This window comes from Phyllostomus hastatus, unplaced genomic scaffold (assembly GCF_019186645.2).
Source record: "Phyllostomus hastatus isolate PE091 unplaced genomic scaffold, TTU_PhHast_1.1 phas_scaffold_12, whole genome shotgun sequence".
NCBI classification, from domain to species: Eukaryota; Metazoa; Chordata; class Mammalia; order Chiroptera; family Phyllostomidae; genus Phyllostomus; species Phyllostomus hastatus.
The window spans coordinates 14,306,478-14,450,656 of NW_025334007.1; the positions used below are offsets into that span (position 1 = coordinate 14,306,478).

The 144,179-nt window shown below is 42.5% G+C and overlaps 2 protein-coding genes and 3 pseudogenes across 3 annotated transcripts; 2 read left to right on the forward strand and 3 right to left on the reverse strand.

The window, feature by feature from the left end:
- Positions 1–3,051: 3,051 nt before the first annotated feature.
- CTPS2 (CTP synthase 2) lies at positions 3,052–102,826 on the forward strand. Of its 2 annotated transcripts, none has more exons than XM_045856130.1 (19): positions 3,052–3,368; positions 10,339–10,543; positions 12,900–13,070; positions 15,208–15,308; positions 21,286–21,402; positions 21,547–21,630; positions 22,559–22,639; positions 26,426–26,577; positions 30,906–31,038; positions 35,279–35,367; positions 36,326–36,420; positions 38,548–38,610; positions 38,718–38,761; positions 64,157–64,253; positions 77,021–77,076; positions 79,545–79,641; positions 85,767–85,911; positions 101,512–101,622; positions 102,613–102,826. In XM_045856130.1, the coding sequence occupies exons 2-18, from the start codon at positions 10,378–10,380 to the stop codon at positions 101,579–101,581; spliced, it is 1,761 nt and encodes a 586-aa protein (XP_045712086.1). In that variant the 5' UTR covers positions 3,052–3,368; positions 10,339–10,377; the 3' UTR covers positions 101,582–101,622; positions 102,613–102,826. The 2 variants fall into 2 exon arrangements, with proteins under 2 accessions (XP_045712086.1, XP_045712087.1); XM_045856131.1 differs by lacking the exon at positions 3,052–3,368 and adding an exon at positions 5,869–5,974.
- LOC123830160 lies at positions 30,506–30,605 on the forward strand (annotated as a pseudogene).
- LOC123829888 lies at positions 32,198–32,773 on the reverse strand (annotated as a pseudogene).
- Positions 49,262–52,986, reverse strand: S100G (S100 calcium binding protein G). Its single transcript, XM_045856132.1, has 3 exons — positions 52,830–52,986; positions 52,172–52,315; positions 49,262–49,526 (listed from the first exon to the last, which is right to left on the reverse strand). Exons 2-3 carry the CDS (start codon positions 52,292–52,294, stop codon positions 49,422–49,424), a joined length of 228 nt encoding a protein of 75 aa, XP_045712088.1. The 5' UTR covers positions 52,295–52,315; positions 52,830–52,986; the 3' UTR covers positions 49,262–49,421.
- Positions 102,827–118,278: 15,452 nt separating the features above from the next.
- On the reverse strand, positions 118,279–120,168 carry LOC123829964 (annotated as a pseudogene).
- Between the last annotated feature and the right edge of the window lie 24,011 nt (positions 120,169–144,179).

Below are 144,179 nucleotides of genomic sequence, written 5' to 3' on the forward strand. Positions count from 1 at the left end.
GTTTCAGGGGGTGGGGTGGGGAGAAAATGCAGACAACTGTAATTGAACAATAAAATAATTTAAATTAAAAAATTAAAAAATTGTTCTGGAAGATAGACTTCTTCAAAATAAAAGGTGAAAAAAGACACAACTTAACTTAATGGCGGACTCTTTCTCCATCTCTTTTTATCCTTAACACTATGCTGGTAGTAGGCCATGAATAAACATTTGTTGATTAACACACAACCCTATCCCACACAAATTAGTCAATTTCAACCATGTCATAAAATTTGTTTTTCTGCTTATTTTATTTCTATTTTGGGTTAATAATACAAAAGTTATAAGAACCCCTGTGTATTCGCAAAATATCTTTTCTCCATTAATCTTATAGATTAATAGGACATGAAAAAGATGAAGTCTTTTTTTTAAAAGATTTTTATTTATTTATTTTTAGAGAGGGAAGGGAGGGAGAAAGAGAGAGAGAGAGAGAGAAACATCAATGTGCGGTTGCTGGGGGTCGTGGCCTGCAACCCAGGCATGTGCCCTGACTGGGAATCGAACCTGTGACACTTTGGTTCGCAGCCTGCGCTCAATCCACTGAGCTACGCCAGCCAGGGCAAAAGATGAAGTCTTATATCAGGAAGTGAAGATTCTGACTTTGGGAGCAGATGTTTTGTCTCAATGTCAAGGGAAAGCAGAGTTTGCCACCTCAAAATATGCCTTTTGGGGTATCGATTATTTTAAGCTGATTATTTTCCAGGAACTTAGATTTAGGAAGAACCTTTGACCTTCCCCCAACTGTCTACAAGAATTCAAATAGAGGACCTGCTCCAGGAAGGAAGATATCTTCAGATGACAAGAGTTTAATATAAACTAGTACGTGGTAGACAGGGAGGAAGCTAGCAAAGCCTGTCAGATCAAAGTTCTCTCTGTGGCACATTGTTAAAGATGGCCCAGCAAACATTTATTTACCAAACATTTACTTTTCCATCTCCACAAGAATTGCCTTCCTGGCCTTTGAAGTCCCCCAAACACCCCTGCCCTTCAGGCCAGATTTGTCCTCAGATTTCATAGTCTTATGGAACCTCTGCATGCACATATGTAATAAATTTAGTCATTTTCTCCTGTTAAACTATCTCATGTCAATTTGATTAGTGCAGCCAAAAGAACTTAAAAGCATAGGAGGAAAAATTATTTTTCCTTCCCACAATGTCCTGGCTCTGCTACTTAAGTTAACTAATGTACCTTTGGTCAGGGCACTTTACATCTCTAAGCCTCAGGTTCTTTGTTACGAAATGGAGATCATAATAACTGTCCCGTCTGTAAACAGGAAACGAAGTACTGAAATGTGGAAGGAAACCTTATACACATGGCAGGTATTAACTATCATCATCGCTTCAACCCGTTTCACAAGCATCCTTTCTACTAGGTCCTCTGGAAGACTTGTTTCATAGCGAACTCTTCTATGCCTCTAGCCTTTTCATAAGGGGTTTCCTGCTTTAAAGTTTATCTGTCTATCCATTTATTTATTTTACTGGTCTTTTGTGGAGACTTGGGTCTCCGCTCAGTTTCCTGCTGAGTGGAGGCTCTGCCTATTTTCTCAGAAATTGATATCACTAACCCCGGATCCTTACTGCTTCTTCCACAACACTGGTCTGTCATCCTCAGGGGGGGAGAAACTCCCTTTTCTTTTGAAACTCATTTAACTTTTCCTACAACCCTCTACCCTGCCTTGTTGCTGCCCTCTATTAGGGTTAAAGTCACTCCTTGATATTCGCTGAAGACATGGTTTCCTGGCCTCAACCGACTCCTCTAAGTCTTGATGTCCCTTGCAGTGGCCGTGTGGCTGCTAGGCCCAATGCCAGCAGTGCCCATCTCACTTGACTCCGTATCAGCCATCAGACCCTAAACCAGGGGTGTCCAACCTTTTGGCATCTCTGGGCCACACTGGAAGAAGAGGAGTTGTCTTCGGTCACACATTAAATACATTGTGACACATAATCACAAAAAAAACCTCATAACGTTTTAAGTGAATTTGTGATTTTGTGTCGGGCCGCATTCACAGCCATTCTGGGCCACAGGCGGCCCGCAAGCCACGGGTTGGACACCCCTGCACCATGTCATCTGAAGTGCTTCCCCTTTGCCAACATCAACACCAACATCACACTGCTGTGAAAACCCGCCAGTTCCCTCATTCACATGGGCTCTTGACATTGGTCCTTCTCTTCTCTTTCTCCCAGTCTCCCAGCTCCCTGCTACTCTCCGTTTCTTTCCTCTGTGAACTAGAGCCCTGGTGCATTACTGCAACCACATTCTTCCAGGGCCCTCAACTTTCTCACTGTCTTGTCTTTCTCCTCCACTCAAACTCTGGTTTTGTCATAAGTATCTCTACTTACATACTTACCACTAGATATCCTGTGAAATTATAGATATCATTACACAATTACAGTTTCTAAACCCCACTAGGCGTTCAATGACATTTGCCTAACTTGGCACTCTAGTGACTTACACTGGTTGTTCAAGATTTTAACCACTTGCCTAACTCTTGCATTTCACTCCAAACCCTTCCGTTGTCCATAGTTCGATTATTTCTCCTTCAGCGCTTTCAGTATGTTCTTCCCTTTGCTTTAACAACCTGCTGTGTGGGTTCTCAGGACCAACCATCCTACAAAAATACTCACTCATGAAGTCCTAATTGTCCGCTCCCCTCCCCCCATTTTCTTTTCTACGCCGGTATTGTTCTAGGAACCTTACTGATTCCTACAGATGTGTAGCCCTCTCCCCGGACTGTGAGTTCCTCAAAGGCAAGACCCCTGTTTTATTTTGGTCCTCTCCTCAGTGCTTCCCTTCTGCAGTTTTTGGAGTGCAAGGGGACGCACAAACGTTTGAGACAGGGTGGGAACGAGACGGGAGGACCCACACAAGGGGCTCGGCGTGCAGAGTGGCCTAGGCTCGGTGGGAATGTGGTGTTCACCTGGGTCTCCGAAGGGCTTTTGCTAAATGAGCCGAGGAGGGGAGGAGCAGTCCTGCAGCCGAGCGAGGCCTGGGGCCAAGTGCCTCTAGGGCGGAGAGTGACGGGAAGCTGTCTGTGCCCGAGGAGTCACTTTTTAGGGGCTGGTTTTGTTGCATTGCACAAACCTGGGTGCAAACCCCAAGCTCACTAGCGTGAGTCAGCGGGGCAGGCGGCGGCAGGAGAGGGAAAGGTGGGCGCGAAGGGGACGCCGCACACCCCGAGGCCTGCAACGGCGGTGGGAGGACCCGGGGGAGACTCTGGGACACCCCTAGCGGCGGCCCCCTACCCACAGCCCGACAGGTGAGCGCTGGCCGGCCACGGGGCGGAGCCCGCCGTACCCAACAGCCACCCTCCGGGCGCCACCACCACAGAGCAGGTAAATCCTCTGCCCGGCCCTCCACCGGACCCCCGGGGCCTCCGCGCCCCGGCCACCCCGCGTCCCCAGAGCCTCCCCACCCGCGCCGCCGCCCCCGGCGCGCGCCTGAGGCCGGGAGCCTTTGTCCTCTGCTCGATGGCGCTGGCGCACAGTCCAAGAGGGGCTGGCGACCAGGCGCATCCCCGCACCGAGCGCACGCAGACCCGAGGGGTGCGGGGCTGGGGCCGCTGTGAGGGTGCCCAGTGTGGTCGGATCCGGCCCTGCGGCGGCCGCGATCGGGGGTGGGTAGTGTAGGGTCTCCGGGGTGCGCCTCTTCCCGCCCCATTTCTCCCGGGCCGCGGGAGCCCCGAGAGCCCCGAGATGGCGTTGGCGGAAGTGAAGCCCCGCGCGGAGTGAAATGCCCTTTCTGTCCCCTCCTCGGGCCGAGCACTCCTGGAACAACTACCCTCGCGTTTTTCCCAGATCGGCTAGCTCCTTGGGGCAGCACTGTGCCTAAGTACGCTGCCGCTACGACATCGGTTTCTTTTTGCAACAATTTTTACAAATTTGATGTATAATTTACATGCTATAACATGCCCCCCTTTTACTTGTGCAGATCGGGGCCTGACAAATTTTAACCCAGGGAACCGCTGCCCCGACACAGACAGAGACCATTTGCATTACTCCAGAAAGTTCCCTCTTGTCCCTTCCAGATAATCCACACGCCCCCGCCCCCCACCAACTCCCTTGATTTCTGTCATAGCTTAGTTTTGCCTATTCCAGAGCTTCATAAAATGGGACCATTCAGTAAGTACTCTTGTTTCTAATATCACGTTTTATATGTTCGTCATTGACAAGGTATCTCTCTCTTGGAGCTTCTGATGTTTTTAGTTGCTTTAGGCCTGCACTGTCCAGTGTGGCAGTCCCTTGCCACATGTGGCTCTTGAGCACTGGAACTGTGGAGAGTCCCAGCTGAGATGTGCTGTGAGTGGACACACCTAATCTGGGAAGACAGTTAAAAAAAAAAAAAAAAAGACGATGCAGGCTATTTCACTAATACATTTTTGCAGTGATTGTGTGTTAAAATGAAAATATTTTAAATCCATTGGGTTAAATGAAACTTTAAAAATTAACTTCATCTGTTTCTTTTTAAATATGGCTACTAGGGAAGTCAAGACCATATAGGTGGATTGTCTGTTGTTTTTGTTGGACAGCAGTCAGGGCAGCCCTGCACACTCTCATTTTACAGACAATTGGTTCTGTTCACTGCATATGAGAGTAAATGAAAACCTGTTCTTACACGGGGAAAAAATCATCTGGAGTCAAGGAAGTAGCCAGAAGAGCTTGCCTTTTCCTGCCGTTTTAAAACTTTGCTGCAAACGAACTTGTTTCCTTAATAGAGGTAAAAAAGACTAGATGTGTCTTTGGTATTAAGTGACATTTTCAAGAAGGACTTCGTAAAATATTTAATGTGCTTTAAGAAGGTATTTTGTGCTTTTGAAAATATGGAAAACTTGTAATTGCCTACACCCCAACCACCTCAATATATCAAAATTTAGCATTTTGGTGTACTTTTGACTAGTCTTTTTCTTTTTCTTTTTTTTTTTAAGATTTTATTTATTTATTTTTAGAGAGGGAGATAGAGAGAGAGAGAGAAACATCAATGTGCGGTTGCTGGGGGCCGTGGCCTGCAACCCAGGCATGTGCCCTGACTGGGAATCGAACCTGCAATGCTTTGGTTTGCAGCCCGCACTCAATCCACTGAGCTACGCCAGCCACGGCTTGACTAGTCTTTTTCTTTAAAAGATATTTTATATAATTATTTTTAGAGGGGGTGGGAGGGAGAAAGAGGGAGAGAAACATCAATGTGTGGTTGCCTCTCCCGTGTCCCCGACTGGGTCCTGGCTGGAAACCCAGGCATGTACCCTGACTGGGAATCGAACTGATGACCCTGTGCTTCACAGGCTGGCACTCAATCTACTGAGCCACACCAGGCAGGGCTTGACTAGTCTTAATTAAAAAAATAATAATAATAAGTGAGATAATATTATGTTCAATTTTAAATTCCACTCTTTTCTTTTTTAATTTAATTTTATTTATTGATTATAGCAAGAAAGAAATGTCGCTTTGTTGTTCCACTAATTTGTGGCTTCATCTTTGTTTCTTGTATGTGCTCTGACCTGGGATCGAACCCACAATGTTGGTGGATTGGGATGATGCTCTAACCAACTGAGCTACCTGGCCAGGGCCTGTAGCCAACTCTTTTGTTTTAACATAAGCATATCTTTTAAAAATTGACTTGAGAGAGAGAGAGAGACATCAATTTGTTTTTCCACTTACTATGCATCTTTGGTTGATTCTTATATGTGTCCTGATGGGGGATCAAATCCACATCCTTGGGGTATCTGGCCAACACTCTAAACAACAGAGCTACCCTCCAGGGTTAACATAAGCATATCTTACTTGAAAAATTCTTAGACTTTTTCTTTTTTTTAAGGATTTTTTTTATTTTTACAGAGAGAAGGGAAGAGAAGGAGAAAGAGGAGGCAAGACCTATCAATGAGTGGTTACCTCTCTCGTACCCCATACTGGGGACTTGCCTGCAACCCAGGAATGTGCCCTGACTGGTAATCGAACTGGCAACCCTCTGGTTAGCAGCCCACGCTCAATCCACTGAGCTATACCAGTTGGGCTCTTTTTTATTTGTTTAGAAATTCTTAGACTTTTTGACAACCACGTAAGTGGCTTCACATGAATACAGTCCAGTTTTCTTTGTGGGTATTTTTTGATTTTGCTAACTTTTACAAATGGGAAGTCATCTTAATAGCGAGACAGTGCTCTAATAAGGTACAATTACCTCCACACTTATTTGCCTCTTAATTGCACAGGAAAAGTGAAGTCCAAGACGACTGGGACCTTGACTTTTTGACCTTGACTTTTTGTTCACCCCCATATCCCCAAACCTAGGAACATGGCAAGCATGTATAAAGACATTCAGTATAACTGGCATTCAGTAAACATTTGTGAGCTGATTGAATCAGTGAGGAGATGGCTCTGGAAAATGGTAACAGCTAACTTGGGCACTCACTTGTAAATGCCCACATACCTCTATAAGGCAGGTACTATTATGATCTCTGTGCACTACATATGTAGAGAAAATCAAGGTTTAGAAAAGTTGAAGAAGTTGCCTAGGGTCCCAGCAGTGAATGACAGAGCCAACATTTGAATCCAGGTTCTCTGACTACGGAGGAGGGACATTTATCACAAAAAAAGAAATCACCAGTGGGATGGGTAAGGGGAGGCTGTGAAGAAGTGACCACTATGGTGACTACCTGGGCCAGAGGGAGTGGGAAGAGATGAACATTCACAAGCATTTTGGATCTGTGTTCTAGGTTTGGATTGAGGATCTTTTAAGCTAAACCTAGCTTGGTGAGTGGATGACAAGGTGGCATTGAAGGAGATCAACTGTATTGTGTATTGATAGGCAGGCCCAAAGGACTGAGGGAAGCCATTTGGGATGGGACATTGTATATTGTGGATGGCTTCAGTTTACTTGTCCTGGCCATGGTCAGCTAGTTCAAACTAAACTCACAGCTCAGAAGTGACATAATGTAACACCTTTAAGTTAAGATAGTTTGCTTTGAATGATAAGCAGAGGAAACCACAAAATCAGGATGGGCTTTCCTTTGAGGAGGATGGAAAAATAAGATAAACGGGCAATTGAAATGGTTTCTACCTGATTGCATTTGTACTTAATTTCCAAGTACTTAAAAAATTTGTGAGTTACATCAGAAAGAGGGATTTATAGATATTAGCTTTTACTCTCTCTCTCTCTCTCTCTCTCTTTGCAGTTGTAATTTTGTGTTAGTGGTCTTACTCAGTTGCCCATTTACCCATCATCCATGACTATGAAAATCATGCTGTTAAGACTTTCACGTGGCTGGTGGAATGGCAAGGGCGAAGGCACAGGCTCAAGGGAAAAACAGTGGTACTCAAAGTAAAGAAAACCAAGTAGCTTCGGGGCTCCCTGTCTGCCTCTTAAACAAAACAGCCACAGAAAATTCAAATAAAAATTTTTATGCTATAATATTTTTTTCCTGCTTGAATATTTTTGCATGGTAAAACTTGATAGGTAATGTAAAAGATTCAGTGTTCAGCATGCTTAGTTAAGGAGGATACATTTATTATTAACACTGAAGTTAAGTGTTATAAAATGGTGTATCTGAAGCCTGTATATAAAATTTTTTAAAATGATGTTAATATAAAAAATAGTGATGTTAATAGCTAACTTTCTTAAGTTCTTACTATCTGTTAATGTAGAGTTGATTTTAATGTAGTCTCATTTATTTATTCATTTATTTTCTTTCCCTTGCCTAGGGAGATATATCTGATAAAAAAAATTGCTACAAGCAATGTCTGAGATTTTGCTGCTTATATTTTCTTCTAGGAGTTTTATGGTTTGGGGTCTAATGTTTAAGACCCATTTTGAATTTATTCTTGTGTGTGGTATAAGAAGGTGATTTAGTTTTATTTTTCTGCACATATCTGTCCAATTTTCCTAACACCATTTATTGAATAAACTCTTTAGCCCAGTGTATGTGCTTGCTTCCTCTGTTGAATATTAATTGACTATAAAGATGTGGGTTTACTTCTGGGCTCTCTATTCTGTTCCATTGATCTATGTATCTGTTTTTATGCCAGTACCATGCTGTTTTGATTACTATGGCCTTATACTATAGTTTGATATTAGGTAGCATGATTTTTCCAACTTTGTTCTTCTTTCTCAGGATTGCTGTTGCTATGCAGGGCCTTTTGTGGTTCCGTGTACATTTTTGAAATATATGTTCTAGTTCTGGGAAATATGTCATTGGAATCTTGATAGGAATTACGTTGAATCTATGGATTGCTATGGGTAGTATGGACATTTAAATGATGCTAATTCTTCCTATCCATGAACATGGTATATGCTTCCACATATTTGTATCTTCTTCAATTTCTTCAGTGTCTTGTAATTTTCCAAGTACAGATCTTTTACATCCTTGGTTAGGTTTATTCCTAAATATTTTATTCTTTTTTAAAAAGATTTTATTTATTTATTTTTAGAGAGAGGGGAAGGGAAGGACAAAGAGAGGAGAAAAACATCAATGTGTGGTTGCCTCTCACGTGACCCCTACTGGGGACCTGGTCTGAAACCCAGCCATGTGCCCTGACTGGGAATCAAACTAGCAACCTTTTGGTTCACAGGCCAACACTGAATCCACTGAGCCACACCAGCCAGGATGGTACTTTATTCTTTTTGAAGCAATTATAAATGGGATTGTTTCCTTAATTTCCCTTTCTGTTAGCTCATTATTGGCATATGAAAATGCAACTGATTTCTGGATATTAATTTTGTATCCTGCTACTTTGCTGAATTCATTTATCAGTTTAAGTAGTTTCTTGGTGGAATCTTTGGGATTCTGTATGTACAATGTCATGTCATCAGCAAATAATGACAGTTTTACTTCCTCCTTTCCAATTCCTTTTATTTCTTCTTCTTGTCTGATTGCTGTGGCTAGGACTTCCAGTACTATGTTGAATAAGGGAGTATAGGGATTGATTTTGACTGCTTCCATACCAGGCATCAGTAAACATTTTCTGTGAAAAGCCAGATAGTAAATATTTCAGGTGTTGTGGGCCAGAGGTCTCTGTTGTCACAACTACTCAGCGGTGCCGCTGTAGAAAGTGAACACAGATACGATAATATGTAAATGATGGGTGTGGCTATGTGCTAATAAAACTTGATTTATGGCCACTAAAATTTGAGTTTCATACAATTTTAATGTGTCATGAAATCCTCTTTTGATCTTTTCTGAATCATTTAAAATGTAAAAAACATTCTTGGCTTGGGGACCATACAAAAACAGAGAGACAGATGTGACCAGTGGGCCCTGGTTTGCTGACCTCTGATCTGTACCTTCACTCAGTTAAACCGCAGGACTACTTAGGAGATTTTTTGTAATGTTGGCATATGTAAATATTGATTTTCTAAAAAAATAGGCTTTACTTTTTAGAGCAATTTTAGCTTTGCAGCAAAACTGAGCAGAAAGTACTGAGTTCCCATAGACACTCTGTCCCACAAGCACAGCCTTCCCCATTATCAGCATCCCAAACCAGGGTGATGCATTTATTACAATCAATGAACCTACGGTGACGCAATCTTATCATCCAAAGTCCATGGTTACATTAGAGTTTGCTCTTGATGTTGCACATTCTGTGGGTTTGGAGAAATGTATAATGATATATACGCACTACTGTAGTATCGTAGAGTATTTTCACTGCCCTAAAAATCTTCTGTGCTTCATGTATTCATCTCTCCCTGCCCCCATCCCCTGGAAACCACTGATATTTACAGTCTCCATAGTTTTGCCTTTTCTGAAGTGTCACATAGTTGGAATCCCACAGTGTGTAGCCCTTTCAGATTGGCTTCTTTTACTTAGTAATATGTGTTGAATTTCCTCCATGTCTTTTCATGGCTTGACAGCTCATTTCTTTTTAGTGCTGAATAATATTTTAAGGGACTGGTATTTTTACTCCATTTCACAGACGAAGAAACAGGCACTGAATGGAGTAGTAACTTGCCCAAGCACAGCTTGTACGGATATGACAACAGCGTCTGATTGCTTATATATTTTACTATGCTTCTGAATTCCAGAGACATTTTTCTCATGATGAGGTTTGTCATATGATAAAGTTGGGGGTACATGGAAAATCAGGGCAATGGAGCCAGTCCCTCTACTTGCAGAAAATAGCCACAGCTTCCTGCATATTGACAAAAATTAAAAATCTAAAAGATAAGACTTTGTTTCAAAAGTTTCAAATGTCAATATTTAGTTTAGGTAGAAAAATGCAGTATGCTTTTGAAATTCTGGTTTAACAACAACACACTCTCTGCTTTACTGGTTTGAGAAAATATTTCTCTTCCCTGACTCTTAATTTTATTTCTTTTCAGAGTCTATCTGGGTGCTGGCACCCAACCATTCCTTTGCCAATGAAGTACATCCTGGTCACTGGTGGGGTCATCTCAAGCATTGGGAAAGGGATCATCGCGAGCAGCATTGGGACAATTCTAAAATCATGGGGACTCCGAGTTACGGCCATCAAAATCGACCCCTACATCAACATTGATGCGGGCACTTTTTCACCTTATGAGCACGGTATGAAAGAGAACCATTTCCTCCCTTATAAAGCACTTGGTTAAATTGTATTTCTTTCTTTTATGTTGGGTAATTTCTTTAGGAGAGCGTTCCAAAAGTAGAGTTGCTGGATCATGTGTTATGAATATGTGAATGTTTTCATGGTCGTTGATACATTGTTCAGATTGCTGATGCCGTTCCAAATCAGTCCACCTTTTTTTGAAAACTGTGAGGAAACCATTTTCACTGTAGCTTTTGCAGTATGGATTATGTTTTGTTGTATTTTATCATAAAGGTAATAGATTTAACACTTTCTTGTTAAGAGAAACATTCAGACAATATAGTATATATTGACAATCATATTGACAATATAGAATGGCATGAAGAAAATTTTCCACTTTTTGGAGCAACTATTATTAATGTAGACATTTCAATGTATATAGTAATTATTTTTTTAAAAAAGCATTAGCCTTTACATACTGTCTTTTAAAAAAATTTACATACATGCAGAAAAGTACATAAATCATAAATGTTTTGCTTGATGAAATGAACATACTGTATAACCAGACCCCAGATTGATAAACAGAATTTTCCTTTGTCCTCAAACTGCCAGGGTAACTGCTATCCTGTCTTCTAACACCATAGATTAATTTTGCTTCTTTTTGAACTTCAAATGAATTGAATCTTACAGTCACATTATTTTAAATCTAATTTCTAAAACTTAATATATTGTGGACATTTTTATATATTCTATACTCTTAAAAGCTGCACAGACAGCCCTGGCTGGCATAGCTCAGCGGATTGAGCTCGGGCTGTGAACCAAAGTGTCACAGGTTCGATTCCCAGTCAGGGTACATGTCTGGGTTGCAGGCCATGACCCCCAGCAACCACACATTGACGATTCTCTCTCTCTCTCTTTCTCCCTCCCTTCCCTCTCTAAAAATAAAGAAATAAAATCTTTAAAAAAAAGCTGCACAGAATCTGAACAATAATAGGAAATAATTGCCAGTGTATTGATATATTAAACAGTACTGTGATGGAAATCTTTGAACTTAATCAGTTTATTCTTAAACAGAAATGCCTATGTGCAGAATTTCTTATTTGATGGTTAGATATATTTTTCCAGCTTTTGACACATAATGCATATTGCCAAAGGTTTTTCCATTCAGGATCCCTTATGTACAACTCTGAAATCCAAAAAGTTCTGAAAATTTAAAGTTCTTCTTAAGTTTGTGGCTATTTATAGTCTCTTTCCAAAAGTTTTGAAAATTGAAACGTCTTTATAAAGCTGTGGCTATTTCTAGTCTGTACTCCACTTGGAATGTGTTCGATTATGGGTTACTTTGGGGGTATTTTATAATATATGGAAAGCATTCTATATTACTTTTCTAGAATCAGAAAAAGTCCAAATTCCAACTTTTCATCTTGTCTCCGAATTTTCTGTTAAGGCTTGTGCATCTGCACTAATTTACATCCTCATCAACAGGATATAAGAAAAAGGCCCAGTTCTTCATGCCCTTGCTGAACATTATTCTTTTTAAAATTTACTAACCTGAGAGTAAACCAAAGAACAAAAAAGGGTATCTCAGTGTATTCCCGTAGATTTATTTGATTTTCATTTTGTCTGTGTAATGACTTACTCAAGTCTATGGTAGATTATATTTTTGTTTGAAACTATCACCCAACTTCCTTCATTTTTTTAATGGTAAGCATATGTTTAATTTTGTAAGAAACTGCCACACTATGTTCTAAAGTGGCTGTAGCATTTTGCATTCCCATCAGCAATAAATGACGGTTCCTACTGTTCTACATCTCTGTCAGCATTTGAAGTTTTCAGTGGTCTGGATTTGGCCAGTTTTTAAAAAGATTTTATTTATTTATTTATTACATATAGGGAAAGGGAGGGAGAAAGAGAGGGAGAGAAACATCAATGTGTGGTTTCCTCTCACACGCCCCCACCCCCGCCCCACAGGGGACCTGGTCTGCAACCCAGGCAGTGCCCTGACTGGGAATCGAACCGGTGACCCTTTGGTTCTCAGGCGGGTGCTCAGTCCACTGAGACACACCAGCCATGACTAAAATTGCTGTTTTAAAGTCCCTTTTCTCATGTGGTATATGGTGAGTTTAGAAAGCCAATTTGTGAAGACAGAATTTCAGTGAGCATTTAAAAACAATACCATAATAGGATACCAGAATTTTTCTCATGCATTTTCAAGGATATACTTGAATTGTTAGATTCTCTCATCAAAATCATGAAGTAATGATAGAATATAGGTTATAAATAAATCTCTTAGCAGCTTTTTAATACAATGGATCCATCTTTGAAAAATAATCTACTGGAAGCAAATTTGAAAAATTTCCATTCTTTTTATTCTAGGTGAAGTGTTTGTCTTAAATGATGGTGGAGAAGTTGATTTAGACCTTGGAAATTATGAAAGGTTCTTGGATATTAATCTTTATAAGGACAACAACATCACCACTGGGAAGATATATCAGCATGTAATAAATAAGGAGAGGCGTGGTGACTACCTGGGCAAAACGGTACAAGGTATTAGACTCCACAAACATTAGGGAGCCCTGTGTGCCCAGCACTCACACCCTGCTCAAGATAGACGAGACAGGGCGGGGGTCCCTGCACTGCCTACAAGTTCTAATGCTTTTCAAACCTCTGTGTTCTTTTTGGTTTCATTTCCGTTAAAGGCTTCGAGTTCATCCCGTGTGTCCCTGATTTATTTTCATCAGTCTTTTCTTTCTTTCTCACTAATGCCGTTGTTTCATTTAGTCCACCTCTCTCTCTCTCTCTCTAGCTTTTATTTATAAAATCTATAGAGAACCATTTATTCACCTTTTTTACCTGAATGGGGTGTAGGGTTGTTGGCTTTTTTTTTGTTGTTTGCTTTTGGTCTGTCTTTTATTTCGTATGTTCTTTTTTTCTCCTTTTTTTCTTGTATCTTTGCATGCATGAGGATTACTTCCCTTTGAAGGAAGACAGCGTTGGGGAGGGACTGGGGGATTGAACTGGAGTGGCAGGTAGCATGCTCTGACCTTTTTTCACCAACCCTTCCCCTGGATGATATGGTTCTCTTTTGTCTTAGAAGAGATCTGCCCTGGCACCTCTTGGGTTTTGTATTCAGACGTTCCTACATGGTAGGGTATAGGTGATAATTTAGCATGCCCTTTAAATCCCGTTCAAGTTGAAGAAGGTGAGAAACAAATGTAGGAATAGGACAGATGGAGATCAAAAGATCAGCCATGTTATTGCCAAAACTGGACAGTGTGGTGTAGATCTCCAGTACAAGCATGCTTTCTAACAGTTTTCCCCCAAGTGGAGGTTTTGGGAAAACCTGCGGGAGGGAGAGGTCCTGGCTCATACCTCTAATGTCCCAGCGATGGAGGAGAGGGCAAGACCCCAAGCCTGGGTCCTGAACCATTATCCCTGGATTGCTGGCGAGGAGACAAAACCCTATGGGCCTCATCCTCCCAGAAAGGGGTGAGCCAGGCATGCGCAGTGGGTTCTTACAGAACTACACCCAGCAAAGAGCCCTTGTGGGCTCTGCAGGTATGAGGTGCAGCAGGTGATGGATGCACCTTTGCTTCAGTTTCCTGAAGACCAAGGTTCCAACTTCTTGCAGCCACATCAGGTTAGGTGGCTGGGCCACCTACGTGGATGTCACTTTTTTGTCTCTCCATTTGAGATCCCCAACTGTAGGCCTGCTCACTACTCAAGGGACTCCTGGGCCTCACACGGTTGGAGAGATGTCCCTTCTTGTCCTCTTTATCTGACTTTAGCAGTTGCAGGCCCCTTGTCAGCAGGCAGACCTCATGTATACCCTCTTGAGTGGCTCCCTCCTCCCTGGATGGTGGGCTGCCGAGGGTCTGCAGGGCCCTGCCAGTCTGCATGGCCACTCTGCATCCTTCTTTCCTGGGGAGTCCAGCATTCAGCAGCCTAGGCGGTCCTCCTGGCACAGTTTTTCTTGGCATTACAGTTATTTTCTAGTTGCATCAAAGATGGTATTTCTGCCTTCTGTTTCTTGTTTGGTGCCATTGGTTAGTTTCAAGGGAAAAGGTATAACATTTAAATGTCTAAACCTATACTGTGCCTGTAGTGTTAATTTCGGTGAAGGAAGATGATAGCATTAGAATTGTAGTTTGTCTAATTTGCCAGGTTATTTGGGAGATATAAAGACTCTGATACATTCCCTTTTCAGGACCATGAAATATACTTTCTTTTTCTTTTTTCTTTTTATTTCTTTTCTTTTTTTCTTTTTCTTTTTTATTTATTTAAATTGTTGTTCAAGTACAGCTTTCTGCCCCCCCCAACCCAACCCCCCAGCCCTCCCTCCCATTTCCACCCCTCCTCCATTATTGTCCATGTGTCCTTTATACTTGTTCCTGCAAACCCTTCACCCTTTTCCCCTGAAATTCTCTCCCCTTTCCCCTCTGGTCACTGTCAGCCTGTTCTCAATTTCAGTGTCTTTGGTCATATTTTGCTCGTTTGTTTGTTTCATTGATTAGGTTCCTGTTAAAGGTGAGATCATATGGTGTTTGTCTTTTACCGCCTGGCTTATTTCGCTTAGCATAATGCTTTCTAGTTCCATCTATGCTGTCGCAAAGGGTAAGAGCTTCTTTCTTTCTGCTGCATAGAATATAAAATACACTTTTGTGCCAATTACTTCTTTCTACAGTTGTCCCTCACATTACTGATGCTGTCCAGGAGTGGGTTATGAATCAAGCCATGGTGCCTGTGGACGGTCACAAGGAGGAGCCCCAGATATGTGTTATTGAGGTAAGCATGGAACTTTTCTTTATAAACTTATATCCTTCTGGGTTTTTTAAGCATCTGCTCTTTATTCATTCAACAAATATGTAAATATGGTCTCCTGTGTGCGAGGCACTGTGCTAGGAATAGATAGTCCCTGCCCTTGTGGTCACAAGTCAGTGGGCAAGACTGGCATTAAACAGGGTGAGTACTCCTGAGGTGGGTGTGCAGCGACCTGCATGAAGAGACATCAGCCGCTCACGAAGTCAATGTTAGGGCTTCCTGTGTGCCAAGACTGGGATGGGCAGTTTCTAGCCTTTAGGAGCTTGCAGACCTCCCTATTTTCACACAATAGAATGCATTCTAGTGAGTGCTATTTGAGTATTTGCAAAATGCATCGGCAGTAGAGAAAGATGGAGTTAGGGAAGTCTGATGGTAGAGGTGATTTGGAGGTGAGTATTAGCTGTTTAAAGAAAGAACATAATACAGGATGGGGCAAAAGTAGGGTTATAGTTGTGAGCACGTGAAATACAGAGTTTATTCCTTTTTAAAAGATTTTATTTATTTATCTCTAGAGAGAGGGGAATGGGAAGACAAAGAGAGAGAAACATCAATGTGTGGCGGCCTCTCACACGCCACCCCCCACTGGGGCTCCAGCCTGCAACCCAGGCATGCGCCTTGACTGGGGATTGAACCGGGGACCCTTCAGTTTGCAGGCCAGCACTCAACCCACTGACCCACACCATTCAGGACCTGAGTTTATTCTTGTATTATTATTTACTAATTATTATATAATTTTCCATATGAACAACTGTAAACCTACTTTTGCCGCCCCTGTATTGGAACTTGCCACTTATTCACTGCTTCCCTCCTGTCAATTTGCCGAGCAAGAATGACATCCAGGTACTCCTTATTGAAATGTTAGTTGGTCTGATTGCCAGGCAGGACAGCAGAATAATGAATAGCATAGTTTCTAGAGTCAGACAGCTCAAGTTCAATGTTCTGCCGTCACTCCTCAGTGGTATATAGGTCAGTTGTTACAGTCTGGAGCCAGAATGCGTGCATTCATAGCTCAGCTGCGTCACTAACCACCTGGGCAACTTTGGACAAGTTTACTTAAGTTCTCTGTGCCTCAATGTACTCATTTGCTAAATCGGGATAATGATACTACTTAACTCATTGTTTTGAGGACTAAATAAGTCAACATACTTACTATGTAGAATAGTGTCGGATCTACAGTATGTGCTCAAAAATTATTAGTTACTATTAAGTGGCCTCTGTGACTTTTGGCAAATTACTTTGCAAAACTTCAATGTAGTCATCTAGAACAATGTGATAATAACGTAATATTGTAATAATAATAAGATGATAATAATAGGGTTGTTGTGATGATTAAATGCAATAAGATAGAGCATTTGACAATGTCTGGCATTTAGGAAGTGCTCAGTAAACATAAGTTAGCTGTCGCTGTTGTCTGCATCATCAGTATTATCTAATATGCTCTGTACAAGATCCGTTTTGCTAATAGTAGAGCTGATAAACGTAACATAATGTGCCTACTATCATATATTAACTGTATTGTACTACTGTAGCAGTATGGCTGGTAGACAATATAAATATGTAATTGTGCTCTACAAAATTATTTCTCCCTTGGTATTTCTTCCTTCAGAGTTTATGAGGACAGAGGAAATGCTTTCTTTATAATTTTTAAAAATTGTAGTGTAACATAAACACACAGAAGTGCACATGTAGATGTATAGCTTGATGAAGTTTTACAAATTAAACCTACCTACATAATTAGACTTGCTCCCTTTTTTAAAAACGAGATTTTATTTATATTTAGAGAGAGGGGGAAGGAGGGAGAAAGAGAGGGAAAGACACATCAATGTGTGGTTGCCTCTGGTGTGCCCCCAATTGGGGACCTGGTACACAACCCAGGCATGTGCCCTGACTGGGAATCAAACTGATGACCCTTCGGTTTACAGGCCGGCGCTCAGTCCACTGAGCCATACCAACCAGGACTCAGGTTTTAATTTCATGGAAACAGATCCATTGTGCTAACTGATCCCTAGAAAAACCCCTTCTCCTCCATACAACCCTGATGCTTGTTGGACACTAGGTCAGACATGCTTTTAGGTTTAAGTTGTGCCCAACATTTGTGTCTGTGCATGATTTAAGTTTCCAAAGGACCACCAAAGAGCATTTTTAGTTTTCAGTGCGTGGAGAAGCCTTTTGTGCAGTGAGGCCTTGACTTCTCAGACCAGGGGAGCTGACAGGCCTTGTTCATGTTAGTACGGGGTGTCCAGGCATGAACCTGAAATACAAATAACCTATGCCTGGCTTAAAGGAACAAAAGGCTCCTTGCTTCTGCCCTTCCTTCCTTCCTTTCTCTTTCTGAGAACAAAAGACGCCTTAAAAGTAAAATCGACATGACACGTCACAAATTTGCTACTGCTTCAGTTTAAGCTTTGGATAGATTTTCAAATATTGTTATGGGTGCTATTTTCCCTATGGTGTAGGGCAATAGTTGACTTAGGACTATTTTACTAATAATACTGAAAGTTTCTAGTCACGATGATAATGGGAACCAGAGCAGTAACTGGGCCTTCCAAACTGGCAGAGAAATTACAGTACCACTGTAGGCCATGTGGGGGCAGAAGCGGATAGTGTTTAGAGTTTGGCTTCCTTTTCCGGATTCCCTGTGGACTCCCAGTACATTCCCATAAAAAAACTGAAGATGTCTCCTCACAGATTAGTTTAATGCAGATCTCTTCTCTTCCTCCCCAAATTTTTCCCATTAGATTCTGCTGCATTGTAGTCAGTGAGCATTTACACCCCTCCCCTCCAGTTTCCTGATTGCATGTGATATTTCTGGGATTTTTGTAATTAAAATACTCATTCTTTTACAGAATTATCACATATTTCTGTGTGTTCCAGACCCAGGAAGCTTGAATTTTAATTATGTTTTGTTATCTATAGCAACGATATCCTGAGACTTCTTAGTTTGATTCCATTGTAATTATGGAAAGAGGTGCAAGAATTCTGTTACCTACGGCTTAGATTGAACTTTGAGAACTTCTGTCCTGTCCTGACCACCAACCTAAGCCTCCAGTGCTGCATGTAGGGCATTGGGCTTGTGCTGGAGATACGGCAGGCGCGGTCCTGCCCCTGTGGGGCTTACAGCCTAATGGGATAGAGAGACCAGAAAGAAAGACTGAAATAAAATAGTGGTAGCTTGTACTGAGTTACCAGGAAGGGCACAGACAGGGTGCTGTGATAGGGGGCAGTGGGAGGGAGGCTGCTTTAGGCAGGTGGTCAGGGTCAGGCTTTCTGAGGGGGACACAGCTCCCTGGGCTGGAAGATAAAAGGGCACTAGCTGTAGATGCAGAATGGGCAGGGCAGGAAGGAAGAGAGAGCCCATCTGAGAGGCCAGTGGGGCTGAAGCGCAGGCAGCAGGCAGCAGGCAGCGAGAGATGGAGGTGGGGGAGTAGGGAGGTGGTGACATGAGATGAGATTAGAGACCTGTGCAATAGCCACATCACATAGGACCTTTTGTTGACAGGATAAAGGAGTTTCAGTTTTATTTTTAGTGAAGCAGTGGGTTACTGAAGGGTACAAGCAAGGGGGAGACATATTCTGAATTTTTAAAAGGTCACTCTGCTGGTGTGTGACAAATGGGTTTGACTGTAGAACAGGAGAGATGGAAGTTGTGGGCGATTAAGATTGGGGATCTCCCTGACTGGTGTGGCTCAGTGGGTTGGGTGTGGTCCTGCAAACCGAAATGTTGCCTGTTCGGTTCCCCATGAGGGCGCATGCGTGGCTTATTGATTTGGTCCCTGGTTGGCGGTGTACGAGAGGCTACAGATAGATGTTTCTCTTGCCCATTGATGTTTTTCTCCCTCTCTTACTCCCTCCCTTCCCCTCTCTCTAAAGATAACTAAATAAAATCTTTTAAAACAACAACAACAAAAAAGGATTGCAGATCTACCAGCTTTTTATGTAAAGGGCCAAACAGTAAATAAGTTTAGATTGTTTAGCTTTGCTGGTGGGGGAGACTCTGTCACTTCTCAACTCGGTTATTGTGGTGCAAACGCATCCATAGGCGACATGTAAATGAATGGGCACAGCTGCGTGCCAATACAACTTCTACATAAAGACAGGCAGTAGGCCATGCTTTGCCACTCTCTGGTTTAGATCATTGGGGCAATCCTGGCAAAAGATGGTGTGGGCTTGAGCGTCTAGGATGGTAGCAGTGGAGAGCTGTGCCAGGAGTTTTGGAGTTATGACCAAATGAACTGTATTGGGTGAGAAGAGGGGGGGGACCTGAGGATGATTTCCAGGCTTCTAGCTTGAGCCAGTTAGTGGGAGGAGATGCTGTTTGCTGAGATGAGGAAGTACCCATAGAAAGAGGCCCAGAGAGGGTGGGTCAGGAGTTCAGTAGTTCAGTTTGGGAGGTGGTAAGTTTGGGTGATTATTGATCCATCCGAGACGTCAAGTACAAGCTGGCTACATAGCCCAATGGTGCTGGGAAGAGAGATCAGGGCTCGAAGTACATTCTGGACCTAGTCAAGTGGACCTAGTCAAGTAGCTGAAGCCAGAGAAGATGGTGAATTCTGGGGCTGGGCTCATGGTGACCTCTTCCTGCTCAACAGCCAGATCATTCTGCCTCGTGCTTAGGTTTTACTCCTGGTTCTTATTCTCTAGTTCCATTCTATTTCCCTTGCTAAATTCTGAGCTCCTTAGGAGCACCTTCTCTTAAATTCTTCCAGCACTTCATTCATAGTGCTGAGCATGTAGTAGGTGCTCAAATACTAGAGGATTCATTTAAAAATCCATGTGATAGTCTTTAAGTATTTAAATACGGTTACGATGAATGGGTTAAGGTGAATTTTATCCCGGTCTAAAGTAAAATGCTTAAGTAACTATTGGAAGCACATTGTAAATTAAGTTAACATTTATCAAAGGATTATAGTTGTCGGGACTTTTGGTACTGCTTGTTTCAGAAAGCTAACATGTTTTAACAGTAGGGATTTAATTCTGGTAGTACTACCATTACAAGGAGACTGTTCAGATGCATGCAAGTGTGTGCCTCTGCGCATCTGTTTGTTTGTTTGTTTGTTTGTTCATGGAGAGAGAGAATACTCACTATTTCATACAAGTTAGAGCCAGACGCCTTTATAGTCTGGATTTTTTTTTTATCTGCTCATGACTTGCCTTCTCTTTTTTTAAAACGTGCATTTTCTTAACATTTTCCATCTTTTTTTTCAAGATTTTATTTATTTATCTTTAGAAAGAGGGGAGAGGAGGGAGAGAGGAAGAGAAACATCAATGTGTGGCTGCCTCTCATGTGCCCTCTACTGGGGACCTGGCCCACAACCCAGGCATGTGCCCTGACTGGGAATCGAGCCAGTGGCCCTTTGGTTTGCAGGCTGGTGCTCAATCCACTGAGCCACACCAGCCAGGGTAACATTTTCAGTCTTAATGAAATGAAAGGTTGAGAGCCTTATAATGATCCCCCATTTGGGGGGTGGGGTATGGGAACTTACGAGTCTGTAAAATCCAAGTGAATCAATGATAGCATGAGTCATTTGCTTAATTTACTCCATATCTCCACATAACAAGCAAAGTGATCTTATAAACACAGCAGTCAGATCATCCTGGAAGCCCTCCTCACCCTTGCTTTCTTCTTTTTTCTTGAGGCTCTGCTTACTTTCTTTCCTGTTTACCTGACTGTGTTGCACTCCAGCCCTTATTATTTGCCTTTCTAGTCTCCATGTTTTCTTCCCTTTGCTTCGTCTCCCTTTTAAATGTACAATGCTTTTCTCTTTCATTTAATTTATATATCATAAATCTTGCCTGTTTTCAGGGTGCAATTCAATGATCTTTAGCATAGTTACAAATGTCTGTTTTTGTGCAAATATCAAACTTCTGCTTGGCTTTTTAAGACTTTTTCTATTGGTCTATATAACATGGAAGATCACTTGTGTCTTTTTTTGCATCCCAGCTGGGTGGCACCATCGGAGACATTGAAGGAATGCCGTTTGTGGAAGCATTCAGACAATTTCAGTTTAAAGCAAAAAGAGAGAATTTCTGTAACATCCACGTTAGCCTTGTCCCACAGGTGAGCTTTCCAGATAAGTATAGTCGGCAACTTCGATAAGTCTTCCTATGATATTCTGCGTATTCTGTGTTTTAGCTAGGGATCCATTCACCATCCAGGAGAGCTAACTGCCCAACATACTAAGAGTGACCCGTTTCTTTCCAGCCCAGTGCTACCGGAGAACAAAAAACCAAACCCACACAAAACAGTGTTCGTGCGCTGAGAGGGTTGGGTCTGTCTCCTGATCTGGTGAGTTGAAGAGAATGGGTGAGTTTCTTGCAATAGGACCTCCTTTCCTTAATCTATAACATCATCTAAGTCCTTTCTAGCTCTCAAATGGTTCTGATGACATTAAGCCAGGGAAGGGTATTCCCTCATCCTCAAGTGTCGCTTTACACATTCCTGAATTGGCCACTGGTTCTTCTCCAGGCCCTCCTTTGATTTGTCACACTGACAGCTGGGCATGTTTAATGTCCTGCCATTTTGTATTGTCCCTGGGTCCTTGAGAATGAGGTGGGACCTTGGAGAGTTTGCTGTGACTCTGCCAGGATCGGCTGTCACTGCTGTTATGCACAGCAGGTAATCCAGTTATTGCCAGTAGTCTAGATCAGGGGCCAGTAGGCCTGTTGCCTGTAAATGCATTTTTTAAAAGATTTTATTTATTTTATTTTTAGACAGAAGGGAAGGGAGGGAGAAAGAGAGGAAGAGAAACAGCAACGTATGGTTGCCTCTCATGAGCCCCCATGTAGGGACCTGGCCCACAACCCAGACATGTGCCCTGACTGGGAATCGAACCTGGAACCCTCTGGTTCACAGGCCATCAGTCAATCCACTGAACCACACCAGCCAGGGCTTATAAATACATTTTTTAAGCTTTTAAAATTGTGAATAAAGTTTTATTGAAACACGGTACCATCCATTGTTTACATTTATCTATAGCCGCGCCTTTACATTTCGAATTGTTACTGGTAGAGTAGTGCTGAGTGTGATTGTACTTGCTTATTTTAGTGCTCAGACCAGGCTCTAAAAGGCCAATGGAATGCCCAGAATAAGCACACACTTATTTGGTCAAGTCTGTTGTTGCAAAAAGAAGTTTATCTCGCATCTTTCTGAAAACGAATGGTGGCGTGGACAGTCGATTCCTGCTTGCTGACCTGTGTATAACTGACTTTGACAGATTGTCTGCCGGAGTTCAACGCCCATCGAAATGGCTGTGAAGGAAAAGATTTCTATGTTTTGTCATGTGAACCCTGAACAGGTTAGTGCTGCTCTTTTAAGTTTTATTGCCTTGTAGGCACTTCTGCTGATGCCAATGCTTTACACCTCTTAAATTATCATATTACTTTTCACAGCATTTATGAAAATTCATAGCCAACCACGGCTCCCTTGCGTTTAAGTGAGCAATCTTGAGACTCCTGATTCCTTAGATAGAGCGCACGTTTCTTTGCATAATCACTCTTTCCGTTATAGGTACAAAACCGGGTGGGCTTTTAGTTTATTTTATATTTTATTCCCACCTGAGGACATTGCACTGAGTTTAGAAAGAGGGGAAGGGAGGGTGGCGGGGGGAGAGAAATATTGATGTGAGAGACAAATACGGATCAGTTGCCACTCATATGCACCCCGACTGTGGACCAAACCTGCAACCCAGGCCTGTGCCCTAACCAGGAATCGAACCTGCAACGCTTTGGCTTATGGGATGCTGCTCCAACCAACTGAGCCACAGCAAGCCAGGGCCAGGTGGGCTTTTTAACTCCAAGTTAAACCTCTAGAAAGAGGACCAAGCCTGCTTATCATCACTTGATCTTGTCTTTCCAGGACACAGACTGCTTTCCCTTCGATTTCTCCTTTGTACCTGCTACCACTTCTGATTACATCAGCAGCCTCAGTTCGATTTGTTGGTGCAGAAATTGTAACTCGATTTGGGCTCAGGTCCTCTGTCTCGCCACACTTTCCACCTGGGTGTCTGAGAGTTAGCTTTTCTTTTTTCTATCATTTTTTTTTTTATCTCTGTCTCTTGTTTGCAGTAAAGCTCAGGCACAAGGGATCAGAGTTGGCTATAATTTAAAAAGTGCTATAACCAGTGCTCAGAAAAGGGCGAGGTTTAGCAGAAACCTTTTGTTTTCTTCAGATAAGCTCTGAGCTCTCTGAAGCCTAGAAACCACCTAATCAGATTTCTGTATCTCAGGGGACAGCCTGACTGAAGAACCTCCTGCCAGATGCTTCAGGGTCAGTGCATAAGTCTGATCTGTTCTGAAAACTGTCATTACAGTTTAAAGGTCTCTCTCGAGTTTGTATGTCATCAAGCCATTTTGATTTTGTTCAATTGTTTTTTTTTTTTGCATTCTTCCTATTGGTGAATGGTATTTCGCATGTCTATTAAACAAATACAACCTGGTTTCCTAAATAGAAGTAGAATACAGCTTATAGAGCTGGGTTGCTGCGAGTTCTGTTGACATAAGAACACCCAAACCTGAGTTTATTTGAGCCAAACTGACGAATGCCAAGAAGCAAGATAGCGAATGCTCTGGAAAATGACAGCTTTGCAGTTGCTTTTCTATATTCGGAATTGAGGGAATGTAAGGAAGATTACAGGAAGGTGGGAGAAAGCAAGGTGGGGATTGGATTACAGGGAAGTTAACAAGGCCTTATGATTGCCTGAGGGTGGCGATGCCTCTGAGAAGTCCAGAAAAGAGGATTACTCTGGCATTTCGAAGGGGCTTAACGTAGATGCAGAAGAAGAATGGCCGGGGCTGGCTTAAGGCAAAGATACACCTTTCGCCAGGGAAGGTAAAGGGCCTGAAGCGATTACCCACCAAGACCTTCCCAGGGAGGAATTTGTGATCAGATCATCCTGTGAGGCTGCTTTCCATTGCTGAGCTTGTTAGAATTGCAGAGCCCCCCTTTTTGTTCTCAGCTCTGAGAACAGATTGCATCCACGCTTTCTGCCACACTGAGTCTGTGTTCTATGTAACCGCAGATTCTGAGGAATGCTCTGTCCCACCAGTCCACAGTCCAGTGTATTAGCCATTTTCCAGCCCACTGTTTTTTTCTGATATGAGTTGATACTACTTCTTCATAGTTACCGGTGAATTTGCATCTAAAGCTCTTCTCGCTGGGGTTGCTGAGGACAGCATGGAGAAACGGAGGCATCTCTGTGGATGTGGCCCATTCCTCTGACATTTTAAAAACATCTTGCTCTGGCATGGAGGCTGCGTAAATAGCTCCACACTCCATGCTTTCCATTTGTGGGAGCTGTGGTTGTCCAGGGATTTAGTTTTAAATAGTAATTGTGAGACAGGGTCTCCTATCAGTGGCATCTTGGCACTTCAATTGTGTTGGTCAATGCACAAGTGAGGCACACTATTCTCATTATTCTTTTTGTTAAGATTTTTATTCATTTATTTTCAGAAAAAGGGGAACAGAGGGAGAAAGAGAGGGAGAGAAACGGCAATGCGTGGTTGCCTCTCATGCACCCCCATGCAGGGACCTGGCCCGCAACCCAGGCATGTGCTCTGACTGGGAATCGAACCCACAACCTTTTAGTTCACAGGCTGGTTCTCAATTCACTGAGCCACACCAGCCAGGGCTATTCTCACTATTATTAAGTATCAAGCCGACGGAGTCCAAACAGCTTAGGAACCCCTGGTTGGATAGCTATGGATTTGGGAAGACTGCACACATATTGTTGGCAGAGCGTTTCTTGGCATTTATGTAAGATGTGGCAGATCCTTAAATGCCTGCCAGTGGCTTCTTGGATGTGCTCGAGAGGGTGGTGAAAGCGTTGAACAACCACACCACCTGGCAAAGGAGCCGTTCTCCTCTAACAGGTGTAATTACTCTGACTGTGTTCAATGTGGGCTTATACGTTTACTCAAAAGAAGGGAAAGGACAAAAGAAACGATAGCAGCCGCAACAACAACAAATGACTGAACAAACTGCATACCCACGTGTAGGAGACAAAGGTGTATGGATTCAATGCTACTGCTTTAATGCAGACTTAGAAAATGGTGCCGTGGGCCGTGTGTCTCCATATTGACATATAAAGAAGCATCCATGTGCCAGCACCGATTCTCTGATACCAGCTGGGGGTCCTGCAATTCAGCTCTGACACTAACTACCCAGAGTGAGAGTCAGACTCCATACGTTTGTGGGCTCAGTCCTCTCCAAGGGCGCGGTCACTTCGGGCACCAGCAGCAAGTTTCCAATGCTCCGAGCCACCCACAGTTCTGCCTGGCTGACTACCAATGTGGGGCTCCCCACAATCTTTTCAGTGTTGAGAATTTTCTAGAACAGCTCATAGAACTCAGGAAAGTGCTGTATTGATGATTACTGTTTTATTATAAAGGGTGCAAATGAACAGCCAGATGACGAGATGCATAGGGCAAGGTCTAGGAGGGTCCTGAGTGCAAGAGCTCTTATCTCCATGGAGTCAAGGTGAGCTGCCCTCCTGCACACCTGTATATTCACCAACCAGGATGCTCCCCTCAGTCTTCGGATTATTGGGGTTGCATTACATAAGCATGATTAAGTCATTGGTCACGTGATTGAACTCAATCTCTTAAGTCCCGCTCCCCACCCTGCCCTGCACTGTCCCCTCCCTGGAGGTCAGGTGGCTGAAAAAGTTCCAGCCCTCTAATGGTTTGATTGGTTTTTCCTGTAACTCCTATCCTGAAGCAATCCAGGGGCCACCCTGCCTCACCTCTTTGGCATAACAAAGATACCCTCTGTCCCTCAGAAAATTCCAAATGTTTTTGAAGCTCTGTCAGGAATCGGGAACAAAGACTATATACCATATATATATTTTTTATTCGACCACAGCATCCATGGTTCCAGAGCTAGAATAATGGATTCAAAGCATTTTTTTTAATTAGATCAAACTAACTTGGTGCTAATTCTGCCTCTTGTTTAGGTGGCTGGGCTCTTGGTTTTCTTGTGTCAGTGTAAATGAACTGCCAGACTCGCAAGTTCTGACTTATTCTTGAGCTCATTCTGTGGCATATGAGTCATTCCACTTAAATATGGTGTTTTTATCATCAACCAGGTTATATGTATCCATGATGTTTCTTCCACATACCGAGTGCCTGTGCTTTTGGAGGAACAAGGCATTGTTAAATATTTTAAAGAGAGATTGAATTTGCCTATTGGTGATTCTGCAAATAATTTGCTTTTCAAGTGGAGAAATATGGCCGACAGGTACGTGAAAGGAATCGCTAATGTACTCTTTAATAATTCTTGAGGCTGTATGTTGCATTTGGGTTTCTGCATGTGTATGTTTTTGTATGGAGATTTCTCAAGTTGTAGGGCATTGTTAGGATGTTTTGCTGTATTCTTTGAAGATTTCTGGGGTCTTTGAAGCATTTTGATTTATTTATTACTTTATTTCTAGTTTCTGAATATTTTAAAGTTTTAGATATCATGGGTTTTTTGTTTTGCTGTGCTTGTTATCTTTAATATTGTATTATATTTTCTCTTTTTCCATCACCATTTATCCCCCCCATACCCTCTTCTACCTGTTTTGTTTGATTTTAAGACTTGGTTAACAATTTCCTAAAGAAAATCCTTTTGAATGTTTTGGCTCTGTTGTTAGTGTTCGATCCTGCGTTTTTTAACTCTCAGCATCATTTTTAAAACCCCTGATAGGTTTTAACTTTAAGACAATCATAAACACTTCGGCAAGGTCTGTCTCATTTGAAGTCACATGGAAGGTCAAGTCCGGGCTGCCTGGCTTCTAATGCAGCTTAGGGAGCGGCGGGAGGTGCAGCAGTTACAAATGGAGGCTCTGGTGTTCTCATCACAAGGAAAAGCAATTTGTAACTATATGTGGTGATGGATGTTAACTAGATTTATTGAGGTGATCATTTAGCAATATCTACATATATTGAATGATGTAGTACCCATAAAACTAATACGCTATATGCCAAGTGTATCTAAATTTTAAAAAATGTAGGTTTTGGCATCAAGCACCATGGATTCAAACCTCTGCTTGGGCAGATTACTTAATCTCTCTGAGCTTGTTCTCCCATCCATATAGAACAGTGGGGGGTACTACTACCCACATTGTGGTCATTATGAGAGAAAACACATCAGGCCTTAACACTGAGTCAGACACTAAGTATTGGTGACTGATGTTGGTAGCAATAATTAAAAGTATTAAAAGGATGGCGACAAAATTACTGACCTTGGTAAATAAGCAGTAGACAGAAGCTCCCTTGCCGTTTCACTTAAAAATATAAAAAGTGTTTTAGATTCTCGGGTCAAGTAGAATCAGGCATGAAGTACAGTTTTTGAGCTTAGGTATTCTTATGAATGATATCTAGATTAAGTCCCTGTCTTCCAGAATGCTTAAGGAATCAGCCACTTGGTAGGAATTTTCTGAGTACCTTCTGGCTGACCCTCTTTAAGTATGAGACATTTTAATATTTTAACTCTTTTTATTGGAAATAGCTCTAAGTTATACTTGATGCCTCTGTGCTTTTTTTAAAAAGACTTTATTTATTTATTTTTAGAGAGGGAAGGGAGGGAGAAAGAGAGAGAGAAACATCAATGTGCGGTTGCTGGGGGCCATGGCCTGCAACCCAGGCATGTGCCCTGACTGGGAATCGAACCTACGACACTTTGGTTCGCAGTCTGTGCTCAATCCACTGAGCTACGCCAGCCAAGGTTGCCTCTGTGCTTTTTAAAGCCAGTGTTTGGTGTTTATATTACAGTCCTTTGGGTGCTGCTACAAAGTACCACAAATTGGGTAGCTTAAAACAGCAGAAATCTATTCTCTCACAGTTGTGGAGGTCAGAAGTTCAAAGTGAAGGCATCAGCAGGGTTGGTTCCTTCTGGAGGCTCATAGGGAGAATCCGTTTCTTGTGTCTCTTCTAGCTTCGCAGGGCTGCTAGCAGTCCTTGGCGTTTCTTGCCTTGTGGCCGCATCGCTCCAACCTCTGCCATTACCTGGACTTTTCTGTGTCTTCTCTCCTTGTCTTTAAAGATTTTATTTATTTTATTTTTTAGACAGAGGGAGAGGGAGAGAAACATCAGTGTGTGGTTGCCTCTCATGCGCCCCCAACTGGGGACCTGCCCTGAAACCCAGGTATATATGCCCTAGAGTGGTAATGGAGCCAGCATCCCTTTGGTTTGCAGGCTGGCACTCAATCCACTGAGACACAACAGCCAGGACTCTCCTTCTCTTCTTTTGTAAGCATTCTTATCTTTGAACTTAAGGCCCATCCTAATCTAGGATGATCTCATCTTGAGATCCTTAATGTAATTGCATCTGCAAAGACTCATTTTCCAAATATGGTCACATTCACAAGTTCTGGGCGGGGGGGGGGGGGGGATCCTGAGCAGCATCGATCCCTCTGCATCATGTTAGCGGGGATGTTGGTTTATTGGTAATGGTGGTTTGGAGCGTTCATTCTCCAGCCCCTGCCCCTTCAGTACAGCCTGTAGAGAGATCCAAAGAGGCCAAGAGAGGTCCAAAGGCAGCTTTGATGATGGAGCTCCAGTGCTGCTCGGAGATTAGGGGTTCCTTACTGAACAAATGGGAGAACTTGCCTGGGACCTGAGGCCCAAAGTGGGGCCAACACTGCCTCTCAGTCAAGCAAGGGGGACTTGCCTGTGGGGGATGGGCCTGCCAAGTGGACCCCAGCTCTGCTTCCCTCCAGCGGCTCATAGCAGTGTCAGCAGCCTGCCTCTCCAACCCAGGTGGTGGTTCAAAGACTGTGAGCTACAGGCTCGGCTGCTCTGGGCAGTGCTCTGTGAGCCCAGCCTGCAGGTCCAAGAGGGAAAGAGGGGGGCACCACAAGGGTGGGCTCGGGATACCTTCCTGGACAGTGTGGCCTTCCGCCCTGGTTGGTGTGACCCAGTGGACTTACCTGACGTACCTGGCTGCCGAGTGACTCCTCTCGTGCTGGGAAGGCCAGGCGTGAGTGAGCAGAAGGAGGAACTGGCAGTGCGGACTCCAGTTCTGCTTCCTTGCAGGGAGCAGAGCTGATTTCCCTCCCTCAATGGAGGAGTGAGAATGGGGGTGAGGGCTCAGCCAAGCCCTGTGCTCAAATGCGGTTGGGACAGGAAGCATTTACCTCTGCTGTCTCTCGGAATCTTGGCTGGATACCAACTGGCTTTGTTACCCGCGTCATTTATGTAGAGCAGGGTTGAAGCAAGGGCAGCTACGCAATCTCTAGAGCAACATAAAATTAAGCAGCAAGGGAAAGAAAGGTTTAGCAGTCTTCTCTTAGGTACTTTAGTCACCTTCCCAGAAAGTCACCTTTACTGCCAGTTTTGACTTCTTCGCTACTGGTGCGTTTTCCCCCTCTTGCCTGTTCACCGTCGTGTTGCTCCTGTACTCCCTGCAGATGTTGATCTGAATGAGGCATATTCCTCATCGCGGTAACATTTTTGTTCTGAGGTGTTGGAGGAAGGCTTTGCTTCCAAGCCCTAAAATATCTTCAGCCTCAAGATGACATTTCCACATACTGAGTATCAGACCAGACATTTTTCATGTTCTTTGAACAGATTTCCTGACAAAAGCAACAGTAAAGATTGTGTCTCTAATAGTAAAATGTGATTGAGTGTCTTATGTAGAATGGAATTTTCCCATAAAAATGATCTAAGCGCCTAGTAACATTTTAAGTAGTTCTCTTAGCACCATTCTTCAGGCATGCCACGAGTAATCTGGCTTTTGTGAGCCAGCTGGGAATGTAGCAATTTTGAAAAAAATTTTTATGGAATTTATTGGGGTGACATTGGTTAATAAAATTATGTAGGTGTAACAATTTTTAATGTAGACACTTTGAATGTGTTTTCTTATATAATGTCACCTTATATAGTTAATATTGGAATGTTTCCTGTTGACACTCAGAATGCCTTTTTTATATGATGTCACCTTATAGATGAATTTAAGAACAGCTCATATTTATGAGGTGGGAACGGCCTTTTTATATTTTTAATGCTTTGAACTTTTTCTCTGATTTACATCTGTGCCTGCTCCTGTAAGCCAATGTTGGGATTTCTTATGATTTTAAAACCTGTCCACATACAGGTTTGAGTTCTTTGGAGGTGGGGTGGGAACCTGAATCAAGTACATCAAGTTCAAGGCTTCTCTGTTTCTAAGGTTTTGAAAAGTGTCTTGGGTGCTCGCTTCGGCAGCACGGCTACTGAAAAACTGGAGTGAAACAAAGAAGGCCCCAGCCCAAGGATGACAAGCAAATTCGTGAAGCGTCCCATATTTTTTAAATATCACGTAAAGGTTAAAGGCGGTCATAACATTAAGAAAAGAGAGAAGAAGACACTAGCTACTGCAATTTGGAAACGAGCTGACGGCATAAATAGGGATAATTGGTGACAATAAACACATAAAAGGGGAGGAGGTAAAGGTCTGAATTTGCAAAGGGGAATGGAGATGAGATACATTCAGAAGAAAAAGGACTACTGTGTATATGAACAGGGCTTTGGCATGAGAACAGTGGCTGTTCTCATCGTTTGTGGTATCGTGTTACATGTGTATAACCTTAAGCTTGTCTTCCCTCCCAGGTATGAAAGGTTACAGAAAACATGCTCCATAGCCCTGGTTGGCAAATACACTAAGCTGAGGGACTGCTATGCCTCTGTTTTCAAAGCCCTGGAACACTCAGCCTTGGCCATCAACCACAAGTTGAATCTGATGGTGAGTCCTGGCCTGCTCGTCTGAGTATTTCAGTCATTTACCCCTGGTAGCTTGTGTTTCAGAGACATAGATTGTGTTGAAAGATGCCCAAATCCAAGTTTCTAGATGCCAACCTCGGGCCGACCTTCTAAGCAGACTTTTCCACCAATAACCATTTTTTAAAATCAAGATTTTTACTTTATTTGTTTAGCAGAGCTCAGTGGATGGGAGAGAGAGCTGAGAACCAAAGTGTCCCAGGTTCGATTCCCTAGTCAGGGGTACATTGCCTGCAGTTGCAGGCCATGTACCCCTGACTAGCAACCGCACCTTTGACACTTTGGTCTCTGCTGCTCTATCTCCCATCCACTTACCCTACTCTAAAACATAGACTAAATAAAATATTTTTTAAAAATCAAGTTTTTAATGTATGAAATCTGAATTCTGTCAGTGATGTATACATACCTACATCAATTTTTTTTTAGATCAAAGTTGAGACTAAATTCACTTTTAAATGAACAGTTCCAAGCACCTAAGCCAGCTATCTGTACCTCTACAATCTTTCTTCCCAGTGAGATGAGTCTACTGGAACAACCTATGCTAATTCCATCATATTTGTCACATTGTGTTTTAATTACCAGTTTCTTTCTTTTTAAAGTTTCAGAAACCTAGTTCTTTTTTTTTAAGATTTTATTTATTTGTTTTTAGAGAGGGAAGGGAGGGAGAAAGAGAGAGAGAGAGAAACATCAATGTGCAGTTGCTGGGGTCCGTGACCTGCAATCCAGGCATGTGCCCTGACTGGGAATTGAACCTGCGATGCTTTGGTTCACAGCCTGCGCTCATTCCACTGAGCTACGCCAGCCAGGGCTTTAATTACTAGTTTCTTAGTCTCCCATTAGATTGGGGTTCCTTGAAAGCAGAGACCTTCACGTTCACTTTGCCTTGAAGTAAGTACCAAATTATTTGCTCAATGAGTAATGAACATTTCTATTCAAATGGTATGTATTTATACATAATTATTGCGCATTAATCTCCAACTATTCAATAATCTGATTTAAAAGCCTCAAAGCTAAACAAGAAACTTATGCCAACTCTTTGACTTAGTTTGTGCTACATCACTTTTAAAATCTGTAGCTTCGGGACATTTTATAAGAAGTTGGTACTTGTATAAATAACTAATAACTTAAAATTCATCATATATGTACTTCATTTTTTTAGCTTGACCTTCTCATAAATCTTTAGCTTCACTGATTTTGACTGCTCTATAAGGAGATCCTCCTTTGGGGGATTTAAAAGCATAACTTATCTATGATCATCTCTTATTTTTCTTTTATTGGCAGTAGGGCCTAGACCTAGCTTTTTTCCCCAGACCTAGTATTAATGCTGCTTTCCATTTTATCATTTTGGGTGCAGACCCACCTCTGGAATAGCCGTCACTGAAGGCAGATTTTGGTAGACTTTGAAAAACTTGTTTGACTTGAGCCTCCATGTGCTTTGTGGTTGCAAAACATAACGACCTGCAAATCCTGCAGCAGCAATGGTCCATCCGGCTGCTCACCCTGTGCTGGCTGTGTCTCCGCCCAGCTTCCCTGCCTCCACCGAGAGCACAGGTCACCCCAGCCCAGAAGCCACAGCCACCAACTCCACACCTCTACCAGGAAGCAAGGCGGCCACCACTAGCAGGGACAAAACATCCAGACACTGGCACCCTCAAAAACACAGCAGTCCCACCAATAGCCACGTGAACGATGTTCTTCATACAGGTTTAGGGCACAGTTTCTGAAATCTGGCTCTGCACATCCAGAGCGATATACACTTCATGCTCATTTAAGTGCATTGTGTTTGCCTAACAGGAAACTAATAGAATGTTTTCCCCCCATAGCATTGGAATTGAATCCAGATTTTTAAAATGCTATGTTGTCCTTTGTAACTTTGAGAAGTGATGTCTGGCAAAGTGATCATTTCTTTTTTTAAAATCAGTATTATGCAATAGCAGAGGTGGAGTTATAGTTTGAGTATATTCTTTGTGTAGGTAAGATATAGACGTAGTACCTGCTCAGTGTAGACAGTTTTTAAAAGTATCATATAAAATGCAGAAAGCAGAAGGTTCCTCCTCCCTGAGATGCCACTTCTCTCTTGCATCTGTCATTCCCAGTGTGATGCATACCTTTCTAGACTTTTCTCTCTCTATAAATATTTATATTGAATGATACTCTGCATGGATATATAATGGTTCAAGCAAACCTTATTATCTAGATTTAAGTGGTAAAACCTTTTTATAATGACTAAAAACATACATTTTTTAAAAAAAGATTTTATTTATTTATTTTTAGAGAGGGAAGGGAGGGAGGGAGAGAGAGAGAGAAACATCAATGTGCGGTTGCTGCGGGCCATGGCCTGCAACCCAGGCATGTACACTGGCTGGGAATCGAACCTGGGACACTCTGGTTCCCAGCCCCCACTCAATCCACTGAGCTACACCAGCCAGGGCTAAAAGATACGTTTTTATGTCCACGAAATTAGTAACTGCCACTTAGAACCAGCTGAGGACCTACAATATCTCTCTCACCTCTTGTAGCCTCCTTCTTTTCTAACCACTTTGTATGTTGGATTTTCCAAGGAATATTTCACTTCCTGTTCTTCCCACTCTTCCAAGACTTCCACCCCCTCGGAGAAAAAAGAAAGCAACAATAGAAAAATTGTTATGATGCAGATTTTGTAAGGCCTTTAGAATTTTGTATCTTGAGATATAATTAGGAGGTAATCTTTTTTTTTAAATATTTTATTTATTTATTTTTAGACAGGGAAGGGAGGGAGAAAGAGAGAGAGAGAAACATCAATGTACGGTTGCTGGGGGCCATGGCCTGCAACCCAGGCATGTGCCCTGACTGGGAATCGAACCTGGGACGCTCTGGTTCCCAGCCCGCACTCAATCCACTGAGCTACACCAGCCAGGGCACGTGGTAATCTTTACAAAGGAAATGGGAAAATAATATAGACTGGTGGGAACTGTTATGTACACCTTAATTTTTATTTCATAGAATTCATTGACATTAGCTTCTGCTCAGTAGTATTTGAGACATAGTCCCGGCATATTCTTGTCAAGCCCAGTCTGTTGCTGTGTTTTTTTCCTCCCTGGGCCTATTGCATGACTTCCCGACTGCTTTCCAGTCCTCCCTCCATTTCCCACATTGTCCCAGAATGATCCTTCTAAAGCACAGGTGGCAAACACAAGGCCCAGGAGCCGAATCCGGCCCTCTACCTTGTTTCGTCTGGCCCAGCACCTTGTTTCTACCTGGCGGCAGCACCTAGCTCTCGCTTAACTGTTAAGGAGCAGTTACATGTATACAGTCCTAAAGTTACATTCGGCCCTTTGAAGGCAACCGCGAGGCTCATGTGGCCCCCTGGTGAAAATGAGTTTGACACCCCTGTTCTAAAGTCTCTCTCTGTTCTCTTTGTTCCTGTTGACCCTTACTTAAGACCTTTCAGTGGCGTCAACTGTAAACTTCTCTGGCTCGGTAGAGCCTCTTTTGGGGGCCCCAGAGTGGTCACCACTTTCTCTTTTCCTCTGAGGTTTCTTACACTGTTTCCTCACCCCACCTTGTCCATTTTGTCTTCTGCACACTTTCCCACCTGCCTCCCAACAGGCACACATGTGCTCATCTTGCTTCTGCTCATCGTGGAGGGATTAGTTTTTGGACACCACCTCACCAGCAGTCTTCCCTGGTGACGCTGCGTCCCTTCTTTCCTCCAGTGTCTGGTTATACACTAGGTGCGGCTCCTGGTTCCTTCTGCAGCATTCTCTTGCATACTTATTGTGGCCATTAGCCCACTATTTGTTGCTGCCTGTTCTGGTTTTGTAATCTTTCTTTTTTTAAAAATTATATTTAAAAATTATTTTTAGAGAGGGGATGGGAGGGAGAAAGAGAGGGACAGAAACATCATTGCATAGTTGCCTGTCATGTGGCTTCCACTGAGGACGTGGCCTGAAACCCAGGCATGTGCCCTGACTGGGAATCAAACCAGCGACCCTTTGGTTCACAGTCTGGAGCTCAATCCACTGAACTACACTAGCCAGGGCTATAACCTTTCTAAAAGATGATAAGAACTCCAAGAGAGAGATCGTGCTTTTTCTCTCCCAAGTGTCCCGTACAGTTTTGCCTAATAAGCGGTTATTGAATCATTTTGTTACAGTGTTAGATAGTTCTAGTATTTCAGCATTTGTTTTTCTTAAACGTGCGTCTAATCTGTTGGATGTTTTTAGTACATAGACTCCATTGATCTGGAGCACACCACCGAAACTGAGGACCCTGTGAAATTCCACGAAGCGTGGCAGAAGCTATGCAAGGCTGAGTGAGTACCGGGGACCTTCCACACCAGTTAGGAGGATGCCATTGAGCTTTTTCTGTAATGATTTGATTGACCCCAAGGATTACTTTTTGTGCATTTTCAAAGGTAGCCTGGAGTACTTGTGGTTGTTACGGGTACTTGTGCCACACTCACACTGCATTTATTTTGTGGTGTGCCGTGTTCCTGTCCGTGGCACGTGCGATGGAACTGGTTTTCCTCTGGGGACAATGGGGATCCTAATATTAGAGAGAAAGTGCGTTGATTGTGCTGCAAGATGCAGAGCTGGATCTTATACAAAGTTAAGGTGCAAGGATGACAACCCTTCTCCCTTGGTTATATTTCCTTTTCCACATTATTTCATTTTTATTTTTATTTCATAAATGATGAACAGAACTCTTGGGGGTTGCAGTGTATTGTGAGGGTAGCATGACCCTCCTGGTCTGTGCAATTGAGCGTCTAGAAAGTTTCTAACGAATCTTCTAACAAGGAGATTTTCATATAGCCCTACTTAATTAGCGATTGAAATCTTAGGCTGATTTTACCAGACTAACTCTTTCTAGTTATGTGAGAGATCTTAACATTTTTATAATAGTGCTTTTAAAAAAACAGCCAGTTTTTGTATCACTTCTTGGCTTTTTGGCTAAGATCAAGTGTAAAAAACAACCTATTTTCTATTCTGATAATTTAGTGGCATTTGTCATTGAATTGAGTTTCTCAGTCACTGTGCTCCCGCCACAGCGACCTATTGAACATACATACTGAGGTCAGCTGGGAGAAATTGTTGCAACTTCTTCATGCACAGGGAGGATTTCAAGAGGAAAGTTTGGGCTGTCAGGTCATGTAATCAATTCTGAATACAGACCCCAAGCATATGCTCTAGCGTTGGATTGGGGATGAAAGGCTGAGGATTTTTAAACATAAAAATAATGTCGAATTCACCCTCATCTTGTGTTGATTGCAGCGGTGTTCTGGTGCCAGGAGGCTTCGGAATCAGAGGAACATTGGGAAAACTCCAGGCGATTTCTTGGGCGAGGGCAAAGAAGATTCCTTTTCTGGGTAAAACTCGTGTTTCTGGATCCTAATTACAAGTTTATTCCACATTTGGTCCCTAGTAAGGGTCATACTTAATAAGGTTTGTTAATGTGCAAGGTGGGAAGTCAGATTTCAGTGTTCAGGCACCAAAGAGTCTGCTACTGCGGTCAGCACACTATATCCCGGAGACTATACCCAGCCCGCGGCATGTTTTTGTAAATCAAGTTTTATGGGCACATAGTCACAATGATTTGTTTCTGTATTGTCTGTGGCAGCTTTTGTGGAACAGTGTCGGAGTTAGAGACCCTACAGCCTAATCTCTACTATCTGGCCCTTTATAGAAAGTGTTTGGAGAACTTACTGCTCTGGTTTGTAGCAAGAGGCTGGGAGAAGTTGCTGTCCATACCTGCCCTGCCCTTCTCCAATTGCCACCCAAATCCATCTTTTCACCATTTCAAGCAGGGAACCATTCAGCAGAACCCCGCCATGTTCTTTCTAATCAGAATTCCAAAACGATGATGTTGGAATGTATATGCTCCTTCTAGAAAAGATAATACAGAAAGACCGTCCGACATTGCAAGGAGAGCTCTGTTAAACTTTGGTGGAACTGGATCTTTTTAATGCTTTTGTTCAAATTGCAGAGCATGGCTTCTGGGCCAGTGAACTCAGATGAAGTGCGTTCTTGGTGGGACAAAGGCAGCCCTGCGGGCAGGGACTCAGGCAGGAGAGGGAGTGAGGACAAGCTGAGTTTCACGCTGTACTTGGACGTATTGGTAGATTTACAGACCGAGCGGACAGGCTTGGGTACCTTTTACTATCAGCGGACTATTCATTTTCCCCATCGCCTGTTCTTTGATTAGCTTCCTTGAAGCTCTCCACTGGGATCCCTTTTCAAAAGGGAAGCCAGGAGTAGTTTGCCTTGATACCTTGTTTTGCTTTAGCCTTCTAAGCTCTTCTGGGCCATTGTTTTGTTTTGAAGTGATCTTGTTTGGTTTCTGTCTGAGGGTGGTTAGTGTTCTTCAGACAATCCTCACTGTATAGAACAGTTGTTAACTTTTTAGCTTTCCCTTTAACACAGCATCTCTTTATGTCTTAGCCACATGGAACTTTCTGAAGTCCCCCCCAAAGCACTCAGCTGTTTCATTCTTTTTTTAAGATTTTATTTATTTATTTTTAGAGAGGGAAGGGAGGGAGAAAGAGAGAGAGAGAAACATCCATGTGCGGTTGCTGGGGGCCATGGCCTGCAACCCAGGCATGTACCCTGACTGGGAATCGAACCTGAGACACTTTGGTTCGCAGCCCGCGCTCAATCCACTGAGCTACGCCAGCCAGGGCTGCTGTTTCATTCTTACTGACTTGTTCTGACATGCCTGGTATGTTGATTGCTCTTTCCTTTGAATCCCTTGTGTACCTTGGATATGCCTCTAAGAGCACGTGGAGTGCTCCTTGGCATTTGTTTAGTGAGAGAAATTGGTGGGCAGAAGTCAATGTGGGAATGGGTGAATGGCGCATCCCTGTGGCAACGGGCTTGGGGCTACACAGGCCTCTTCCTTCTTACCGAGCTCTTGGTTTAGTTTGCATCTCCCTGCCCTTGTCTCCACCACGCTCCGGTCCACAGTGGAGATGCCACCTCCCCCAGCCGCTGTCATTTTCCTACAGTGAGATAATAGGGCTCTTCTGGGTTTGCCTGCCTACCTGTGAGTGCTCCTCAGATCCCAGCCCACTGGCCAGCCTGAGGCTGCCCTCAGGCAAAGCCCATAATTAAGGCTGTGAAACTGTGGAGGGGAGTGTGCAGTCTCTCCCTTGACGGGGTGTTGTTAGACACTCCCTGGAGGACTTGTGTGCTCTGGGACCAGACTGTGTGTACCTCTAGAGACAAATTTGGAGGGAGGTAGATTTGCCTTTTGCAACTTGATCTCTGCTTTCCTGCTCTTTTCTGACCTTACATTCTTTCCTCCTGAAGTTCGAGTCATCTAACCTCCTTCCCTGCCTGAATGTACAGGGCACAACACTGAGCCCGACAGGCAAAGTCTTGCTCTCTCGGTGAGCCTGCACTCTAGGTGGAGGAGACAGACAGCAAACAAATGAACAGAGCATATGAAGAAGTACAAAATATGTTCATTTGCTTTATATATGTGCTTTTTAAAATAGGAGTTTGCCTTGGGATGCAACTAGCAGTGATAGAGTTCGCGAGGAACTGCCTTAACTTGAAAGGTAAGTTTGAGATTTATCTACTAACCTTTTATTTTAAAAAAATCTCTTTACTTAGAACATTTTTCAGCAATCTTGGTGAATTACTGACTTTGTCTCTTAACCTTCAGATGCAGATTCCACAGAATTTGAGCCAAATGCCCGTGTGCCTCTGGTAAGTGGCTTATTTCTCTTTCTGGGTTGGCTCATTGTCATTTTGTTTGTGGCTCTTGCCTGAACTCATAAGGAGCTATTATTATAATGTTTTCATTATGCTATCAGGATATTTAAAATTAGATATGATTTTTAATTATTATTTTTCACATCCAACTGCTTTGTTTTCAATAGTCCGTCTTGTCAGCTATGTTTTGAAGAAAGATACAATCCTGGACTGGTTTCTCTTTGTGGTAGTTTTCCAGCTTAATGTGTAGGAAACGATTAAATTGACTGTGACAACAATTTATAACAGCTAATCTAAATAAATGGGCTGGCCTGTCCCTAGCCTCATCCCTGCCTGTCTACTTTCCACACGGGTGGTCATCTGTCTTTCTAAAACAAAAGTGACAGCTGTTCTTCCGCTGCCCCTCATCTGCCCCTGATTCCTTTTCCCGTAAAATATTCAGGTCAAGAGTCTTGGCTAGGAGTGAAGGCTGGTGTGCTCTGTCACCTGCCGCTTTGTGAATTCAGTCTCTGACATCCTCATTCTTCCCACAATCGGGGCCTATGTTTGGACAATCTGGACACGTTTTTTTGGATGTGTCTTGAGATTCCCTACACCTGAGATGTTCCGCTTCTGCAACCTCCTTCCCTCTACAACTCCACTGAAACCAGGGAAGAATTTCATTAAAAAATAAACCATACCCAATGACAGACAACTTCCTATTCATCCCGAGAAGCCTTTCCTGACCTCCTTTCTTTCCCAGCTTCTGCCTTTTGTGCAATGGGAAAGGAAGAAATTGTCTTCTACCCTGTAAGTTCTTTCAGCTGGTCTAATGATTAAATCAACATGAGACAGATTCACAAGAAAAAAATAACCACATTTAGTTGCATACACATCTATGGGAACCCCACATACACGAGAAAGTAAGAATCGCTGCGCGCACAAGAAGTTCACAGACAAAAAAGGCAAGTGAGGCATACGGGGGTTCGGCATAAATAACGCCCCTGGTTTATTACAAAATCATAAGCATGTAATTCTGTAACATAACAATATCACACTCAAGCACACCACATGACATTTTACGTGAAATGTTCAAATGAAAACTATCAATTATTACACACATATTATTACCCTGCCAACCATGCTCCAGCAGGCCTTACTTCTGCTGGACCCTGTATATGGCATCCTGAGCTTTACTAAGGCACTTTATAGCTTCAGAGAAAGGTTGGTCATTGTCAGGACAATGTGAAGAGTAGATGTTTAGTAATTAGTAGTCTGCCCTGTCTTATAGACAGATCAAGAAAAAAAGGTTGTGTCTGATACTCTCTAATGGGCAAGGGCCCAAGTTCAAATCCTTCCAGGCAGTTAACAGGGCGACGGCAGAAGTTTCTCAGGAACCTGCAGGATCTCAGTGGCCCGTAGCTGCAAACAGTCTGCACACCACCGAGGCATGTCCAGGGTGACTCATTCCGAACCCTACAGTACCTTGTATCTACCTCTATCACAGTGCACACCTCGCCATTGTCACTGGTTTTGTAGAACAGTTCTATTGAGATATAATTCCCATTTCATAACATTTAGTCATTTGAAGTGTATAATTCAGTGGCTTTTAGCATATTCACAGATCTGTGCAACCATCATCACAGTAGAGTTTGAACTATTTTCACTACCCCGAAAGAAACTCCACACCCTCTAGGTGACACCCCCAAGCCACCTACTCCACCCCCCCCTCCCCAACTCCAGCCCTAGGCACCGCTAATCTGTTTTCTGTCTCTATGGTTTGTCTGTTCTGGATATTCCATATGAATAGAATCATAGAATATGTGGCCTTTTGTGAGTGAGTTTTTTCATTTAGCATAAGATATTTAGATCTATGTTATAGCATCGATCAGTACTTTGTTTCTTTTTATTGCTCAATAATATTCCATTGCATAGACATACCACATTTTATTAATAAATTCATTCATTGATGGCCATTTGGATTGTTTCCTCTTTTCGACTATTATGAATAATGCTGCTATGAACATGTGTACATGTTGTTGTGTGAACATGTGCGTTCAGTTCACGTGGGAATATACACCCCGGAGTGGAATCGTGGATCACATGGTGACTGTACATTTAACTTTCTGTGCAACTGCTAGACTGTTTTCAAAAGCGGCTGCAACATTTTACATTCCCACCAGCAGTATATGGGGGCTTCAATTTCTCCACATCCTTAACACTTGTTATTGTCTGTCTGTTTTATTATTATAACCACCCTAGTGGACATAAAGTTGTATCTCACTGTGGCTTTGATTTGAATTTCCTTGATGACTTAGGATGTTGAGCATCTTTTCATGTGCTTACTGACCATTTCTATATCATCTCTGGAGAAATGTTTATTCAGACCCCTTGCCCATTTTTAAGTCAGGTTATTTGTCTCTTTTTTTTTTAAAGATTTTATTTATTTATTTATTTAGAGAGGGAAGGGAGGGAGAAAGAGAGAGAGAGAGAGAGAGAGACATCAATGTGCAGTTGCTGGAGGTCATGGCCTGCAACCCAGGCATGTACCCTGTTTGGGAATCGAACCTGCGATACTTTGGTTCTCAGCCCGCGCTCAATCCACTGAGCTACGCCAGCCAGGGCTATTTGTCTCTTAAGTGTTCTTCGCATATTCTAGATACAAGTTTCTTATTAGATATATAATTTGCACTATTGACATTTTGGACTGGGTAATTCTTGTGGCGGGGACTGTCCTGTGCACCGTAGGATGTTCAGTAGCCTCCTTGGCTTCTACCTACTAGATGTTAATAGTACAAATCTCCCAACAGCCAATTGTGACACTAAAAAAGCTTCCAGACATCGCCAAACATCCTCTGGGGGCACAGGCAGAATAGCCCCTATTGAGAACCACTGATTTACAGACATCCAGTGATATTTCTCTCCCCTCCAGCCTATTCCCTCCCTTCCCTTATGGCAGCCATTAATTCTTATTTTTGGAGGGGGGTTACCTTTCCATTTTCAAAATATAAGTAAACCTGCCCTGGCTGGTGTAGCTCAGTGGATTGAGCGCGGGCTGCGAACCAAAGTGTCGCAGGTTCGATTCCCAGTCAGGGCACATGCCTGGGTTGCAGGCCACAGCCCCCAGCAACCACACATTGATGTGTTTCTCTCTCTCTCTCTCTTTCTCCTTCCCTTCCTTCTTTAAAAATAAATAAATAAAATCTTTAAAAAATATATAAGTAAACCTGTATGTTTATTTGTGACCTCCCTCTCCATCTTCAATCAGTGGTAGCATACTCTGCACATTTTTTGTGTGTTTTTTTTTATTTAACACTATATGCTAGAGATCACTCTATGGAAGGATATACAGATACTCTATTTTTTTAAAAAAGATTTTACTGATTTATTTTTACAGAGAGAGGAAGGGAAGGAAAAAGAGAGGGAGAGAAACATCAGTGTGTGGTTGCCCCTCACAGGCCCCTAACTGGGGATCTGGCCCATGACCCAGGCAGGTGCCCTGACAGGGAATTGAACTGGCAGCACTTTGCTTCACAGTCCAGCACTCAATCCACTGAGCTACACCAGCCAGGGGTAGAGGTACTCTTTACTCCTTTTATAGCTTGCAGCTGAGACCATAATGAACCATAGCTTCCCAGCCAGATGTTCCTCTTCAGTCTTATGCTCAGAAGACTTAATACTAATGAACAGTTCCTTACAAGGCTTTAATATAAACATATTTTTCTAACAAATGGCTGAAATAGCTGCATAGGCAAATCATGTGTTTTCTCTTTTACAGTAATACTTTGGGATAGGAAGTGATTTTACCAGTAGGTGCCACTGTTTCTTAACTTTGGCAACATTCTTTGCTGACTGTCCTTTACTGGTTGTGTGTGTACCCACACACACATGTGTGGATATGTGTTTCCTTTTTAACAAATATGTGTTTCCTTTTGGAGACACTGTTTCCTCTCGCTTTTTGTACTAATCCCTCCACTTCAATACGCGGGGATCTTCCACATGCTTGTCCTGCTGTCTGCATCATTCTTCATTTAACCCGTCTAGTACTGATGAATTTTTAGGTTGTACCCATTGTTTTGCTCTTTTAAATCATGCTGGAAATTAATACCCATATATATATATATATATGTCCTGGTACCCACACATACATACGTCTATGGGATGAATTCCTAGGAGGGCAATTGCTAAGGCAGAGGATATGTGTGTTTTACATTTTGAAAGCTTCTACACTCATAAGTGAGATGAGAACAATAAAACCTAATTGCTACCGAACATCTTTACAGCCTGCAATCAGTTTGTTGGAGAAAAATAGCCTTAAGAGCCAGCATTTGTGACGATGGTGAGAAGGCTTATTAAAGAAAAAGACCAAGGCAATGGAATCAGCAGGCAGCAAACACCAGGAAGCCTGGGGAATCACTTAAACTTGAGCAAGTAACAATGACTTACAGTGGTAATGGCCATACTGGTCCCTCTCGCTAAAAAAAAAAAGTCAATAATTTGGAAACCAGGAGCCTCCTTTAGGTGTATTTGCTATTGAAGTCTGTTTCATTGGTATGGTGGAGGAAAAATCATTTTTCCTATATTCTTTTAAGTTCTTGGCTGAGATCCCTCCCTGTAATCAAAGACAGATTTACAGAAGAAAAACAAAGTTTAGTAGCATGTATACCTCCTATGTACATGGGAGAGACCCAGGAAAACGGTATAACTCCTTGAAATGGCCCAAGGTATATGACCTTAAATACCATCTCTAGCTAAAGGCAAAGAGGTTGTTGGGAGTGATGGGAAAAGAGGAAAACAAGGGTAAGGTTGTCATGCAGATTTAAGTCCTCCTCCTTCTCCTTTGATAAGAGTTTCTAGAGATTTACAGTCACTGCCTCTCCTTGGTACAGAGAGGGAGACACCCTTACAAATAGACATTTCTCTTATAAATGTAAATGTCTCTTACAAAAGGATAACTTGTACTCAATTTCCAGAGCTTTTGTGTCTGCTGTTTCTTAAAAGTAGGCAGCTTAAACTAACTCTTATGTCAAAGAGACATATTTGGGGGTGTTAAATTCTGATCCCCTTCATGGGCCATTGTGACCCACCTTTGGTGTGCATGTTTAGTCTGTGGGTGCTTATGAAATCATTTGAGACACTGGCATCCAGGACAGATATCTCAGAGGAGGTGTCTCTTATACACATAGAAGGAGAAATAGATTTTCCTTTAAGAATGAAGCTCAACTCTTTCTGAGTCTTGAGAGTACGAGGAGAGTGCGAGTAAAATGTATTTTATTGCGTCATTTTCGCGGCTTCATCCACAAGGTGAAATAGAAGGCTTTTGGGACTTTGCAGAAATTGAGGGTTCTACAGCAAGTTTGATTTTTTTGGCTTGCTTCAAATTAGCTCTACCTGCCTTCTAGATAATGCTTACCAGGGACAAAGCTGTAGCTGACTTGCATTCTGATTCTTTATCAATCACATGGCTGCTGCTGATACCCTTGACCTTGAATTTGGCTTTACACCTCTCCAGTTCAAGTAGAGGATAGTTCATAGTATTGTGGACTGTATTTCAGAATATCTTTGGCTTTTGAGACATATAGGAAAATAATCTCAATCTAATGTTTAGGTATGTGGATATGCTTAATTTTTAGCATTTCTTTTGTTTATTGAAAACAGTAACTTTATTTTATTTATTTTTTTTTCAAGGATTTTATTTATTTATTTTCAGAGAGGGAAGGGAGAGAGAAAAAGAGAGAGAGAGAAACATCCATGTGCGGTTGCTGGGGGTCATGGCCTGCAACCCAGGCATGTACCCTGACTGAGAATCGAACCTGCGACACTTGGGTTCGCAGCCCGAGCTCAATCCACTGAGCTACGCCAGCCAGGGCAGAAAACAGTAACTTTAAAAATATGAATACATAAGATATAACATCCTGAAAACAGAACCCATGTTCCACTTTCAGACACATCAACACACACATGTACACATGGATGGTGGTATTGGTAAAGAAAAGTGAGAAATTCAAAGTATTTTAAGGAGATGCAAATGGAAATTTGAGATTGTGGTATTTGATATTGTTTCATCTTTAGTTATTTATCATACATATGACTTCTTTTACACCTTTTTGATCCAGGGATTTTCAAAGTCAGAATTAATTTTACATCTGACACAACAGATTTGTGAAATAGTCACAAATGATTAAAACTCAACTCAGGCGAAGGGTAATTTGTGTTATTCATTAAGCATAATTAATGCATTACATTTTCCTACCTTTAGTTGAAGCCCTGTTTGAAATATTGTCTTTTTCCATGTTATTTTTCAACAGCTTCACACGGAAAGCAAATTAACAAGCATTCAGAAAAAAACTCTACAGCTACGTAGAGTAACATTTTTAGGCAACTTTTATTCCTTTGAAGACTGCTTTGCATTTAGAACATTGTAGTAAACATCTCCCAACTCAAAAACGACCTTACAGAAATCATTTGGAGCTTAGTTTGGGCTAAGAAACTTTCCCCATAAAGGCAGCTACCAAGAAGACAGCTATACTTTGCGTAAAATTGCCTTTTATGGACCAGTCTGGGATCCTAACAGTCACTTAATTCTGTCTCTGTGGGTATGATAGGTTCAGAGTTGATATCAGGCTGTTGGCTATAGTAACTGCTCTCTATCTGGAGAAAGACAAAATCTTCCAGTCATGATGTTCACTGTCTAATGGCTAGGGTATCTTTTCCACCAGACTCCCCCCCCCCGCCCCCCCGCCCCCCCCGCCCTTACCCAAGTCTATTTTTTGAAAAGTAACAGCAAGGCTAGGAGTAAGCCCTGTTAGTGAATCACAGAGTAGTCCATGATTTTAACAACAAATAAACGACTAAATGAGTACTTCAAAGCTAATGTGTTTTAAAGCTTTTATACCTTGAGCTCAACAGGAAATGCCTTAGGAATAGATATTTCAAGCCCTTGAAAGATTTCCTTTTTGCAGTAGAAATAACAGGATGCTAGTGGAAAGAGATTATTAGAAAGAAAAAAGCCAGTGTGCATTTGGAGCTCGTCCACTTAAGTGCAGTTCTAAACATAATGTATTATAACCCTGGCTGATGTGGCTCGGTGGACTGAGTGCTGGCCTGAAAACCAAAGGGCTGCCAGTTCAATTCCTAGCCAGGGCACGTGCCTGGGTGGGCTAGGTCCCCAGTGGGGGGGGACATGAGAGGCAACCACACATTGATGTTTCTCTCCCTCTTTCTCCCTCCCTCCCCCCTCTCTAAAAATACATAAAAATCTTTAAAAAAAACATAGTGTATTACAAATGAGCTGCTGTACAAATGAGCTGCCGCCACCCCTGCAGTTTAGCTGGAGGCACAAAACATAGACTGGTGAAACACAACTAAATATATGGGAATAAATGGGCAGTACGTGAGTACACCTTCGTTAACACTACCAGCATGGTCAACTAGAACTTTCTGCTGTGGCGGTGTGTTCTGTACCTGTGCCGTCCAGCATGGTGATCACTAGCCATATAGGGCTATGGAGCACTTGAAATGTAGCTAGCTTGGCTGAAGAACCGGATTTTTAATTTTATTTAATTTTAGGGAATTTAAATGCCAATCACCACTTGATATGGTGGCCGGGATATTGCACCTGATATGAATGCCAAGGTAGACCTTCGTTTAGGCTGGCAACCAAGCACTCTCATGATCTGAAGCCGGTGTGCCCTCTTTATTCATCATAGCTGGCTTTACACCCCAAATGGAGTGCGAATGTTCCCTGAACTGCCTTGCACTTGGCTATCATGTGTTTATTTGGGGTGTTTTCTCTCCTTTTGAATGCCCAGGCTCCCCTTCCCTACAACTTCCCTTCAAGGCTCTTCCTACAAATCCCAGTTGAAATACTATCTCTTCCTGGCTGGCGTAGCTCAGTGGATTGAGTGCGGGCTGCGAACCAAAGTGTCGCAGGTTCGATTCCCAGCCAGGGTACACGCCTGGGTTGCAGGCCACGGCCCCCAGCAACCGCACATTGATGTTTCTCTCTCTCTCTCTTTCTCCCTTCCTTCCCTCTCTAAAAATAAATAAATAAAATCTTAAAAAAAAAAAAAGAAATACTATCTCTTACATTCAGTCTTTCCTGGCCTGATCCCAGACTTACTGACTTAGGATCTGAGAGGCATGGACACGGGTATCTCTAAGGCATCTTTTTAAAAAAACATTTTTAAAAAAGATTTTATTTATTTATGTTTAGACAGAGGGGAAGGGAAAGAGAAAGAAAGGGAGAAAACATCAATGTGTGGTTGCCTCTAGCACGCCCCGCACTGGGGACTTGGCCCATAACCCAGGCATGTGCCCTGACTGGGAATCGAACCAGTGACCCCTTGGTTCACAGGCCGGCACTCAATCCACTGAACCACACCAGCCAGAGCTCTAAGGCATCTTGTATAATGCTTTGCCTATAGTGGGTGCTGTGTATGTGTATGTTGGAGTTGAAAGAGATCACTTATATTTACTCTGCAAGTGGCTGATTGAGATTAGAATATAGGCTGCAATGGGAAGCTAGCATGACCTAGATATTAGAATTCAACAAAGCACATGCAATAAAAAGTAAAACCCCAAACTGTAATGTAGGTTATTACTAAAGATGTAAAAACCTTAAATAAACTATTAGAGTGCCTAATTTAAAAGCATTAAGGATTAATCAATCGTGACTGGATAGTGTGTCTGAGCAATTAAATTGATCAAACAGAAGGAAGAACCCTCATATTGCCACAGATGCTCAATAGGCAGTCTACAGTATCTACACCTTGGTGCTCACACTCTCATAACAAACTAAGAAGGAAAGGGCACTTCATTTTTTTTTAGATTTTATTTATTTATTTTTACAGAGAGGGAAAGGGAGGAAGAAAGAGAGGGAGAGAAACATCAATGTGTGGTTGCTGCTCATGCATCCCTCACTGGGGACCTGGCCCGCAACCCAGGTATGTGCCCTGACTGGGAATCGAACCAGTGACCCTTTGGTTCGCAGGCCAGCACTCAATCCACTGAGCCACACCAGCCAGGGCGAAAGGGCACTTCTTTTATTTGAATTTTTTATTTATTGATTTTAGAGAGAGAGGGGAGGGGTAGGGAAGGGGGGAGAGAGAGAGAGACAGAGAATGCGGGGAGGGAGAGAGAGAGAGAGAGACATTGATTTGCTGGCCACTTATTGATGCATTTCATTCATTGTGATTGTTTCTTGTATGTGCCCTGACTGGAGATGAAACCCACAACCTTGGTGCATCACGATGATGCTCTAACCAACTGAGCTTCCCGACAAGGGCTGAAAGGGGCATTTCTTAAATGAGACAAAGAACATCTTTTACAAACCAGTATCTGACAGTGTCTAATGGTAAACTCAGTGGGGAAATAGTAGGAGGTTCCTATTAAAACCAGAAATGAAAAAAAGATATGCATTACTGTGACTAATAAAGTTGTTAAAATGAGACTGGCTAATGCAGTCTGGGGAGCGAAGCTGTCGTTCTCCTGCCTGTTTGTAGAAATAAGAATCAATACAACCTTTTGGAAAATCAGTTAGGTGGTCTGTTTTACAAACCATAAAAATATTCATACCCTCTGACGCAGACATTTACTTCCCAGAAGTTCTCCTAGGGAAATTTGATTTGTTGACAGAGATACGAACAGGTACTCATTATGACATTATTTAGGAAAATCAGAAATGGCAATAATCTAAATGCCCCACAGTGGGGAAATAGTTAAGACTATTATGGGGTATCCCTACAGTGGAATATAATTAGTGATTAGAAATGTTTAAGGCTTTTGATGCCATGAGAATACGTGTGTGTTGAATTAGAATGATCCATATTGTATTTAAACATTCCCTTGCTGTGTATAAAAATCTCCTTTGTTTCTAGGTGGAAGAGTTAGAAGTCAGTTTTCTTTTTCTTTTTTTTTTTTTCCGGTTAAATGCTTCTCCCACACTCCTTCTCCACCCTCCCCTCCCCAGCTGGACTCAGCATGGGGAACTTGAAGAGAAGCTGTTTCTCACATGCCCAGTGTCCTGGCAGCACAGGATGCCCGAGCTGGGAAGGGACTGAGTCTTCCCATCCCTTTTATTTTCTACATCACATACCAAAACCAAGGCCATCCCCTTGGTGGTGGAGCAGAACTGAGTGTTAGTCCTGTATTCCTTCTACTCCATGAGAAGGTCAGGGAATCAAAAAGCACAGTGCATGCTGGGAGATGACTTTAAAGACAAGTGCCTGTTCTTTGAAGTCTGTTTCTCACTAGCTATTGACTGGAGTTGAGTGAGTACTAAGTAGTCAGGGAGGGAGAGCAAAGACAGGGTTATTCTGGTGGAAGAATGGGGTGAGGAAGTTGGTTTGGCGCATCAGAATTCTTTCCATGTCTCTGACACCACCTTTGTAGTGTTGGTCAAGATCGTGGAAGTATTTTGGACTTTTTTTTTTAAATCTACAAAATTAGATGCATCAGACTAAGGTTACTTTCAAATCTATTAAACTATGAAGGTCAGTACTTTACAAGGTGAGGCATGCTTAAGAATTTCTTTATTAGCAATAATTGGATATCACTGCCAGATCATTATAATTGGAAAGGCTTAAACAGAGATGTTGGGGACTCCAGGTAGAATAGGACCCCTCCCAGGTGCTCTTTTCTTGGTGAGCGGAATGATATCTTTTTGCTTTTTCATTCACTGGGATATCTTCTTCACTAACTCCTGGAATTCTTCAAAACTGACTTCCCCGTCTCCATTCTTGTCCAGTTCTTTAAACAGGTCCTCTAGGGTGTTTGGACCCTGGTGTTAGACAAAAAAGGATGGGGTGGGGAGAGGAGAGAAAGTGAATCAGTTGTGTACTGCTGACATATTCTCTGAAATTAGAGACATTGTGTCTGCCTTCCAAGAAGGCGGCTGAGCTTTCGGTCACGTGCTGCTGACAGTTAGACGCGGAAAAACCAGCGTTAGCTCTAATATTGCTCCATGTCACGGAACGGGTTACCATTTTTATTTTCTATAACATACGTTTATTAGTTTGATATTGATAACATGTACTTTAATATAACTGGTTTTCTAGTAATCCTAAGTATTTTCCTTTATGCCTCTAAATCCATTCTTTTGAAGAGTCCAAGGGCTTCACTGGACTTCTGAGGGACCCACAGCCCACAAACAGTTGGGGACCCCTGCCTCAAGGTTTCCTGGGAGCTGGTTCTGTGTCTGCCTCCAGAGCTGGGCAGCATATGATTGAGACAGCACACCTATGCATGGCTTGCTGCTGGCTGGTACTGTGCCAAGGGCTTTTGTTCGGTAGCTTGTGCAATCCTCCCGACTACCCTGTGGGGGAGACCCACTTTACAGATGAGGAAACTGAGAGTCTGAGACAGCTGCTGACTTACTCTAGGGCTCACAGCTGATAAGCAGAGGACTTGGGGCCCAAATATGGACTGTAGAGCCCAACCCCTTAGCTAGCAACTACCCTAGCTTTTGCCAAACCCTGGGCTGCAGCCCACCTCTATGCTAGGCAGGATGCCTTTGGATTGGTGGTTCTCACACTGTGGCACACATCAGAATCACCAGGTGGGCTTGCTGACCTTAGTAAATACAGTCTAAGGTTCCCACTCCCAGTATTTCCAGTTCACCTGGCCTGGGGTGCAGCCCGAGAATCTGTATTCTGTTCCCAGGCAATGTTGACGTTGCTGGCCCAAGCCCCACCATGCTCGGAGAGCCACCGCTAGAGATGGATGTCCCATCAGCTCATGCGCAGCTTGACTCCCTGTGACTATGGATATTCCCGCAGTGTCTTAAGCAGAGTTAATGTTTGTCTCTGCCAGAAAACCCAAATCCTAGAGACGTTACAGCTCTGACTTTCAGGTAGGAATCCATAGCAAAATAGTACTTAGGAAACCTCTTGAAATAACAGTGTGGTTTACACGTCAGCTCCCCCCCCAATTTTTTTTAACTGTGGTAAAAAACACATAACATAACATTAAGCATCTTAACCATTTTTTAAGTATACAGTTCGGTAGTGTTAACTCTGTCCACACTGTAGTGCAACAGATCTCTATATCAAGATATGTTCTAACCCTTAATGTTCCTACAAAAACATGTGGCACTTTGCTATGATCTCAAGAACAAACTGTAGGTTAGTTGTTCAGTACCTGTTTAATAATTACCGAATGCTCGTTTCCTGAAGTCTTGACTAGATTCTAAAGCATACAAGGGGATGATGTAAACAGTGTAGCTTGGAAAACCTCAGTAATCCTTGTGGAAATATAATCAGGCGCATGACTTGGTAAGTAGATTTTTCAAAACGTACCATTAGTATTCCTACCCCTATCCAAATTATCAAAGTCATATGTGCTTTTTATAGCAAATACATACGATATAGAAAGATTGAGAAAATTCTACCAGTCTTACTTTTTAAAGCAACTTTTTAGATTGCCTAGGTTCTCTTGTCAGATTATTCTTTTTTCTTTCTTTTATTATTACATTCCTTTATATTATTTTGGCTCCTTTTGGAAACAACTAAGTATATATTTTTTTAGCATTTATTTTTTTTCTCCAAAACCTTTCTTTTAACTTTTAATTAAAAAGTCTCTTTTTTTCTGCTAATGTCTTTAACTGTATTTTTTGCCTTTAACTGTTTTGTAAAGTTTTTTTTTATATTTTAACCATAAGAAAACAAGAAGTTATTGGATTATAAGGTCATTGAATTCAGCTGTTTTTCTTTTTTCTACCAAAATAGAAACTGTCTCAACAACTCAAACCAGAAACCTTTTCACATGTCATATTGGCAGCATAGACGTTTTTGGTTAAAACCTGGAAAGTGAATGCTTTCTTCTGCAGTTATAACTAATAAGTGACCAAGTTTGATGTACCAACTGTAGCCCTTCCATTGTGAAGATTGCTTCCAACTGTTGGCTGGAAGTGTTTTTGTGTGTGTGTGTGTTTTTTTAACAGACTGCCAAGTAAGTGTTGGTTTTATTGAGAGATACTACCTATAATGATGGAGCACATCCAAAGTCAACTAGTATTAATTTACTGGCCTCTGTTTTCCTAAAGCTTGGCACGGACAGGCTGAATCCAGGCTGAAGTTCTTTGTGTCTTTGTGTGGTGACCTGTGCATCTTCCAAGCCTACCTTGGTACAAGTGCCATCCCTGCTTCCATTCAGTATGGCCAGTCTGTGCTAAGGCTCTGGGGGAAAGGAGGCTGGGTCCCTGCTTTCTAGGAGCTTGCCGAATGAAGTGCGGTCTGCCACCAGGGCTGGAAAGCACACACTAAGTGCTTTCCCTCAAGTAACAGCTGTGCCTTGGCTGCTGCACGCTCTACCCCAGACTGAGCTCTGATCAGCATCACCGACCCCTAGCCTCTTCCTGGGTCCTTTCCTCTTGCCTCCCCTCCCCTCCCAGGCCTGCTTCAGGGGGCTCTGCAGTCATGCACTCACTTTTAGTAGAGTGGGGAATTCATTCTGAATCAGCAGCCTCAGCTCCTCCTTCGACAGCTGGTTTGGATCACCTTCTTTGGCTGCGTATTTTTCAAAGAGGCTCTTCAGATCTTTAGAAGACATTTTTGCACTTCTTTTGGTGTTCTGTAAGTTGAAAAAGAGATGAACTTAACAAAAAGCTGGAGTGCTTTTTAGACCGATGATTGCCTCCAGGAGTTCAGTGCTGTGGGGCCGTTTCCTCAGCACAGGTGGGGAATGGTAAAGGAAACGCTGGGGACCAGGACGGGGTTGGGGCAGTAAAAGAGGGGAAGGAGGAGAAGAGAGGGAGTGGGAACCGTGGGAACCGCACCAGTGACTGCAAACATGTTTTAAAAATAATCTTAGCATGTTAAATGCCTGTCCTTAGAGTACATCTATTAGGAGATAGTCCTGAAACCAAAACACTTTAAATAGTAATTATGATATTCTTCACTTTTTCCGTACCTGCTCTGCATTCTGTAGGCTGGGCTGTTGAAGAAATCTGACCACAGCTTCTAGTTTCTAAGTTACAGGTAATACCTTAGATTGCACAAACCCACCTCCTCTCTAGACCATTATCTTTCACAGCATTCGGAAAGCAAGCAGAGAGAGCTCCAGGTAGTACTAAAAGCACACTTACCTGGTCAGCAAACAGCAAGGCAGCTGGGAGAATAAACTAGGAGTATGGAGAGCTGAGCAGATCATGCGACTTTTATAGTCTGCACAGATGGACACACCACCCCGATGATGAAATTTTCCTTTCGTTTGCCATTTAAAGGTAATTATTAATGGTTTTTGAAATCCAACCTTAAGACCGCATGAACCTCCTAATTAAGGGTGTTGTAAAACTGGCCAACCGGTACAGACTTGTTGAAGCACCTGACCCGTACAGTGGGTTCCTAGGTTAAGAGGAACTGCCCAAGAGAAATTCCCCAGGTAAGGATAATCTCCTTGAACTACTTTAGCCACCAGGAGGCAGTAACCTGTCTACAAGGGAAAGTTTCAGCCTAGTGAGAAAACACAGACCGTGACTAAAACATATTTATATCCGTGAGATGGGGGAAGCTGCATGAATCTATGCACCACATCTCAAATGGCCTGTTAGGCAATTTAAAATGTCCAGGGACAGTGGAGACAGGCTTCCCAGTGTTATACTTAAAAAAAAAAGATTTTACTTATTTATGTATTTTTAGAGAGGGAAGGGAGGGAGAGAGAGAGAGAGAAACATCAATGTGCGGTTGCTGGGGGCCATGGCCTGCAATCCAGGCATGTGCCCTGACTGGGAATCGAACCTGCGATGCTTTGGTTCGCAGCCCACGCTCAATCCACTGAGCTACGCCAGCCAGGGCCCAGGGTTATACTTTTGACAGGTAGATCAAGTAAGGTAGGTGCTTTTCACGATCTTATTAATATTTTCCCACCAATATTGATTCATAAATGCTGTCACTTTTTCAGTGGGTCAATACTCTAGTGCATGTATAGTAGTTACAAGTGGAAACTTCAGTCTCTGGTAGGACTGGGTTGTTATTTGGTCTGAACCAGAGCTTTCTCTTTTGTCAAACCAGTAATTATTAGATTTCCAATCTTGTTTTTTTTTTTTAACTTCTGAAACCAATTGTTGGGCTTCTCTAGCCAATTCTTCTAAATTGTCAGCTGTGGGAATATCCCTTTGGACCATGAGAGGGGTTTGACTGCTGCTGATGCCTCCGAGGGCAGCATTCCTTGCAGAAGTGTCGGCAAGGTGATTTCCTTTAGCTTCTAGAGAGTCAAGTTTAGAATGCCCTGGGATCTTAAATATAGCTAAAGCGTCAAGTAAAAGTATAGGCATCTCATAATTCCTGAACACGAGGGCCATTTTCAGTTTTATTTCCATTGGAAGTAAGAAAGCCACATTATTGCCATACCTTTCCAAAGTCATGAACTGCTCCAGAAGCCTATGGACTCCAGTAGAAATGCTGGCACTTCTGCCCTTGGCTGAATTGCAGGCCTGAGTAAAAGCATGCAATTCGGCCTGCTGGGCTGAAGTAGCCAAAGGTAAAAATGCCTCAGTGACTTCAACTGCATAATCGTTACAGCATTTTCTATGTTTATTTCTAAAATATGAACCGCCTGTAAACTGTGAGAAAACAGCTTAACCCAGAGGAGTTTTCTGCAAACCATGACACGGACTCAGGAGGTAATCTGCAGGTGCCTAGCAATTGTGAGGGGCCTCACTGGTCTCCGAAGGGAGAAGAGTGGCCGGATTAAGGTTATTCCAGTGCAGAAGAGTTGTGTGAAGAGCAGTTAGCAGCAGGATTTCATGGGAAGTAAGGGGACTAACCAAAAGCTGCTGGGTATGACGAGGATTCGGGAGGGCTTCTACTGCATGGGGCACAAAGACGGTTAGAGGGGACCCTGCAACCATGTCCTCAGTGGCTGCAATGGCTCTCAGACAAAGGGGATATGCAGGGCCCAGTTGCTGACTGTAGCATCCTAGGGGTGTATGGTGGTCCCCATGTTTTTTGGGTGAGTATCCCAAGGGCATTCCCTTTCTTTTCATATACCAAAAGGAAAAGGAGGATCTGGTATTCGGGATGCCCAAGAGCAGGTGGGTTTATTAAAATCCTCTTTAAGGCTTTAAAGCAGGGGTGTCTCACCTGTGGCCCATGGGCTGCATGCAGCCAGGATGGCTGTAAATACAGCCCAACACAAAGCCGTAAATTTACATAAAACATTATGCGAGTGTTTTTTGTGATTACATGTCACTGTGTATTTAGTGTGTGGCCCAAGACAACTCTTCTTCTTCCAGTGTAGTGCAGAGATGCCAAAAGGTCGGATACCCCTGCTAAAGGCTGTGTTCTCCCATTCTTCCTATAAAATTAGGCCAGGACTGTCATTTTTTAGTAAAACACATGGAAGTTTTGTCCTAAGGGAGATTCATTATCAATTTGGAGAAAAGTTTCTCCAAGCATCATGATCCAAACCGATTAAGAGGGAGGATTGGAAAAAGCCCCTGTGGTTCCTTGGAGCCCCATCGGTGAGGATTAGGAGGACCTTGGAAGGCTGGTTGGAAGACTGATTACAAGGCTGAGGGCACCTGAAGCATTTAAACTTGTGATGGTCCCTTTTCCAACGTCCTGGCTCTTTGCAAAAATGGCAGACACTTGGAATCCTTTTGTTTTGTATAGGGGCTTTCATTTGCCAAGGCTGAAAGTTAAAAATCATGGCAGTCACTTCTAGGTGGCCCAGCTAAGGTACAACCAAGCAGATTTAATGAGATTAACGAAGTCTACGGTGGACATGGTCTCCCATTCCATCCTGGTCCTCTTAACTAAAACAGAAAGGTCTTGGTTCAACCCATTAACAAACAATGAAGTTAAAGGTTACCTAAGTAGAATCAACATCTGAAGGAAGGCCAGAATTTTCCTTTAAAACGACCTTTAGTCGATTATAATGGTCATGAACAAACTCATTAGACTTGTGAATAAGTCTGAATTTTGCTACAACCAACAGGCCTTGGGAAAGCCTTAGGAATTGCTCCGTGTTCTCTAGTGAGTTCTCTAGTTTCTTACCTCAAAGTTAGAGGCTTGTTTTTCTAAATATCTTTCAGGATGTTCCCATTGGGCAATTCTCATCCAATGTTGAGCCTAGCCTTCACCAACTATCATGAATTAGCTGATATAAACCAGAAAGTCCAGGATAATAGATCTGAATAACAATACCAAATTCCTAAGCAGACTTGTGAGGATCTTCAGTTACCTTAGGAGAAACTCTTAACTCTAGGGAACATATGAAACTTGAGGTTTGTTAGGACCCACGGAGTGCTTAACTTTAAATTGTCCTGAAAGTTGAGGAGGAAGGAGTTGGAAAGAATTCAGGGAAAGATGGCACCAGAGGTGAACTGGGGGTGTAGAAGCCGGTAGTGAGGGCAACATGGTATCAGATATGAAGCTTGCAATAAAGGAATTAGAGAAAAAGAGCTTGAGAATGCTGGAGAAGAAGCCTATGGTAAAGTATTCATAGAATAGGGTACCCAGAGATAGATCCTGAGACAGTGGGGTTGACGGGAAGGGCAAGACAGCAGTGTAGATAAAGAACACGTGGGAAGCCATTTGCATCTCTTGAAAAGTTCGGTAACTTCTGTTAATTCTAAAACCCTGTTTTGCAAAAAGGCAACTTCAGAATCTTGGTCCTGTTTGGAAGCCTCAAAATATTCGAAATAGGCATTCCCTTCAACTTTGGCAATTTTAGTGCTGTTACGGTCCAGTTCAGTTTTAAGAAAATGAAGTTTGGGAATCTCAGAAGTTCTCCACAGTGGCCACCGATTTTCTGAATTACTGTTGGTCAGACCTGTCCATTTAATTAAATATGTGCATGAAAAGTGTTAAAGGCCCTGGAGGAGAGATGGTTTTAAAATATTCAATAACCGAGATGCCATTTTTCAGAGACTTTTCTCTACAGCAAGGGGCCCAAAGCAGTCTACAACAGCTCAAGCCACCTGCAGGGTGGAAATTGGCCATCCTTGCTCTAGAAGGGTCTGATCATAGAAGGATCGGGCTTCTATGGCTTAAAAACCCCATTCTAGCCCTGGCTGGCGTAGCTCAGTGGATTGAGCGTGGGCTGTGAACCAAACCATCACAGGTTCGATTCCCAGTCAGCGTACATGCCTGGGTTGCAGGCCACGGCCCCCAGCAACCGCACATTGATGTTTCTCTCTCTCTATCTTCCTCCCTTCCCTCTCTAAAAATAAATAAATGAAATCTTAAAAAAAAGTTTGGGGAAAAAAATACCCGTTCTAGGAAACAACCTGCTCTCTGAAGAGCCTGGCTGTATTTGGGCTGAGCGGCACTTTTTCAGTGAGACAGTCCTGTCTGATACTCAACCAGAAGCTCACTAATTCCAAAGGGAATTGAGCAAAAGCCAGCTAGTCTCCAAAGATAACCTGCTCCGGAAGACATCACGCTGCTGGGCCAAATCGAGTACTCACAGACAAACAATAATAGACAGACAAGCAAGGCCTTTGAACAAACCAAAAACACTCCAAACAGTTTTCGAATGAAGCCAAAACGAAAAAAGCGGAAGCTGGATTCCAGACGCGAGCATTTAGCCCGAGGGCTTTTCAACTTTTTAATTTGTTGTTCCCATATCTGCTTTTTATTTATTACCCTTTTCCTCACCAAATATATTTTGTTAATCATTCTAGAAACTTGGGAACACACTTGACTTACCTTTATTCAATTGGAAATGCTTCAAACTTTTGGAACTGCCAGGATTTGAAATTGGAGACTAAATTTATTTCTTTTGGAAAGAGTTACCTGAAAGAACTAGGACATTTCCAGGGGACATTGATCTAATCCTGATTGCAACTCACAAGTAGGGGCTTCAGATCAACTTTAAAAGCACTTACATCTTTTAAACACTCGTGGACTTCGCTTATATAATTTTCTCTGACCCTTTATTATATTACCTAGAAATTGAGGATTGAACTATTGGACTGTGTTACTCTGATGCTTTTTAGTTCTAAAATTCTAGGGACTTACTTACCATGGAGAACGAATGTGAAATCTTGTAGAGTTCCTTAAAAGTTTCCTGCCAATCCTGAGTGTTTATCATTCCGTGCATCTTTGCAATCTTGTGTATGTTATTCTTGCTTTCACTGCAGATTATTTGACTTTGGTATGCAACAGTATTGACTACAGATTAATGCCCTTCTTTGAGTAAAGCTAGGCATTTTGTTTTAGTTGTAAAATTTTACAGAAAATTATTCTGCTATTTTATAGTAATAACTATAAAGGACACATGGACAAAAACAAGGGAGGGTGGAAGTGGGAGGGAGGTGGGAATGGCTGGGGTCGAGGGAGGGGTGGGGGTAAATGCAGACAATTGTAATTGAACAACAATAAAATTCAAGAGTATTTAATAAAAAATAAAAAGAAAAATATTCTGATTTTAATAATGAATTTTAATCAAGATTTTAGAGAGTTTTTGGTGTTTTTTTTATATTTATGCTTTGTTTGACCTGAGAGGAAGTAGGCTTTTGTTGAACGTTCATAACAAGAAATATCCTTTTCCTCTAAGAGTTTTTTTAAAATTTAAATCTACAGAAACGTTGCAAAACTAGTCAATGAACACCACTCCACCTTTCACCTAGATTTACTAATCGCTAACATTTCCACATTTGCTTTCTCTTTCTATGGATGGGCACCCCCAATCCTGAGCCATCTGAGAATTAGCTACGGGCATCCCAACAGTTCCCCACGAAAGTGCCTCAGCATCCCCTAAGGACAAGGACATTGTCCTACCAACCACAGTGCCATGTTCGCAACCCATCTTCAAATCCCCCAATCGATGAAATAGCATCTTATATCATCTGTTCTCTCAAATGAGCACTTGTGAGCTAAAACCAACATGGCAGCTGTTATATTTCTTGAATTTATATTGAATCAATGATTCTAATAACTATATATGGGCATAAGAACTATGATATGTAACTGTATGATTTTAATAACTATTTTTATATGACAGCTAACATATGTTATATATAAAACACATGGCATAATGACGTGCGCACGTATAAAATTAACTCTAAGAAAAACGTTTGGAAGGGTATTGGTTAACAGTGTTTTAGGCCACAAAGCTCTCATTTCAAGGGAAGACCTCTAATTAAAACAGGCCCAATGCTGCTTGTTGTCAGAACTTAGGCTTGTAGTAAACACCAGGGAACCTGGAAAACAACCCGCGGGTATTCTTTAATTTTCAGTTGCTCCCCTCTGCCAGTCACTTCTCTTGTCTCTTGTTTTTCCCTCCACCTGTAGACTCAGGTGTGACGGTAAAGCTGCAGTGGGAAACACAAAATCCACCAATAGATACTGTCATGAAACATTAACTAAAAATACATGGAGACGGGTGATAAATACAGGGTGTGTTCAAAAGAGTGAGTTTTGAAACCAGAGGAGGGGAAAAAATGACAGGCGCAAGATTGGTAATGGAAAAATGGAGAGGCAAAGGTTATTTAACACCTCACTGTTCAGTTGCCTGATCTTTGGACAGTCTTAAGTTTTTCTAGGAAAGGCAAGAGTAACTTATTTTAGAAGCTCTGGGCCCCACAGGCCTCCATAGGTATGCTATTCAACACCAAGTCCACAGCAGGCAGTGCCTGGAGAATCAGCTTCGGCAAAAGGGTACACAGTCAGTATCTAGGCCCTGAAAAACCAATGGGTGTGAAATGCTACTCATGGATTCCTGTTGTCCTTGATCCTGAGGTTTAGGAGAGACACTGACTATAGTGCAGCTGCCCCTAAAAGGGGGCATCCTTTCCCTTGCCTGCCTTCCCTGTGCCCTGTGGCAGAGCTTGCCTTCTTTTTCATGTTCAGCCTGTGCTGCCCTGGGGTTGAGTTCCCAGAAGCCTCTTCACCAACAGCCCACCCTTACTAGAGGCTGATTTTTACTATGGATTATGTACTGCCCTAATACTGACCTATTAGCCTGTATATGTATATAGTGAGATTGTAGGGAGGGGAGCAGAGGGGCCATTGGCAATGGCCTTGTTTGGCTGAGATAGAAACCCCAGGTTAGAATACGTGGGGGTGTTGGGTACTGGAAATATGAGAGGGAACACTTTGTAAAGTATATGATTGTCTAACCACTATATTGTACATCTGAAACTACTATAAAATCATCTCGAATGTAAATTGTAATTACAAATAAATAAATCATAAAAAGATAAATTGAAAAAAAAAAAAAAGAACAACGCGTGGGGAGGGCATAGCTAGACAGTTCCTGAATGAGGTGTGGAACCTGAGTGCCACGTTAGAGCTGACGTTCGATTTGCAGCCACAGGAGCCAGCTGCTGCAGCTGGCAGTGCGACACAGTATTACTTAATATCATGTGCATATCAGATTGGTTTATACTTGACACTCAAGTTCATTATCTTCAGACAATCAAAATGAGGACCAGTCTTCAATGAACAGAGGAAACTAATGGACAGTAAGAAAGGCATGATTTGGGGAATCTTTGTAAAGGAGTATGCTATACAGTGGGAGAAAAATCACCGTGTGTTGCCTGAGAGACTGGAAATGGTCTGCTCGGTGTAGGCTCCGCCAGTGCCCCCAAATGAAATGTCCCAAGGCGAGGGGTGTGAGGGAAGCCGGCCTTGACAGGGCCCCGTCAGAAGGCTTGTGCTCCCTCCCTCACTGCCATTCAGGAATTTCATCTTTGATAAGAGAACCTGACTTCCCTAGACTTTGTTGTTTAAGATGCCTGGCACTCGTGAAGTCTTGAACCCATTACACTTTTATTATGGGCTGCAGAAACTTTGGTAAAGGTTAATTAGTTCATACTTATGCTTGTGTGGTACTTTCACATCTCTGAAAGCTTTATCACCACCCATATTCGTTACTTATTGATCCTTTTTTTTTTCTTATGCTATATAACTTGGCTCCAAGGAAGGACATATCTGTAGTGGGGTCAGGACAACGGCCAGTGTTTACTTAGGCAGGCTGAGGCAATTCTTTTGCAATGCAAGAGGCATTTTTTTTTCTTAGATCCAAGATCTCGGGGATTTTAGAAATGCTGGTATTCAAACTAAAGCATATTTGAGGTTCTTTTCTTTCACCACCTGAATAATGATAAAAGATACGTTTTAGCCCTGGCTGGCGTAGCTCAGTGGATTGAGCGCGGGCTGGGAACCAAAGTGTCCCAGGTTCGATTCCCAGCCAGGGTACATGCCTGGGTTGCAGGCCACGGCCCCCAGCAACCGCACATTGATGTTTCTCTCTCTCTCTGTCTATCTCCCTCCCTTCCCTCTCTAAAAATAAATAAATAAAATCTTAAAAAAAAAGATACGTTTTGAAACTATGATATTCTCCTGTCTTTCAGGATTTTTGTGGAAGGAATGCCAGAAACAAAGATGTTTTCCCTAATTTTGTTGCTCAGTCAGGTTGCTAATAACCCACGAGGCCGTCATGTTGTCATCTTTAGAGCTTGTAGAATTGCCTGGTAACTCTGCAAGGCAGCTGGTTGGGCCAGGCTTGGCCAGAGATGCAGTGTTTCTCTATTTTTTTGGACCTTCCCTTTCTTGAGTGTTTGGATTTCACCAGCTTGTGCCTTGCTCGGATGTTCTTTGACTGACTGCTGATGGGCAACCCCAGACGAGGCCTCCTAAGCCAGGCCCGAGAGAGTGGCCAACTCCCCCGTCAGTTCTCGCTCTGCTTTTCTCTGTTCACTGATGTTCAGGGCATTATTAGAGTTGGCAAGTTACCTCTACCTGCTTCCCCATTTTTTCTCTAACATTTTCTTTGCCTTCTCCACTGGTTTCCATCCTAGTATGTTTTAATCGGAGGGTCTCTATGGCTGTTACACCCTAGGATTTCTCTCTGTGCTATCATTTCAGGAGAAGGTTGTATTTATTGCTTCTGCAAACAGCAGGTATCTTGTGAACTAATACTCTAGTGGAAGGTACACATAATACATTTCACTATTTAGGCCTTACATTTGTATTTTTATTAAAATAATACTATGTACAAAATTTAAAAAGCCTACAGTTCCATAAGGTCTTTAATGAAAAAATTCAGTAATCCGCACATCCTCTCTGCCACCCTTAACTTTTCCAGCTGTTTCCTCCGATGCTTACCTCATTGTTTCTAAATAATATCCTCATATTGCTCTGACAGGAATTTCCAGACTTTCCCTTAGGTTGGACGAGGGTTTCATGTCCTTGAGTAAGCCCTGGGTCCACTGCATTTTCCTTCTCTCCCCTGCCCCACTTTAACTTTGGAAATATTTTCTGGTCTTGAGGTCTTTGTCAAGTTCATCCCACGTAAGCAGTAAGTCAGGCTTCCTGAATCATTTGACTTATTCCCAATGGCACCTGTTAGAACATTTCTTGAATACTAAATGTGCCAATAACCGAACAAGCTACGTGAAAAGACTCTGTCTGGGTAGACGGACCTGACACAGTGAGTAAGAGCAGCCTGAAAAATCACAGTAAACTATAAGAAGAAACCAGGGGGAGCTTATCACTGGGGTCTTCCTAGCTCGTTCACATTTTCTCAGATATAATTGGAAATTGAGGCTGCGGATAAACTGAAGACTTCTTACAAGTTTGTGGCAGGTAGTCCAGTCTTATCTGCCCCTTTCTAGAAAATACATAAGGGGCTGGGCATTTGCAAACTGGAAGCGAATGCCCTCTGTCACCTCACTGCAGTAATGCTTAATCTAGGCATAATTAATCAACCAGAAAAGATAGGAAAGAGATGCCAAGGCCAAGAGCACTTCAGAACTGAGCACTTCATTCAGCAAGGGGTGTAATCAAGTTTTTCCCCCCACCCCTTCTCCTCCGTGACTTTTAGAGCATAATTGGGGCACAGTGCTCGGAAAATTCTTCTGGGGCATTGATAAGATCAGATAAGTTCTTGGAAAAATTTTATCTCAGGCAATTTCATTTGCCGAGACATCTTATAGAGCAATATATAGCAATTAGGGTATGGTGGGGGGGGTGGACGGAAAGAAAGGTTTTTATGAGAGAGAAGCCTGAACAATTCCATTAGAACAAGTTAACTTACCCAACTGCAGTCTGTTCGAACAACATAAAATATAGATGAAACAAAACCATGGGATCGTAGTGAACAGAACTGAGAAAACAGCAATGACTAATGAGAACAGGCTTTTCATAAAACACGTGTTTCTGAATTTTTGTGAAGTAATCATAAAAATAAATCTGACGTGATCTGGGCTGAGTTCGTTCGCTCCTTTGCTCATGCGTTCGTTTAGTGCATGGCCTGTCACGGTTCCATATATGCAAGGGGCTGGGAACACAACGGGAAGGAAAAGCAGCATGCCCAGCTCTCAGAGATTTACAGTGTAGCACACAGAGCAGTCCACAGACCCAAACTGATATCTGTGCAGCGACGGGTCTGGCACAGAGAGAGGACCCTGACTAGACTATGGCACCTGGGTATATCAGCACCTGTAAAAGCTCCTATTGGATAGTAGAGCTAACATCTCAAGGTCGAGGATGGTATGATTTAGGAAAAGGGGCAAGGGGGTGGGAGAAGATGTTCTGGGCAGAGGACACAGCACGTGCCAGGTTCCCATGGCAGGAGGACCTGAAAGAAGGCCGTGGAGACCAGAGCTCAGGGTGTGAGGAGAAAGTGATGGGGAGTGAGGCTGGAGGGATAGACTGGCCTCATACCATGCAGTCAAGGATTTCAAGGAGGGGAGACGCAACTACTCTGCCTGTGGCACGCAGGGTGGACTTGGGCCCTGCGATTGCACAGCGGCCAGGCAGCAAGCTCTAGCTGTAGCCTGGGGGAGGGGCTGTGGCTTGGGTGGTGGTCAGAGCCGTGGATGAGTGCAACAGTCTGGAGTGGGGAGATTGATAGGACTTGACGGATGAGATATGAGGGATGGGGAACAGGGAGACATCCAGGGCTGCACCTAGGTGTCTGACATATATAGAATGTACCAGAATGGATGACATTACCTTTTTTTTTTTTTGTAAGAACTTCTGATGGTTTTCTACAAATAAATACTTTTGGTATACTTTTCCACAAAGATTGACAGATTTGCTTATGGCAAATCTTGAGGGAATGAAGTGGGCAGTGGGAGAGGGTGGTTATTACGGGAGGGACATGAATACCAAAGTAGAATATCAAAGTAGAAGGCCCCAGACAGCCAGAACTTCAAGTGTGAACATTGCCCAGAACTGACAGGTTGAGTAATGAAGTGAGGGAGGTCATAAAGACACCCCTCATACATTTTTTACAAGTGATTTAAATGAAAGATGAGAAACAGACACGAAAGGGAAACATACTGTGAGGCCTCTATAAAGTATGCATGTATTTGAATGAGAAAACTGAAAGGAATATCAGATTTTATTGTTTAGGGAAGATCCTTACCCAATGATCATTCCTCTAGAAGTAAAGGTTGAAATTTGGGAACTTACGTTTGTACCGGATGACAAAACCACACTTGTTTTGTTTTCTAAGGTGATTGATATGCCGGAGCACAACCCTGGCAATTTGGGAGGAACAATGAGGCTGGGAATAAGAAGAACTGTTTTCAAAACGGAAAATTCAATATTAAGTAAGTTTCTCCGACCGTTTGTTTTACGAGACATCGGGTGTCGTTTGCCTTGCCCCTTCCCCCCCTCCTGCTTCTCTTCCAGAAGACTTCCTCTCACCTGTCTGCCCCTAACCTGGTTGCTCCTTCTCCTTCCCAATTCCTGTCTCTGGAAGGGTTGGTAAAACACATGTGGGTGCCCCTTCTCATTTGATCTCCACAATACCCTGTCCAGTGGGCTGTTTTGTGATTTATACATGCTCCTGGACATGACCTTCCACTGGGAGAGCCCTGATTCCAACTCGGTTTGGTTCTTTCAAATCCACTCTTCTCTCCACTGCATTGAAGCCTGCTCCCTGTTTAACTGTTTCATGTCTAACTGGTTTTAGACGCTAATTTAGGAACTTCTTGACGATGAGGACGTTATGTCTCAGAAGTCTGTTTCTCTGTCCCCTCAGTAGCTCCAGCATTGGGAGAGGAAAATCTGATGTCATCATTGCCGATCTCTTGATCTGGTATTTGCTGATCTTCCACTCCTGATAGGATTACTCTAGTTTCTATGGAATTTTGCCCATAGATCAACGTATTTTATGACAATAGCTTAGTGTAAAAAAAAAAACCCAAAGCGGTTAATTCAATATAATAAATATATCTTGAGAACCTACTGTGTGCCTCATGCACTGGGCTGGATTCTGCAGGCATAGTAGTGACCAGGACAGATACCAGCCCTACCCTCCCCGGGGCCTCAAAACAAGTGGAAAGAGTGGGCCGAAAGGGGTCACGTGACATGGTGAAGGGCGTGTCGGCAGAGGAGGGAGCCGTATCTGGGCTGTCCAGTGTCCTTCCTGTGAAGTTTTAAGAAGACCTGAGAAAAATGCCCTTTTAACTCAAGGAAGAATCATATCAGAAATATGAGTTTCTCCTTTAAGGATAATAAATAGCTTTTAAAGAACATAAAGCTTCCTAGCAAGAATGAAATTGAAAAAGGAAAAGTTTTGAAGTGTACGCCTTCCCCCACTTTCTTCTGGATAAGAAACCATTGTTCCCTAAGTGACTTTTTTTCTTTAAGAACAGAATTTTTTCTCTTTGTGGCTTTCAGATGTTTTCAAATAGTTTGAAACTTTGTCCAAATGATTGCCTCAGTGACCAAAAATAGTTGGAAATTTAATGTTTTCAGATTGCATCTGCTGTGCCCTGGCCGGGTAGCTCAGTTCATTAGAGCGCCGTCCTGATATGCCAACATAGTGAGTTCGATCCCCAGCCAGGGCACATACAAGAAGCCACCAATGAATGCATCAATAAGTAGAACAACAAATCGATATTCCTCTCTCTCTCTCCCCCTCCCTGCCCCCTTCCTCTCATTTTTCTTTCAAATCAATATAAATAAATAAGTAAATAAATAAATAAATGTGCATCTGCTGTAAAGGATTCAGCAACAAGTGAAATAAGCCAGGCAGTGAAAGACAAATACCATACCATACCATATGATCTCACCTTCAACAGGAACCTAAACAACAAAACAAAGAAACAAGCAAAATATAACCAAAGACACTGAAATAGAGGACAGGCTGACAGTGACCAGAGGGGAGAGAAGAGGGAATTTCAGGGGAGAATGGAAAGGGTTTACAGGAACAAATTTAAAGGACACATGGACAAAAACTAGGGGAGGGTGGTAATGGGAGGGAAGTAGGGAGGGATGGGTGGGTGGGTGGGCTGGAATGGGAGTAAAAGGGAGAAAACTGTACTTGAACAATGATTAAAATAAAATAAAAAAAGATTCAGTAACAATTGTATTAAGCTTTTAAAACAAAGTGTGTATTTGCCTTGGCCAGGTAGTTCAGGTGTTTAGAACATTGTCCCAGTACACCAAAGCTGTGGGTTCGATCCCCAGTCAGGGCATTTAGAAGAAACAACCAATGAATGCATTAATTACTGGAACAACAAGTCAGTGTGTGTTTGTCTCTCTCTGTCTCTCTCTCTCCCCCTTACCTTCCCCTCTCTCTTTAAAATCAATCAATACAAAAAATGTAAAAAGCACATATGTTGAAGATTTTTACATTTTTATCTGTCTTGATGGAAATAAGACTAATTTAGGATTTGTTTTCTTATAGGAAATAATAAAACTAATACTGATGATTTTCATGAATTTTTTTAAAGATTTTATTTATTTATTTTTAGAGAGGGAAGAGAGAGAGAAAGAGAGAGAGAGAGAGAGAAAGAAACATCAATGTGCGGTTGCTGGGGGCCGTGGCCTACAACACTGGGAATCGAACCTGCGATGCTTTGGTTTGCAGCCCGCGCTTAATCCACTGAGCTACGCCAGCCAGGGCTGATTTTCATGAATTTTAAACACAACCCCAAAGCTTGTTGCCTAGTATCTTTTGCCTGCCTGGAAAAACTTTGCAATAGCTTTATTGAGATTCAATTTATATACCATACAATTCATCTGTTAGAGGTGCACAATTTACTGGTTTTTACTGATTTCACAGACTTGTGCAGCTATCAGCATGGTCCATGGTTGAACATCTTTGTCACCTCCAGATGAAGCCCCATTCCCTTCAGCTGTCACCACCACCTGTGCAGCCCTAAGCAACCATTCATCTACTGTCTCTAAAGTTGCCTGTTCTGGACATTTCATATAAATGGAACCACATGATATGTGGCGTTTGTTTGGCTGCTTTCATTTCGCATAACATTTCCAAAGTTCATCCACATTGTGGCATGTATCAGTACTTCGTTCCCTTTTATGTCTGAATGATATTCCATCATACGGACATATCACATTTGGTTTACCCATTTGTCAGTTGTTTGACATCTGGGTTGTTTCCAGGCCTGCCTTAAGTTCAAATTCTGCTTCACAGTGTGCAAAGGCATGAGTATATGAACCCGCGGGCCCCAGCAGGCGTGAAGTTTTGCCTTCCCACCTGTGTGAGGGCCCCCAGAAAGGTTGTATCAGGGATACGAGATAAGCTTAGGACCACTGTGCTTGGCTCGATTGACCGTCATGGAAATATGACATATATATGACACATATCATATATATGTGATATACATGCTATAGTGATTTGTGTTTTTTTTTCCTAGTTGCCATATTTCTTTTGTAGGAGTTTATCTTTTTCCCCAAGCCAGTACATTTCTTTTGTAGGATTTGTTTTTCTCTAGTCAGCCCATTTATTTTGCAGACTTTTCTCCTACTCAGCACATTTCTGCGAGAATGGTAGAAACAAAATACATTTGGCCACATTGCCTGTGACAATAACGTATTGTTTTGATGAAAAGCATTTTGATGCTATTCATTCTTTATTTATATTTGATTTATAGGCCAGGGATTACAATGCTCTAGATTAAATGGGAAAACAGGACAGTAAAGGGGCTTTTTTTTTTAGAGAGAGAGAGCATACTTTGAAATATGACCAAAGCCTAAAGATATTGATAGACACGGTGGCTGGGTTACTGGAGTGATTCTAATTTTTATATTCATCAAGGACAATTCCTCTTTTCTCCTTAGTCACCTGTTCATTCCTTAAAGGTTATGAAAACTGTAAATTCGAGTTTTCTTCTTTTTTAACCACTTTATTGAGGAAAGGTTGACAAACAAAAAGCGGTACATATTTAACATGTACAACTTGATGAGCTGGATTTGAGTTTTCTGAAGTGGGGGTATAGGAGGAACCTGATTTGGATAAAAGTCCTGCTAGTCATCATTGGTTCTATTTATAGAAAATGTGTTCCCAGAGGCTCACTCCCATCCTGTGTGTGTGTGTGTGTGTGTGTGTGTGTGTGTGTGTGTGAGGTGTCTTGGTCTACAAAGGCTTTTTCTCAAAAAAGGACTAATGATCGTATATGTGATATTTTTCCAAACTATATCTCTGACCCTTCTCCGAAGTATTAATTGCATATTCATGGCCTTTCCCAGACTTTACCTCTCATGTTTAGTTTGTATGCAGTCTTTTATTGCAGCATGACTTTTTCATGTATCTCCTCTTCATGTCTATTATTTGGGCATATAATTTTTAATTGAGTTAAGGAACCATAATCTACCAATTGATTTCCTATTGTTACACATTTCGGGTTGTTCCCTGCATTTTGTTAGAAAAACGCTGATGGGGAGGAACATCTTGACACAGAGTTTATATACTTTTGTTATTTCTTTGAGGTAGATTTCCTGTAGCCAGACTCTGAGGTCAAAGGGTAGGAACACTTTTATGACTAATACTTCTGCCAGATTGTTTGAAGCAAGAGGTGAACCAGTTCATGATGACGTTAACTGTACTGTAGTGTTCGTTCTTTCTCTAGTCTTTCCTGCTCCTATATCTGTGATTTTTCTTGCTCTGTTAACAACAACAAAAAAGACCCTTTGTTATTGTACTTTATTCTGCATTTCTTTTCATTGCTACAAAGCAGAAACTACCATCCCCCTCAAATATGATTTACTTGTGTGTTTACTGCCCATTGCCTCAAGTCTCCACGAGCATTTAAACATGGGGAGGGTGTGATTTAGCTGCCCAAACTCTATTGACTAAATGGTCTAAACCAGGTGTTTGTAAACAGCCAGGTAGTCAACATTTCTGTCACAACTACTTAACTTTGCTCTTGTAGTGTAAAAGCAGCCACAGGTAAATATGTAAGTGGAGGAGAGAGGCTGTGTTTCAGCCAACCTTTATGTATAATGAAATATTATTATTTTTATTTTTTTCAATCACATAAAAATGTAAAAACCATTCTTAGCTCAAGGACCGAACAGAAACAGGCAGGGTAACCGCCCTGCCTTCAAAGCCCACCATTATAATCACTTTCCAAAATGTAACTTGCAAAACACGCATTTTGTGATTCTTACATTTTCCTAACACTTTACCCTTCACATCTGTATATTTTATTGCATGTAAATTACACCTCAATCTGAAAAAAAAATCCCACATTTTAGCTGGGAATGTAAATGGTAGGATTTATCTCCTTAGAGTGACACCTTTACTTGGTTGATTAACTCATTAGATGACTTTTGAAAAGTAGGGAGAAAGGGACGCATTAAACGGGGTGCTTTTAACGGTGAAAAATCTAGAATGAGGCATGGCTAGAGATGGAAGGGGTCAGGTTCAGGTGAGAGGAGAGGGAGAGTACTGAGGAACATGTTATTAGAGGGTTTTAAGATTGCAAAGTAAACTTTATCATTTTGCCCATGGCTCAGCTGAGCATGAGGGATGAGAAGATAAAATCCAAAGCAATTCAGACAAGCTTCAGAGCTCATTCAGGGAATAGCTGACAACTTGTTTGATGTGTTTCCAAAGTGTTACACTTGCAGGCTCCAGGCTTAAATTTTTTGGTTAGGTCCCGGACGTGTTGCCCACACTTGCCCTGGAATGGAAGCAAGTAAACCCAATTCAAAGCAGCCTGAATTCTATATGCAATTTGTGTAAGTCTGCTCTCCAAATCAGCATCCAAATGATTAGGGTGCCCTTGCCTTTAGAAACAGGGGTGGAAGGGTACAGAGGAGTCCTGAGTGCCCTGGGAGGCATAAGAGGGAAAGGGAAGCCCTGGCTGGCGTAGCTCAGTGGATTGAGTGCAGGCTGTGAACCAAAGTGTCGCAGGTTCAATTCCCAGTCAGGGCACATGCCTGGGTTGCAGGCCACGGCCCCCAGCAACCGCACATTGATGTTTCTCTCTCTCTCTTTCTCCCTCCCTTCCCTCTCTATAAATAAATAAATAAAATCTTAAAAAAAAAAAGAGGGAAGGGCCAGCCCCTGAGCACTGTGCTGGGCAGGGCAGGAGGGACATGGTTAAAAGTGAGTGGATGCCATTTGCCCTCTAAGGGCGTCCAGACCAGTGGAGGATGTCACACCGGGACACGCTGGAAGGAATCAGAACCCCCTGCAGGTCACCATACACACCTGGGGACCAGGTCCTGGTGATTTCCCATTCAGAGTTCTGAGATGATGACCGTCATCTTCGGGGCAGCTGACATGGGGACAGTGAGAATTGACGTGACGCTGGCAGAGGAAGTTGGGGAGAGCTCCTCTGGGTGATGCGACAGGCAGTGTGGCAGAGTCTAGGGTGCAGGAGGCCAGTGGAGCAGGTGGAAATGGAATACTTGAGGAAAAGACTTAATTTGAGGGGTCCTTCTTTCCATTTTCTCATAAGGAGGAGGAGGACTTGGCTAAACTCTTGGTTCTGCTTTACTGTAAGACCAAAGGGCTTTGTTCTGAAAAAATGGAGGCAAGAGGCCAATTGAGAAGGTACCGAATGAATCCCAGTGTTAAGGAGCTGGGTAAAATTCACGGTATCAGAAATTCAGTGTGGTTCAATCTCAAAATCAAAGGAGAAATGAAGATAAGGGGAGACAAATTTTGCCGAGCTGGAAAAATCGTTTTTGCTTTCCTATGTGTTATCAAAGCATTGATAGAGAAAAACAGCTTCTAGTTCCTGGTGTGATTGCATTCTTGGGAATTTAAGGGGGAAAAATCATGCTTTGCAAGAAGCCTTAGCTGGGTTAATGAGGTGATTTACAGAACAGTTTAAAAGAGGTCGCCAGGGATTTGAGGGGTGCTGAAAGTCTGTGCCACAGTAATCTGTCATGCTGAGACACAAATTTGAAGGGAGCATGGTGGGGTGCTGTGACAGGAGTGTGCCAGCTGGCAGGCCTCCCCGCCTCCCCACGGATGGTCCACACTGCAGGTGGCTCTCTCCCCTGCTTCCTCCTGCCTTTTGCTAGGGAAACCATTTGCTAGGCTGTTTGTGTTAATACAGCAGTTCGCCGGTCTGAGACACAGCTCTTTTAGTCATAACAACAGATGGCATTTATGTCCCCCTCACTGGACCGACACTGTTGTGAGCACTTTGCCCAGCGGAACTAGTGGGGTAGTTGACAGCCCAGCCCCTGGGACCACACTGCCCATCAGAGGCCTTACCTAGTACACCTCAGTTTCTGCATCTGTGAAATGGACATCAGAATAGCCCCTGCCTTGTAACCTTCTTGCGAGGGTTACATCAGTCATACACGTGAATTCTTGGAACAGTGCTTGGCACAGGAAAAGCACTGTGCTTGTGTGGCTGTTAGGGTCATAGTGTGAAGGGTTTATTGTATCGACCTGTGATTCTCCCAAAGCTCAAGGTCAACTTCAGTTAGTCACCTAGTATTAAGAATGGGGTCCATCTAGGGCAGGGGGACGGGAGAAGGGCTGAGCCTGAGGGCAGGGGGAGCAAGACAGCCCCTTTGTCTTGCAGGTTCCCTCCATTCCCTCTGCTTTGCTCTCCTTGCTCCACACCTGCTAATGTGGACTAGAAGAGTACAGAAAATCTAAGAAAAGCAATGGTAAAAATGGGATAAAAATACTAAATGCGGGGGGAGAGAGACAAACGATAAAAAAGAAGGTGTCGAGGTAAAGGCAAGGACTAACACTTTTAAAGACGAAAAGTCGCATTTTTAGACTCGAAAACTGAGATAAAAGCAGATTATGAAAAATAAAATTAGGGAAAGAGGAGGAGTTTAGATACTTCAGTGGAGCAAGCTATTTTATAAAAATTAAAAGAGTGATAAACCCAAACCCCAAAATAATAAATGAAGAGAGAGACAAATAGTGGCTGGCCTGGGTGCACTTTCTAAGCACCCATGATTTAGACATTGTGTAGGACCCAGCTTCATTGTGCATGACGAAAGGAAATCCTAGGAAGGTTAAGTCACTTGTTAGAAACTCAGTGAGCCGATTTCATGGCCTGGATTCTTGAACACCTCATTATACCGAATGGCTGGACCTTAATCAAGCAAGGGAATGGCAAAACCCAAAGAACTTGCAGAGCTGGAAGCTTTCTGGTGCTGAAAGCCCAAGACAGGGTTCCTCAGGTTTCAAGAGCAGGGAGGGTCTTGTGGGAGGAGAAAAGGGGGTACAGAAAGTGAAGACCCCACCCTTGGCTTCTGAAAGCCATGATGAAGCCATGTGCGTGGCTTGAGGTGAGAAACGAGCACTGAGTGAACGTTGGACTGAGCAGCTGGGCCAATAGGACCAGGCAGGGAATGTAAATGTGTCAAACATCCAAGCAGGAGAAATGCCATAGCTTAAGCTCAACCATGAGCGGCAGCTGCCGTCAGAGTTAGAGAGGCAATACAGAGTAGTGGCGACTAGGACAAATGGATAAGCTCTTGTCCCATCAGAGGCATAAGTGCTACAGGTGACAGCTGCATGAAGAACTGTGGATTCACCATGGCCAACATTCAAGAGAATTTGGACGTTAGGAGATCTCCTGATTTTTAAATTTTTTTAAAATATTTTATTTATTTATTTTTAGGGAGGGAAGGGAGGGAGTGGGAGAGAGAAAGAGAGAGAGAGAGAGATCAATGTGCTGTTGCTGGGGGCTGTGGCCTGCAACCCAGGAATGTACCATGGCTGGGAATCGAACCTGGGACACTTTGGTTCCCAGCCCGCGCTCAATCCACTGAGCTACGCCAGCCAGGGCTGAGATCTCCTGATTTTTAAATGTTGGCAACTTATTTAAAAATTGAAAACGTTTATCTGCCAAGACTGTGAAATCCAGATATACCGAAAATCTGCACCCTAGGCAGCCTCTTGAGATTGCCGTCTGCCAAGGACATTTGGATTCCTTCTATCTTTTAGCTTGTATAGCTTTTTGGAGGGAAAATTTTGACTCTGAAAAGGAGGAATAAATCAGATTCAGTTGCAGAATTACTAACACAGAGGTGGGGGTGGGCAGGGCCATTAATGCGTTAATGACATATTATGTATGAGACGGAATCTACCCAGTAGCACATTTGAGAAGGAAATGGTGTAATTTGGCAAGGAGTTTTTGTTTCTAATAACCCTGTTATGCACACTATTGGTGCCTTGCTGCCTACACTGGCAGTATTTCATAGGTCCTAAGACCTCTATCAGTTGTCTGTCTCCAAAGCTTTGCTGACAGTTGCTCCTTAAGTGAACATTGCATTTACGGGCAGTTAATATCTGGTGCATTTTATTTTGTCTCCAAAAAGACTAGGACAGAAAGGAAGATCCAGTGCCTAGGATTATCGCATGGCAGGTGTACTCAATACATCTATCTGGAGAACCACTCATAAGGATGTGGTGTGTTTTTTTTTGTTTTTTTAAAATATTACCTCTTGTTTTCTGGATGACCTTGATTTCTTTTTTTAAATTTTATTTATTTATTTATTTTTAGAGAGGGAAGGGAGGGAGAAAGAGAGAGAGAGAGAAACATCAATGTGCGGTTGCTGGGGGCTGTGGCCTGCAACCCAGGCATGTGCCCTGACTGGGAATCGAACCTGCGATGCTTTGGTGCGCAGCCCGCGCTCAATCCACTGAGCTACGCCAGCCCGGTTGGACGCGGTGTTTTTACCCCTCAGTCTTTTTACTACACACCGAGATACATTCTCCACTCAACAGTATCTAGCACCTTGCCTGATTTTCCTCCTATAGAGCACATTTGGTGACAATGTAGATCGGTGGTTCCTCACCAGGAATGCCTGAGGCAGTCACTCCTGGAGCTCCGTAAAAACTCACACGCCCCGCACTCTCCTGAGAGTAACCAAATCAGAATCCCTGGTGCCAGCATCCTGGAAGGAGCATTCTTTGTTTTATTTTGTTTTTTTAAGATGTGTTCAAATAAAACTGAACTGGTAACATTCTGAGTTGATTCTCAGCATAAGGTTCTAAAGGAAACTTTATTCCCCCCCCCCGCCATTTTCGTGGACAAGGGATGGATTAATTTTGTATGTTCATTCTTTACAGATTTATAAGTGATCAAGGTAGATTTGGAATGTAGAAAGTAACATTTCCAAAGTCCTGAAAACAGGTTTCATGATATACCATGTAATATATATATAAATGTTTCATGCATTCAACAAATATTTATTGAGTACCTACTTATGGGTTAGGCACTTGTCTCAAGAATTGTGGGGATAGGTCCCTATGTTGTCTGCTATCTTGTAGAGCTTCAAGTTCTTCTGTTTGGATTTCATAGTCTAGAGATAACCATAGCAATCTCATGGTTTACTGACCATTCTAGCACTTCGCATATTTTCATTTACTGTATTTAATCCTTCCAACAGTCTTATGAACTAGAGACTATCATAATCCCCATTTTACAGATGAGGAAGTTGAGGCAGAGAGGTAAAATCATTTGCCCAAGCCACACATCCATTACATGGTGTGGTGGAATTTAAAGCCAGGCAGTCAGGCTCCAGAGCCACTGTACCTCCTCCCTCTTCTGTCACCTGAGGTATCTCAGCAAACACAGCGTTTGCCTTAAGCCAGACAGCCGGGCGTAGGTCATGCAGTTTCAAAGTTCACATGATATCATGCTAGTCCTAATGACTTGACGTTTAATGGCTTATATCTTACTTTGTAGATTTTCCCCATTTTCCTCACCATCTCTGTCAATGTTGGCGGGCTCTGTTGCTGAATTTGCTAAGCCATCTGTTGCAATGAAGGAAACAGAGAAGAGATTTTGGACTAGAGGAGAAAAGGGCAATCACAAAGTCAGAGGTCATAAGGGAGTCAGAATCCTCTCAAAATTGGGTCCAAATCTTTCAGCTGCTTTTTCCTATAACTGCATGATGATAGATGTGCTTCCGTTTTTCCAGCTGGGCATTACCGTGCTATTATGTTTCATTTTTCCTTTAGTTTTTATGAACTGATAGTTTGAGTACCAAGGCTCTGTCTCGAATGACCCCCCCTTTCTGTGGCATGCTGGGGTTCTCTCAAAGGAGCTTCCTGCCCCCACTATCCCTGTTTTGTTTTTTTTTTTTCTAAAACACATACCTAAATACTCACTGCCATTAAGATCATCACCAGGGAGCGCAGTCTGTATGGGCAGAATTGCAAATAGAAGTTCAGTCATGGTAATTGAGCATACTAGTCATATGAGAATAGAACCAATTTGCAAGTGAAAATCTCAAACCAGACACCAGGCATTTGGTCTCTCTTGGTAGAAACATCCTGTTCCTCAGTTTCACGACATCTGGGAGAGTGTGCTGATCTCCTGCCTGTTGAATTGAGCACTGCTCTCCCAATTCTGTTGGGTTTGACAATGTGTTCCAGCACTGCTGGCAGGTCCTCTTGTCCCCTGGCTGTGTGCCTGGAGTCTGCATCCTGAGGGCTGTTGCTGAGGGAATTGTCCTAGGCCCCTCCTACTGTCCCTGTGCTATAACCCACTGAGCACTCAGGCTCTCCTGCTTGTCCACCTGCTCCAGTAGGGCCTGTTTCTGAGAGGTGTCTGGTGATGGACTTGACACTGTGGTCACTGGCCATCCCCCTGATTGCCATGCCTACTGCCAAAATAGGTCACGCCCAAGATGCTGCAGCGCATGCAGAGAAAGAGAGAGGCATGGTTGCTGTTGTTGTTGTTTTTAAGATTTTATTTATTTGCCCTGGTTGGCGTAGCTCAGTGGATTGAGCGTGGGCTGTGAACCAAAGCATCGCAGGTTCGGTTCCCAGTCAGGGCACATGCCTGGGTTGCAGGCCATGGCCCCCAGCAACCTCACATGGATGTTTCTCTCTCTCTCTCTCCCTCCCTTCCCTCTCTAAAAATAAAGAAATAAAATCTTAAAAAAAAAGGCAGCAACCTCTGTCTGGCTCATTTAAAAAAAAGATTTTATTTATTTTTAGGCAGAGGGAAAGGGTGGGGGAAAGAGAGAGGGAGAGAAACATTAATGTGTGGTTGCCTCTTGCACGCCGCCCACCAGGAACCTGGCCCGCAACCCAGTCATGCGCTCTAGACCCTCAATCCAACCAGTGACACTTCGGTGTGCAGGCTGGTGCTCAACCCACTGAGCCACACCAGCCAGGGCAAGAGAGGCATGTTTAATAAGCCCCACATGTGACTCTCAGCCACACACTCCTAGTTAAGAACCTTGGTATAAATGTGTTCATTTAATCCAGCAGTCCTCTATTCCTGATGCTCAGCTTGTTTCCAATTGTTTTCTGTTAAGTAACACAGCAGTGAGCATATTTGTGGTTACATCTCTGTCCTTGTTTCTGGGGTAAATTCTTAGAGGTTGAATTTTAGAGTCAAAGGACAGGCACATATGTATTTTAAATCCTTGCCCAAGGATATGTTTCTGCTGATTTTTTTAGAGAAAGGGACAGAGAGAGTGAGAGACATCAATTGGTTGTCTCCCATATGCGCCCCAACTGGGGATTGAACCCACAATCTAGGTATGTGCCCTGACTGGGAATCAAACGTGCAACCTTGTGGTGTATGGGTCAACACTCCAACCAACTGAGCCACCTGGCCAAGGCAAAGTACAGGCATACTTTTAAGGTGGTGTGTGAAGCAGTGTGGCTAGCACTGCGTGAAAGTGTGTAGTGGAAAAATCATGGAGCCAGGTGGGAGGGGACCTGGGCTCAAGGCCGTTCTGTGCTACCAGCATGGCAAGGCTTTGGACAAGTTTTTTGGTTTCATTTCTCTTCCTTTGGTTTCCTTTTCTGCTTTTGTAAAATGAGCCTTGTTGTGACTCTGCAGAGAAGCAATGGTGTGGTCATTACTCGGTCTTTGAGTCCTGCAGGTAGGTGGGTAAAAGGAGGGCACACCTGCTGTCGTCCATGGGGGACTGGCGTAATGGCAGGCTTCCCATTAGATAATGTGATGGCTCAAGAATTGCTTCAGGGTTTCAGAGAAGCCATTGCCGTCCCGTATTATAAGAGAAGGAAATCTAGATTACTATCTGGAGTCTAGTTTATTTTTAGGCCTCTGATAGAAATCAAAGAGACTTTCCCCCACGCATATGCCATGGGTGTGGTTCCAAAGCCGATTGCTGCAATATTAATTTCACTCTTGAATCGTTACAGGGAAACTGTATGGTGATGTTCCTTTTGTGGAAGAAAGACACAGACATCGGTATGAGGTATGCTTGCACGCTGAACTACTGTGGAATACAGATGCTTCGTGCAAGGAACCCCAGTGGTTACGAGTGGGCCTCTGCAAAAGAGAAGGGGAGATAGAGTCCCATGGGCTATGTGGGGGTAGGGTAGATACCAGATCAAGCCCAGGGTTCTGTTTTGAGGGAGGACTGGTGGGAATTGATGCTGAGTAGGCTACCAACAATAGAAAATAATTTGCTGAGTACAGGCCATTTTTGGTCTTATTTCTGTCAGGAACTGGCTCTACAAGTGGGGCAAGAACTGTTGATCTGCTTTGCCTAAGTGGTGGCTAGAAGGTGTAAGAACTACCATGTACACAATAGTACGGTCATTCATTCCTTCATACTTCTTTTGTATATAATATGCAATGAAGGTGAAAGTAGCAAAGACGCACATGGTCTTTCTCCTATTGGGGAGCTTACATTCTAATCAGAGAGGACAAAAAATAAGATAACAAATACAAATAATTATAGATTAAATAATATATCAGGCAAGCCACTTGTATCTAGACTATATGAAGAATTCTTAGAACTTCATAATAAATAATGACAAGGGATCTAGATAGACATCATTGGTCATCAGGGAAACGCAAATCAAAACCACAAAGAGATAGAACCTCACACCCATTAGGATGGCTATAATCAAAAGATGGATAATAGCAAGTGTTGGTGAGGATGTCGAGTAATTGGAACTCGCATACATTGCTGGTGGGAATGGAAAATGGTGGAGCAGCTTTGGAAAAGAGTCTGACAGTTCCTCGAAAGGCTGAACATAGACTTACTATACAACCTAGCAATTCCACTTCTATGAAATTAACCAAGAGAAATGAAAACATACATCCACGCAAAAACTTGTACACAACTGGTGATAACAGCATTACTCATAATAGCCAAAAAAGTGGAAACAACCAACATGTCCACCAACTAATGAATGACAAATCAAATGTGGTATATCCATACAATGGAATATTATTTGACAATAAAAAGACATGAAATGTTGGTACATACTACAACATAGATGAACCTAGAAAACATGCTAAGTGAAAGAAACCAGTCATAAAAGACCACATACTGTGTGATTCCATTAACATGAAGTGCCCAGAATAAGCAAATCTAAAGAGAAAGAATGTAGATTAGTGGTTGCTAGGGCTGATGGGTGATGAGGTAGGGAAGATGATGGTTAAAGAGTTCAGGGTATATTTTGAACTGATTGTGGGGATGGTTGAATCTTATGTGAATATACTAAAAACCACTGAGTTGTACAGTTTTAATGGGTGAATTGTAAGGCATATGAATTAAATCTCAATGAAGCTGTTTTCTTAATAAAGAAAAAAGGTTTACAAATTTGAGAAGTAGCCTAATGTTAAAAAAGAAAAGCATATGTGGTTAAGATTGAGGAGGATAGGGGGACTCTACTTTGGTTTTATTTTTATTTTTAAAGATTTTATTTATTTATTTTTTAGAGAAGGAAGGGAGGGAGAAAGAGAGAGAGAGAGAAACATCAATGTGCGGTTGCTGGGGGTCATGGCCTGCAACCCAGGCATGTACCCTGACTGGGAATCGAACCTGCGACACTTTGGTTCGCAGCCTGTGCTCAATCCGCTGAGCTATGCCAGCCAGGGCCCTACTTTGGTTTTAGATGAGGAAGTGCTTTTAGTGAAGGAGAGGCTGAAAAGTTTGGGGAAAAGCTAGTGATGAGATGAGTGAGGGAAAGGGCCATGAGCAAGGTCATTGAGTTGTCATCTATAAGCAGTATTTTAATTTTTTTAAGGTTTTATTTATTCATTTTTAGAGGGAGGAAGGGAGGGAGAAAGAGAGGGAGAGAAACATCAATGTGTGGTTGCCTCTCATACACCCCCAACTGGGGACCTGGCCCACAGCCCAGGCATGTGCCCTGACTGGGAATCGAACTGGTGACCCTTTGGTTCACAGGCCAGCCCTCAATCCACTGAGCCACACCAGCTGGGGCTATAGCAGTATTTTAGTAGAAAACTTGCTCTAAGTTTCTTTTTAGAGGTTTTATGTAACTATACATAAAGAAAGCACTGGGGTTAGTCATAAGGTAAATAAGATTGTTTCAGTCTTCAAGCAGATTTGTGATTTGGGGAGAGACAGTTTTATACATATCTCAAAGTAAGACACAAATATGGGAATGGCTGTAAAATAGCTGACCTCAAGGTCCCAAGTCAAAATGTCTGTGTCACAGTCCCACTTTATGAATCTCATCTTGGGTGAAAGAAGGTGGCCTCCCAAATTGAAGAGTTGTGGTTAGACTGTTTTTCAGATTCATCACGAATTTAAAAATTGGCTTTAGGGGTTGAATACAGACATTAAGTACGAATTAGAGCAACACCGAAATGGAAAACCCACCCGGTTGCGGGAGGGCCTTTTACTAAGCTGATACGTCTGTATTGCTCTGCTGCCCAAAGACATTTAATTTCTTGTTCCTGCAGGTGAACCCTAAGCTGATCAATCAGTTTGAGCAGAGTGACTTAAGTTTTGTGGGTCAGGATGTTGACGGGGAGAGGATGGAAATCATTGAACTGGCAAGTAAGTGAGTGCTTCATCTTTGAAAATTTCTGTGTTGAGCTAACATCTTTTTGTTGACTGTAGACCTACGAAGCTGTCACTTGAGACCCATTTTGTTTGGTCTCTTTCTTTTCCTCCCTCCTTTGAAATAGCTTTGCAACTCATTATAAGGAATGTGGACTAAACATAAAGTATGTGAGAAAATAGACTACTGGTAGCCTTAATAATTGTGGGCCTGTTAGTATGACCCTACTATAACATGGTGTATTGTTCTACCAGTTCTACCGATACTATGCTTCCTTACCATTGCTGGCCCCTTCTCCTGTTGCCAGCACTCTGGGAAGGGAGCAGCCCACTGTTGAGTAGCACTCTGCTTTGTCTCTCCTTGCAGGGACAGTGGCCCAAAGCCCTGCCAGTATCGGTGACTGGTGTTGACATCTGTTGTATGTGGGACCTGACCCTTCAGCTGGTGGCTGCCTTTCCCTATTGCTCATGCTGCATGATCAAGTGTGGGCCAGTCACCGTACTCCGAGGTCTTAGTGAGACCGAACACGGCACAAAGGCATCAGCCTTCTGCTGAGGCAGATCACTGACGGAGTTGTTGGTGGCTGCGCTGGGCTGGGGCACCCTTCGGGGACATAGGCACAAACTATGCATGTGTTATTGACAAGACAGAGGACAGTGTTCTCACTCAGTGCCTCAAAGACAGGGTAAGCCCATCCTTACAGCCGGCCCCAGCTCTCTTGACATTTTAGCCCTGGGGTTGGCAGACTTGACGGGTGGCCCCAATTCAGCCTACTGACTATTTTGCTACTGGTCATGATCTAAGAATGGCTTTTACATTTTAAAATGGCCAAAAAACACATTATAAGATTGTAAAATGTAAAAATGATTGGACATTTTCGTATCCATAAGTAGTTTTATTGGAGCGCAATTTGTGTACTGTGTGTGGCTCCTTTTACTCTGCTATAATGGCAGTGGTGAGCAGTTGGGAAAGAGACTTTCTGGTCCCCAAAGCCTAACATTATTTACTACATGGCTCTTTACAGAAATGTTTGCCCAATCCCTGTTCAAGACCCATGCGTATACACTTCATTTAACTAACTTGAATTTAACCTTTTCAGGTGCCCGTTTTACCTGTTTGTCTATGTGATTGTTTTCCTAGGATTTCAAACTGAAGTTATTTGAAACTAAATTTACCTGCTCTCTGAACTAGTTCTTCCTCTTGACCATTTCTGTTAAGGTTCCATCAGTCTCCTTGTCCAGGGTTTCTTACCCTTGCCACCTCTGACATTTGGTGGAGGGTAATTCTTTTTTTTTTTTTAAAGATTTTATTTATTTTTAGAGAGGGAAGGGAGGGACAAAGAGAGAGAGAGAGAAATCAATGTGTGGTTGCTGGGGGTCATGGAACCCTGCAACCCAGGCATGTGCCCTGACTGGGAATCAAACCTGCGACACTTTGGTTCGCAGCCCGCGCTCAATCCACTGAGCTACACCAGTCAGGGCTTAGTGCAGGGTAATTCTTTACGGTGGGCACCATCCTGAGCACTGTGGGAAATTTGCCAGCATCCCTGGTCTCTACCCACTGGGTGCCCGTAGCACTGCCTGCCCCGCCCTCCAAGCACAGCACTCAAGAACATCTCCAGACATTGCCAAATGCCCCTGAGGCACACATGCACCCCTGGTTGAAAACCACTGTTCCAGGCCATCATGCTTGAAATTGGACTTATTTAGCTCTTTTTAAAAAAGATTTTATTTATTTATTTATTTTTGGAGAGGGAAGGGAAGGAGAAAGAGAGAGAGAGAGAGAAACATCAGTGTGCGGTTGCTGGGGGTCATGGCCTGCAACCCAGGCATGTACCCTGACTGGGAATTGAACCTGCGATGCTTTGGTTCGCAGCCTGAGCTCAATCCACTGAGCTACGCCAGCCAGGGCATGACTCATTTAGCTCTTTTTCCCCTTTGTACTCCCAACTTGTAATCAGTTGTCAAGTCCCATAGATTCCGTCTCTGCAAAGATCATGTTTGGGATTGCATTCCCATCCCTGTCACCCTAGTCCTAGGGTGTGCTGACTCCTAATGAGGACAGGGCTCTGACAATGCAATGTATGTGACACCAAGTTGTTGGATAAACCACTGTCATTTATTGAATGCTTAGTATGTATAGGATACTCTACAAATGGTAGCATAATTTTCTAGAACGTTCTTTTTCTATCTATATCCTTTAGGCTCCAGATAACCTGGACTGCTTATTCCTCTTCTTGCTCCATCTTAGCCCACGTCACTGTCCTCTGCTTCAAATTCCTTTTCTCTGTCCCTTTCCTTTTCTGTGTCTAATCTGTTCAGGTACTGATTCAGGAGTCCCGAGCAGGGAGGGGAACTGAAGTTGGAAAAGGCTTTTTTGAGCATAGTAGCATGTTACCTGGACCCTGAAAGAAGGATAGGAAGGGGCATTGAGTCTATCTCACTAGTGCTTCTCACTAGACCCCCTGCTAGGGATTCTTGCATGCCTTAGGAACTTCCAAGGCAGGGGATGTTATTCCCAAGAAGGAGGCTCAGTGTGCAAACAGGTGAAATAAACTGCCCGGGGCTATCCAGCTAGTACCTGGACTGGCTGGAGCCAAGCCACGTCATTGCCTCCTTCTGCTGCCACCCCTGTGGGATTTTATTGTTCCTTTATTTTCATTGGACCTTTCACTTAAGATGATCAATCCATGTTAATCCATGTTAAAATGATAATGTATTTCCTGTAGCTTTCCAAGATGGAAATGCCCACCATTTAGAGTTGTATAGTGTGGATCACAGGCAAGTTAGTGAGAGGGTGGAGACTTTCTTAATGAGATTACTATTTGTTTACTTCGTTCAAATAACTATTCTCTGTTAATTCTTCTGTTGCTCATTATTGTCAGCAAATGTTAGAAGCCTCTTTCTTTCTAAGTTTTTAGATTCCCTTTGACACTTTCAAACTGCATGTGGGTTGCAAAGGAAATGAGAGCCAGCTGCTATAAAACCTTGCAATTTTTAAAAGCTGGCCACAGGGAATTCATTTTATTAAGGAAAATTCTGGATAAAACAACCACAGTACATTTACACAATGGAATATTACTTGCCTGTAAAAAAAGAATGACATCATATCCTTTGCAACAGTATGGATGGGCCTGGAGAACATTATGCTAAGTGAAATAAGCCAGTCAGAGAAAGACAAATACCGTATGATTTCACTCATATGTGGAATCTAATGGACAAAGTGAACTAACAAGCAAAATAGAGACAGAGTCATAGATAGAGAGCAGGACGACAGCTCTGGGGACGGTTGGAAGGATGGAAGGATCGAGCAAGAAGGACAAGGGACTCATGGATATGAACAACAGTGTGGTGATTGTGGGGGGAAGGGGAGATAAGGGCAATAAATGTTAAGGGAAAAATACATTAAAAAACTAATATATTTAATATAATAATAATATAATATAATATTTAATATAATAAAGAAATGCCTCAGCTCCCAACCCAGACCTACTGAATCCACATGTTTGTGAAATTGTCAGGCTGTGTATTTATAAGCATATTGAAGGTCAGGGAGCCATAACACTTGTTTCTCTCTCACACACACACACAGAAAAATTCCCCAGGAGATTTGAATCTTAGCTACCACTTAGAAGCATATCCACTAATCCCTATATTACTAAAGCAATTCTAAACAGAACAATAAAGCTTGAGATTAGTACAATGTCAGAATTTGGTTCAAAGCAATTAAGAGTATTATGTAAAAGACTTTATCTGACTGATAGAGCATCATCAAAATAAAAACTTTATAGTCTCTTTCCTCATATTGGCATGGGGTTGTTTTTTTTTTTTTGATAAAGTGGTTCAAAGCAATGATGCATTCATTTAAACATTTTGTCCCTGACAATAACATGATCCATTGCTCAGCTTCTGTCTATAGTGATACAAAAGCGCAATAATGGTCTGCTTCTTTCACAGACGTCGCTAGTTGCTGTGCTGTAAGATTCATTGCATCTTAAATTTAAAGCTACACTGCTTAGTTCCTTTTCTAAGTATGGATGATTTCTCTTCTACTTTTCTTCAGGGGACACATTCCTGAGAGAAGGTGGCATTCCTCTCATCAAGCTTTTGTTCCTGAGTGTCCCTCTGATTCAAGGGGGTTTCTTCCTAGATGTGAAGTAGAGGATTTCCATACTGGTTTTTTCTGGACTCAGAGCTGTCCAATAGAACTTGCAATGATAGAATGTTTTGCCCTGTTCAATATGGTAGCCACTAACCATATGAGGCTATTGAGTATTGAAACATACTCAATTAATTTGAATGAATTTAAATAGCCCACATGTGGCTATGGGCTACAATTTTGTAGAGTAAAGCTTTAAATAACCTTATTGGACCAGCCCTTATTATATACAATATTAAAGGAACTTATCTAAGAAAAAGAAGATAAAAAATATGAACAGTGAAATGACAACAAACTCACAGTTATTAACAACCAAACCTAAAAAAAAAACAACAAAAACAAACTAAGCAAACAACTAGAACAGGAACAGAATCACAGAAATGGAGATCACATGGAGGGTTACTGTGGAGGAGTGGGAGGGGGAGAGAGGGGGAAAAGGTACAGAGAACAAGCAGTATAAATGGTAGGTAGAAAATAGACAGGGGGAGGTTAAGAATAGTATAGGAAATGTAGAAGCCAAAGAACTTATATGTATGACCCATGGACATAAACTGAAAGTGGGGAATGCGGGTGGGAGGCGGTGTGCAGGGCAGAGGGGGATAAAGGGGAGGAAATGGGACAACTGTAATAGCATAATCAATAAAATATATATTTTAAAAAGTAGTGGGGAAAAGCTAGGATTTTTTTTTTAAATAAATGAACCACCCCACTCTCCCTGTTTTTTTTTTAAGATTTTATTTATTTATTTTTAGAGAGGGAAGGGGCGGGAGAGAGAGAGAGAGACAGAGAGAGAGAGAGAGAGAGAGAGAGAGAGAGACATCAATGTGCGGTTGCTGGGGGCCGTGGCCTGCAACCCAGGAATGTACCCTGGCTGGGAATCGAACCTGGGACACTTTGGTTCCCAGCCCGCGCTCAATCCACTGAGCTATGCCAGCCAGGGCTGAAAAGCTAGTTTTTTAAATTCTTATTATATCTAGGAGAACTTGAATTGCTCATATAGGGGGTTCTTACAACTCTCAATATGAAAATAGCTTCATTTCCCCCCTCCCCCAGTAATATATGCTCATCGTAAAGCTTCACACAATACAGAAAAGTACAAGGAAGAAAAAGTTGAAAAAGTTTTGGACTCTTCCCACCTTGCGCCATAACCACTGTGAACGTGTTGAAAGGCCATCCTTTTATCGCTCACAGGCTGTTCGTCACAACGGATAAGTTACTGGCGTAGGCTGAGCTCAGTTTCAGTGTCATGGTGCTGCCTATGATTAATGCCCAACTTAAAGCTGTGCCTAGAAAAGCAGTTGTACTTGCTGCATGCCCAAGGGACCCTTGCCTTGGGAAAGGAGACCTTGTAGAAAATGGTCTGAAGCCATCTAAGAGAGAGAATGACATGTAGTTAGTCAAGTGTGAGGGATACCGTGGAAACCGGCCCAAGGATAGTCTATGAATGGCCTTCAAAAAGCACGCAGATATTGGGAAAGCAGAATTCATTCAATTTCCCATTGAAAATTTTGTGCTTAATGTTGCTCATTTTAACACTGCCTTCCACAAATAAAATGTTGAATTTCTTTTCTTTTTTTTAAGATTTTATTTATTTATTTTTAGAGAGGGAAGGGAGGGAGAGAGAGAGAGAGAGAGAGAAACATCAATGTGTGGTTGCTGGGGGTTATGGCCTGCAACCCAGGCACGTACCCTGGCTGGGAATCGAACCTGGGACGCTTTGGTTCCCAGCCCGCGCTCAATCCACTGAGCTACACCAGCCAGGGCAAAATGTTGAATTTCTTATGAGGTGAGATGCATTTCGCGATTTGAAATTCTGTGAAGATGGACGGTGAGAGTAACTGGCTATGATGCTAACAAGTTAAATAACCCATCTCACCACTGAATGAATTTCTGATTCAAAGATGAGACCTTCAAAGTATTTCTTGGGTTTGCTTCAATCATATTATGGTTGTTCTCATTTCAGATCACCCCTATTTTGTTGGTGTCCAATTCCATCCTGAGTTTTCTTCTAGGCCGATGAAGCCTTCCCCTCCATACCTGGGACTCTTACTCGCAGCAACTGGGAACCTGAATGCCTTCCTCCAACAGGGATGCAAACTGTCCTCCAGGTAAACAGCTTCCTGCTCTTAACAATGACCCAAGATGCAGTTATCAATACCTGGGCTTTCTCATAAAATTTAATATCATTGTAGGCTTTCTTTTTAAAGCAAAGAACCATTTTTTCTTTCTAACAATTGCAACTTTTTGTCTTAATAAAAATGATTTAATCATATCTACAGCAGTAACCTGTTGGCTTTCCAAATCAGGCTAATGGTGGGCATTATTTTAGAATGTTTTTTGTTATTTTGATAAGTGAAAACTAGGATTTTCTTTTGTGGATTCTTTGATTAATAAATATATACGAATATTTTATTGGCTCTTTGTTTTATGAATTGCCTGTTCATATACTTTGCCCTACCATTCCTTTTGCTTTTATATTCTTTTTCTTAATGATTGGTAGGCTCTTTATGTATAAAGGACATTAATCCTTTGTTAGGTTGCAAATATTTTTTCAAAGCGATTTTGTTTTCTTCTAAGTTGTCAATGATAGTTTTTATTTTCTTTAAAGAGTTTTAAATAAGAACTTCATGTAGTTCTTATTTATGTATATATTCTTTATGTATATAGTCTAATCTTTTACTTGTATGAATTCTGCCTTTAGTGTCATGTGTAAAGTCATTCCTTATCAAGAGGTTATATAAATAATAACCCGCTTTTTTTCACTAGCGCTTTTATGATTTCAGTTTTAAATAGTAGCTTAAATCTGTAATCTATGCTAACTTTATTTTTGGTGTAGTGTGTGAGGTAGAGCTCTGGCCCCCCTCCCTTCACCCCCACCTCAATTGTTAGTAAGTTGAATAATTTAGGTTAGTTGGAGGGATTTTTTGTGTGTTGTTTCATTAATGATTTTGCCTCTTATTTCCAAATCCCTACAACCCTTTTCATTATCATAGCATTATTGTAAATCAAGCCCTTATATACCCTACTCTCATCATTATTTAATGTTTTGAAAGAGGTATTTTGCTGCTCTTCCAGATGAATTGTACAATGATTGTATAAATCAGGTTTGATTTTAAAAATCCTTTATGGATTTTCATTAAAATTTCTTTACATTTAGCCCTGGCTGGCGTGCCTCAGTGGAATGAGCGTGGGCTGCGAACCAAAGCATCGCAGGTTCAATTCCCGGTCAGGGCACATGCCTGGGTTGCAGGCCACGGCCCCCAGCAACCGCACATTGATGTCTCTCTCTCTCTCTCTCTCTCTCTTTCTCCCTCCCTTCCCTCTCTAAAAATAAATAAATAAAATCTTTTTAAAAATTTCTTTACATTTAAATATTAATTTGGGGAGAATTAGTATTTTACTTTTCCTCATCCAAGAATATTACATGTAATAACTGTGAAAGTGGGAGGAACCAGCCAGAATCATAGACTATACCTAAGTTAGTAGTGCCATACCTACAGTTAGTATCATAACAACTGGATATGTGTTATTTAGAAGATTGCCGTGGATAACCCTCATCCTAGCACACAACCCTTGTGATACTGCAGTTGAGGACTCCTGGGATCAGTGCTTGGTGTGTATGTGTGTGCCCGTGTTACGCAAGCCTGCTTATTTTCGACATCACCTGCTAAGAGAAGCTAACAGTTCCCTAGCATTTCGTTTAACTATGTGTTCATATGGGAACAGCTTTATTTACTTTGCATGTCAGGCGTCTCACTGAATTAATGATCACTGCTTGCACTCCTGAACCGGCGCACTCATTTTTATGCTGTGCCCCATGGAGCTGGAGTCTGGCCTCCCGGGAGGAGCAGGCTGCTTCCTGTGTTGCGAGGCTGCACGGCTTCTGCAGCAGATTGGAGATGTCAGCGTGTTCCCATGTTGAATGTGTGTGCTGTGACCCTTCTCAGCCACTGGACTCTCTGCACTCTGCCCGTGATCACACGTGAGACGAGGGTAACAGTGGAGCAAGTTAGATGGCTGGGAGAAATAACTCACGCGTACTAATTCACGCTGAACTATTTGATTGTTCGCCAGCATTAACTAATAAAGGAATGGTATCTGGGTGTGTGGCCTGCCACCTGTGTGCTGGCCAACTTGCTGATTCCCGCATGGGGCTGGTGTGGTCTCTTGGTAAAGCTCACTGGTAGGCTCTGAGAAAAGTGACTGCTTGCTAGTGACTCCTGAGCCAAACGCAGTATGTCTCGGAGAGAAGGAAAAGCTTTTAACAAAACTCTGATGCTGATGCTGGAATTACAACGGACTAACACACTTCCGTGGCTGTCAGAGAATGCCTATGTATTAGGCACACACTGCTGCATTCCTTAAGAGCAGCCGGCATCTTATTTATCTCTGTCTCCCTGACTCCCTAGGTCACAGGGGTTTTTTTTTATTACCCATTCAAGTAATAAATGTGGATAGCGGGGAGGATGGATATAGTCTAGTCTAATCTTGACACACCTTGCCAGGGGTTTTTTTCAGCTAAGATTGGTGGCCATGAATTAATCCAGTGACAGACACCAGGATTGCAGAGGAACCGTGCACTTCGACTCCTCTGTGCCCAGCTTCGCGGCATTAGTGAACATTGAACAGCAAATGATGGCTTTGATGGCCGGGCTCTAATGGGAGCTGAGCTGGGCCTGTATTTCTGTCAAACAAGATTACTGTCTGTTATCAATCCTAAACAAATGTGACAAGGAATATGATCTCTAGAATAAGGACTTCCTTTCCCAGAAATTGGCTGATGATATTTAACTGCATGGCACCTGTGCAGGCAACATCTTTAAAGCCCAGAATGTGACAATCCTTGCTTTTGAGCAAATCCACCTGAGCTATAACCTCTGCATTCTGCCTCGTGGAGAACATTTATGTTTTAGTGCCTGGGAAGGTGCACTACAGATGTTTTGGGATCGAGACGTGGTGAGCTAAATTTTCAGCTACTCCCCTACGTGTAGAATGATAGCAATTATTAAAACTCTTCCACCTAGTTTTAGACTTTAGCAGTCTGTTCAAGATGCATAATGGTTTCAGGATAGTAGTTTTTAGGCTTACAAGCTAATCAAAAGTTGTATGCAAAATCAAACTAAGAGTCTGGGTTTTGGAAGTCGCCCAAGACTACCCATACATTCAATGAGTCACTAGAAGGAATCAGAATACAGTTGTACTCACAGCTAAAATTTATTACATTGATGGAGTAAGCATACACAGCTGGATCGGTAAAGTAAAAAGGTGTAAGTGGAGTCTGGAGAAATCTGTTTGCAGGTTTCCTATGTTCTCCTGTCTCCTGCGACATATCACATAGAGCTCACAGTCCCTCTGGCAGTGAAAAGGCAGCAACTTGTGTGTGATGTATGTGTCCAGAGAAGCCCATTTGAGACTCCGAGTTCAGAGTTTTTATCGGGAGCTAGTCACGTAACCTTTCTCTTCCTAGCAGCCACTCAAATTCCAGACTCCCCAAAAGAGAGCAAATGTTTACCACAAATCACATTGTTTGTACAGACAGCCGAGGCCCGGTGAAATGACCTTATCAGTTCGTAATGGAGAAAACATTCTGAAAGCCGAGTTACCCAGTTCCCCTGCAAGCAGACCCTTCTAGAGATAGCAGCCTCAGGCCTAGTATGTTAACTCTTTTGCACGAATCTAAGAAACTATTTTTAGGCTAACTAAACCCAATGGGAATTTCTGGTCCATTAAATAAATCATTGTGATTCTTTGCTGATAGCTCTCCCTTGGTGTCTAAACATAATTTGCCTCATGTATAAAATGTAAACACAAATTTGCATGGTCTTGCTAGCCTGTGATATAATGAAATGAGACAATTTCATGTCATTGTAAAGAAAAACATTTTACACAGGAACAAATGTAAAGGACACATGGACAAAAACTAGGGGGAGGGTGGTAATGGGAGGGAAGTGGGGAGGGTTGGGTGGGTGGGCTGGAATGGGAGTAAAAGGGAGAAAACTGTACTTGGACAATGATTAAAATAAAAAAATAGAAAAAAAGAAAAACATTTTAGGAGACATAGTAAAGATACGAGTTGTGGCAAAAGGAGGTTACAGTTGTGAGTATGCAACACAGAGCTTATTTTTGTATTATTATTTATTATTAACTATTATATTATTGTCCATACAAACACCTGTAAACCTCCTTTTGCCCCAGCGTGTAATAAAAGGTGCTTGTCATTGTGAGTTGTTTAGTGTGTAGAAACAAGCACATAATCCCTGTCCAGAATTCCATTTTGAGCGACTGGAAACAGAAGAGGGATCAGAGGCTGAAGTTCAGAGGTTGTTTTCCAGCACATGGGTGTTTGGCACTGCCCTGCAAGGCTCTTAGGCACAATCACCACACACCAAGTTTATAACGACTTCCAGTTTTTGTAGTGCTGGCATTTATCATGCCCCTTTGTCAGGGCACAGGGAAACTCGCTTGCTTAGATGGCACTGGTGCTACGTCGGATACCAAGATCTTACATGGTGTTCAGCCAGCAGTTCATAGAAATGCAGCTCTTTGGGGAAACATCTGTTTAAAGGATAAAATTGAAATCTTAAGACATCTGAGTAGCATTTGATCCTATATTTTAGGATCTTGGATTCCATGCCTCCACCCACCGTATACTCTCTCTGGTGCAGAGAAATCATCTTTTTGTGGTGAATCAGGAGGCAGGCTAATGCAGAAACAATGCGAGGGAAGTTACTTATATTTGCTTGATCATTTCAGACCCAACTGAGAAGTTGAAAGTACTTTATAATCAGAGGGTCCTTAAAGGAAGTACATAACCAGAGCCAGTTCCATTTCCTGATCTCTTGTGTGCTCCTGGGATCTAACTTCTTTCTCTTCTTACTGCTTACCCTTCTCATTCAACTTTTTTAAAAAGATTTTATTTATGTATCTTTAGAGAAGGAAGGGAGGGAGAAAGAGAGAGGGAGAGAGGAACATCAACGTGCAGTTGCTGGGGGTCATGGCCTGCAACCCAGGCATTTACCCTGACTGGGAATCGAACCTGAGACACTTTGGTTCGCAGCCCGCGCTCAATCCACTGAGCTACGCCAGCCAGGGCTTCGTTCAACTTTTAACTTTGAATTCTGGCAGCAGTCAGGGAGAGAAGGCACCCGTTTCATTCACCATTGTGTCTGCCGTCTCTTTGGTGACTATTTGGATTTCACTTTTAATTAATGTGCTGGCTTCTAGCCTGGGAAGATGTGTTTTCCGTTGAATTCTAGATGTAACATTACAGAAAGTTTGGCAAATGAAAAAGAAGACTCATTGCTCTGATGGGTGTGGCTTGGTTGGGTGTTGTCCTGTCGGGGCACAGGCCTGGGTTGCGGGGTCACTTCCTGGTCTGGGCCCATGCAAGAGGTAACCGATCAATGTTTCTCCCTTACATCAATGTTTCTCTCCTTTTCTTTCTCTCTCCCTTCCCCTCTCTCTAATAAAATAAATACATATTTTTAAAAGAGGACCCATAAAGCCACCAGCTTAACACAGTAACTGTACTCATTTTTTGAGTATTTCCTTCCAGTCTTTATTCTATATGCATATATTACTCTTTTAACAGTTGCAATCATAATAATGAGTGTATGTGTGTATATGTATTTTTTCAACTCTTTTATTTTGAAAACTTTCAAACTTAGAGGAAAGATGAAAGAATAGTAGAATGAACAGTTTTATATCTTTCACCTAGATTCGTCAATTGTTACCACTTTACCACACTTGCTTCTCTGTGCATATGTGTAGAATTTATTTCTGGACCCCTTATATTAAGTTGCAAAACATCGTAGCACTCCACCCCTAAATACTTACCACGCATTTTCTAAAATTAAAGACATTTTCTCACATAACTGCAATATCATTATCACACCTAAGAAAATTAACATGCATTCAATGGCATCATTTGATATCCAGTTCATATTTAAATCTATCCATTTACCCCCAATTTTTTTTAGCTTTTTAAAAAATAAGAAATATAAATCATGATTCGCTCAAGGTTCATTTGGTTATTGTGTGGGGGAAGAAACTTTCCTGTACCCTTCAAGGTTCTTCTGGGTGGCATAGTAAGTAAATCAACGTGAAGCAGACTAATAACAGAAAATAACCAAATGTAGTTACATATGAGGTCTGTCCGGAAAAAGTCCAACCATTGTTAATGTAAAGAGAATGGTTTGCGCCCCATCGATGCAATCTGACAGCCAGCCGGGGAGAGGTGACTAGAATGTACATACGTGAACAATGATGACTTCACTGTACTAGTCAGTGGGGGAGATAGATGCCATTGAGTGAGCACGTGTACTGTGTGGCCGTTGCATTCAAAATGACTAAGTGAGTAGAGCAATAAATCTGCATCCAATTTTGTGTTAAGCCTGAACATTCCTCCGTGGAAACTATTCAGATGATTCAGAAGGCCACAGCTATGGGCAACTGGTGATTGACAGCTTCATCATGACAACATGCCCGCTCATGCATCACACCTCGTGCAGAGTTTTTTGGTGAAACATGACATCACCCAGGTGACTCAGCCCCCCTACAGCCCAGATTTGGTGACCTGTGACTTCTGGCTTTTCCTTAAACTAAAATCACCTTTGAAAGGGAAGAGATTTCAGACCATCAATGAGATTCAGGAAAATATAATGGGGAACTGATGGTGATTGGGAGAACTGTGTGAGGTCCAAAAATGACTATTTTGAAGGGGACTGAGGCATCGTTGTCCTATGTACAATATTTCTTGCATCTTGTATCATCTGCAATAAAGGTCTCTATTTTTCATGGCACGTGGCTGGATACTTTCTGGACTGATCTGTACATACTTATGGGAATTCCACATACTTGAGAGAGTCAGCAACGCCACATACATGAGAGGTTCAGATACAGAAAGGGAAACTGTGCATATATGACATTTTGCACTAGGGATGAGGTAAGGTACCTGGGGCTTCACAGAAAAGGAAGGTCATTGCAGGATGATAAGAAGAGCATTTATTCAGGAATTAGAAGTTTAGCCTGCCATATAGACAGGCCATGAAAAGTTTTTTCTGGTGATAACTATTATTATGGGCCAGGGCCCTAATTTACATACTATTTTTCATCTATTTATTTATTTTTCTTTATGTTTCCTGCTGACACTATTAGAGATATTCCCATTTTCCTCCCTTTGCCTCCCTCCTCCCAGATCTCAACCCCGCCCCCTTCCCTCTGGCCATCACCCCACTGTTGTCTGTGACTCTGGGTTATACATATATGTTGTTTGGCTAATCTCTTCACCTTCACCTTCTAGTCCACCCTCCTAATTTAAATTCTTCCTTTTTTTTTAAAGATTTTATTTATTTATTTTTAGAGAGGGAAGGAGGGAGAAAGAGAGAGAGAGAGAAACATCAATGTGCTGTTGCTGGGGGCCGTGGCCTGCAACCCAGCCATGTGCCCCGACTGGGAATCAAACCTGTGATGCCTGGTTCGCAGCCCGCGCTCCATCCACTGAGCTACGCCAGCCAGGGCTAATTTAAATTCTTTAGGGGCGAGGTAAAAGTTTCTCATGAGCCTGCAGGGTCTCTGTTGCCTTCAGTTTAAAAAAAATCCGCAGAAATATATCTTGATGTGACTTGTTCTGAACCCCTACGTTATGTTTCCTTAGTTTCTTTTGATCTGAATAAACGACCCTGTTTTGTTTTGTTTTAGTTTTTAAGAACATTGACCTTTTCCCCATTCTTTTCTTTTCGTTAATGTCACCCATCTACCCAACCCCCATCAGGTTGTTCTCTGTATCTGTGGGTCTGTTTCTGTTTTGTTTATTCATTTGTCTTGTTGTTTTTTTTTAGATTCCACATATAAGTGAAATCATAGGGTATTTATCTTTTTCTGACTTATTTCAGTTAGCACATAGCCCATCCATATTTTCACAAATGGCAAGACCTCATCTTTTTATTGCTAAGTATATTCCATTGTAATAACATTGACTTGTATAAAGAGTCTAGGCCAGTTGTCCCGTAGAAATGACCAGAATCTGGATTCATCTGGTTGTTTCCTCATGATCAGAATTAGGTTAGACATTTGTGGAAGAATAGTCCATTGGGGCTGTTATGTACACATTAGGAGACAACATAAAGCTCCTAACATCCCTTTGTTGTCCCACTGGGGATGATGCCAAGGTAATCACCTGGTTAAGGTAGTGACTCGATAGCTGGTTTGCAAAGGAATATTTTCTTCCATTTTTGGTTTCTGAAATACCATCCACCAGTGAAATGAACTAGGGCTCCAGGAAGAAATGATTGAATCCAGAACTTGGGCAGGGAAAGTACAAGATGGGGCTGGAATGTATTGCTGGACTTCAAGGAAAGCAGAGCTAAAAAAACCCCACTAAGGAGGAAGTTTTCTATAAGGTCACAGAAGTCAGTTTGATAGGGCTCCTGCTGGCCTCATTTTTGGACAATTTGAACATCAAAAAAAAAATGGCAGTATTGAATTATAGCACATGACATTTTTTAAAATTCCATATTGCTACTCAGAAAAGTTTTTTAAAGGCCAATTGAAAACATAGAAGCAACCCTGATGTAATAAGTGGGCCAAATAAATATCATCGATGGATGCCAAAACCATTGCACCCAAGGTTGTGGGAAAAGAGGATGTTCATATACAAGTCTCAAAGCATCACCACAGATTCTTTTTTTTTTTTAAAGCATTCTTTTTTTTAAATTTTATTTATTTGTTTTTAGAGAGGGAAGGGAGGGAGGGAGAGAGAGAGAGAGAAACATCAATGTGCGCTTGCTGGGGGTTATGGCCTGCAACCCAGGAATGTACCCTGACTGGGAATCGAACCTGGGACACTTTGGTTCCCAGCCCATGCTCAATCCACTGAGCTATGCCAGCCAGACCACAGATTCTTTATTAATTGCAAAAGCCTGTCTTTTGCACTTAGCACCTCGTGTGCATTTTTTCAAGTGGCACAACGCTCATAATGTTTAATAGCTGCATACCTCAGCATTCCCTCAATGCACCACGTGTAGTAACGTTTATTTGATCTCAGCCACAATGCTGGGCAGAAGAGAATCATGTGCTAGCAGAATAAGAATACATTCCCTGTCCTGAAGGTAATATAATGGTTCTCTACATTTGCAGGCTGACAAATTACCTTCTAAGAATGAAAGCTGTGGACCCACTTCCTGAAAAACTGCCCAAACATGCCAATTTGAATGTCTTTGCCTGCTGTTCATATCCCCAAAGCTTCCCATGCAATGACCTCCTTCTAGGAGTCCTCAGATACAGACCCCAGCTGAGAAAGGACACTGATGTGCAAGCACACAGCCTCAGCAGTGTGGGAAGTGCCACATTATAGCTTGTTCTCTCTTCTATGGCTGCTCCCAGGCTCCCAGGATTGTGACTAACATCAGGATAGATGTCTTCCTGCCCCAGTACCACCATCCACATCATCCACATATGAGTAAGCTAAGATTCCCCCTCCTCCTCTCCCATTGCTTATAGTCAGCAGACCCTGGAGAATCAGGGTGTTGGAATTCACCTGCACTCCTCATATCGTCTGCCTTGCTGCAAGGGGCATGGCCTGGGCCTCTGAGCTCCGGAGGTGAGACTGTCACCTCATTCTTCTTTGCATCTGGTTCTTTACAAAACGGGAACGCTAATAGTACCCATTTCACATGAGAGTAATGAAGATTAACTCTGGTACTAAATGTAAAGCACTTATCACAGTGCCTGGTCTATAGCAGGAAATGAAATGGGAAGTGTTATTATTATGCTCGTATTAATTTGGCCTTAGTCCCAGTCTACTTCATCTTTTGCCTACTGCAAAGCCTACCTGGTGTCGATGCTTCCGGCTTTCCTCCTCTCAATCCATCTTCTGCCAGCAGAATCATTTTCCTACATTTTCTTGGAGCTTAAAACTCTCAGTGGCTTCCCTTGACTACAGGATAAAATGCACACAAATCCCTACGGAAGAGCTCACAGTCCCCTGATCTCCCCAGAAGGTGTTGATGCCTGCGCCTCCACTCACACTGCTCTCTTGGCTCTTAATATACATTCCTAAAGTGCTTGGTGAGAAGGGAGCAGCAGTACATAGCCTGTTATTCTTTGAGTGCACCCAAATCATTGCTGACAGGTAGAGTGGGGGGTGCCTGGGAAGTAGGAGTGGTCCCTCCATTGATTATAGAATGGCATTCCTCCTTTCTCATGCTGCCTTGGGTGGCCCTTTCTCTTTGATGTGGACAGTAAGATACTCCTTTTCCCCTGCATGAATGTGACGTGCATTTTCCAGCACTATTTTAAACTTGAAATCACCTTGCCTTTTTTTAACCTTTGGGCTGCATGATTGATGTTGCCAAGGACCATTCTTGCAATATATGGTGCAAATACAGGGCCCGGCAAAAGAAAGACCTGCTTGAATGTGGTTGGTAGGGTAATAATATGGGTGCAATAATTTATAGTTTTAATTTGTGCATTCCACCTAAAATGTCCTTTGGTGTGCTTGAGTGTGATATTGTCTTGTTACAGAGTTACCTGCTTATGATTTTGTAATAAGAGATTTTGTAATAAAAAAAGGGGCATGATTTGTGCCGGGCCCTGCATTTTTATTTCTGTGGAGACAGTGTAGACGAGTAGAGTGAGTGCTATGGATTTAATTTCTGGGTTTGCCACTTACTGGGTAATTTTTCCACATCCCCTCCTAAACCCCAGGCTCTTCGTCCTTTCGGGTTGTTGTGAGAAACAGTTGAGATGGTGCTTTGCAAACTTTAAACTGCTATGAAAATACTGTTTTCCCCCTCTGTTACATTGCAAGCAAAAGTGAACTGGGAAACATTCCTTTTTGCTTTCTTTTGTAAGGGTCCTTTTAAACATCCTTTAAAACAGCACTTTCCCCCACCCCCTGCCCCTGCTGTCATTGTTCGGCTCCAACTCCGTACCTTGAGACTTTGCTAATAAAGCACATTTGAGTGCACCTTCCCTCGAGGATTAAGTGTTGGTTAAAAGGTGCTTTTTACTGATTGTGGGTCACTGCGGGCTGATGATGTGGCGGCAGCCAGGAAGGGAGTTAATAGTGATATACACTACTGTGCGCTTTGCGCCCTGTCGGCCTTGTGTTCTGCCATTTACTCATTCAATGCAGAACTCATTCAAAGCATACTAAGTTTTTATTCCATTGCTCTTATATTTTATGGCTTCCCGGGGCTCTTTGAGAAGGAAGGAAGTACAGCAGTAACAATGCTTTGGGGAAAACTGTGCATGGCAACCTGTTTTAAAATATGCTTTTTTCCACATGAAATGGATTTTGATGTAAAGTATTGTAGGAACTTGGGCATGCTGGGAATCCTAAGTATGCCATTAAAATTTTTTAATTCCAACCACCACTTCCTGTCAATGGAGAAGAAGTGGTTTAATGGCTGCCCCCAAGGTAGCATAAAAGTGGAAATGTATGAGGCGTTACTGTATCCTTGCCCTGGTACCTTGGAATATATGTTTTCTTATATTGGGAATTTATTAAGAACCAGGAGTCTTTGACAAACAAACTTGACCGCCACAAGCCTTTCGTTATCAAAGAACCATGTGTAGAACATTGCTGTCGAGTCTTTTAAGTCAAGCCAGGGTTGTAAGGATAGCGATTCCCATGCTTTGCTGCTGGCGATTTTGATTTTGTCTTGCAAGAAATGCTATAGTGAAAAACTTTTTTAAAAGAATGCCTCTATTATTTGGGAGGCACATGAACGTATGAGAGAGATCTGCTCTGATCTTACTTAACTGTAGATAGCTAGACCTTTAAACAATCCTTTTTAGGGAGTGACAAGGAGTGTGGCTGAGCAAACTGGGCTCAGCCATGTGGCACCTTGACCCATGACCCAGCGATTAGTGTTGAAGGAAACAGGTTCTCATTAACAGGGTTCCAACTTCAGTGGGACTGGGAGCACCCCCGCTCAGAGCCCCTCTCTCCCACAAGACCCGGAGCCTCTTTTGCTCCCCAAAAGGCCATGAGCCAGAACCATGCCCAGAAGTCCCCCATATCCTCATTTGTTCTTACGCGGGCTGTGCAAACAGATCCTCCATGCCCTCTGGAAGGGGCACTTGTGGGTCTCCGAGTCCCCATCCTCTCCCAGCAGCTGTCTCCTTCAGGATCTGGGGTGCGCTGTTCTCAGCCTCCACGCAGTGGTTCAGGGAAACAGGTGCCATGCTGCACTGGGTCGTGGTGGGGTGCAGGCAGGCACAGTCCCAAGACAGTGGTTTCTCTGCATGTCCTTTGGAGAAGCAGAAGCCTGCAACTCAGCATCCCCAGTCACAGGTCAGCTCCAAGCATCTCCCATGATTCTGTGCTCGGTTAGGCAGGTCCCTGCAGCTCCGTCCGCTCTGCCGCCGCCTTCTCTAGTCCGACCTTCTCCCTTGCCCGCCTCCGGACCTCGTGCGTGGTGCGTCCCCGGGTCTCTCTCACTCACTGCAACCTCTTCTGTTTGTGGGGGACTCTCTCTTTCACCCCTGACCTCTTCTGTTCCTGAGGGACTCTCTCCTGCACCCTTTCGGCCTGCCCTCACTGAAATGCCGGGCCAGGAACTTCCCGCATGACCTCATACCCAGCCCCGCCTAGGATGAGTTGGCGTCCGCCGTGTTGGCCAGGTCCCGCGCGTCTTGTAGCTTCTTTCTGCTGCCATCTTTCGTCAAGGCAAGAGTTCCCTGTGGCACTGGGGCACCTGCCTCTCCAGCCACCCCACTCCTCTTCCCTTCATGGAAGGGATGGCTATTAGCTTGCCATTGTTATACAAAATATCTTAAACATTGTATCATCCACTTCCCCTTTCCCCAGTCAAGGGCTGTGGGTGATACTCTCTGCTATTTTCAGGGGACCCCTGCTCTGCACCCCATTACAGGAGGACCATTGCATGGTGATTAGGGTTTATTTTTTTAAAAAAATCATTATGTATTTTTTTTTCAAATCAGCACTATCCAATAGAACTTTCTGCAGTGATACAAATTTTCTATAATTTGAACCATTCAATATGGCAGTCACCAGACATGCATGGCTATTGAGCACTTGAGATGTGGTTCAATGCGTTTGAGTGAGAAATGGAATTTTAAATTGTATTTAATTTTAATTGATTTCAATTTAGATAGCTAGTGTGGCTTGTGGCTACTATACCGGACAGTGCAAGTTTACAACTTTCCCCCCCTGGCTGGTGTAGCTCAGTGGATTGAGCGCGGGCTGCGAACCAAAGTGTTGCAGGTTCGATTTCCAGTCAGGGCACATGCCTGGGTTGCAGGCCACGGCCCCCAGCAACCGCACATGGATGTTTCTCTCTCTCTCTTTCTCTCTCTCTCTCCCCCCGCCCCCGTTCCCTCTCTAAAAATAAATAAATAAATAAAATCTTAAAAAAAACTTTTCCCTTCTCAAATGTCATAGGACACATATGAATGGGTCTATATTCTGTGGCATTTCATAAAATTTAACATGCAAGACCCCAATATCTAATAACTCTCCTCACTGAGAGTCTCTGTGTGTGTATGTGTACATACAGAGATTATTTTAAAGCACAGGTTAGTTTTAAGACAGAGCTGAGAAATTTTGAACTCAGTGAAATTATACCCAGATAAGTGTGTCTTGTGGCTGCTTTCAGTCTGTTCTGTGTGAAACAGAAATGAACCATGAAGTCACACGTGTCTCAGACTAGCACCCATATTTTATTGAATATGCAGGAGGGCCCTGCTGTTCTGCATGTGGGGGAGGACTCACAGTTGACTTCTAGCACTTGTTTTTTTGCCGACACGTGAATGCCAAGAAATCGACAAGTTTAGCAGCATGCCTCTTTTGATAATTCTGCTCTAGAGTAGCACGGTTTACTTGATTGTTTTACCCCCAGGCCCTGACACATATGAAAGAAAGTTAGTGAAGCCAGTCATTTGCTTTGGAGATGAGTAAACCCAAACCAAGCCATCCTTTCAGCAGTCTTTGGGGCAGACAGCCATTAGACAGGAAATGAGAGCCATTAAGTCAGAAACAGACACACCCAAGTTTACTTGCTAATGTGGGTAGGAGATTGTACAGGAAACAATTCTGAAAATCATGCACTTGGCAGTTTTCACAACATCTTCGCATTTCCACGACTTTTTGCGACATACCATATTATGAATATGTAGCCCTCATGAATAACAATAGCGTATATTTTTGTATAGTTTTCAATATCACCTTTATACATTCTCTTTTGGCCCTCATAACCTTTTGGTGAGGTTTTAGGCATTAATTCTACCATTTCTAGAATTGACATTGGGCCTGTTTTAAATATTCCATGTAACTTAAGGTGGTTGGAGCATCCCATAAAATTTCTCATTTGACCTGGCTGGCGTAGCTCAGTGGATTGAGCGCGGGCTGGGAACCAAAGCATCGCAGGTTCGATTCCCAGTCAGGGCACATGCCTGGGTTGCAGGCCACGGCCCCCAGCAACTGCACATTGATGTTTCTCTCTCTCTCTCTTTCTCCCTCCTTCCCTCTCTAAAAATAAATAAGTAAAATCTTTTAAAAATTTTCTAATTTGAAAACAGCATAGGCATGCAAATTATTTCTCAGATCCATGGAGCTATGAGAATGTGTATTGGATTGGGAAACTTTCATGCTGTATACATCATTGTGAAAATAGGATCTGAAGCAGATAGGATTTTTTTAAAGATCTTATTTATTTTTAGACAGAGCGGAAGGGAGGGAGAAAGAAAGAGAGGGAGAGAAACATCAATGTGTGGTTGCCTCTTGTGTGGCCCCCACTGGGGACCTGGCCTGCAACCCAGGCATGTGCCCTGACTGGGAATCGAACCAGCGGCCCTTTGGTACACAGCCCGCACTCAATCCACTGAGCTACACCAGCCAGGGCTGAAGCAGATAGGATTTCAAGGGAAGTTTACCAAGTACGTTAATGTATTTGATGTGCACTACTGGATGTTTCCTGGGTCTTGAGCCAACGTGTATGTCTTAGTTCTAATGACCACCAAGTTCAGCATCCCCATGGAGTTTGCTGACTGTGGATGACCAGCTCCTCCACACTGGGGCTATTTAGGGAGCTGCTGTAGTCCTCAAACACAGAGACAAAACCCAACGTGCCACTGAACAAAAAGAAGAGTGTTCAGCTAATGCTAGCAAGGGCCGTGCAGCTATTCTCACTGTGCTGTAGTCCTTTCGTGTTGCTAAAGGAAGCAGTTGTCATTGGATGGGTAAAACATGAGAAAACTGTGAGTGTCTGGTTACTATTTTATGCTGCTATTGCATTTGAGAACAAACTGATACCAGCAGGGATAGGACTCAGTGATGCTTAGCCTCAGATGGACTGCAATTTGGGCTCAGTGTAAGAGTAGATTCACAGAAAATAAATGGGTCCATCAGCTCAGGCTCTCATTTTAACTTAAATTATTAACATAATACTTCTAGTGGAAAGCAGACAGTAGGTAAGAGGGTTAGAAGCAATCTGCTTCTAAGGCTTTTGTCAAAAGTTTAGAAATGATTAGTGGTCTTCAGAAGATTATAAATTTAATCTAAATGGAAATGCTTTTATGATTTTCTGAATAACTTACTTCCAATTTAAGGTGAAAACAAGAGGTAAATTCTTCTGACAAAAGAAGGAGTTGGGGTTAATTATGGAAAGCATTTGGGTTGTAAATAGGATAATCGTCTGGGTTTTTTTTAATACCTCGCTAAATTAGTTCCCTTTTTGCTCTAGTGATAGATACAGTGATGCCAGTGATGACAGCTTTTCAGAGCCAAGGATAGCTGAGTTGGAAATAAGCTGAAAGTAAAACATGACTCGGAATGACAGGCACTGCCTGAGAAGGTAAGAAGGAATCTTGAAGTTCTTGTTTGTTTTACAGACAAGCTTTCATCTTGGTGTAGAAGGCGGCAAGCACTCCAAGATTTGTCTGTAGCAGGATCCTATTTGCCTGACAGAGGTAGCCGAACAGACTGGTACCTTTGGGAAACTGGAATGCACCTGGGAAAGCTAGCAGCTAGCCTGGGGAGAATAGAATGCACTTGAGGCCAGAATAAGTATATAAAGCCCACCTATAAATGCATACCTGGAGGTCGAAGTAGTTAGAGTTCCAATAGCCTAGGTCAGAGATCAGCAAACTTCCTCTGTGAAGGGCCAGATAGTAAATATGGTAAGCTTCGCAGGCCACGTGGTCTCTGTGGCAGCTACTGCGCTTTGCCATTGTAGAGGAAAAGCAGCCACAGATAACACTTAACTGAATGTGCGTGTCTGTGTCCCAGTAAAACTCTGTTTATAAAAACAGTTTGCCAGCCCCTGGTCTAGGTTACTCATGGAAAGCGGGATTCCTTGGATGTATGTAAAATAAAATAGTGTTTTATTCCTTTGTAGGGAGAGGGCAGAGACTGGCTGAGGGCAGCTTATTTTCCCCACTGCTCTGTTAAGCTGTTTTAGAGAAGATAGCATGGCTAGTTTGATCGCACTCCAGCTCAGAGGTCGAGTGTGCCTGGGAAGACCCTAGGGTTATGGGAGGCCTTGAAGTGGATGAGCTGCTCTCTTTAGCAGGGACAGCAGCTCTGGGGAAAGTTGTAAAGAGTTGATTGCTCCAGTGTGAACTCGCTTTGTATTTCACTTGGTGGCTGAATATTCATGTTCACCCTGCAAAGTGTATCTGTATTTATTTAGGTTTGCCTCAAACATGGAGACTTTTGGGAGCAAACCAAAAGTCTCCTGGGACTTTGCAAAATGATGCAAACATTACCTGGGAGTATTTTAAAGACTTACATCATTCAGGTTCTGATGTTGCTGATACTTATAGTCCTTTTTTTTGGTTTTAAGGCTCTGAAGTAAGGGAAAACAAGATAAAGCAACGATCTGAAGAAATCGCCAAACTGTGCTCCACCAAACGTGGGGTGAAAGCCTCAAAGGGAATGTAATAATATGTACTTTCATGAACCAGAACCAAAGGGGTCCTTTCCTTCTTTCCTGCAGAAGCAGCCTTGGGGGGTCTCAGAGATTTCTGTAGCCTATTAAACTTTTTCCAACAACCTCACTGGGGAGAAAGCGTATTCTTGTTTTGTCTGGTGTATCCTGACGTCAGGTGGTGAGCAAGAATCCAGGAACTGAGATTCCAGGAACTGAGAGGGAAGCCTTCACTGTGCTGTATGGGAAGGGTGGCAGGGCACATGCAGTAACTAATTTTGAGTCAAAAATGAGTCATCCTGTTACCTGGAACTCAACCACAGACTTGGGTGCAGCCCAAGCTGTTTAAAAATTCACACCTTGTTTATTTCTAGTTAAAAGGCAGTTTAAACAGCTCCGAGACTAGGGGTGGCAAGTAAAGCCCTTGCTCAGGCACAGAATTTAAGGGGGGCATAAAAACACTCAGGAATCAAGATCAGTGCATCTATATTTTTTCATTGAGGTGAAATTCACATAAGATAGAATTAACCATTTTAAAGCAAACAATTCAGTGGCATGAGGTATGTCCACAATGTTGTGCCACCACCACCTTTATCGACTTCTGAAACATTTCCAACACTCCAAAATAAATCTCCATACTCCCTAGCGTAGCACTCACTCCCCGTTCCTACCTCCTCCCAACCCATATTAACTTGCTAATCCCCTTTCTATTTCTAGGATTTGCCTATTCTGGATATTTCATATAAGTGGAATCATACAATTTGTGGCTTTTTGTATCTGGCTTCTTTCATTTAAGCATCCATGTTTTCAATGTTCATCCTTGTTGTATGATGTATGTATTAGCGCTTCATTCCTTTTTTATAGCTGAATAAACTTCCATTGTATGTATCTCCCACAATTTGTTTTTGTCTTCATCTGTTGAATATTTGTTTGAGTACCTCTTTTTTAATTCTTTTGTGTATATACCTAGGAGTGGAATTGCTGGGCTACATGGTAATTCTGTTTAATGTTTTGAGGATGCATCAGTAATATTTTAGTACAATATTTTTAAAAAATATTTATTTATCTTTAGAGGAAGGGGAAGGGAGGGAGAAAAAGAGGGAGATAAAAATAAATAAATAAAAGTATTTATTTATTTTTGGAGGAAGGGGAAGGGAGGGAGAAAAAGAGGGAGAGAAACAATGATGTGAGAGAGAAGCGTTGATTGGTTGCCTCTCCTATATGCCCCAACTGGGGACCTAACTCACATCCCAGGCATGTGCACTGACAGGGACTCGAACAAACAACCTTTCACTTTGCAGGACATCAGCCCCCTAACCGGGCCACACCAGTCAGGGCTTAATGCCATATTGTTTTAGAAATCAAATTTTTAACTTTTACAATGAACAAAATATAACATTTTAAAATAAAGACAGAGTCCAGCTCTACAACTCCCTCACTTCGCCCAGTCTCAGCCCTGTTATGCAACAATCTCAACCACTATGCTTCTTGATCTTCCCTGTTCAATGTGCTTGTGCTGATGTAGTTGTTGCTTACATTTGAGCTTTCTGATACTCTAGTGGGGTACAGGGTGAGGGTCCCCTGCAAATAGGAGGAAAGCCCCACAACCCTGGCTTGGGGGAAGGGGGAAGTGGATGATAAAGCCTTTGAGATACTTTGCATAACAATGGCAAGTTAATAGCCATCCCTTCCCTGAAGGAAAGGGGACTGCTGCCCAAGGCCACAGGTGTGCTGGATTTAAAAGTACAGTGACTCCTGACATAGCCAGGGGAGGTGGATGCCCACCCTGGATGTTCCTGTGCCACAGGGGACTCATGCCCTGACTAAAGATGGCAGCCAAAAGAAGGTGGAAGGTATGGGGGAACTGGTAAAAATGGTGGGCGCTAACACATCATAGGAGGGGCCGCATAAGACGTCCCGCAGGAAATTCCAGCCTGGGCATTTAAATGATGACGGGCTGAAAGAGGGAAGAAGCCACATGGGCTGAAAGGGTGTAGGAGGAGGTCAGCTACAAGGTCTGGTACAAGAGAGAGGGTCCACCACAGAGAGAAGCCATGCGATCTGGAGTGAGAGAGAAGGTACTACTGCTTCTCTGAAGGATGTGTGGAGAAGCCACTGTCTTGGGACTGTGCCTGCCTGGACCCCACCACGACCCAGTGTAACACAGCACCTGTTTCCCTGAACCACTGCGTGGAGGCTGAGAACAGCGCACCCCAGACCCTGAAGGAGAGAGCTGCTGGGAGAGGATGGGGACTCGGAGACCCACAAGTGCCCCTTCCACAGGGGATCTGTTTGCACAGCCAGCTTAAGGACAGATAAGAATATGGGGAACTTCTGGGCATGGTTTGGGGGAGCAAGGGAGGCTCCGGGTCTTGTGGGGGAGAGGGGCTCTGAGCAGGAGTGCCCCCAGTCCCACTAAAGTTGGAACCCTGTTAATAAAAACCTGTTCCCTTCAACACTAATTGCTGAGTCATGGGTCAAGGTGGCCGCGCCCTGGTTTGCCTGATTACAATACTAACTTAAATATTTTAACTGCTCAGTTAATTTTTTTGTGATCGTTTTGGGGCTTTTAACTTTTATCTCTTAATGCCATAAAGAATTACAGCATTATTTTCTAAGATGCTACAGAAAATTCACCTACCAAAGACATGCAGAAATGAACTGAATAATTCTGGTAAACAAAAATATTAAAGAGCTTTAGGGCTCCACTTGTGAAAATTACAATTTGAACATCACAGGAGGTTCTAAGTGAAACGCCTGCAGGTAGGTTAAAAGCTAAAATAGGCTTCATAGAGAGAAGGCTGTAAGACAGAGGGCACACTTTAACACAACAAAAGGGTAGTCTGGCTTAAATGGCAGTTTTTAATTGTAATGATTATGATTTCTAAAGTCACTTAACGGAGTGCTTTCACTGCTGTGCTAATGATGCTTTAAATAGGACCAGAAGGAAGGACACTTATGGAATGCAATAAACCAGCCTCTTTGTTGCTGCTGTACAAGACTTTTCACTTTTGCAGACTTGCACTTGGAATCCAGTGAAACTACACAATGCTAGTAGCATGGCTGCTTAGGATAAGGATCAGCTGTGGGACATAAACATACAGAAAGTTATAAATCATTCATTCAACAAATGTATCTTGAGCCCCCAGCATGAGCCAAGCATGGTATTAGGTGCTGGGGAAAACAGAATTGGTCCCCAAAATATGTCTCTGGCATAGGATTATTTTACACTGATTATTTTGAAGAAACAGCGAACTTAGAAAAGCTTTGAAAAATTGAGTAAAAGTTAACACTTTTGTAAAAGACACATATTTATAAAGAAAATCTCCATTAGTATGGGTGTCTCCCTCTCTGTATCAGGAAGAAAAGAATGACTCTAAATCTGTAGAAATTCTCATGACTGGAGAAGGTGCTGACCTAAATCTACATAATAACAGCTTCATTTTTGTTTACTGTGCCTTTCTGGTCACCTCCCATAACTGACCTTCCCCCCCCCCCGCCCCCGCCCGCAACCCCACCCTCGAACACACACACCTTCCTTTGTTTTTAGCTGGAGATGGTGTTGAAGGTGGTAGCTTGGGCCATTTCAGGGAATTACTCAGTTTTCCTGGGCCTTCCATGTATGCAAGAGGTATTCGTGTTATTAAACTTCTGTTTGTTTTTCTCATTTGTCTGTCATTTTTATTACAGGACAGTCTCAGCCAAGAACCTAAAAGAATAACGGTGAAATCCTTTTTCCTTCCCTGTAGAAGCAACCTACCTTCTTGCACATGACTGTCACTTGGGGGAAGGCAGGTTTTAAACAAATCTAGGAGAATAAGTCTTTAATTATAACTGTGATATGTTCAGGGGGCTATGAGAGTATCCAAGAATAAGGCCAAAGAGACTTGTGAGAGAGTATAAAATGGGGTCTTATGACAAACTGGGGAGCTAGGGAAGGCCTACTGAGCTAATCCAGTAAGCATTTAACCCAAATTTGTGACTGTTGTCACACAGTACAGACAGTGGACCAGGAGCTAGGAGACCCAGTGGAGATACGGCTCCCACTTGGGCAGGGCGGTGGCTGAGTGGTGGCACTGTTTCAACGGAGTCAGTGCCTGCTTGGTTTCAATGCGCACTGTTATTTGATTGTGATTTGGATTGGGCTGCAGCTGAAAGGACTCATTATTTTTTGTTTTCTCCATTAACCATCTAGTCAATAATAATGTCAATTTGTAATTGAAAAATGAAAAAAATATATATATTTCCATATCGTCAAGATATTCTCTTTAAATGGTTTTAAAAGAATTTATTACAGGAGATTCCACATTGAACAATTACAGAAAAGTCTCTCTTCAACCTCTGTCCCAGCCACCTTGTTCCCTTCCTCGGAGGTCATATTATTGACTGCTGTGGGTTCTTCCAGAGACATAGCATGCAAAGTTGATTGTTTTACCCAAATGCTTAAATAACCTCTGTTTTAACGATTTTATTTATTTGTTTTTGGAGAAAGGGGAAGGGAGGGAGAAAGAGAGGGAGAGAAACATTGATCAGTTGCCTTTCATAGCTGCCCCAACCAGGGACCAGGCCTGCAACCCAGGTGTGTGCCCTGACTGGGAATAGAACCACAGACCTTTTGATTTGTGGGATGACACTCAACCAACTGAGCCATGATGGTCAGGGCTCAAGTAGCATTCTTATTTCAGATGAGATTATATTTCTCTATTTAGTAAAAAATAATAATAATAATTATGAGATGCTAAAAAAAAATAAGAACAGGGGAAAGGTCCATACTTACTTAGTTCAGCTTCTCATAGACACAGTGCATACGTCGTGGGCCCAGCCCTGAACTGATGCAGCAGAGAATGTGGAAGACTTGTAGGATGTGGTTGGGCTGGGGAAGGGCCTAATTCAGTGCTTGAACCGAGTCCTGGTGGATGAGCAGGAGCTGAGTAGATCCGTCTTTGTATCATAAACACTGGCAAGACCAATCATTGGCTAACCCCAGTATTTCCAAGGATGCTCCTGAGACATAGTGAGCCTGCCTCCTCAAATCTGGAACACCCTGAAAGTTGTGCGTTGTGAGCACTGTCAGTATTCTCATTAACAGTCAGAGACACTTGGGTGGTGGGAAACCCAGGTTCCCACCCCCCATTTTAGGAGCGCTCCAAGATCCCCTTTCTCTTCCCTTTTCTACCCCAGTTGCTTTCTAGACCCGCACGGTCCAGAAGATAATATGTGAGACACACGTATTATTGGAAATTTTCTGGTAGCCGTATTAAAAAGTACAAAGAAACAGGTGAAATGAATTTTAGTAATATGGGGAGAGGTAGGAGAGGGTCAAGGGGGGATAAATGGTGATGGAAGGAGACTGGACTTGGGGTGGTGAACACAATGCAATATACAGATGATGTATTGTAGAATTGTATACGTGAAATATAATCTTATTAAGCAATGTCACCCCAATAAATTCGATTAAAATATTATAAGTTTCACTTATATGCATAAACATTATTAATGGCATATTTTACACTTTTGTCCTCATATTAAGTCTTTGAAATTTGGCGTGCATTTTACACTTTACAGCACGTGCACATCTCAACTCAGACCAGCCACATTTTAAGTGCTCACTAGCAACCTGCGGGGGTGCCGTGATTTCTGACAGGATAATGCTACGTAACAGCTAACCTCTCCAAATCCCAATGGCTTACGAAAGTGCGCATTTATTTCTTACTCAGGGCTCTGCCAGTGGTTGTGGGTCTGCAGCACCAGGTTTCCGGCTGCAGGTAGCTTTCCGGTCTGCCACACGTATCACCAGCAGCTACTCAGGGCATGTTCTTCTCAGGCCCAATGGTGGAAGTGCAGAAGAGACCAGACCAAGCCAAGTCAGTGAGGGTGGGGATTGATTTTTTATTTTATTATTATTATTTTTTAAATATTTAATTTATTTATTTTCAGAGAGAGGGGGAGGGAAGGAGAGAGAAGGAGAAAGAAGGAAAGAAACATCAATGTGTGGTTGCTTCTCACACACCCCCCACTGGAGACCTGGACTGCAACCCAGACATGTGCCCTGACTGGGAATTGAACCAGTGACTCTTTGATTCGCAGGCTGGTGCTCAATCCACTGAGCCACACCAGCTGGGGCAGGGTTGGGATTTATTTTCTGTCCACAGCAAACCCTGGTAAAGGAGGGGAAGGAAGAAAAGAACTAAGAACAAGCAGTCCATTCTACCACATTCCTTCTTCTGAGGAAACAACTATGTGGTTTAGATGTTTCCTCTGTCTTCAGATTACACCATTATCTATTCAGTTGCTCATGTTAGAAGCCTAAGATGTAAGAGAAGATCCAGATTGGGAAGGGAGGAGCATTTGTTCAATTTTATTAGAATTTGTTCAATTGTTCAGTTAGATACACAGTCATACCTCAATAGTCATGGGCTTCAGACCTCATCAAATCCGGTACTCATCACATTTTGACGACAAAGAAGTTTTCAGCACTTGGTGCTTGCTTGGGACTCGTTGCACTTGCTAGAACTTGTAGGAGTCACGACGCCCCACAAGAGAACATGCTTCATTGCTCATCGCTAGCTCGCCACTGAGCCCCTCTCTCACGATGAAACAGAGGTCAACACCTCAGGTTCATGGTAGCTCCTGAATAGTGCAGAATCTTCCCATATTTGTCGTTACTATCTTATACTTTTGTGCATTTTAAGTGCTAATCATGGGTCAGAAAAACGTGAAGAGTGATACCACTAAGTGTAAAAGGCAGTTAATAAGACCCCTGATAGAAAAGAAAAAAGATCTTAGCTAAGTATGAGAGTGGCGTAGGTGTGACTGATACTGCTTTGATCTTCAAGATGCCAAGAGCGATGATCTCTCCATGATAGTGAGAAATAAGGAAGCGATTAAAGCAGCAAGTGCTGCTAACGGTGTAAAGTCTGGGAGTAAGCAATGTTCACAGACATTGGAAGAAGTTGAAAAATTGCTTTGCAACGGATTAATGAAAAACAGCAGGTGACAGCATTTCTGAGGCAATCATTTGCGAGAAAGCCAGGCAATTGCATGCTGATCTGTTAAAAGACAAGCCTGGAACAAGTGGCGAAGGCACTGAAGTGTTTAAAGCCAGACATAGATGGTTCGATAAATTCGAAAAGAGAACTGGCATTCATTGTGTGGTGAGGCATGGCGAGGCAGCCAGTGCCAACAAAGTAGCTGCCGAAAGCTATGCCACCCAGATTAGGGAGCATGTAGAGGCTGAGGGTTTTGTCCCCCAACAAGTATTTAACTGCGACGAGACTGGTTTGCTCTGGAAGAAAATGCCTAACAGAACCTGCAAGAGTCAAGAGGAGGAGGCATCGCCAGGCACAGGCCGATGAAGGACAGGCGAACTCTGTTGAATGGGAATGCTAGTGGGGATTGAAATTTAAGCCTCTACTGGTGTATCACAGTGAAAACCCATGAGTGTTTAAGAGACAGAATGTGATAGAAAGCAAATCAAAGTGTGATGTGGAGGGCCAATACTAAAGCTTGGGTGACGAGGCAGCTCTTTTTTTTTTAAGATTTTATTTATTTATTTTTAGAGAGAGAAGAAGAGAAGGAGAGAGGGAAACATCAGTGTGTGGTTGCCTCTCCCACACCCCCTACTGGGGACCTGGCCTGCAACCCAGGCATGTGCCCTGACTGGGAATCAAACTGGTGACCCTTTGGTTCACAGGCCGGCACTCAATCCACTGAGCCATACCAGCCAGGGCAGAGGCAGCTCTTTATAGAGTGGATGAACGAAGTTTGTGGCCCCAGTGTGAAAAAATATTTGCAGGAAAACAAACGGCCTCTGAGGGCTTTGTTAATTATGGACAATGATCCTGCTCCCCTCCAGGCTTGGAGGACAACTTACTGGAAGAGCTGAGTTTCATAAATGTGAGGTTCTTGCTCCCTAACACAACTCCTCGGCTCTAGCCCGTGGACCAGCAGGTCATTTCCAAGTTCAAAAATTCTACACGAAGGTCCTATTCCAGAGGTGTCTGAAGTAATAACCTCTGATACACAGAAGCCACTCAGAGAGTTCTGGAAGGACCATTTCAATACCATCCACCGTGTTACTCTCATGGATGAGGCCTGGCGTGAAGTCTCTTACAAGACCATGAACTCTACCTGGAAGAAATTGTGGCCAGAAGCTGTAACTCTAAGGGACTTGGAAGGCTCTGAGGATGACCCTGGTAGTCCCACAGTGGAGCATATTGTGTCTCTGGGTAAGTCCATGGGACTGGAGGTCAGTGATGAAGATGTTGAAGAGTTAGTGGAGGAGCAAGGAGCAGCGCTCAGCCCCAAGGAGCTGCAGGAACTTCAAAAGGAGCAGCAACAGACAATGGCTGAGGAAACTTCTTCAGGTGAGGAGGAGGGAAGGAAGGAAGCATCTGTGGCACTGATAAAAGAAATATGCTGCCCTTGCTGGTATAGCTCAGTAGACTGAGCGTGGGCTTTGAACCAAAGGGTCAAAGGTTCAATTCCCAGTCAGGAGACACACCTGGGTTGCGGGCAAGGTCCCCAGTGGGAGGCACTCGAGAGGCAACCACACATTGATGTTTCTCTCCCTCTCTCTCTTTCCCTTCCCCCTCTCTAAAAATGAATAAGTAAAACCTTTAAAAAAAATAAAGAAATGTGCAGTAAATGGGTCGAAGTTTAAGACTGTGGAAAAGTATTCCCCAGACAAAACTCTAGCAAGCTGAAATGTGGACCGATTAATCAACAGACAATGTCACACTTTAGAAACCTTTTAAAACATAGACAGAAACAAGTTTCTCTTGATAGGATTTTAGTGAAACTCCCTAAGTCTGAGTCTCCAACAGTGTTCAGTGAAGCCGAGAGACAGAAAACAAGAAACCCCTGAGAAATCACTGAAATTATCTTGGAAGGGGACGCCTCTTCTAACAACTAACCCCTTTCCTCCTCCTCCTCTACCTCACCACCATCCCATTATGCCAGGGATTCCTGTCATAGTACAGGCAAAGTGAAGTTGCATCTTATTCTCTTTTTATGTAATTAATTGCTCTTTTATCCATGTCTGTTTAGTTTTAAGGTTCTGTATTACAAAACAATCTCATTACTTAATATTAGTCCAGTAAAATGTGAATGTTCGGGGAACTTTCACAAATTATTTCTAATTACATTATTTCTTATGGAAAAATTCATTTGGTACTCATCGGTTTTGGCCCTCGTCACGAGTTCTGGAATGAATTAACAATGAATACCGAGGTACCACTGTATTGAGTTTGAAGTGATTATGGGATAGACAAATGAGAAGACTGTTATTCAAAGCCAAATCATTTTGGCTTGTTCATTTCCCACTCAAGCTCCTACAGATTTTGTGAGTGGGGCTGATGATGAGTATTACTAGTTTCTTAGAGTCCTTTCCACTAAAGTGTCCTGATGATATAACCCTCATGGAGTTACTCTGGATCCTGAACCAAGACTGGTTGTGTTTCCTTTGATATAGAACTCTGTGAGTTATTAGATGTCAACAGCTAGGTGCTCTCTGTGAAGTTCCCATATAGATTTTTGTTACTTCAGAGAAGTTGAGTGCCTGAAGGGCACTGGCAGGTTGCATTTTGAATCTAGACCTACTTATTCTCTTGAAAAAAAAAAGTTCTGTGTTTGTGTAAATACACTTGAGTCATCACATCTTGTGCAAATTGTCTGTATTGATTAATGGTCTCTTGTTTGCTTCCTTTTGCTTGTTGTATTTATAGCTCACATTATTTATAATTGTTGGGTAACGTAATATGGACCAGATGGCTTCATTATTCTGCATTTCACATGTTGAATTTTAAATGTTGTGTTGCACTGCCTGCCAGTGGCCAGCTGTGTCCTGGAGGAGATGGCGACGCCAGACCGCAGCTCAAAGATCCTAGGCCAGATATCATAGACAGTAAGTGCTGCTGAGCTGTTAGCATTGGAGGTTTCCTCTGGCCCCTTTGCCCTTAGTTTCACCTGTAATTTTAAACTGAAAGGCCAGGGAGAGAGAGACCATGCAGCAAAGGGCTTCTGAATCACTCAGTAAGCCTACAATTGCATTGTGTTTGAAAAGGCTTTTTACCAATAAGCTTACATAATTTATTATGTATTAGAAATTTAAACTATAGCTACCAAGACTTAAAAATAAATGCCCTGGCTGGCGTAGCTCTGTGGATTGAGTACCAGCCTTTGAACCAAAGGGTCGCCAGTTCGATTCCCAGTCAGGGCACATGCCTGGGTTGCTAGGCCAGGTCCCCAGTTGAGGTGCATGAGAGGCAACCACACATTGCTGTTTTTCTCCCTCTTTTTCTCATTCCCTTTCCCTCTATCTAAAAATAAATAAATAAACTCTAAAAAATAAAATAAAATAAACTACAGCCATTAAGACTTTGAAAAAATTAAAAAAAAAAATAAAAACAAGAGTATCAGTCAGAGGCCCAGCAGGAAACAGGTGGTATATTCAAACAGAAAAATTGAGGAATGGATACTTAAAAAAAAGATTTCATTTATCTATTTTTTTAAATGAACTTTTTTCTTTTTAAAATTATTTATTTTTAGAGAGGCAAGGCAGGGAGATAGAGAGAGAGAGAGAGAGAGAGAAACATTAATGTGTGGTTTCTGGGGGTTATGGCCTGCAACCCAGGCATGTACCCTGGCTGGGAATCGAACCTGCGACACTTTGATTCACAGCCTGCGCTCAATCCACTGAGCTATGCCAGCCAGGGCCATTTGTCTATTTTTAGAGGGGAAGGGAAGAAGAGAGAAACATCAATGTGTGGTTGCCTCTCACCCTCCCCCTGCTGGGGACCTGGCCTACAATCTGGGCATGTACCCTGACTGGGAATTGAACCACAACCCTTTGGTTTGCAGGCCCACGCTCAATCCACCTAGCTACACCAGTCAGGGCAAGAAATGGATACTTATAGGACTATTTACAATAGTACCAGTCAAGGAAAACAACCTACAGTGAACTAATATTCTAGACTTGGATGGGCAAGAGGAGAGACAATGCAAAAAGACCAGCTGCAGCTATAGGAGAGGGTGATGCTATATAACAGGTTTCACAGTAAGTTTTAATATCTGGGAAAATAAATTATTCCACTCACTATTTTTCTTTAATTTTTGTTAGCTTATTTTCCTTACATTTATGCTTCCAGATAAACTTTTAAATCATTTCACTCATTTAAAAATTCCCATTTTTATGATGATTAAAGTGGCATTTATATATTACTTTTAGAATTGACACTTGCCTTCCCTTCTAGAAACATGTTCTAACTTTTCATTTATTCAGCTCACTTTTTTCCATGAGTATAGTTAATCAAAGGCGACTGCAATGATGCTCAATGTTTTATGTATTTTATTTGAATATCTGAAAGTAATATTCATTTTACATTATGCAATTTACAAGCAAATAGTGCTCATTTAGTTAATCACTTAATAGCCTAAACATTTCCAACATTTCAAGTATGTCATTTTGAATATGGAAATTCTTCTTGCTCTGAGAACTATGGGAAGCCTTGATTCATGATTAGGTTGGACAGAAGAAAAGGTATTAAAATTAGCTTAATTAATTTTATATAACTTAATCAATTATATATAACTTAGACACTCATGTGTAACTTTTTAATTTGCTATGCAACATTGTCTTGTTTACAGCTTTTGATTTTTTCATGTAGCAAAGACATGAGGGAGCAGCATCAGTACATAAATCAAATTATATTCATAATTTCTGGGTGAATCAGGATTAGAAGTTCATCTAGAATTACTCAACAATCATTAATGAAGCTACATGGGCATCTAACATCCTTCACTCCTGGACACCCACCACCCTGATACTTAGAGAAGAAAGAGATTACTTTATTTTATCTATCTATCTATCTATCTATCTATCTATCTATTTTGAATTCATTGGGGTTACATTGGTTGATAAAATTATATAGGTTTCAGGGGTATAATTCTATAATACATCACCTGTAGAAAGAGACTACTTTCAAACAGCAAGACGCCCAATGAGTGTGAATGATCAAAAGATGTTATCAATATTAGCAGTTATTTTTCTTTCATGTTTTAGTGAGATTTTGATCTAGTAGAGTAGATGAAAGGTGCATCCCCTGTTTATTACTTGGGTTTTCCTACCGAAATGGTTCTGGAAATACCAACAGGCTTTCATCCTTACCTGACGCAGAGGGCGTTTGCAGATGGACGTTGAGATGAAGGAAAAGGAGAGTGTTGATTTGTTTTCTCTCTCTCCATTCTGGGTGAAGAGTCAGCTGGTCCTTTACTTTGTGTTAACCTTTCCTTTCTCTTGCCAAGGACAAATCCAGTTTTATTTAGAGGAGATTGGGGCCAAACCAGAAACTGCAGAACTGTGAAAGGCAACTATTTTGGGAAATTATCTTTCTTGATACCTTCATCTACAATGAAATAGGTGACAAAGACTTCCAGTCAAGATAGTAGCGTAGGCAGACATGGCTCACCTCTTTGCACAACCATATCAAAATTACAACTAAAATATAGAACAACTATCACTCAGAACCATCAGAAATTGAGTTGAATGGAAGTCTGTCTGACAACTACAGAATTAAAGAAACCACATTCATCCAGACTGGTAGGAAGGGAGCAGACTCGGAACAGGCTGATCCCTCACCTATGTGTGGTGGATAAAAATTTGGGAGGGATATCTCAGGAGTGAGGAGTCCCAGCCCCACACCAGGCCCCTCAGCCCAGAGTTCCAGTGCCAGGAAGATAAGCCCCCATAACTTCTGGCAGCAAAAGCCAGTGGAGATTGAGTAGGTGGAAGAAATGGAAGAAACTTCTGGAGCCCCAAGCAGTTTCTCTTAAAGAACACACACATGGACTCACCTACTCACACTCATTCCCTCTGAGCTCCAGCATCAGGGTAGCAGCTTGAAAGGTACCAGTGGTGTATAGGGAGGAACTAAAGTGTCTGGCACCAAGGTGAACAGAGGCCACTGTCCCTTTTCTAAACCCTCCCCCAACAGAGTGGGCAAGCTGGTACCATAGTTGAGACTCCATCAACCTGGCTAACACTGTTTGACCCACCTTGGAAATCCCCAGAGACTCTGCCCCACCCAACTTCTGGCCCAACCAAGTTGCTTTTCCACAGGAATGGCTGGTCTTGGCTCACATTTCACAACTTCCTGAATCCTATCAAACAAGAAATAGCTGGCCTCAGTGAGTCCCAGGGATGGCACTAGCAGCAGCCAGCCTAGGTTCACAGCTTGGCTTCATATGGAATTCTCCAAGCCCAGCACAAGTAGCAGCCATCTCAGATTGCTTTGTAGCTCAGGCAGGGTGGCCCCAGGCAAAACATAGGTGGGGGCTGACCATGGCCTGCACCACCCAGGAAACCCCAGGGCCTGCACACCCAGTGGACAGCTACAGACCATGCCAGAGCACCACCACCCTGCCCCTGCACAGCTGATCCTCCACAGAGGGCAGAGGGTGGTGCTCAGTGATCATAGCCAATTCTTGTAGCTGACTGACCTAGGTAAATCCTCCCCATTGACCTGCTAACAGCAACCAAGGCTCAAGTACAAGAGGAAGATATACTCAGCCCACACAAAGGGTGCACCTCAAGTACCCAGCTTGGGTGATAGAGGAGGCTGTGCCACTGGACCTTATAGGACACCTACTATTTAGGCCACACTACCAAGACACAGAATCAAAGCAGCTCCACCTAATACATAGAAATAAACATAGGGAGGCTTCCAAAGTGAGGAGACAATAAAACATGACCCAAATGAAAGAAGAGATCGAAACTCCAGAAAAAGAGCTAAACAAAATGGAGATAAACAATATATCAGATGCAGAGTCCAAAACTAGTTATAAGGATGCTCAAGGAACTTAGTGAAGACCTCAAAAGCATAAAAAAGATCCACTCAGAAACAAAGGATACAATAATTGAAATAAAGAACCATTTATAGAGAAACAAGAGTAGGCTGGATGTAGCCGAGAATCAAATCAATGCTTTGGAACATAAGGAAGCAAAAAACAAGCAATCAGAGCAACAAGAGGGAAAAAGAATCCAAAAAAAAATTAGGAAAGTATAAGCAGCCTCTGGGATAACTTCAAGAAGTACAACATTGCATCGTAGGGGTGCCAGAAAGAGAAGAGAAAGAGCAAGAAATTTGAAATCTATTTGAAAAAATAATGAAAGAACACTTCCCTAATTTTGAAGGGAATAGACATGCAAGTCCAGGAAGCAAAGAGAATCTCAAACAAGATGGATGCAAAGAGGCCCACTACAAGACACATCATAATTAAAATGCCAAAGCTTAAAGATACAGAGAGAATCTTAAAAGTAGAAAGAGAAAAGATGTTAGTTACTTACAGAGGAGTTCCCATAAGACTATCAGTTGATTTCTCAAGAGGCTAGAAGGGATTGGCAAGAAATATTAAAAAGTCATGAAAAGCAAGGACCTGCAAGCCAAAATTGCTCTACCCAGCAAAGATTTCATTTAGAATTGAAGGGCAGATAAAGAGCTTCCCAGAGAAGAAGAAACTAAAGGAGTTCATCATCACCAAACCATTATTATATGAAATATTAAAGGGACTTATTTAAGAAAAAGATGATCAAAACTATGAACAATAAAAATGCAAAAAATACAAATCTATCAACAATTGAATCTAAAAAGCAAACTAAGCAAACAAGAAGAACAGACAAAATCATGGATATGGAGAGTGTTTTGATGGTTGCCAGATGGGAGGGGGCTGTGGAGGAATGATTGAAGAGGGGAGGGGATTAAGAAGTACAAATCAGGTCCTGGCTGGTGTGTCTCAGTGGATTGAGTGCCAGCCTGCAAACCAAAGGGTTGCCAGTTCAATTCCTGGTCAGGGCACATGCCTGGGTTGTGGCCAGGTCCCCAGCAGAAGATGCACAAGAGGCAACCACACATTGGTGCTTCTCTCCTCTTTCTCCGTCCCTTTCCCTCTCTTTAAAAATAAATAAATATTGAGTGCGGGCTGCGAACCAAAGTGTCGCAGGTTCGATTCCCAGCCAGGGTACATGCCTGGGTTGCAGGCCATGACCCCCAGCAACTGCACATTGATGTTTCTCTCTCTCTCTCTATCTCCCTCCCTTCCCTCTCTAAAAATAAATAAATAAAAAATAAATAAATAAAATCTTTAAAAAAATAAGAAGTACAAATAGGTAGTTACGGAATGGCCATGGGGATGTAAAGTACAGTATAGGAAATGGAGTAGCCAAAGAACTTATACACATGGACATGAACAATGGTAGGGGAATTGCCTGAGGGAGTGGGATGTGCTGGGTGGAGAGGGAGCGAATGGGGAAAAATCAGGACAACTGTAATGGCATAATCAATTAAATATAATTTTAAAAATTAAATAAGTATGAGGATGTGAGGGGAAAGTCTAAATGTGGTATGTTTGAGGGAAGGGATGACAAGGTTAATTTTCAGTATATATATATTTTTTCTGAAGTATTTGCCTTCAATTCCATATACATTTCTCACAGGTTATACCATCAGTTAGCTGGAGTAAAACAGCAAAGGAAGAGAAAGCAAAGTAAGATGCTTGTGCCCGAAATAGAGCAAGGACAAAAGAATTTCATAAGGTGAGCCGGGTGCCCTACAATTTTTCACATCAAAGGTACACCGCAACTGAAACTGCTAAATTTTATTTGTATTCCCTCCACAAAAAAAAACACTAGAGAAACTTTGAGCCAAAAATTTATGCTGACTTTCTACAAAAAGTGTAAATGTTTTTTTCAAATTATATGTAACATAAGCACAATTATTTAAAGTAAACACATTTTTTATTTAAGCAATCTCACATGTTGTGATTCTTTCCACTGCCTTAGTTCCTCCTGAGTTTCCACCTTAATCCCTTTTAAAAATATTTTTTTTGCTCAATCCAGTTATTATGTTAGTACACAATTCTTTTAGTTGGGCTTCTTTGATGTCCACTTGAATATGGCTATACTTCAAAAATTCATCATCTATAATCGCTAACGCACAATTTCTTTAAGAAGTTTCCCCTGGCTGGTGTAGCTCAGTGGATTGAGCTCGGGCTGGGAACCAAAGTGTCCCAGGTTTGATTCCCAGCCAGGGTACATGCCTGGGTTGCAGGCCATAACCCCCAGCAACCGCACATTGATGTTTCTCTCTCGCTTTCTGTATCTCCCTCCCTTCCCTCTCTAAAAAAAATAAATAAATAAAATTAAAAAAAAGAAATTTCTTTAATTTACTTTAGAGCCCTTCCTTCCTTCCTTCCTTCCTTCCTCCCTTCCTTCCTTCCTTCCTTCCTTCCTTCCTTTCCCTCCCTCTCTCTTTCTCTCTCTCTCTCTTATTGAATTTATTGGGGTGAAACTGCTTAACAAATTTATACAGGTTTCAGGTGCACAATTTCACAACACATCACCTGCACAACGTATTGCGTGTTCACCACCTCAAGTCAAGTCTCTATCCGTCATCATTTATCTCTCTGTACCGCCCTCCCCTCCTGCAGCACTCACCACACTGTTTTCCGTGTCCCCGAGCTTTTTCTCTTTTTCCCTTTTTTGCTCAATCCCTCCATCCCACCAGCTTCCCAAAGCGCCCCCCAACTCTGACAGCTGTCATCCTGCACTCTATGAGTCTGCCTCTGCTTTGCTTGTTAGTTCATTTTGTTCATTAGATTCCACATATGAGTGAAATCATATGGTGCTTGTTTTTTTTCTCTGACTGGCTTATCTAGACATTGTGTTCTCAAAATAAAACTCACCAATTCGATATCACATTCATCATCACGTTCAAGATTTGTTGCAACTTCATCTTCCGCTGACTCTTTCAATAGGAGAAAGAGATGCATTGTCATCCAAGTATTTATATTACGACTATCAAGGTCTTCTTTCTCTAAATCTTCCTCAACATTCATCCGTTTCGAGGATTCCTTGAGGTGTATCCATACTTTAGTTTTCCAAGGTAGTTGAAAAACCCTCGTGGCACTGCTTACTCAAAGGTTAACATTTTTCTGCAAAGCACAGGTTTTCTTCCATTCTCTGATTCTAAAAATGGAAACCTAGGTCTTTTATCTTTAAATTATTTGCTATTTATTTGTGATCTAGTTATTTTTCTTTCTTTTGGTCTTCCCTTCCCCTTGGTCTTCCTGTTGACTTATATTTCCTTTTTTTAAAGTCTTTTAAAAATAGCTTTTAGAGTCAATGGTCTTGGTTCTAAAGATGAGTCACTGGATGAATCTCTTGCTTGAACACTTTCAGGTGAACGAACAAATTTTCCTTTTTTTTTTTTTAATTGTTGTTCAAGTATAGCTGTCTCCATTTTCCCACCACCACTTTCCCCAGCCCCACCCACCCATTCTAATAGAATTGCTTTGCCTCCATTTCAGTGAATAAGGAACACATTGAGTTTTAAATAAGTTGCTACCAAACAAAGAGTTATTTTGATTTTCAGTTTCTATAGCTGAATCAGATGCTGTTATATGATCTAGACAATTCATTCCTGATATATATTCCCTAAGTCTCTCCCAAAATTGTTATTGGTCACTTATTCTTTGCTTTCACCAAATTTTCCCCCAGCTTAGCCTAGGGCTTGCAACCAGTACCAGCCCAGTATAGGCCTCAGCTGCATGCTTGCTGCCTGCAACCCAGGCCTCGAAGGTCTGCTTCCCGCAACCTCCCGGCCTCAGCACTCCAACAGGCAACAATTGCCCACCTGCACAACTGCACAGAAGAAAAGCAATTCTTAGTATATTTGAATTCAAGCAAGATGTGAGTCAGCTGGAGTCACACAGGTAGAGTTGTGCTTTGTGGCAGTGGTGTCAACCGAGGCCACACGTTAGAATTGCCTTGGATGATGTGGGAAATCCTAGTTTTTACTCAGTTGGTCTGGGGTTGGGCCTGGGCCTGAGCCTGGGCTTGGGTCTTTTTCAAAGCTCCCTAGCGGTTCTAATGCGCAGCTAACGTTCAGGACACTGTTTTGGGAAAGTTGCCAAGGGTCTAGGAGGATTAGGTTTTTAAACAGTGTGTGAAACAAAGTCATAGCAAGCTTTGGCAGGGGACTGCAAAATGATGTGTCAAGAGAAAGTAGTAGACATCTATTTTAACTCATCTTGTGAGGCAAAAGCGAGTGTCCTGGTAGTTAAGCTTGTGGGGTTATTTTTTTCTGAATTGGCCTTTTCATACCAAAATAATTTTTCTATCAAATGAAGGAAAATGTCATTCCCTCACATTTGTCATTATTTGAAGTCATATCTTGACCTTCCAAAATATCTGTCTAGAATGATCTGACAGCATAATCAGCCTTCGGATTTTATAGTTATGCATGCCTGGCACTGTTGTAAGGTGATTTCCACAAAATGCAATCTCAAAAAGTCATTTTGGGGTCTCTTTTCTTCCTAAAACATACATAACCATGTTAGTTGCTTCATGAAAAAACCTTTGGGTCTTATTTCAGCCTTAAAGTTATAATTTATATTGGAATACAAAGGTCATTAAACCTTCTGGGATTCATTCAATTGTTTATTCACAAGGTACAGGGATTACAGATATTTCTATTGCCTTGTAAACCTCTCATTTTCCCCAGCTTCCAAAAGAATTCTGCTTAATAATATGCAGATAAAGCCAGGATTAGACTCATGCTTCTGATTACTCTCTATTATTAATTTTTAATTAGCAACTTATTACATCAGTGACATTCTTGTCACTTTCCACTGCTGCTCCAATTATTCAGGTATCAAAAATCATAATGAAAAAGCAAGAGAGAAGAATGTTAAAAAAACATCTAGATAACTCTGGGTTATTGATATGTGTGATAAAATTGCCTCTTCCACTTATGAATGTGTCTGCATGATGTATAGGTCCTTCTTTCCTATGACAAGTTGAGTCAAATTTTTAGAGTTAAAAAAATCAAGAATGTGCCCTGGCTGGCGTAGCTCAGTGGATTGAGCGTGGGCTGTGAACCAAAGCATCGCAGGTTCGATTCCCAGTCAGGGCACATGCCTGGGTTGCAGGCCACGGCCCCCAGCAACTGCACATTGATGTTTCTCTCTCTCTCTCTTTCTCCCTCCCTTCCCTCTCTAAAAATAAATAAATAAAGTCGTTTTAAAAAAAATCAAGAATGTTGTGTCAGTCAGGACTGGTTTGGCTGTTACAGAAATCTCCTTATAGAAGTTTGAAGTCTGGATGTAGGGCTCCCAGGGCTCATGTGGTGGTTGTGCCCCACAAAGTCCTCACAGGCCCAGGCTTCTTCCAGTTCTCTTTTGTGCCATCACTGGAGTGTGGCTCTCATCCTAATGGTCCAAAATGAAGCTAGAGCCATCACATCAGTACGTTAAGCAGCAGGACGAAGAAAGGGTGGATGGGGGTGAAAGGCAGGGGAAAGCCAAAAGGTGAGCTCTTGCTTTTAACTGAGGTCCTCAGATTAGATCACGTGATGAGATCACATCTGTAGCTCATTGGCTAGCCTAGCTGAACAGGAGGCTGGGAAATGTTGTCTTTACCTGGTGACCATGTGCCCAGTTGAAAATCAGTAGTTATAAGAGGGAGAGAATGGGTGTAGGGGCAACCAACAGTCTATGCCTTAGATAGCATTTGATGGATTAGATAGCCTGTGAAGACTTACTTTTCTGAGGTTCAGTTCTGCTCCACAAACTCTTATTTTCTACTGGAGACTCCTCTGCACACACAATTACTATTCAATTATTTTTCAGGATTTCTTCTCTACATTTTTTTTCTTGTGGGACCACCATGGGTCCCACAAATAGAACTCTTTTTTTTTTAAGATTTTATTTATTTATTTTTAGAGAGGGAAGGGAGGGAGGGAGGGAGAGAGAGAGACAGACAGATAGACAGACAGACATCAATGTGCGGTTGCTGGGGGTTATGGCCTGCAACCCAGGAATGTACCCTGGCTGGGAATTGAACCTGGGACACTTTGGTTCCCAGCCCGCGCTCAATCCACTGAGCTACGCCAGCCAGGGCAATAGAACTCTTTATAAATCAAACTTAAAAGGGGATCATCCTGCAAAGAAGTACATTTGCATTCCAACCCATCCCTTATACCCACAGAGAATTCACTCAGTTATCTCATGATGGTTTTACTGGAACCCCTCTAGGACCAATATCCCAAGAGGGAAAAGATGGTCACCCAAAGGGAAGGGTTTTAGCAATGCTGTTAAAGACCTTCCTGCAAAAAGTATTTCCACAGCATTACCAACACATCACTGAAGATCCCACCATTAATAACATGTTGCTTTTTAAGAACCAAAGCATCTTGGAAGAGTGGTAAAACATCAAGCTCTTTTGAAGCTATTTATGCTTTAATATGAATTAGAATTAGTATGAATTAATACATGAGATCTAACTGTAAAAGGCATCTTGAGAGGTAGACCAAAAAGAAATATAAATTAGGAACATGATGGGAAGATCTGGGTGGGGTAACCCCAAAAGGTAGCCCACCTATATCTCCTAGGCACCCCCCATTCCAGTATATATCATTGCTTTCTACTGAAATGTAAGGACCCTGGTTGGGAACGTTAAAAGAGATTGCTGAAAGAATACCAGAGCAAAAAGACAAATATCACTTCAGGCTGTAGCTGAAATTTTTCCAGTTAATTTTACTTTGAGGAAATCATCACTTCACAATCTAATATTCATATACAAGAAAATAAGAGTAAACTATATTTTGAGACCAAGATGTTATGACAAAAAAATAAATCATACTGCGTTACTGGAAACTCTCACTCTGTGTACAGCCAAGGCATCTGAATTCAGTGTCACTTTTGCCGACATTTCCTTTCCCGATAACAGATTTTTTCTTTACTTCTGCTGATCAATGGGAATTTGATTGTAGGCCAGATTGAAAGTGATAAAGTTCACTGGAATAAGTAAGATGTCAAAATGGTAGGAAGAAGCTTTGGAATTAAATGTCATCCACCATGTCAGCAAGTACTGATCTGTATCACTTGCATTTCACTGACATGTTTATTCTTTGCCTTCTCTGCTGATGTTCACTAGGCTATTAGAATCCTTCTGAAACAGTTCCCGGAGAACAAACAGAAGAAGCTAAGTCAACCATGCTGGGTGACTGGAGTGCAAGTTAGTGATCTTATGCCAGTTGGATACTCCACAGGAACAGTGCCACCAGGGGCTAGTGCAGAACAGTGTTGGCAGAAGAGGTCTGGGTTATTCATCATACAAGGTGAAGTTAGTGCACCCCTCGCACCCCAGAGGCACTCGTCATTTCAGTACCCACAGATGCCAATGGCTTCTTACCAACTGTACTTGCAACTTTGCCTGAGGGCTTTCTCTGGCTGCAAGAGCAGGATTCTGCTTCAGCCCTGTGTACGGCAGGCCAGAAGTGGCAGAGCCTGAAAGCTCTTGGGAACTACCCTCAACCAGTGATGGATGGGGTTGAGGGATAAATACCTGTTTCCCTGTCTGTTGACCTATCATCTCTTAGGGGCCTGTTTGACACCATCTCCCTGAGAGCTTCAGCAAGATTGAGCCCCATTTGCTCACAGTGATAAGCTGCTCCTGAATACACTCTATATTGACTTCCTCCCTTTTACTGTTTTACGTTCGCACTCCCCTACCTGAGCTTCCTAGGATCACCTCCCAAATTAGCGACTTGCATTCAAATCTCTGTTTCAGTGCCTGCTTCTGGGGAAATGCCATCTGAGAGGCACAGGCAAGAAACGTAACAGAAAATGGAAGAAGACATAAAGCACATCAGTGGGAGAAACTGGACTTGAGTATACGCAAACCAGGTAGTGCTTTACGTCACTTCCTCCCTTGCGGTCCCTGAAGGATTATGAGAACAGTAGCAGGGGACAGGTGCTTTCTGTTCAGAAATGATCCTGCTTAGGGAGATGGACTGAGACAGAGAGAGGTTTAGGCACCCAGGTTTCTTTTCACCAGAGCACTATAGGTTTATGGAAGTCTTCCCTGCTTTTGGTTGTCACTGAGACATCTTGATACTGTGTGTGTGTGTGTGTGTGCGTGTGTGCATGTGTGTGTGGAGGGAGAGAGAGAAAGGAAAAATTTTCATGGATAAATTAAAACGTGGAGAGCGGAGAGATCATCCATTTAGGATAAAGAAGAGACAATCGCGCAGGGCACGGGTGTGCAGAGGAGAGAGAAGTATAGAGTGGGGAGATGGGACAGGCCCTCACAGTCTCAGGTATGACCTCTCCCTGCAAGCTCTTCAACCTTGAAAACATTATCTTAAAACTCACGAAATGGCCCTGGCTGGCATAGCTCAGTGGATTGAGCATGGGCTGGGAACCAAAGTGTCCCAGGTTCGATTCCCAGCCAGGGTACATTCCTGGGTTGCAGGCCAGAACCCCCAGCAACCGCACATTGATCTCTCTCTCTCTCTTTCCCTCTCTCTCTCTCTCTCGCTCTCTCTCTCTCTCTCTCTCATCTCCCTCCCTTCCCTCTCTAAAAATAAATAAAATTTAAAAAAAAAAATTAAAAAAAACAAAAAAAAAACTCCCGAAATGCTTGGCGTGAGTGGGTTCCTTGTGAGAAGTGAAGCAACAAGCCTATGCATCTGGGGGAACTGGGAATGGATCAGAGATAAGCATCACAGCCTGACCATGGGAGCAGAAATCAGGGTGAGAATTTAGGGCTGCCCAGGCCATGACATTGGCTCGGGCCTGCGTCCCTTTCTCTCTGGTCTCCTAGATGCCAAGGGGCCACAGCTGGCATCTCTGAGATGGGTCGAGCATCAGGAAGGAAAACTGGGGAGGTGATAGGCGTTCCTCCAAAATGGACTCTTTTGAGTCAGCTGTGTTCCTCCTTCCTGGAACCGTTCATTGGTTTAGCTGCCTCTTGGAATTTCCTCTAGCTTGAATGATGACTTTCACAGGGACCTGAAACTATGCAGTTGTTTGTTAGCTGAAACATTTGAAGACAATAGGCGGAAGGCTTTAGCTGACCTCAGGTTCTGTCTTCAGCATCTCATCCAGTAACCACCTAAATCTATTTTATCTTCTACATAATAGTTAAATATTCATTTTCTGTCTATATCTGAAATTCATGAGTCATATTCTTTTCTTCTGCATCTTTTTTATGCTTGAGCCTTGTTTTCAGCCTGAAAAATCGTTTCCTTTCTTGGTTGTTTTTAATTTCCTAAGAGTCTTCTTAGACGTCAATTTTTATTCACCCATGATATCCCAACAATTTATGTTGGTCCTCTAAGACCATCGCTATAGGACCCAATGGCCTTCTCTATCTGTTGGCATTGTTTTGGTCTGATTTAATTCTGCACTCCTAAGCAAAGCATTTCTGTTCACATTTGCAGATTTCCTGGTGGTGCTTTATGGCTGCCTCTGGCCCGACACAGCGTAGGGCAAGTCCCACAGCTCTGTCCTGCAAAACTCACTCCTCTCCCACCTCACCCCACACCCACCCATGGCCGGATAGACCAGGCTTTTCCTAGAGTCCCCTCTGTCTGTGCCCTCTCACATTTCTAGTTTGCAGGCTACCCCAGGCTGTGAACTGGGATATATATATATAATGGAAAGATAGAAAACCCTAGAAACTCACTTCCAGGTCATCCTTTCAGACCTGGGTTCCCTACCCAGCCTCCCTGATCCTTGTCCACTGTAGTAGAGGTTGAGAAAACTGGGAACTTAATTATTCCTTAGAAGTCTATGTCCCTAAGGAAAAGCTTGTGTCCATGAAAACCAATGAATATTTTTTTGGTGTAAAATAATTTTTTTCTGAGCCTAGAAACACAAGTTTGTAGGGGGCTGAAACTAGATACGGTGGGGGGGGGGAATGAGAGAAGATGCTAAGTTCTGAGGGCGCAGAAGCATGAAGGCAGTTCAGAGTGACAGCCAGGACGTAGACACGCCCCCTGCGAGCATTCAGAAATATTTTGGACATATCTGGACCTCTACCAATGGAAAGTTATAAATCCCTGGCTGGCGTAGCTCAGTGGATTGAGTGTGGGCTGCGAACCAAAGTGTCGCAGGTTCGATTCCCAGTCAGGGCACATGCCTGGGTTGCAGGCCATGGCCCCCAGCAACCGCACATTGATGTTTCTCTCTCTCTCTCTCTACCTCCCTTCTCTCTCTAAAAATAAATAAATAAGACCTTTAAAAAAAGAAATTTATAAATCCCCCAGCCCCAGCACGCACTCTCTATAAGGGTGGAGGAAGGAAATGATGACGAGGGAGTAAAGGTAGCATCTAACTTGGCGCTGTTGAAGAGTAATACATAATGTGAGCTACATATGTCGTTTTAAATTTTCTATTTGTCTCTTGAAAAAAAGTAAGAAGAAACAGGCAAAACCAATTTTAGTACTGCATTTCACTCAACATATCTAAACTGTGAGTATTTCAATGTTTAATGAAAGTAAAATATTATTCATGAGACCTTTTACATTTTTTATATTAAATTTTGGAAATCCGGTATATGTGGGTCAATGCAGGTCTAACTCTTCCTAGTCTGGGATTACTAAAAGGATCCCAAAGTCTTTGAAAACAAATCAGCAAACAAACAAAGAGAACTTCCTATAAGAACCTGTTTATCTCAACAACTACATTTACTTTTGCCATCAACAAATAAGAACAAAAATCTATAATAGCACACACGGTCTCTTTATTTTGGAAGCCTGTCTTTTTACAAAAGGCTCATGAGCTGCGTATGGCCGTGGGTGACTGCTGAGTGGGTGGACAAAATTAAGCCCATAGAGAGATGAAAAATAGATGGATGCAATCACCGATGAATTGAAAAACAAAAGTATAGTAATGTCAGTATGACGGTTACTTAGGTGATAAATCTCTGCAGGAGCTAGCTTGAAAAGGCAATTCCTACTTAATTTATTTTCAGTAGTCTTCTGAGAAAATGCCTGGTGTAAGAAAGGAGGTATTAATTTATTAGAATGGAAGGAAAAGGGACTTTTTTCATTGATTAGAATGGCTATATCTGGTTCATCAACCTCTTTGTCTCTGCTATTTATATAACCCACGCATCCCAGCCACACCAGCCTAGAGTCTGAATAGGTCAAAGCAACAGGGACAAAGCTTGTATAAAAACCCACATCATTCAGGTAAATATTGTAATAGGATAAACTCATTATGAAATTGGCTTGGCCGTGCAGCTTTAGAATTATGAGGTTCTTGAATTTAAAAAATTATGGATGAGTTATTTTACATTTCACACATCAAGTGAGATCTCACACTGCAACATTACAAATCTGCTTAATACAAATTGGCAGAAAATGAACATATACTCTTAAATATTCTGAGGCTCAGCCTGCACTTCCAGTACTCTGTTGGAATTCTGGTCTCCCTATTCCTTCCAGATGGTCCTGGGAGTGTCAAGACGGCATCTCATTAAGGCTCCAGAAACTGGTTGCCTTGGCTGCCCTGTGGCACACGTGTATCTCTTCTCCTGATCCACATCTTTATGGAAAAGTCTCTTTATCCTGCTAATGCTTAAGACAGCAGCTGGTTCACTGTTGGTGGTTTCCAAAGATGAAGCCAGAGCTGTGGTTTGTCCTGACGCTGCACAAGTTTCATGCTGAGGGCACTGATGTCTGCCTGGAAGGCACAGTCCCCCTTTACTGCAAAAGCTCTGTGCAGTGGGTCCTGCAGCCCATGGATAGAACTGTCCCCGGCAACACCTGGTTGTTCAGCTTTTATGGGTTTTACTTTCTCTTTGTTTCAGACTGCTGGTTCAGAGACTGCAGCCTCAACTCACACAGTCTGAAGAGCTACCTCCTTCTTTGACCTTGTCCAGTCTCCTAGTGCCCAAATTGTTCTTTATGATTCTCTTCCCTTAGAATGAGTTTCTTTAAAAAGGTACATTACCATAAGTGCTTAAGGATCCCCATTCTATCTTTCAAGCTCCTAGATATACCTGATTTCTGCAGTGAATAAAATTTAGATTCAAGCTGAGTCCCTTATATACTTAAGGAGAATACTCTAAATTACATTTTTCCTCTTTTTCATCTTCCCTAGTAAAGTGGTAAATAGCATGTAGTGAGTAGCATCCATTTCAATTTTAAGTCAATAATCAGCTCCCAGAAGAAAGTCAGGCACACAATAGATATTCAGTGACTATTTGTTGAGTGAATGAGAGCATTTATTTGCAAAAAATATATATATCATTTTGAGAGCAAGACGGACTCTTTTTTTCTGGTACACTCATCAAGGTCAAATTTCAATCTTTGTTCTTTTGGCATTGGTGTCAGGTGTATCTGAACAGGGGCAGGGCCCAAGCTGCAGTGGCAGAAGTGTTAGGAGTCAAGCAAACCTGAAAGAGCATAGTGATTGGACAAATCAGCTGAACTTTCCGATCCCTTTTCCTCACTGTGTAAAGGGAATATACCATCTAAGCCGAAGATTCTGTGAGGGTTAAATGAGGCAACTCTTTAACATTATACCTGTCAAATAATATTTACCAAACAGGTGGTAGCTATTAAAAATGCTATTGAGGTGCCCTGGCTGGTGTGGCTCAGTGGACTGAGTGCTGGCCTGCGAACCAAAAGGTTGCTGGTTCGATTCCCAGTCAGGGCACATGTCTGAGTTGTAGGCCAGGTCCCCAGTGGGGGGGTGCATGAGAGGCAACCCCACATTGATGTTTCTCTTCCTCTCTGTCTAAAAATAAATAAATAAAACAAAAAAAATGCTATTGAGGTTTTAAGAGAAGGAAAAATAATCCCAAGTGTTTGAACATTATTTAGGTCTGTCACGGTTGTCATTGAGCATAGAGTTTAGAAAACATGAAACTTCAAATCTTATGCAAAGTATATAAAAATGTTTCCCCAATTCTGCATGATATACCTATCATGTATATATATGTGTGTGTGTGTAAATAGAAATTAAATATTTATCTATTTATACGATATAAAGCATGCATATTTAGAGGAACATTTCTACATATATATATGGATAGGAATAATATTGCAGCAAATTAGTTTGGTGCTCAATGTATAAGAAGGTTTTTATTTTGGGCCATCAATATTTCTGCTTTTGGTATTATTACCTGTCCGTGTTACTGGGGGTAGGCAGAGGCTGTTTGATGCTTTTGATCCCTCTACCCTGTGTATGAGTAGAGCGTCAGTAAATCAATAAATGTCTGGGCAATGGTTGCAATGAGGAACTCTATTTCTGAAATACTGTTTTGCCTATTAATTGTAAAGAACAAATAGAAGTCACTGCAAAATTATTGTCTAAGAGACACAATAGTTTGGGAATTGTGCTATATAAAAACTGCTCAGCAATAAAGTTTATGTTATTTTTAAAGATAGTTATATAGTAACATTTGAGTGTCAAAAACCTACATTTATAAAGTATGTTACATATGGAGTTAAAATGACCAGAAAACCTAAAGTTATAGTTGTAACAGATTAATGTGATAGTTCAATGAATTTTTCACATTGCTAGTCTTTCATATAACTGACGAAATGTACAACCTAGTATCTACTCTTGAATTTCTCTTAGATGCAAAGCTCTTTTGAAGGTAGAAAAATATTGCTTGGACCAAACCCAATGCGAGTATGTTTTGTCTTATTCTTCAAAAAATATCATAATTGAAAACCAATTATGACTTATGAGCATAAAAACCTACTATGACATTGTGGCAAACTAGATGATCAGATAATGCTCCCAGTTCAAATCAACCAGAAATACTGGAAAATATATAATTGACTTCACAAGAGATTAAGGGAATTCTTGCGGAGTACAAATAAAGAGAAATTAACCCATCCCTCAATCCAATACTGACCAAAAAAAATTGAAGGATTGGATGGTTCCTGGAAGATGAAAGGAGGATTGGTAGTCCTAGTAATCAATGAAATTGTTTTTTTTTTAAAAAAGATTTTATTTATTTATTTTTAGAGGGGGAAGGGAGGGAGAAAGAGAGAGAGAGAGAGAGAGAGAGAGAGAGAGAGAGAGATCAATGTGCGGTTGCTGGGGGCCGTGGCCTGCAACCCAGGCATGTGCCCTGACTGGGAATTGAACCTGCGATGCTTTGGTTTGCAGCCCGCGCTCAATCCACTGAGCTACGCCAGCCAGGGTGAAATTGGGTTTTAAAGGCCATGTAGGAACAGAAAAGGAGGTCTTGGGTCTAGTCAAGGTAGAGAGAGGGAACTGAAACAATCATAAACTGGACCTCTTGATAAGCTCAATAAAAGTTTTACTTGAAAATAATTTGCCATTATTAATAGTCACAGGGAGACAATACTTGTCTGTCTTGTTTTTTTCTCTTGTGGGGCAACAAATTCTCTTGAAAACTTGTAACTATAGGCACACATTCTTGTAATTTGGATCTTGAATTTACATTACCTGCATGCAAAGGAAACTTCAAACTCAAGAAATTGAAAGAAATGTTGTTTTAAGAAAATTAGCTTGGTCTTAATTAAATATCTGACAGCTTATTGTTTATGCCATTGCACTTTCCTCTATTAATGTTAATGAAATATACTTTTTAAAAATAAATTATTTATGCCCTGGCTGGCATAGCTCAGTGGATTGAGCGCGGGCTGCGAACCAAAGTGTCGCAGGTTCGATTCCCAGTCAGGGTACATGCCTGGGTTGCAGGCCATGACCCCCAGCAACCGCACATTGATGTTTCTCTCTCTCTCTCTATCTCCCTCCCTTCCCTCTCTATCTCCCTCCCTTCCCTCTCTAAAAATAAATAAATAAAAGATTTAAAAAATAAACAAATAAGTAAATAATTCATTTTTAGAGAGAGGGGAAGGGAGGGAGAAAGTGAGGGAAAGAAACATCAATGTGGGGTTACCTCTCCCCACGCCCCTGTACTGGGGACTTGGCTTGCAACCCACGCATGGGCTCTGACTGGGAATTGAACCAGTGACCCTTTTGTTTGCAGGCCAGCATTCAACCCATTGAGCCACACCAGCCAGGGCAAAACGGACTTTTTCTTCACAGCCTTGCAGTCAATGGGGGATGGGAGGAGAAAAGAAGAGTACTTGGAGAACCAAATTGTCCACACCTCTTCCTTTCATTGTGAATGTGTATATATTTTTCAGCTTTGTGGCAGTATCATTGACCACTAAAATTATAATATGCATCTCTCCATCTCATCCTCCCCTTCCTCCACCTTCTTCAATAGGGACACATACCCAAGTTCATCTTATTTGATGCAATTATTGGAAGCAATTTCAGATTCTTCTGTGAAATCAGCCATTGCTGCAAGTTCATGTGGACTTTCATGTGGGAAAGAGGGAATGAGCACGCGTGTTTGCTTGAGGAAAACAGAATGGTATTCTATTCAGTGAAAAGGAAACAGCTTAGCACACATGAAATAGTGAGCATGGTTTCGATCAGAGGTAGTATTCGAAATATCTAATAACCTCTTTGGTACCTTGTGGAAAACGTAGTTCCCACAGGCAGCCATGCAAGGGCAGCTCCAAGGGAGTACAAGCCTGCAATGACGGGGCCACAGCCTCAGCAATCAGGCGCCCGGCGTTTGTCCATGGAGTGCCAACACTGTTGACTGGAGCGGCATCTTCCCAGCTGAAGACTGAGTCTTTTCTGGCTGGGAGGATGCATAAAGGTGGGCGCTGGGGCACGGGAGTTGTGGTGAGCTAGCTGGAAGGCCAATGCACACCAAGTGCCCAGGTAGTGCACACTTGGGGCTCTCCAGCCCTGGAATGGTCAGGTCAGTGTGAGAGAGAGGACTCAAGAGGCGTAAGGCAGCAGCTATTTAGCAGTTGGCATGGAAGCATTTCTGAATTTAAACAACCTGGTTTTTAGCTCTTTCTAGTAAAATCGAATGTTTGGTGAGGCTGACTCCTGATTGCTGTAAGATATCAGAACAATGAGCAAAGAAATTGATGTATAGGAAGGCAAGGGGATCATAGGTCAGTGGAGAATACCTAGAGTTAAGCACAGAGGTAGAGCCCTCCCCAAGTTTCCTGCAGATGGCAACTCATCCCAGTGCTTCTTATAGTCCCTCTGTCCTTGAATTCATTTAAATTGGTTTCTTTGGTTCTTTTCATTTCCCTGTTGACATTTTGACGTACCTCCTCATTTCCAATTGGCTTTGCTCCCAGGGAAGATTAAAATTTCTTCCCAGAGAGTAAAAATGCCCACTAGCCAAGATAAATTGTGGCTGCAAGTGTAAGTGTATCTCATTTAGTGATAGCCGCCAATGGAGGTGTTCATGAAAAATTGTCTGCAGCATTAATTTAAGTAAAGAGGTAAATTTCCTTTTGATTATGTTTTCAGAGATAACACTTTGGAAAATGAGATTATGATTCCATGAGTGCTCAGTAAAAGATATTTTGCTCCAAAAATAAATTTACTGTCACAAATTAGTTTCTAGTCTCCAACAGGCCATGGAAAGTAGTATTTCTTTTTGTACACTGTGCAATTGGCTAATTTATATGGTAGAATGGATTTGGATTTGCGCTTTCCAAGCCTTTTTTTTTTTTTTTTGGCATAGAATTGTCTGCCTCCTGTGGTTTCTACCAGCTGAACAATTATTTATGTTGGCAAGTTATCAGGTTCAACTCAGTTCCAAGATTCAAACCACAATGCAGGACACACAAATGAACCCCAGACTGAGAGCCACAAACCCTTGCCTTCCAGGCCCAGCTCAACCACCAGGTAACTGTGGGTGTCTGTGGCCTTTGTGTTTCTGTAAGAATCAAAGTGACCTTGTACACCTAGTACGCTCGCTGTCTTAACCTTCCTGGGCCTTTCTGATTTGCATAGATGGTATTTCCAAGTTAAACGTCTGCAAAATATTTGATGTTCGAAATCACCACATACATGCTCTTCTGCATTGGTGGGGAAGATTAGCATGTCTCAGACATGCCAGCTTTGTCAAATTACAGCTTCCTCTCAGTATCTGCAGAGATACCAGGATGGTGGTAGGGAATCATAGAATTCAATGGATATGCATTTAAGTGTCTGTTGATTGGAGCATTGTGGGTCCCAAATGCTGTGGCTGCAAAACGTTTTGCCACCCACTACAGAGTTAACCAAACAACCCTTTCCAAATTAAACTGATATTGATGAATCGAAATCATAGTGAATAACTCAACAGCAAGAATAATAGTAATAAGAAATCTCACCAACTTCAGGAAACTCTGATAATGCACGAAAAAAGGTATCCTTCCTCAAAAGTGGGGGAAAGTCATCAGCGTGTGCAAATGTGCAGAGGGATTTGCTGTATTCTTGGGGGTGGGAACAAGGCTTGTACAGAAGAGATTTCATGAAACTCAAGTAAAGGGTCCATTTTAGGGTTTGAACACCAGATTTTAGTGGCCTTATTAAAGTTACTAGTAAACAAGAAGTTTTTCGTTTAAATGAAAGAATGAAGTTTTTGGAGTCACTTTTTCTTTTTCTTTAAGAAACAAAGAGCCCTGGCTGGCATAGCTCAGTGGATTGAGCGTGGGCTGCAAACCAAAGCATCGCAGGTTCGATTCCCAGTCAGGGCACATGCCTGGGTTGCAGGCCATGACCCCCAGCAACCGCACATTGATGTTTCTCTCTCTCTCTCTCTTTCCCTCTCCCTTCCCTCTCTAAACATAAATAAATAAAGTCTTTTTAAAAAAAAAGAAACAAAGAAATGATTGCATTTCTGCAGCATGCTTTCCTTGTCTCCGGGATTAACAGTTGGCCTTTTCTGAGCACTTCTTATATGCCAGGCCCAAGAACACCCATTTTACATGTGTGACTTCACTTACTCCTCATAGCCCCCCAGAGATGTACACAGTACTAACATCCCCATTTTAGAAATGAGGAAACTGACGCTCAGAGGTGTTAAATAACTTGTTCAAGGGAAACCTATCAGGGAATGATGCGATCTTAGGCAGTCTGACTTCTAAACTCATGTTCCTAACTACTAGGCAGCATTGCCTCCAGAGGCTCCTGGACCATACTTCAGTAACCACCGGCTTAAATAAAATTTGCAGGGGTGACTTGTGAGGGCTGGAAATGGTTGACCTGACCCTGGTAGACAGGATGGAAGGTAGGCAGGGTTGAAGCCTCACCTGCCAGAGTCAAATTCCAGCAGGCTTCTCCCCCTTTCCGCTTCTGTAAGCCATTCCCATGGCCTTGACACCTTCTGAAAACAATCTTCCTTTTAAGGCTTAAACTCCATTGTACTTCCTCTGAACACCGTCTCCTGCCTTGCCTGTTCTCACATGCCTTTATTCCTAAACAATGGCTCTGGTATCTCACTGACCCAATCGCTTTACACTTATACTTCCTGGACTCACTTTCTTCCCTTTCCGAGCAGACTTTACAGTGCATCATTTTAATATTCTCCTCGATGCCAGCATCCGCAGTGCTCTCTTTCCCTTGTCTGTTTGTCTTGCCTGTCCTACAAAGCCAGACAAGGATAAATGCAACCTTTGCTGTCTCCATCTTTCCACCTGGATTGTTGAGAGCTCCTGAACCCGCCCCACCCCCCGCCAAAAAACCCCCACTATCTCCACAGATTCACACCACAAAGGGACCACTAGAGTACCAATAGCAAAGCTCCAATGCCCATCTCACCTTACTATAGTGTTGATTAAAAGGGTATAATTTCATAGCTGAACTGAAAATAACAAAGGGAAGTCATCAGGTGCCAGAAAGAGAGAAAGAGGGAACTTAAAGCACCTAAGTTGATGTTCTGGAGGTCCAAAGGACTGGATGTAAACCCAGCTATACAGGCTAAAGTTTAACATCTGAAACCTAGAAAAATATCCAGGTTCTTAAGTCCTTGTTGTCACCACAAGGAATATAGACAATTCTAGGCTAGGACCATAGGAGGACCATGGGAGGGTAGGACTGTCCCCCCGAGAGAGGTGCCCTTGGGTCTGTATGAGATGGGAGCTGAAATCGGAATCCCAGGCTAAAACTGCCCCCCTCCCAAGGAAAGGCTACCCCTGCATGTATGGATAACTAGAAGCCTCTGCCCATGGGTATAGGAGAGAAGTAATCTTATTCTAGGTATGGTTTGGAATGAGGAGAAATGTCTCCTGAAGAAACAAAACCCCCAAACCTGTATCATAAAGGCATGGAGCCCGAATTAATATCTCCACATGGTGTGAGAATCCCTGGCCAAAGAGTTCATGTAAGCCCAGCTGTAGCCAATGCCATAAGGCAAGAAAAAGAAATAAGAAGCACAATTTTTCTTTATAAAGGAAAACAATAAATTCATTACTTGTAGGTTCCATGATTGTGTATCTAGAAAATCTACAGGAATCCTCAAACTATTCAAATTCATAAGTGGATTTAATGAACTTCCTGTGTATATATTTGCAAAATAAAACTAAAATCTTTGCCTCGTATTTCAAACCCACTGTCCACTCCATCACTCGGCATCTGAAACTTACCTAATGCAGCCTCCACCCTTGCTTCCTTTCCTATATTCAGAGCAGGCATCCCTTTCCTTTTTCTTTTTTTACCAAAATAAAACGCTTTTCTCTATTTGTCCTTTGTCTCTGTTGAGTCCCTTCCCTCCTATCTCCACCAGAATAAAAATATAGCTTCCTCCGATATTTCTGTGTTTTATATAGTCAAACTGGCTCCTTCACTGTAGCTTTTTAAAAAAAAGATTTTATTTATTTATTTTTAGAGAGGGGAGGGAGGGAGAAAGAGAGAGAGAGAGAGAGAGAGAAACATCAATGTGCGGTTGCTAGGGGCCATGGCCTGCAACCCAGGCATGTGCCCTGACTGGGAATCGAACCTGTGATGCTTTGGCTCACAGCCCACGCTCAATCCACCGAGCTACGCCAGCCAGGACCACTATAGCTTTTAAAGATACTCAAATTACTGCTACACTAAAACCATAACAAGCCTTGGCAGACCCCCCTCAACCACCTCTAGCTATCACACTTTCACAAGAATAGACAAAGCTTGCTGTGTCCATGTGACCAAATGACATTTTTAACTGCTCAATCCAATAGATATGTCCCAGTCCTCTGGCAGCCACTCCTGAATTGCTCATTTACCTCAAGACCCCTATCTACCGTATGTTGCCGTGTATACTGTGCATCCACGTTTTTGGCCCAAACTTTCAGGGAAAAAAATCTTTTGTTTTAATTTTTTAATTCAACTATTTATTTATTTATATTTACAAACCAAACTGATGATCCTATTCCAAGGTATTATTTTGCAAATGGATATCATTATTGCTTTCTAGAGTTACACTTTGAATTCATAAGCATAAATAAAAGAATTAAAAACATTTATCTAGACACAGAATTAGTACTAACCATGTATAATGTACATCTTTATTTTTCCCTCAAAAATTTGGGCGAAAAAAGTACACATTATACATGGCAAAATATGGTAGGTACATATTCACCATGGACTTCGGACCTTTGTACGGGTCTAGCTTGTTCCTTGACTCTGTCTTTATACTCAGTCAGTCTTGTCTCAGCTCCCACGGTTCTAGCGTAGGGTTGTCTACATTCCTCATCGTGGCCACAAGGGCTTAAGAATATAGATATTAGCCCTGGCTGGAGTAGCTCAGTGGATTGAGCGCGGGCTGCGAACCAAAGTGTCGCAGGTTCGATTCTCAGTCAGGGTACATGCCTGGGTTGCAGGCCATGACCCCCCAGCAACCACACATTGATGTTTCTCTCTCTCTCTCTTTCTCCCTCCCTTCCCTCTCTAAAAAAAAAGAATATAGATATTTTTCTAGGAGAAAGTATGGAGTAGGGGCAGGCAAAGGTCTGCGATGTAACATATGCTTTAGAATAAGACTACGGAGCTGTCGCTGAGTCAGCTTCTAGGGCCAAGGAAGTTTTCTCTGGCCCTTACTACTCACTGATGAACATACGTATCCAGGAGGCAGGAAGTAATTGTAACTCACAGGTCACTGGACTTTTCAGCTGTGACCACCTCAGACTAATGATTGATGACTGATTGGGTGTTGGCACATTTTATAGCCCAGGGACAGAAATGATTAAGACCGAATTTCCTGCCAGCCAGGAAAATGAGGGCTCAGTCTAATTTGGGTTAACTTAAAGACAATAAAGGAACGTGGCCTTTCTTGCACAGTTAAGCTTGTTAGCTGAGATCCATACCTGTTTCTTATTAAAACTGTCCAATAAATGGTAGGCTTTAATGTGTGGGATATCCATAATTATTCAGTTCCCTGACTCTGGCACAGCGTGCTGAGTAACTCGTAGCTGTTGAAGCAGCAATGGACTGATGCACCAGATTTTTAAGATGGATGTGCCCACTTCTGGCTGCAGAACAAGCAAAGAAATAAAAATCTTTGTGCCGAGAAGGCAAACTTGTAGGTTAATTTGACCTAAAGAATGGCACTTGAGGGACTTGTGATTTTGCTTTAGGCAGAGGCTGAGAGAGAAAGACATTTGGCCATTAGAAGCACTGACTGAAATAAACTTATTCTGAGCAACATTTCTGCCCAAATGCATTAACTAATGCAGGAACAGAATTTGAAATTTCAGCTCATTATCGTTCCAGTTCTGGCAGGATGGTTTTCCTTGAGGTTTTTAATTCTTTCCTTGGAGTACTCTATATTAACTTTGAATCTTTGATGTGTTTTCAAATATTGGCTTAAAGCGTCACAGGTTGTTACTTTATTTAAGCGAATAAATTGGCTGTCTAAATGTATCCTGTTTAATATATAAATGCATATCTTCAGGCAAGTGAAACAAACTTCCATAGAAAGCTGTTCATGATATCAGGCGTCATAGAAAAGTCATGCATTTTCATTTACTCCCTGAGTTCTGCCTTCTTGACTAGGTTATTGTTCAATCATTTATTTATTCCATTACCTTGTTAGTAGTGGGACTAAATGTCCCAAATCATTCCTTACTTTTTTTCCTGATTCCCTGTATCACAAACAAACAAACAAACTACAAACAAAAACACCTGTTGAGATACATATATATGAATAATTTTTCCAGCCCTGATTATCCCAGTAAAAAAGCTCTTCTGTACTTTTATTCTACTCATCTTAGTCTTTTGCTTTCCAAATCCCCTTCCACTGGACACCCTGAACCCTATTATATGGTGAACAACCTTCCCTTATTTTCAGACAATGACAGAATTGAAAGTCTGAAAGGTGATTTACAGCCTGGCTCTTCAAAGTATGGGTCATTTTGCCCCATCTCCGTTAATAACATTGAATCTCTATCCTTGGTCTGAATCACCTGGGCCCTAGTGTACCAGGTGCGATTTTGCAATAGCTCTTTGGATATCTCTGTGCGGATGTCAGCTGGCATGTGAGAGATGATGTGCTTAAAGCTCGGACATGCGCAAACACTGCAGCACACACTCAACTCACCACTGCCCCCTTCAGGTGCTTCTTTGTCTGGATTCCGTTTTTCATGAATGATATTACCATTTCCCTGGTCATCTCAACTGGACGTGGAAAGAGCCTTCTAACATCTCTCTGTCAGTATTACTTCTACCCCCTGCCCCAATTAATCATCCCCCAAATCCTGTCAGTTAAATTTCCATCAGGCCCTGGACATAGATTCCTTCTCTATTCATGATTACTGTCCTGATTTACATTTTCATTGCCTCTTGCCTTGCCAGAAGCCAACTGGCCTAACTTATCTCTTTGTCTCCTCCAGTTTCTCCAAGCCGTTCATATTATCTATTGCTGCTGCATAACAAATTACCCCCAAACCTAACCTCTTAAGATGACAAACTCCAAGTTTCTATAGATCAAAAGCCAGGAAACAGCTTAGCTGGGTAGTTCTGGATCAGGAGCTCTCCAGAGGCTGTGATCAGGGTGTTACCCAGGGCTGCAGTCATGGAGGCTTGGCAGGGGAAAGATTTGCTTTCAAGGTCACTCGGGGATTTTTAACAGGCCTCAGTTTCTCACCACATGGCCCTCTCCGCCAGGCTGTCTTAGCACATGGCAGCTAGCCGGTTCCACGCGGAGTGATCTGAGAGTGTGAGCACCCTCCCCCAATGGAAGTTGTAGTCTTTGTATAACCCAACCTTTAAAGTGACATTTATTACTTCTGCCACATAGTATGCATTAGAGGAGAACCCCTAGGTACAGCTCACAGTCAAGGGGGGGGTAGAATTAAGTTCCATGTCTTGAAGAGAGGATCAGCAAAGAATCTGTAGATGTATCTTTAAAGTCACCACTACTTGCCCTCTGGCCACAAATCATTTCTCTTCCCCCCCACGTGCACAATCTGTATCAATTTGTGAACATGTCTTAAAAACCACACCATCTTCCACTTCACAGAAACTGAGATCTTGACACATACGTATCTTTGTTCAGAATATTTTCACTGATTTCACATTACACGCACAGAGGGCTCGAACTCCCCGTTACGTATTTTCCACCACTTGCTTATGAAGCTTGCATTCAGTCTTCTACCTGGTACACGTGACATGTACATGTTTCTTATGAGTCCATGGATTTTGCATTTTTTGTTTCCTGTTAGTTTTTTTAAAAAGATTTTATTTATTTAGTTTCAGGGAGAGGGGAAGTGAGAAGAAAGAGAGGGAGAGAAACATCAATATGTGGTTGCCTCTTAAATGACCCTGACTGGGGACCTGGCCTGCAACTCAGGCATGGGCCCTGACTGGGAATCGAATTAGTGACTTTTTGGTTTGCAGGCTGGCACTCAATGCACTGAGCCACACAAGCTAGGATTCTTCTTAGTTTTATAATGAGTATGCAATTTGAATTGATCTTGTGAGAAATACAAGGAAACAGGATCTCTTCCAGCATTGTTGGGATTATTGGGGGGGATGTTTTTTGTGGCATCAGACCGGGTCTCTGCCATTACTTTTTTAGAGAAAGGGAGGGAGAAAGAAAGGGGGAGAAATATCAATGTGTGGCTGCCTCTCAAATGCCTCTGGTTGGGGTCCCAGCCCACAACCCAGTCATGTGCCCTGACTGGGAATTGAACCGGTGACCCTTTGGTTTGCAAGCCGGCACTCAATCCACTGAGCCATACTAGTCAGGGTTGCCATTATTTCTGTTTAGTCTCAGTAGATCCCTCATCTGAGTTGTATACTTGCATATTATTTGAAATCCCTTTTCTCCCTACTTTTGTTTTACCGAATTAATTTCATCATTGTGTCCTTATGCAATGATAAAAATATTCCCTGTGAGGCTGGAGGAGGCCTCAGTCTTGGTGGATACTAAATTATATCCAATTCTGTAGACATTTATTGTTAAACATCTTGCAGATGTAAGGCCCTGCAGGAGAAATATCAGACGAAGATGTGATCCCTGTCCTCTGGCGTCTAAAATGTAATAGAAAGGATAAACAGAAAATGCACAGGTGACTAAAATAAGGCAAAAGATAGCAAGATACACACTATTATATAAAATGCTTACTCTGTGAGTCACCTTTTTAAGCACTTTAAAAATAATTAATTAGGACTTTAAACAATTATTCTTTTTTTTATATGACATGCCCTCCTATAACACATGTATACATTTTTAAAAAGATTTTATTTATTTATTTCAAAGAGGGAAGGGAGGGAGAAAGAGAGAGAGAGAGAAACATCAATGTGCGGTTGCTGGGGGCCATGGCCTGCAACCCAGGCATGTGCCCTGACTGGGAATCGAACCTGCGATGCTTTGGTTCACAGTGCACGCTCAATCCACTGAGCTACACCAGCCAGGGCTATAAACAATTATTCTTCATTTTTCTATGGGAAAAGCAAGGCACATAGAGGGTAAATTATTTGTCCAAGTTACTAAAGTAGTAAATGGGATTTGATCCCAGAGTCTGTTTCCAGAATCAGCATGCTACCCTGCCTGCGTTAGGCCAAGTGCTATGTGCCAGTTCAAAAGAGTGAGTGATCCCATGTACATGAGCATGATTGTGGGTGTGCATATGTATGTGTGTGTGTGTGGGGGGGTATGTTCGGGGAACAGAATGGGATTTAAAGAGGATGTGGCCTTGGAGCTACTGAGACATATCTTTCCGGTGTCATGCGCTTCTATGTTCAATTCATTACATCTTGATCTTCTCTTAACACTCCACTTGTACTCTGCTTCAAACACTCCAAAATCCCTGGACCTCCAATTTTCTCCATTAGCTCCAAGTCTAATCAGGTCAGAAGTTTATGACTTTGGACCAAAAAAGGCTTTGCAAAATTTCCAGGGCAAAGTAAAGGTACATTGTGTTCTTTTGAAAGGTTATAGGGTTGCAGACAGAACAGAATGAAAGTCACTGAGTTGGTTTTCTGATGGGAATTATCAGACCGATTCATCACTCTATCCAATTGATTCCAGCGTCCAAATTCACTTTCGCTGTGATTTTTGAGATCAACTTAGGAAAGAGAGAGAGTGTGTACGAGGCGAATGTGTCTGTGTCTGATGATAAGTGAAACAAGGATCCCTCCTGGGGCCTAAGCTGTGACTGACTAGTCCTGAAATTGACAGGAACCTGTGAAAAGATGACAATGGGATTTCAAGGATCTGTTGGCAGGAGAGTTCGGGGAGAAATAAGAATAAGGGAGCTCAGGGACGATTATGGGAAAAGATTTTTGGGGGAGGGCAGCATGGTCCTACCTTGGAGATGTTCTCCAAAATGGCCTCACGGGCTCATGGTTGACATCTGTTGGTTGGAGGCGCTGCAGGCAGCAGGCACCAGAGGGGCCTTTCCACACAGGGGCTCTGGAGCACCAACAATGCCAAGTGTGCCCATGTGTCAGGGTGTGACTAAGGCAAGGAAGAGGACACTCCTCCCCCTTTATGTGGAGCTCAGTGTGACCTGAGAGTGGTGAGAACCCCAGGGAAGGGACGGTGACCCTCACTGGGGGTAGTGGACAGGGGGCAGAGCCACCGTAAGTGGCAGGGACGTGAATGAGTTGTTTGCAGCATACCTGAGACGTGTTCAGGGACTCCTGAGAATAACTCAGGAGGGCCTTGGGAGAGAGTAAGGTGTGGCTCACATTCTGCAGAGTACCTGCTAGCTCGTCCAGCCCGGGAGATGAGTGATGTAGTAACTTCTCTTTTACAGATTAGTTTTTGACTTTATTGCAGTTAGATGAATGCGATTCAAGTTCACCACTGTTGTAAACTCATAGGAGAGGCCATTTTCTTAGTTTGGGTCCCCCCAGGAAGCAGATCTTGAGACAAAGATTCTCTGCAAATAGTTCATTGGTGTCTTAGTTCTAAGAAACACCGGTGGGGAGTGGGGAAGTAAGACAGAGAAGGCAGCCAATAAAGCGTGTGTTATCAAGCCGGTTACTACTGTGGGCAACTGGGGCACAATTTCACCGAGGAAACCCTGGGAAACAAAGTAGAACACACACCTCAGAGTCAGCTCTCCTGAGACGCAAGGGAGCTGGGGTATTGATTCACCTTCTCTCGTCAGTCATTGGTGGAGGGTTACTCCCTGGCGGAGGCTGGTCCTACAGCACTTCCAGCAGGGAGAGCTGCTGTGGCCCCAGAGAATGGCAGCTGCTGGCAGGTGGCGGCAGCTGGAAGCTGATTGGTGTACGAAGAAATGGTAAGAGTGGGGACGTGGTTGGGGTGCAGACAGCATCTTCTGCTACTTGGGCATGGAAGTTCCTCTAGCTTGTGAGTTCTACTGTTTGACATTGTTTTGGCCATGTAATGAATTTCCCTACTGACCCACACCCCAAAACTTTGCTGACTCGTCTGCTCCCACTTTTGTTCTGTGTGCTTTTCCTCCTGTTTGTCCTTTCCTTTCACTTTATCACCATTTGACATCAGAAGCCTATAAAATGTTCCTTCGTTCTCTGAGACAAACTTTTGCTATTGTCTAAAGGGAGAATAATATCTTTTTACGACTGTTGTGTGTTTTGAAGAATCAGTCAACATACGAAGACACATACATCATGACCTGTGCTTGGGCATGGCTTATTCTTTCTATGGCCATGCCTGTTTTTCCTTGGCAAAGCCAAAATTGGGGGATCTTTCTTTTGGCAAGCCCCAAAACCTGAGGTGTATGACTAAAGGCTGAATTTGTCCTCTAAAAAAAACCTATGCATTTTAATATTTTTCTAATATTTAACCTGAGTTAAATTTGGTTACATTTGAAATTTTGGTATTTAGTGGAACAAAGCAAAACATACTTTATTGAGAACTAAGCATATTGCATTTATTTTGCTGTCTTTCATCACTTAGCTTATCCCACAGACAGAAATGGGGCCAGAAATGGGGACTCAGCTTTACGAAGCCACAGTGATTGCTTTGCCCTGAATTTAGGCCAATCTTAGAGCCACTTATTGCCTCAGGAGACTGAGGTCTTTTATATTCCTGGTACTTTGTGTCTTGTGGTGTCTATGTTGCCTGTTGATTTGTTGGGTTATTGCTTTTTGCTCTGAATTAGTTAGGATGAAGGGAGGGGAAGGGAAAAGGGAGGAAGACCAGGAGAAAGGAGGAAGGAGAACTGCTATTGTTGGCCTCTGAGTAACTGGCAATTATTACGACACTTTCCTATCTGTGCTTGTGCTGTACATGATTACAAAGTCCTTTTACACACATTTAAACATTTAATCCTCATAACTATCCCATAAAATGAGCAGGAAGAAAAGGATCTATTAACAACAGGCTTGTACTAATCCTCCAGAGGAGGCAAGTGTAAAGAAAAGGA

Bases quoted from the DNA above. Each gene is read 5' to 3' on its own strand.
- CTPS2 (XM_045856130.1), top strand. From the start codon at position 10,378: ATGAAGTACATCCTGGTCACTGGTGGGGTCATCTCAAGCATTGGGAAA. The intron at 31,039-35,278 runs GTGAGTCCTGGC...GGATGTTTTTAG, and splicing joins ACCACAAGTTGAATCTGATG to TACATAGACTCCATTGATCT. The intron at 77,077-79,544 runs GTATGCTTGCAC...TTGTTCCTGCAG, and splicing joins GACACAGACATCGGTATGAG to GTGAACCCTAAGCTGATCAA.
- S100G (XM_045856132.1), bottom strand. From the start codon at position 52,294: ATGTCTTCTAAAGATCTGAAGAGCCTCTTTGAAAAATACGCAGCCAAA. The intron at 49,527-52,171 runs GTGAGTGCATGA...GTCTAACACCAG, and splicing joins AATTCCCCACTCTACTAAAA to GGTCCAAACACCCTAGAGGA.